The 137,790-nt window shown below is 37.2% G+C and overlaps 3 protein-coding genes across 5 annotated transcripts; 2 read left to right on the top strand and 1 right to left on the bottom strand.

Moving 5' to 3' along the window:
- Window positions 1-994: 994 nt before the first annotated feature.
- Window positions 995-70,242, top strand: LOC134540865 (E3 ubiquitin-protein ligase SH3RF3-like). 3 transcript variants are annotated; one of them, XM_063383879.1, is made up of 15 exons: window positions 995-1,538; window positions 3,537-3,982; window positions 12,527-12,641; window positions 13,691-13,786; window positions 13,887-14,023; window positions 17,301-17,591; window positions 19,934-20,012; window positions 24,479-24,624; window positions 26,255-26,422; window positions 34,015-34,214; window positions 38,003-38,271; window positions 39,023-39,174; window positions 48,869-49,018; window positions 50,796-50,915; window positions 57,951-70,242. In XM_063383879.1, the coding sequence occupies exons 2-15, from the start codon at window positions 3,561-3,563 to the stop codon at window positions 58,117-58,119; spliced, it is 2,514 nt and encodes an 837-aa protein (XP_063239949.1). In that variant the 5' UTR covers window positions 995-1,538; window positions 3,537-3,560; the 3' UTR covers window positions 58,120-70,242. The 3 variants fall into 3 exon arrangements, with proteins under 3 accessions (XP_063239949.1, XP_063239948.1, XP_063239951.1); XM_063383878.1 differs by having other exon boundaries at window positions 995-1,143; XM_063383881.1 differs by lacking the exon at window positions 48,869-49,018 and having other exon boundaries at window positions 995-1,143.
- A 9,991-nt stretch (window positions 70,243-80,233) lies between these two features.
- On the bottom strand, window positions 80,234-94,611 carry LOC134540871 (tetratricopeptide repeat protein 1). Its single transcript, XM_063383892.1, has 6 exons — window positions 94,503-94,611; window positions 90,921-91,213; window positions 84,138-84,311; window positions 83,080-83,265; window positions 80,612-80,666; window positions 80,234-80,510 (listed from the first exon to the last, which is right to left on the bottom strand). Exons 2-6 carry the CDS (start codon window positions 91,206-91,208, stop codon window positions 80,386-80,388), a joined length of 828 nt encoding a protein of 275 aa, XP_063239962.1. The 5' UTR covers window positions 91,209-91,213; window positions 94,503-94,611; the 3' UTR covers window positions 80,234-80,385.
- Window positions 94,612-94,921: 310 nt separating this feature from the next.
- Window positions 94,922-136,809, top strand: LOC134540870 (DNA-directed RNA polymerase II subunit RPB2). Its single transcript, XM_063383891.1, has 20 exons — window positions 94,922-95,099; window positions 97,236-97,459; window positions 99,307-99,511; window positions 101,869-101,996; window positions 104,363-104,521; window positions 106,394-106,558; window positions 107,300-107,496; window positions 109,270-109,389; window positions 112,457-112,643; window positions 116,586-116,900; window positions 118,737-118,972; window positions 119,888-120,110; window positions 121,251-121,495; window positions 122,215-122,308; window positions 127,014-127,136; window positions 127,956-128,174; window positions 130,644-130,751; window positions 132,340-132,614; window positions 134,430-134,625; window positions 136,549-136,809. Exons 1-20 carry the CDS (start codon window positions 95,081-95,083, stop codon window positions 136,636-136,638), a joined length of 3,528 nt encoding a protein of 1,175 aa, XP_063239961.1. The 5' UTR covers window positions 94,922-95,080; the 3' UTR covers window positions 136,639-136,809.
- Window positions 136,810-137,790: the final 981 nt, after the last annotated feature.

Consider the following 137,790-nt stretch of genomic DNA (forward strand, 5'->3'; position numbering starts at 1 on the left):
AATGACTGTATTGTTGATCTCTATTTTGTAATTGTATCCAGAAAACGCGGGATTTTCTCACTTGTTTATACAGCATTATCAGCAGAAATGGAATGTGTTTACATATTGCTCAATATTTTTTTTACAAATCGGGAATTCAAAAAACGTGCACAGTAAAATTTTTAAACTTTTTTTATATTATTTTTTTGAGCGAGAATCTTAGTTTTAAGAAAATTAAGGTCAGGATCAATTAAAAAAAAAAAATAATTATATGTTGATTTTTTTTTGTTGCATACGGTATAATATTACTCGAACTTGTGCCAGAAACACTTTCCATCTTGAATTTCTGCAAAAGACTGTTTATATTCTAAACAGCCAATCAGAGGCTAATGTAGAAGATATGTCGATCTGAACTACTTTGCCAACCTGTTTAAGTTAAATGGGAAATGGCCTCGAACGAAACATGTTCAGACTGTGTGTAACCGCACTCTTAAATAAACAAAAAAGAACTGTCACTGTCTTGTAATTTCGTTTCAATTGCATTTCAAAAGTTTAACTTATTGCTTAATGTTAGTTAAACTTAAGAAATGTGAGATGTAGTTAAATTATTTAACTTCTGTTAAAAAAAAAGTAGTAAATTTAATCAAATTTTAGTTAAAACTAGTTTAACGACATTGTTGTGAAACTTAATATTTTTTGTGAAATGTACTTTTGTTAAAATAAGTTGAAATCTTAAATGAAAGCGGTGAGATAGGCTCTTATTTAGATTAATTTGTAGAAATATTTAAGTTTGTCACTTTTTGATTTATTTTATTTTTCAATAATATTTTATGGGAATTCAAAATAAAAGTTGATTTTAGGTTATTTTGTAATTTTCACCATTTATTTGTCAACTTTATAAACATAGAGAAACTAATTATATATATTTTTTTTACCACGTTTTTGTTTTATCTGTTGGCATTAGCTACTCAGTGTCACCAATTGAACATATAAATTAAAGAAAAATAAGCCGGAAATTATTAAGAATAAAAAAAGGCATGGAAGAAGAATTGAAATAGCAAGGGTGTATGGCGTGAAGCTAAGGGGTTGTGTCCAACGAAAATTTAATTGGATTAGTTGTTATTGCCAGATGATGGTCAACAAAATGAATGGACTTGCATAATGGTAATATTGGTTTTTATTTGTAATTTTCACTATCCGAAGTGTTTCGTCGTGCACGTACAAGTTTCAGTGATTTTAAGGACTCTTCTGTCTGTCATGGTTATATTTTTGTGTGTATCTTTTCGTGTGGGGTTTTATTTGACAGATACAATATTGGTTTCATGAAGAAACTTGATTATGTTTTTAGCCTAAGTTGTTCTAACTGGCTAGTTAATATGCGGTCAAATTTATGCTTTCAATCGTTACTGTTGATCTAATTTTCTAAACACTTTTTAGAAAGCGGGAAATGTGTGATTTTCAACGTGTAAATAATTATTCATAATGTAATTTACACACAACCTAATTAACTACAGACTAAAATGGAAAGCTGTTGTATAACCAACCTAAAAGAACAAAAGGTGTGCCCATAATTCATATTTTAGAATATTTTGTTTCTTTCTGTAAGTATTTAAATGGCTTGTTAGTGTTCGTATGATTAATGGTTTAAGAGGTTATTTAATACAAACATTATTGATTTATTTGATATGATTTATTATACAAAAATGATGGTTGTACTTCATAGAGTGCTTTAATTTAATCAGTCAACTGAGGCAAATCAAGGATAAAATGCTGCAGATGGATGGGTGTGTCTATTTTGCCACATGGTAACAAGTTGTACAAGATGTACGGATAGATTTTTTCAAGTGATATAGATTTTTTATTTAATGTTTTTTAAAACTTACATTTACTTGAATAAATACACAATAATTTGGTTCTTCTCATGCAAAGAAGAAAAGCATATTTTTTTTTATATTTCATATATAACATGTGGCTCTGTAGTATATATTTACTAATTATTTAAGCTTGCTATGAATACAGACTTATTTTATATATCTCTTGTTAATTCAAAATACTATAAAGTAAGTTTTAAATCACTAGCTGTACACTTCATATTCAAAAGTCATATATGTGTTCATAAGTAAAGAAGAGATGGATGAAAAGTTGACAAGTTGACAAAGTTGACTTAATGAATTCAAGTAATAATTTCTTACTGGATGAGTTCCTGAAATATTGTCAAAGATATAGAATAATTAAGCTTGGTATAGCTATAACATTTTTTGAGTAAAAGCTAGTATTTGCTGCTCTAAAATTGTTTTTTTAAGCGTGGAAGATAATTCTGAAAGTGGTTACTGAAAGAATAAACTCACACCACTTCTATAGAGTAATGAACTAATTACACAGGTTCGCTAACCATTTAATAATTAATAAACTAAAGTAATTTTCAGGATTAATTTTTATGTGAAATACTTTAAAAAAAGATTTACCTTTTTATTACAAGAAACACATTAGCGTTTTGTATTGTACGAAAAGCATATTTTGAGAAGTCTTTTAAGTTTCTCTGTTTTCGTAATAAAAAATACATAACACTCCATAGTTATGTAACTGGATGGCAAAATTGGCAATTCTTACTGAAAATCCGTATTACTGGGCAGTACCGTATAGGTGGAAGAACTTTAAACACGAAAGCATTATCTTTAAAATAAAGAATAAAAATTAGCATAATGTATCAAAAGGTTCATGGAAGCATTTTCGGTTATTGGCATGGAAACCTGAAAAATAGTTTTGACAAATCGCAAACTTGCTCTCGTTAAATATTTCTATTTCGTGGCATAAAATCCTTTACCTTCTGGAAGCATAGGTATATGTATCGAATGATTATTTGCATGATTCTGGCAGAATTACAGGATTTATTCTACGGGCTATTTCCTAAAATAAATAAACTTAATTGTAGTCGACTGATATTGAGAAACTAGAAAATTTACAAAACAAATTGTCTCGACTAATAATTCATAGAGGTTTTCCGCATTCCCATCTTATTCCTCTAGCAGACCGTAGAGCCTATTTGGACTATCTTTTTGTACATAACATTTATAACTATAAAATTAAATGTAGCTATATTCTTGAGAACACCGGATTGAGAATCCCCCAATTCAATTCTCGCCTCTTTTCTAGTTTATGTACTATTTATAACAAGAACGAGCTTATTTATAGACTCGTTACAAACTATAATAGACACAACACCAAGTCAAATTAATTGTGAACTGAGCTATGTTTTAAAGTATTTATTTAATAAAATTTATATCCTCATAATAATTATAGTTAGTATTTTTTTCTCTTTCACGTTTATAATATAGTACTCTATTAAATTTTATGTCTTGCTGCCTACTACCTTACTACTTTGTACTAATTATTATTTTAAGTATTGTATTTGTCCTTGTGTCGCTGTTTGTATGTCTTGTCCTTTGTTTCTTGTTTCTTTATGCATTTGTGTGTATTTTGTATATGTCGTGCCCGCCGCTGAAGTCCCCGGACTGTTGGTGCGCATGTGACAAATAAATGAATGAAACGGCGTGCAGGGAAGCGCGGAGCCGGAGTGAAGGATGGACGAGTGGATGCTGAACGACCTGCTGGAGTGCTCAATATGCCTGGAGCGGCTGGACACGTCGAGCCGGGTGCTGCCCTGCCAGCACACCTTCTGCAAGAAGTGCCTGGAGGAGATCGTGAGCACGCGCTGCGAGCTGCGCTGCCCCGAGTGCCGGGTCCTGGTGGACGCCAGGGTGGAGGACCTGCCCCCCAACGTGCTGCTCATGCGCATCCTGGAGGGCATGCGCCACGCCGCGGGCCCCAACCGTCGCCCGGCCGGGCAGTTGGGGGCGCCCCCGGGGGGCCACATCCCGCCCGGCGTGGTGCAGCACCTCACCGCCGTCGCCCAGCGGTCCCCTCCGCGGGCCCCCGCCGCGGCCAAGCCGCCGGCCCAGCCCTACGCTCGTGCCCTCTACGACTACCAGTCCAGCGAGCCGGGGTAACTCTCCTTTCACTTCTCAACGATAGTTTGACGCGAACCCCGCTACCTCTATTTGAATGACTGAAGTATTGTTCGGAATCTCAGGGTAGGTTCGGCCTTGTGGCTAGAGGCAGTGGTTCGACACAATAGGGCCCCCCGAGCTGTTTCGGCCACTCGGGACGCCTGAAAAGACCAAGAAAATAACGGCTGATTTCTTATTAGTTTATTCCGGCACAGCCCTATACATAGTGCTGCCCGTCCTGGCCGTAACGGTTGTCCCGAGTCGAATCTTCACACGCGCGACCACTCACTCAGTGGCGGCTCACGATGTTACTACACGGTGAGGTCATTCACTTTGGACACGATGTGGTGATTACATAAACAAACCCTAACATAACACACTAGAATCCTGGACAAGATTACACTTCACAACTATAATTACGTAGTACACTGGGCTAAGAACACGTAGGCCCGTAACTCCGGCGACGCTACCTGAATCTTAGGACTGTCCCAGAAATTTACACGTTAGTAAGATTGATTGTTACGTGTTGCCTACTGGCGGCCCCGTGCGGGCTGAAACTAATTAGCCGATTGGCTAGGATATCGCCTGAAGCGCCAACGTTCTATCTCGTAGTTCGCACACAGTACTTACGTATCACATCGAACGCTCGTCTTGGAGCACTGAATAATTAGGTTAAATACCACTCGGTAAGTCGAGGCCGACCTTGGAACTGAAAGAAAAGGTTTATGGAATTATACAACTATTGAAAACTACATATCAGTGAAAATAAGAAATGCTGGTCCCGTGTCGCACGGAGGCTGCCGGCCTCTGTGATACCCGGAAGGATACTCCCGCTCTTGCCGCGCATGACCCCCCTCCCCCGCCAGCCCTCCTGCGGATACGTGTGATTTTCGCGGGAAACTGAACCGGCCAGGTTCGGGACAAGGCGCACGGTGAAACATAATTTTGAAAGAAATAAAATATTAAATAATGAAAATAAAGTCTAATATGTTCCTGTGGAAAAATACATAAACATTTGTCCAGGGTGGCCACTCAACCGGGAAATCGGGAAATCCGTGAAATAGCCGTGAATTTTCGTGAGCACCGGGAATACCTTGAAAAAGCCAGGAATTTTCGTAGAGAGTCGGGAACGTGTATGTGCGGGATTTTTCATCATGAAATGTATACGCATCAGCAGTAAATAACCTTAGCTTTCCAATACATTTGTTGTATAAACTCTTCAAATAATAATTATCTTATTAAATGTAAGTTAAAATAACGCATTATGATGGCGAGTAACCAGTTTTCGATGTCTATTAAAAAAAATGTGACGAGTCTGCTTGCGCAGGTACGCACGCGCACAGCGATCGATCGATATTTCTCCCAGCATGCATTCTAGCAGTCAACAGTCAAGTCACATGACTTGTTTGCTTCCTCGTTCGCACGCGCGCTTCGCCATCTTTGTTGTACAGTTTTAGTGCTCGGACAAGGTTATACGATTTTCTACGCAACTCGCAAGTGAAGTGTGTGAGATGTTGGAATATTACGTTTAGAAGTCCATACGCGCAGCATTTGAGGATTTATCATTTGAAGTATTTTTGTGCGTGGCTCAAGTCCGTCTTATGTTTACAGTAATCGTTTAATATAAATCGCCGCATTTGAGTTTGATTTTGCATATATTTGTTTTATGATGAATAAATCATATTTACGTGAACAACAGAAAGAGTTTGATGTAACAACTATTTGTTTTATGATGTAAATATAACTTTTTTTCTGTACAGTAAGGTTATGTGATCTGCAACAGTGTGTAATTAATATGCCGAAGTGTTCCGTTACCACGTACAGTGATAAGTACAAAGATGAATTTGAGTGGGTGGAAAGGGACCCCAAGTGTAGTACAAATGCATTGTGCAAATTGTGTAATGGAAAAATCAATATTAGTAGTATGGGTAGAACCGCCCTTGTAAGTCATGCTAAAGGTGCAAAGCACACATTTGCGGCAGCAAATAAGGCAAGATCTTTACCTATGGATGTGTTCGTTAAGAAAAAAAATGATTTAAAGCCTACATCTTCGGTTGTAACACTTACACCATCGTTAGATTTGCCTTGCTCAAGCAGTGTAGTTCCGGCATTAAAAACTTTTCTTGTTAACGAAGAAACGTCCAAGGCAGAGATTTTATGGTGTTTAGCAAGTGTTATGTTTCATTTGTCATTTAGGAGTGCTGCTGGTTTGGCATCTTTGCTACCCATCATGTTTGCTGACAGTACCATAGCTAGTAAATTGCAGATACAGAGAACAAAGTTAGCTTACACAGTAGTACATGGAATAGCTCCTTATTTCACTGAAAAACTAAAAAATAAGTTAAATAGTTGTCCTCATGTTGTTTTGGCATTTGATGAAAGCTTTAATAAAATCTCCCAACGTCAGCAAATGGACATTCATGTCAAATTTTGGGACGATGATAACAATGAGGTAACTAGTAGATACTTCACTTCTGCTTTCCTTAATAAGGCCTGTGCCAGTGACCTTCTGGGAGCTATTCAAGAATTAGTCCCTCCTCAGCTTCTTGAGAAAACCATTCAAATTTCTATGGATGGGCCAAATGTAAATCTTAAAGTAGTTAAAGACCTTGAATATGTTTTACATGAAGGGAATGTTGATGCTCCTTACTTTCTTCAATTAGGAACATGTGGTCTGCACACTGTGCATAATGCTTTTAAGACAGGTGTTACATCTACAGGCTGGAAGTTGGTTCAGTTTTTAAGGGCATTGTACAATTTGTTCAAAAATTCACCTTCTAGGAGAGGAGATTTTATAAGTTACACAAACTCATCCAGATTCCCCCACAAGTTCTGTTCAGTTAGATGGGTGGAAAATGCTAAAGTGGCATCCAGGGCTCAGGCTATGCTACCTGACTTACTTTTGTACACTAGCAATGTTACCAAACAAAAGAAAGTTCCAGATTGTGAAAGCTACAGAATTGTTTCTGAATTTTTAAATGACAAACTTCTTGGGCCTAAATTAGCTTTTTTTAGTGCCATGGCAGCAGAAGTGGAGCCTTTCCTTAAGGAATTTCAGAATGAAGCTCCAATGGCTCCTTTTCTGTATAGTGCTCTTCATTTGATGGTCAAATCTGTAATGGAAAGGTTTGTGAAAGGAGATATAATTGAGAACAAAGATATCACGAAGATAGATCTAACACTCAGCAACAATCTTATATTTGCAAAGAATGTTGACTTGGGATTTTCCACAAAAGATGCATTAAAGAACTCTAAATTACATGTGAAAGAAGTAGATATTCTTCATTTCAAACATGATTGTGTCAAATTCTACAAATCATTTGTACAAAAGATTCTTTCTAAGTCGCCTCTCTCATTTAGGTTATCAAAGAATGTATCCTGCTTGGATCCAGCAGTAATTTGTGCTAGTCCCACATTAGCTCAACACAGGATGCAAAAACTTTTAGAAGCACTTGTTGAGAAGAGGTGGATGGCTGGTTTGTTAGCAGACAAAATAAAAAGTGGATTTAGGGAGCTATGCAAGTTACCATATCTGCTGGAATCTGTAAAATCGTACAGAAGAAATGAAGTAAGGTTGGATAAATTTTGGATGCAAGTGGTTGATGTTGATAAGCTTTCACCAAATCTTACATTGTTGGTTAAAATGATGCTGATTATGTCCCATGGAAATGCATCGGTGGAGAGGGGCTTTTCAGTAAATGCAGAATGCCTTGTTGAAAATCAACATGAAGAGAGCCTGATAGCATTAAGACAGGTGTATGATTCTGTATCAATTTTAGGGGGCATAGGAAAAGTTCTAATTGATAAAAGTCTTATCCATTCGTGCCGGAATGCTCATGCAAAATATGTGGAACTCTCAGAAATCAAGCGAAAACAAAAGCATGAAGAGTCAGTTGCTATCCAAGAAAAGAAAAGGAAAGCCTTAGAAATTAAGGAATTGGAAGCCAAGAAGGCTAAACTGCTAGCAGATGCAGCAAAAGCAGCTGCATTAATTGAAGATGAGATTTCAATGAAAAGAAAGTAACAAGTAAGTTGTCCATTTCCTGTTATCTTCTAAGTGTATATACCTAATTGTAATAATTCCTATGTAGTTCAATAATTTTACGGCGTTAAAAATATTTTACAGCCATTGTTTGTTGTGATTTATAATTTTCAAGTTTGTTGCCATGCAATTTCAGTGAGTTGAGAAAACCTGGAAAAAACCAGGAATTTCAAAATGTCAAATGGGTGGCCACCCTGTTTGTCGTAGTTCGGCGGAGGGATATGCCACACCCGGCCGGATCCTTCCGCCGACATGGCACTTGTTACATGGCATTTGCCCCGTTGCACTTTCTACACTCCGGTGCGCGCCCGAGCACGTTCGGTGCACACGCCTTCATGAGACTTAGCAATCTATGCCAAGTAGAGGAGCATTGGCGGTCGGCGTCAAGTTTACTAACGTAAGGTCAGGAGAGTAAGGAAACTGAGGACTCCTCACAAAATTTACCTATGCTTGAATGTAGAAATGTTGGTTTTCTGCAAAAAACAGAACATTTTATAAAGATTTATAGTTTCACGGAAATGTTAACATTTTTATACAAACCAAATAAAACATTTATTTTGTTATTCTGTACCAACTAATGGCTCACTTAACTTTTGAGAGTTGGGTAGGAATCATGCTACGCATTTAAATAGTACAGTACACTCCCTATTTAACGCGGTTGTCGGGGGACATAACTTTTACCCGCGTTGTTGCATAACCGCGATGTTTCGATGTGATTAAGGTCAAAAGGCATAAAACACCGCCTGTGTTCTAATAGGTCGGCAAGCACGCACAGTATAGACGGCCCGCCGTTGTGCGGACTTTGCATCTGCAGTTTTCACTAAACGCGGGTGAAAAAATAAAAATAATAAATTTTAAAGATAAATATTAAATGTTGAATTGTTTTTATTTTTCCGCGTGCCGCGCAGTTTGTCGCACGACCTACGAGCGCGCCACACGCCGCCATACACACGTGCGGCACACAAGCTGCTGCCAGTCTCGTGGTGTCAGCCACAGTATCTGCTTCGTCAGTGTCCGTAACAAAGTAAGTGCAGTGTGTGCGGTTACACACGATTCTGTGGTCGAAGTCTTCTAAAAAGAAAGGCCGTAGTGATAATTCAAACCGAATATGAATCGCAAAGTACCGAGTTTGATTGACAAAATAAAAATTCTATATTTACTTACAGATAGCTTGTCTTTTGCAGAAGTAGGCCGCAGATACAGGAAAAAACTATTCTAGCATTCGTGCAATAAAAAATAAAGAATCGTCTATCGTGTCAAGTGGTTAAACTTTATTATCCATGCTTACAGTAAATTATAAATGGTCACGTGTGGGAAACAAAAATTGCGCCAATTTAATTTTAGCGCAATCAGTGACGCCGTATTAAAAACCGTGTTAAACTATGTCTTTACTTATTTCACCAAACACTGTGTCGAGTTGCTGAGTGTGTGTGGCTCGGATCGGCAAGTGTTATATTCCCCAGCCTCTGGTTAAAGGTCGGGAGACCGCTACACATAAACATTTCCGGGAATTGTTTACTACCTCACGGCAAAAGTGGTACAGTATGGTTCACGTAAGTATTGGACCACTGGGAATTCCTGGGCAAAGATTAAAAATACGCTAGCTGATTTACTTTACCATTTAATGTTAAAACATTATACCAAAGTAAAAAGATGAATGTGTATAATACAATGAATTACCCAATAATATTACGTCTGTAGGTTTAAGTTGTAACAAAACATTTATATACAGATGTCCAGTAAAGTACCAATTAAGATTCTGGAGTGGAATTTGAAACACCGGACTACCTGATTTTGCCTTGTACGCAGGGACGCTGCTCAGTCAAGTGACTCATGCTCTGCCTGTGTGCTGCGTGAACACATTCCCTCCCCCACTCCCCCTCGTGTTTCTGCCCGCTCTAATCTCTACCTCTCTCCATATTCTCGGCTCGCCTCTCCCTATCCAGCGCTTGCCGACAACCAAGCCTATCCAACATCAATCCCCAGCCGAGTCACGCTGGATAATGTCGCTGGACGGTGGGCTTTATCAGGTCCCCTGTCCGATGCTTCATTTGTGAGATAAAGCGACGTTAAGAACTAGTCTTTCAGAAAATATCACTGGGCTGGATTGGACCATAATTTGAAAACCCTACAAGATAGAGGAATAATGTACGGAGATATCTTGTTTAGAATTTCACTGCGGACATTTTCTACGCCTAGGCTTTTTTCTGCCCGATGCTTAGTTTGTTTGTTACAACGCAAAATTATCCTAATCGGCTATCAACCATTTATTCCATTATTATTCATTTCTGACTGGGGGACATGGTTTGACCCGCGATATACCCGATTCCGCGATCAATCGGGGCGCGATATACCGGGAGTTTACTGTACCAACCAATCGGCAGAAAATAGATTATTGTATAATGCATATTAACATATCTCAAATAATGTGAAACAATGTTGATAATGGAATATTTATTTGGTTATATTTTTCCAGAAAATTTTCTGAACTGAAACTATCCATGAAAGAAATTTTTCCACTTGCATCTCTAGCTGAAAGTAATGAAACTTGGCTAACTTGCACTGCAGAGTTCAAAATGTATGGAATTTCCTACTTGTACCAAAATCCGTCGAGTATGGCATGCAGATAGAGTTTTACCTTAGTTTCCTTGGGATATAATATGGGAATTCTGATTGTGTGCATGCCTTTTTTTGTGAAGTAAATATATATTAATGTCATGAATTAAAATACAAGTAACCATTCAAGTAAAAAAATTAGAAAAAATAACTACTATACTAAACTTGTACAGAGATATTGAAATAGTTATGAAATTGGCTCACCAGGTATTTGTCGACACGGCAGGATTTGATTGCCTCCTTAATATCCTTAAAAGTCTTTAATTTTTGTAATACTACGGTATTATCAGACTAACTGAAACTGTTTGTTATTGTTTTACATTCGAGGTTAATACCGCTTCCCGGACTTTCGGCAGTGTTTTGTTTTGTTTCTCGCATGGCGGCGCGCGCAGCTCGTGCTGCGTCGTCATGACAACTGCTGATATAAATAATCGCGCAGCTTTTGGAACAGCTTCGACAGCCTATGCTTGTGTAATAGTGACGTTTTATTGGCCTAGTTAAAAAGGACGCTAACGTGTCGCGGCCGTGATTGGTCTATTTCAAGTAACAATTCATTTTAGGCAAAAGAGAAGAAGAAAGAGTGGAAAATGACGCCATTTAGTGTGTGGTGAAGTTTGTTCCCTCGGGGAATATTTATACGTGGCGAGGTTATTTTCGGTGTTATTACTGAGAAAATTACGTCTGCATACAGGGCAATAGTCAGCGACGCCCTGATATTGAATGCAGAGGGATTGCATTAAATTTACGTGAGTGACGACGTATTTTCTGAACGATCTTAATCGTCCAGAGATAAGGTATGGCCTGCATCGTCTTTGTATTGGGACGCTAACGTAATTTTTACAGTCGACTTAATTGAACAGTTTTTAGGACAAACTTTAAGTTATTATCAAATTACGTGACTATTGACTGTCGGCAAATATCGGCAATTTATTTCAGAACCACAAGATATTCACACACAGGTTCAGAGGTCCAGAAGCTAGGAATTTCATGCTCGAGCAAGCCGGAGCAAACCCCAAAACTTTTACTTTGTGAACACTTTCAGGAACTTAAATATTTTTAATTTATTTTGTTTAAGAGTCAGGTTGTCTACGAAATCCCATAGATTGGACTCATTTAGTTATTTAATATTTGTTGGTTTTGTTGATGCCATGACTCGAGGTTTTTCGTGCTATTTTTAATTCAATAAAAATAATTATTGAGAGTATTATTTTACTGTCACATGTTGAATACCTCTGGCGCCCTGTTATTAAATCCTGCAATAGAGTTCATGAGTAATTTTAAAAGAAAATATTAATTTCTTCAAGTACACGTTTGTGTACATTTTTCTTTAATTGAATAACAAAGTTTAAAATTTCTAAATTTCACTAAAAATATTTAAAAGCTCCTTAATTAAGACTTAAACAGTGAAAGTAATGGAAAACAGTGTGTGTTTAAAATTCTTTTGTTTTCGACATGGTAGCAAATGACGCTTTGCGCATTCACTGTGCAATTGGTGAATTTAAGTCCACGTTATTAGATTTTATTCTATATCTTGAAAAGGTTTTGAATTCAAATTATGTATCTCACCTTTGAACTCAAGAGGTGTGTTCTACTGTCGTACGTTGGTCTTATAAAGTGAAGGTAATTAGTGATCAAATTAAATGTTAGGGTTACAAATTTGAGATGGACTTGATACTTGATTTATATACTTGTTCCAGAGATAATTCTGGACAACAGGGGCTTTTTGTGTAGGAATGGAACTAACAGACAAAATTATTTTTTTGAGCATTAACTATTTATCATTATGTTTCTGAGGGATTGGCTGGACATGAGAGTATGAAGCACATGTATGCAATTGTGCTAGGATCTCATGTGTGTTAACAGTGTGGATGTGTGTTGCCAGGGATTTGAACTTCAAGAAGGGAGACGTCATAATGCTGCGTAAGAAGATAGACGCGAACTGGTGCCAGGGCGAATGTGGGGACAGCCAGGGGGTGTTCCCGCTCACATATGTACAGGTGCGTGGTTTGTCATCAGTTGGGGCTTCGCTTGGTAGATAATTGTAAATCTGACAAAAAATTAGAACGTAAAATTCATTTTTGCGCAACGTTTCTACCATTCAATTGAGGTGAATGTTATGTTCAAGAAGGAAAATATTTGGTTCTACTTTTTCCTCGGTTCTTGGTTTGGTTTCGGTTCTTAAAAATTGGTCCTTAGTTTTAGGTTTACCTCCACGAAATTTAAAGTAACACCAAATTGAATATATAGTATGCCACGATAAATGGTGTGTTTGTTTATCATGACTCATCAGCACCCCACTTAATAATTAAGACCACAAATAAGTCACCCAGCTCCAATTAGCGCAGTTGTTTCTCTTGTCACTCGTACCCAACTCTCAACAAAATATTTTCAGAGAAGCTAATTGAAATACTTAATTAATAAATATTTACTAAAAGCAAGTTGATATTTATATACGTACATGAAATAATAAACATATCCATTAACTTGCAAAACCTAACATCTCGGAATACTGGAATTATTTTTGTCATTGGGTCGTTTCGTTCAGATTGAAAATCTGTGGCTGGGAAAAAAAATTGGATTTTGGCGGGGTTGGGGGGGGGGGGGGGGATGGAGATTGCTGTGGCTGTCTTCAAGGGAGGAGGAGTGGACAGAACAAAGGAAGTTTTTGTTTTGAATCCTGAATCAGCATGGGGCCTCCAAGATATTTAGTTATCCTTTTTTCTTCCTGCTTGAAGGCTGCTTCTGTCATATACCGGTGACGGGTGTTCATTAAGATACACTTGAAAAATGTCTTGTTGATAATCTAACAGGTTTTATAACAATAAAATACAGTCACCACGTATAATATATAATTTTTCCAAATTCTAGTTGTCTGAAACTGTGATAAAGAAATCATATTTAACCTTCATTAAAAGACATTTACTGCTATTCAATAGAGTATGGTGATTTTTCTCAAATTCAAGAATCGCGTGTGACACAAAGCATTAATGTATATTAATTTTTATTTAAACATAAATAAAGACCATTATTTTTCTTTGTGTTTTAGGTTATAACTCCTTTACCGAGTCATATTCCTCAGTGCAAAGCTCTCTACGACTTCCGAATGACCGACGATGAAGAAGGCTGCCTAACGTTCAACAAGGTATAAATCCCCGGCTGTCTCTGTCTGCTGTACGGCTTGCCGTTTGGAGCCTGAACCCGTTGTGTTCAAGTTTTTTTTTTTTTGTGTGTGTGTGGTGCAGGGCGAAGTGATAAACGTGATCAGGAGAGTGGATGAGAACTGGGCGGAAGGGAAGCTGGCGGACAAGATCGGCATTTTCCCGCTGGCCTTCGTGGAGCTGAATAGTGTCGCCAGGGCTCTCATGAAGCTGTCTGTGAAGTAAGCGTGTCTTCGGTAGAGCGGTATGCGTGTTTGGCCAAGGTTTTTAAAATTGTAATTAAGAGTAAGGATGGGCCACTCGAATTTGAACGATTCGAGATTCATGGAAAAAAGATTCGAAGAAAAATATTTTAGTCTGTTTAGTAAATTACTGATAACTCTTAAGTTTACTAGGCTTATTTATTTTTATCTTTTTACTTATTCTATTACCATTCCTCAAAATATTCTACTTTTAATACATATGTATCAAGTAAGTAAAATTATAATGCAATACATGTACAGTCAAACCTCTATCTATCGTTTTTCAGGGGACCAACAAAAAAATTCAGTAGATGCGGACATTCAATAGATGTGGACTTCACTCTAAGAATTTTTAAAAAATAATATTTCAACCCAAAATTAATGTCAGAAATATATCAGTTACTTATCATTAAAGTTAAATCAGTTGAAAAATAAATAAAAATGGAAGTATTTTACTTAATTCAATTTACACTTGCAAAAAAAAACATACGCACAATAAATCTACATGGAAATTAAAGACTTTTTCAATATCCTGAAGTCTGAAATATGTTTACTCATGTCATCAAATGTAGAGCTGTACTGAAGAAGCAGATTTTACCAATATTTAGTTGAATCGGCATTTCTGTCGACTTGCGATACGTTTGTTAATTTTCGGCCGAAATTACTTAAAAACGAGAGATACTGCCATAACCTAAAAATCCACGAGTACCCTTTTCACTTTTCGTAGTAGTACTGCATTCTTTCAGATCGCATTATTTCTTCGCAACATGTGCCAAACGTACATATAAAAATTTAACATCCTTTTTTTTCAATAATGTTCTTTAATTTTAATATATGTCATAAATAAATACATTACCGTCACAGTAAATATACATCTCGGTTGTTATGGTAACTGTAGTGCAAATGTGGTAGCTATCGTGCTTTTGTAGTAATTATGGTATCGACAAAGAATCTTTAGTTCTTTTTATGGTAATTATCTTAGGATAACAATTGGGTTTGTACTGTAGTTATGGTACATCATCCATATTTCTTCGTAAGTTGTTGTTCATTTGTCTTTTCATATTTACGTGCTCCATTACTTGGCTGCAGATTTAAGGTGATTTTTACTACTGTATACTATCGTTACTGTTTTTATGACGGTTTCTTTCTAAGAAATGGTTATTTCTGCAAAATCTTTATGGTTAAACGATCATCTATTATAATTTATAGTGACGGGACCACATATTTTGTACGATCAATGCGGACAAAACGGTAATTCGAACATCGGTACAAGCGGACTTTTTTAACCTTAGTTGTATGGCAATTTTGCCGGGACCGTAGAAAGTATACGATAAACACGGACAATCGATACATGCGAGTTCGATAGATAGAGGTTTGACTGTACTGATCTAGAAAACTTACTTCAGGAAACTAATATAGATGTATCGGATGCCGTATTTAGGGACCCTCAAAATATGTATATTGAAATGCTAAAATTTGTGGAAAATGACATAATTCAACTGTTTTTAAAATTTCTCACAAAATTTCTCAAGCTTTTTGTGGAAACTCGAAGTTTGGTGTGAAACAAAGTAAACGCAGCCATTTCTCCAGCCGTCGGATGGAAGGACATGATCACCAACGCAAGGAACAAATTTCAGTAACAAAGTATTTAGAGATATATTGAATGTACAATGCCTAACCAAAGTTAAGACGACAGGCTTATTAATATACAATCACCCTAATTTTTGATTTCTTGAATTTATCATTTCATGAATATTTTGTGTACAGTGCAGACCATGTGACATCTCTCCACCCAAAAATTTTTGGGATACATCATTTAATTTTCAAGGTATTTTACAATGCTAGTCATAAAAACGTAAATTCTTGATAATAAAATATATTGTAAATATTTGGTTGGTTTCAGTATCAATTTTTTCCCAGTATGGTTTGATGTGTAATATATTTAAAAAATTAAATATTAGAACATAAAAAAAAGTTTACATAGAGAATTATTTTTTTGTACATTTTGAAAAGTTTAGAGGAAAAAAAATGAAGTGTGTTTGCATGTTTAGTTAAATATAAATAGAAATATTGTTGAGTAAGGTAGTGAGACCGAGTGGTCACATTCAGTAGCCTATTGCTCAAGTTATTGATTGGTGCTTATGGGTGGAGGAGCTTTTGATTGGTTGGTGACCCTTTGTGTAGCTGTCATAGATTTCGCACAGTCCTTAGAAATAGAACGAAAGGTCTTTAGTTCGGAACGTACGGGAGGACGACCATGCCAGATTAGTGATATGGCTAGATTTTGGAATGTCAGTAATTTTAACGGGAATACCACTTGTGAGATGTAACCATCTAGAAAGCAGAAAACTAACTAAAAAACCTAGGAAGCTAGTCATTGATGTGAGCTAGTGACAGACAAAGGTGTTCAGCTCGGCTCCACTGTAATAAATCGGAACGCGAGGCTCTCAGATTGTTTTTGGATTACAGAATGTGCCTGGTAGTAGATTGAGGGTTTCACTGTTGTAAAAAATTCTAAAACAAATAAACTTAAAAAAAAAAAATTGTTTGTCTATAAAGTCGGTTTACTGACTACAGTTTAACGTGACATCATAACAAAACATTGATGAAATGATTGCATACTTTTATGAATAAAATTGAATCATTAATTTTATTGAATTATCACTATTTTGTACGGATACAAAGAATGAGCGAAATGAAATCTACGATTTAATTGATAAATTTACTTTTATTTGCGCTCATTAATTCAAATATGTTTATTACTTTAACAAATAGATCATTTCAACTATAACTTTCATGCATGTTTGCTATTTAACTTCATCCAATCTGTGTTATTCCGTTTAAGGATGGGACGACAACAGGAAAAGTAGGAAACGAATGCGGGAGCGTTTCCCAGTTTAACGTGCCCTCGAAAAAGTAGAATCGATGGTTGTTCCAATCGGGTGGAAAGAGAGATAGATGCAGGCGCAAGCCTACAATGAGCGTAACGGGACAAAGTGTGTAACGGGACAATGTGCGTAACGGGACAAGGCGCATAACGGGACATTGTGTGTAACGGGACATTGTGTGTAACGGGACATTGTGCGTAATGGGACAATTGGCATAACGGTACACATCGTTACGGGACATTTTTTCGTGTGTGCAGCCGGCGTTCACCGATTTATTAGACGTCACGTCAAACAAAATGAGAGAAATAGTGTGTTGCTAAGCTACAGTAGTTGTGAAAGTGTGTTGTGAAAGGTGTACGACTGTGCAGCTCGCAGCCGGGCCCGTCGCGGGTGGCCCCGCCGACGCCCACCTCAGAGGAGACGGTCCCGCTGATCCCCACGGACCACAGCCGCACGGTGTCGCTGTGCCGGCCGCCGCCCGCCCCGGCCTCCGACTCCAGCTCCACCCTGTCGTCGGCCTCGTCCTCCACCACCACGCCTAACACCTCGAGCAGCAACACCTCGTCCAGCTCCAGCACGGCCCCCTCCTCTCCCCAGTCCCCGCCCCCGCCGCGGCCCGCCGACCAGCGCCACGGCTTCGGCCGGCCGCTCTCACACAGGTGGGCCCCCGTCTCCGTTCAGGTTTCCAATATGGACAAATTAATCTAATTTCTAATCAAGATAATGTTACTCACGGTATACAACAGGTTAATACCCTTGAATGGCGAAACGACAAGCCGCATGTATTATTTATGATTTTAATGGTGTTTGTATTATCTACTGAAGTAGATGGTTCTGTTGTCATGGTCTCCGTGTGTTGAAGAACAAGTTTTCCCTTTTGTTTCAACTTAATTCAATGTTAATTTAATTTAATGTTCGCGTGACTGTTTGGATATTTTCCGCCAAAGTTCTGCAGCATGTTCTCGTGATTGTTCCGCAATTGTCGTAATATCTGTCCTAGCTCATCGATAGTGACTAGATTATCTCTTGTATTATTTATGATGATAATGGTATTTGTATTATCTACTGAAGTAGATGGTTCTGTTATGGTCTCAGTGTGTTGAAGAGCAAGTTTTCCTTTTGTTTTAACTTAATTCATGTTCAGGTTTCTCCGCTAGTAGTAGGAATTTCTTTGTCCAAATTAAATCTTCGAATCTCGCTGAATCTCTAGTATTCGAAAGATTTGAGATTAAAAAAAAAAACATGTTACAGTAAATTCAAAAATTCAATAATAGCAACCCTTACGTTTTCTAGCATTATTCATGTGTATCTTTTTGAACTTATTCTATTACAGTTTGCTTAAAATATTGTGGTTGAAATATATTGTATATGTATTAAGTAAATAAAATCAAAAGACCTATCATGCTGATAAGGAAAACTTAGTTCGTGAAACGTGTATATATGTGTGTGTGTGTATAAATCCCTACATAAATGCGAAATTGTGTTTGTCTGTCCTTTCACGCAGCAACGGATCAACAGATTGACATGATTTTTTTTGTATATAGATAGTTCATAGCCTGGAGAGTGACATATACTACACATATTTATGAAATTCCATCCATAAAGGAATGATAAAGGGATTCGGTCGGGAAAGATGTTGGATTTTCGGTATCAGGATTGGGAGCAACAGCATTGAATTTGTCTCTTAACTTCTATACAGAAAAAAAATATTTTCCATTAATATGTCTCCAAAAAAAATCTCATCTATCCCATAAACCATTTGTAGTCCAAATAATTTCAAGTTCACAAAAAAATATTGTTTCATTAGAACAAATAATAAGTAATACATAATGAAAATTAAAAAAAAAAATCTTATTCCCTACTCTACTGAAAATTTTTGTTATTGACAATATTGCCAGCACTTGATATAAAACATTCACTGGAAACCTTTGTTGCAATTTTTTATCCTTAAAGAATGACTAACTCATTTATAGAGCTTTGGAATGTTGTGTTACGTGCCTGTGTGTTCCTGTTGTTGAACTATACTCAGTTTTTATAACAGGAGGGCAAATGAACATTACATCCTGTTATCAGGTAATTTCTGGAAGAATTTACAAATACGTACGTGCTTAAGTCACACCTAAATCACCTTTATTACTACTGCCTTAAATGCCAAATTTAGTTTAGACACCACACATTTATATGTCATAAAATTTACCGTATACAATCATCATGCTCACTTTGAAACCCATTCTTTTTTCCCATTATTTAATTTTGATCTTAATGATGACCGACTGCAAAAACTTAAAACTGCTCCAATGTTTCTGAAAGAAACACAAATTTATGGCATATATATTTGAAACCAAGATGGCATCTTTGTTTCTTTGTTAAAAATGTGTTTTTGTTGTTTCCAATGTGACCAGTTTGACAACATTGTTTATTGATGCTCTTGTGAAGTTAATTTTCAAACATACCCTAACAATATGGTAAATATAATTACATTCTTCAAAAGTAAAAATATATTAAGTATGTTTGATCACAATCAGTACTTTATTATTTTGAGGTTTTATTTTTAACAGCAAGTGTGAACAAGGGTTGAATTACGTTTGTTCACAGATTTGTGTGTTTTTGATATCTTTGTGCTTTGTCGGGTCCATACATGTGCAAAGACACGTAGATTATGATGAAAACCTAAGCATGTAGTGTGTTTACAATATACCTAAATTAGTTTGCCTAAGATTTTTACTTTTAAAAGAATTTGTTTTCCCAAAGTATTATCACAAGGAGAAAAATTACTTTTCCAAAATTTGGGAATGGTCTCTTTACCGACTATTAATCCTGGGTTTCGGGATCCCGTCCACTTCTGATAGGTGTGTACTGTGTATTGCATTTGATTAGCGAGATGGGGAAAAAACTTTGGTTGGACAGGGAGGACTGGGGAACCTCGGGGGAACTTGCCTAGGTTGTGAGCATGGGAACACTTCTGCCAGTGAACATGACTGTTTGCGTTTGTTTGTCCCAGACACTCGGCGGAGATACTCAGTCCGACTGAGGGTGCCCCGGGGGAAGTGCGCGCCTCAGAACCCAGCCCACAAGCACAGGTAAAGATCAGGGACGTGCAGAGTAGTAAACATTCCCGGCTGTCCGTAGCACGTTCCCGCCGACCTGAACTATCCTGGGAAAAGCCTTTGGAAAACTAGGCATCTACATGCTACGAAAGTCATGAAGTATTATCGGAACTGAAAAGGACTGGTCGTGGTAGTCAGGAGAAAGTTTTGCAACTTTACCGGCAAACTTTCATTTCAGCAGCCTTTTACCATTTTAATTTTTTTTTTTCACACCTTAAATGTTAGTAGTCGGAGTCAGTCTACGTAGATCACGTGGAAATCTTCGAAATTTTTTTTTGTTTTCTAATGTAAAAATCGGTGTGTTCCTTCGAATAGTACATTTATTTAAATATGTTTAGTTTTGTGATACATAAAATGACTGATATAAGAAAGTAGTTAAATATTAAAGGGCCTTTAAAATCATGACGACAGTTCACTGGGTATTGTAGACGCTTGGAGCATAGTTCAGCGAGATTGGGGAGGAGTGTTACCAGTGGCATTTGGTAAGGCACAACTTCAGTGTTTGCTTCAAGCAATGGCTATCAAACTTTTTTATGCTGGGTGCATTGGAAATCTTAAGTGATTGTAGCTGCACCATTTACAAATTTTTAAGTAATATTTTATAACTTAGTCAAATAGTACAGAAAAAAAAGATGTTTTTTATTTATGTATGCATGTCAGAAGTTATACTTATTTTGATTTAGGACACTGAACTATTTTGAAGTTTATTGTAACAAAAATTAAGTAAATACTCAGTATTCAATATGAATATAAATAATTGTATGAAATTAATTATTTAATATAGTAAAAATATGAATACTATTTTTAATTTATAATGAAAATAAATATGCTGCAATTTTATTCTAATTTATTAATTTTAGTTATTTATTAAATAATACTGTAATAATTTATAATGAAAATAAATTATGCATATGGGAACAGTACCTCACTTATATACACTTGAAATAGTTTACAAACACAGTTTACATCACTAGTGTTCAAAATAAATAAATATTATTTATTATATGGCCCAGTATATAAATTCAGACACTAAATTTCTGAATGTGACTAACTTGTAGTTCCACACCGGCTGCGAGAATTGGCTTTTGGGGCAGTTATGTCGACTATTGAATTATTCAATTTGCAGAAGGAAAAGTTAAACTATATAATCAAACCTCTCCGATAAAAATGAAAAAGGCATGAAAAACACTAAACCCCATATTGGGCCTGATTTTGGACAAGGAATTGTATTAAAATACTGCCCACCTTGTTGGATTCGTTGAGAAGTTAATACTGTTACGAACGCGAGAGACCAGATCACGATGCCAGGTTCGTAGCTGGCTGGCGCCATGTCACGTGTGGTCCACTGACTTAAGACATGCCACGCGCCCCTGATCGGATTACAAGGGCCGTCTCTACCCCCACCCCTTTCTCTTCATCCACCCCGCAGGCGTCATCCTTCCTTGGCATTGTTATATGTTGCTGAGCAGCCTTGGAAATTCCGCTGTCCGCCGCGTGGAGTAGTGAGAATTGATGCCGCCCTTCTGGACTGTTCGGGCGTCGGGTCGACCCGGCTTGAAGCGACTCGTCGCAGCTGCTTTCATCGGATTGAGAAGGGTGCCACAGTACTTAAGCAGCGACGCCGGCTTTGTATATGGGCCGCATTACATTTTTGACACTATAAATCGACATAAAATATGTGACCCATACACTGGTAAATACGGTATGAGTAGGGCCTGGAATTTTTCGCTATCGCGAATTTTGCGAAAATTCGCGCGAATTTCACATGAAAACGCGAAAAGTAAGTACATTCGCGAAAACCACAACATTTCTATATTACACTGCAAATATATCCCCGAAAAGTACCATTACAGTAGAATCCCGCCAATGCGAGCCCCTCTGATGCGTCCATTCCGTTTATATGACCGTTTTTTGAGAAAACATGAAAAATTTGAGCAGAGAAAGTCGAAAATTTGAGTAAAATCGGCCGAAAAACAAGTCTGTTACACTTTGTTGGGCTCTATGTGTTCACGTTTATCTTGGCGAGAGCTGTACTGTAAGCAGCCAGGCATACAAAAGACGTCTAAAAATAGATACCACCCCTCTAGACTGGCCACGCGGCAATGTCTAGACGAGCTCGGCGCCTCCACTATCGCACGAAAAGCCGTCTCAGCTGTCATGTTATCTTACCCGCCCGGCGGCTTGACGTCATACGTGACATGACGCGACGCTTACCTCTCCCATCCCCTGCTAATTCTTCAAGGCTCATCCCTCCCAGAGCCACAAACCATGTAAAAACAATTCCCCCCCCTCCTTTATCAACTAACATTTCAACACATTCCCTCCCTCATTTCAACCTTCTGCGTGAGAAACTGTCAGCGTGTTTTTTTCCTCTTTTTTTTTTTACGCTGCGAAGGGACGTGGAAAAGATAATTGCTTGAGCTGTCAAAATAAACATCGCTGACGGCAAGGGCAGGTGCGCATCCTGTCGGTCTGTCGCTGTGATTATCTACTCTAAAAACATGTCACAGCATTTCAGGATAGCATTGTTCTTATTTCTTTCATTTATAGCCGAATGTTTTCTACTTGATCCACACAAGGTTAAAGTATCCTTTAACTCAAGTCTTGTGTTTCAGCATAATTACCTTATTTTTACATAAGCCGTGTTCGTGTATGGTTTTGATGCTCAAAATAGATCTGGGGTATAGTTCACACTAAGTTTCTTCTCATTTGTGCGGTGGGGTTTGTTCAAGTTACAACCCCGTGTTCCTCCACTCCATTAAATACGAGCATATCAGTATCAGAAACATGGGTTTTATTGTACTGACAATAGCACAGTGATGTGCAAATTTTGCAACTGTAAAGTTTCATGGGATAGAAAAGATTTCATCGACAAACACCTAAAGTCGGTTAAGCATGTGGCATTGACAGCCAAAAAAAAAAAAAGAAAATCTGTAGTTGCAAACATCTATAGCAACGTGTCTGTTTTGTGTAACTGTTTTGGATTTAATTGGCTGTTATTATGCATATTAGCCTATTCCTAGTATACATGGATTGTTTATTAAATATGTAAACTATTATATTAAATAACAGCACAATTTAGTAAACATTTATAATACCGGTAAAATTTCCATTGCGTAACGAAAATACCGACTTTAAACCACCGCTTTTCTAATTTGAAAGTACCGCTTTTTGCATACTGAAAACACCGAAATTTTCCAGGCCCTATGTATGAGTTTATGTTCATGCACGTCTTCCTGTGAAAATTTTGTTGCATCGTAAAAATGGTCATTATTTTTCCATAATGCGCCTAAAGAAGCGTAACTTAAAAATAATGTGGTAATATATAAAATGAAACACAACTCATGTTTATTCATATTTGTGTTTATGAGAAATATGAATCTGTAGAGTTGTTTAATTAATGCATCATAATGATGGTATGATGGAGTAACGTTATTCATTTATAAATCTGCACACACACATTTCTCTGAAATAGTACGTGGTGCATCCGCCCTGGCGTACACTTTCAGAACCACTGGCTTAAAGGAAATTGAGTAATCATTGAAAATTTAAAAACTAGGTGACAGGACTTGGATTCAGTCAGGTCCTGCAGAATATGTTTGTGGTGAGTTACGTGTTCATCATCTTGCTCAGTCAGCTTAAAGAAGGAAGATGTTGTTCCATGTATTAAAAGACCTAATGTGCAGATAGGTGGAACTGTTTTACTGAATAAGAATCGGGAAACACTTTAGTGGTCCTATTTCGTATGATCAATGTATGAATGTCATTTGTTATTACCCTAATTAAATAATTTTATAATATTAATAATATTGTTTTCAACAATCTTCAGTTTTGTATAATTTACAGTTTTTGTATTTATATTAAAGAAGTGATCCACATAAACAGGTTTTTTTTTTAAAATTTAATTTTAGAGATGTTTCAGTGTAACTTGGAGTCTGTTCTTAATGTGTTTCCAATATGACTAAGCCAGATTAAGTAAGCTCTCTGTTCGTATAGTTAAAAAAGGCAAGGTATTCAACACATCATGTATTGTGTTTTTTTTTATCAAGTTGCTATACGGTTTTTAAATTTGCTCCTTAATTATGCTTTTCCATATTTTGACTGTGATTTCAGTAAGTATTTATTTTTGTTTTGCTATACCTTTGTTAGCAACCTTGAGGTATATACCTGAGTTGTCGCTAGGGAAGCGGGTAGTGGCTGTTGTATTGAGCAAAAAATTATTTGACGAACAAGATCTCGTTATGAAGCTACGTATGAAACGTGTGTAGTTTTGCGACGTGCAACCTCAACTGGGCAGCGAACCTTGCTTTGTAAGTAAGTTTGTCCCCCGTTGTTGTTAAAAGCAGTTTCTTGTGAGTTGTGTGAACACACGCTGTGTGACGAGAGCGACTTCAACTGTGGGTCCCGAGGAGGAGGAGCTGAGCCCCCGCGCCTTGCAGGTGGTCGGAGGGGAGGCGCTGCAGCGGCAGAACAGCCAGCGCCACCGTCGCTCGGGCAGCACGGAGCTGCCGGGGCCTCCTCCCCCCCCTCCCCCGCAGGGTTCGCAGCCGTCGCCGGGGGCCTCCGTCAGCCAGCTGCCCACCGCGTGAGTCCGCTCTCTGACCGAGAACCGGCACCCGCCTGGCGTGAAGCAGATGTGTTCGGAGCAATAGAAATGAATTAAGCGAGCATTTGTGGTTTGAAAGTGATTCTATAAGAGGTACAACTAAGATCCATGCACTCTGTTTGGTAATAATTTTTGTTCGGATTTGACATTAAATTATATTTTAAACATTAGAAGATCACTTTTTCGATATTCAAATTAAGTTTTGGTTAAATCTGTACTTAATTTCCATGGTAGGTTTTATTTCAGTGCTAATGGTGTATTAACTTGCAATTCGGTAATATTTGGTGTATTGACATGCTTTTCAGTGTTACCGTGTTTTATCGCATAATGGTCGCACGCGCGTAATCGTCGCAACCGTATTTTAGGCTGTCAAAATTGGGATAAAAAAAACTTCTCGCGTAAACGTCGCATGATGTTTTTGGTCCCGCTAGTAGATGCCAAGCGCTTTGTGTAGGTATCTTTTCCGTATAAAACAATGTATTTTAAAGAATAAATCTAATATTTATTCGGTCATTACCACTCAATAAATTAACAGAAAAATACGAAGTTATTTGATTTGTATATTTTCTTATAAAGACGTTTTTAACGTTATTTCCTTTATCTGATCGTCTGCATCGCCGCGGTGTAGGTATAATCTAAAATTTAATTTCAGTCATTACCACTTATTTATTTAATTAACAAAAATATGAAGTTGTTTGACGTGTAAATTATCTTATAAAGACTTTTTAAACATTATTTCCTTTATCTGATTGTCTGCGTTGCCAGGGCGTACCGCTTATAAAAATGTAGCCAGCGCATCATACATGTTTGGTTATGTTGCTTCCCGTATAGAGGGCGCGCATGTAGTCGAATATCGATATGAGTGCATACAACGCGCACTCTCTGTCAACGGCCAAGTTAACTACATTTGATAGCCCGCATTCTTTCGTGGCAAGTGTGTACTACGACACATTAGTTCACATCAGATTCAATTGGCTTGCGTTCGCGTTAAGAGTTTTGGTTTTACAATTTAAAGTTGAAGAAAGGTTTTTGTTTAAGGAATTATTAATACTAAATTGTTTGGTGTGCTCTTGTTAACTCCACCTTTTTTTTAAATAAAATTACTTTCCATGAACGGGTTTTGTTTTTATGAATAACTTTACCTAACAAAAATTTTTTTTCCGCACATTCGTCGCACCCCTACTTTTCTAACTTGATTTTAGAATAAAATGTGCGACGATTATACGAGAAAACACGGTATATTCGTTTTATCGTAATTCACTTTATAATCTGATCCCTACTGATGGCCCGGTAATATTTGGTGTATTGACATTTTGGTTTTGATATTTGATATACTACTTATTATTAACCTACATGTGTTTATTTTTCAATGACAATTTAGATAGAATCCATTGCACTTAATGACGAAATATGCTTATTCATAACACCATAAAATCTTGGCTCTATTAATGGTGTGTTGAATTGAATTCAGGTCGAATAATTAGCAGGGACAAAATTTCGGTGTTACACGGTGTGTGTTATCTTGCATTTTGGTTGGTTTTGTCTTAATTCACTTGCCGATGGCATCGGTGGTGGAGGCGAGAGTGCGAGCGTGCCCGCCCGGCCGCAGGTACGTCGCGCTGTACCCCTACAAGCCCCAGAAGGCGGACGAGCTGGAGCTGAGGAAGGGCTGCGTGTACGTGGTGACGGAGCGCTGCCAGGACGGCTGGTTCAAGGGCACCAGCAGCCGCACCCAGAAGAGCGGCGTCTTCCCGGGCAACTACGTCGCCCTCGCCAAGTGAGCGTCGTCCCTTCGTCCTCCGTTCTTCCCCGTCATTGACTCGATGTAGGCTTTTGGACATATGCCGTCGCTTAGCACATGTATGTCCAGACTTGCCAACCTTTACGATTTTTTCGTAAAATGTACGAATACCACGTCCGTTTTACGATTGTACGAGGATGTCTGCATTTTTTACGAATTTTAAGTACGAGATGTTTATTAAAACATGTATTTTCCGTCTGCCTTAAATGTTTTATTGTATGGTTTGTGAAAGCTGTTGCCATGTGTTGTTGCTGTGGAAACGAGTGCATTATATTATTGGTCGAAGGCCAGCGAACCACGTAATTTGTTGTTCGATTGTATATCTTTCCTTATTGGCCGCCTGAGTTACATTGATGCCCTTACAACCAATCACGAACCAGTTTAAATAGCATTTTTAGTTTGGCAAGATGGTGTCGTGCATAAGCGTATGTTGTGATTCTTCAGTTAAAGTTGAGCCAATTTTGATTTTGTTTATTACAGGTTAGGAAACGAAGTTATTGCATGTTTTTAATAAAAACGTGTTATGTGTAGAATTAACGGAAGTGGAATCAAGTGAAGAAGAAAATGCCTCCGAAACGTGATACGCATTATTCTCAGGAATTTCGTGATACATACATGCGGGATTTTCCGTGTATTCTTAAATCAAGCAAGGAACACAGCATTTTTTTTCAGTGTGTAGATGCGACATCAACATTGGGCACAGCAGAAAATATGACATCAATCTCCACATGAACTGTTCAAAACATCTCGCAAATGTTAAAAGTGTCGCAGTGAGTTCAAAGGTTAGTGATTAGTTCGCTAAAAATAACAGCACAGACAATGCTGTAATACGTGCAGAATGTATGTTTACAAACTTTTTGGTTGAACATAATATTCCTTTAAATGTTTCGGATCACGCCGGCCCGTTATTTAGAAAAATGTTTTCAAATTCCGAAGTAGCAAAAAAATTTGGTAGCGCAAGAACAAAGTCGACGGATATCGTGAAAGAAATGGCAACAGATGCAACTATAAAATTGTTTGTAATTTACAAACTGTGGCATTTTCAGTCGCGACCTACGGCAGCAATGACTCTGAATCCAAATTATATCCACTAGTAGTAACATTTTGTGATGCAAGTTTGAAAATGATAGTGTCAAGGTTGCTTTCATTACCAGTACTCCAGGGAGATTCTACTGGAAGTTAACTGATATCAGTTTATATTGTAACAAAGGTACATTCTGTTGATTTGTAGGGTACCACAAGGAACAGAGTTTTTTCTTTGATGTGATACTAAACAAAAATGTTTCCATAATGGTAAATAATGAGAATGATTTTTGGTCTGCAATGTTGATGTATGTTAAAACGATTACCTACATAATTTAGATTACTAGAAAAATTTGATATCATGAAAGTTTATTAATTTTTCAATTGCCGCGAGTATTTTACGCGTGTTATATTATTTTTTATGTATTTTACTAATTGAGGGTTTCAAAAGTTGGCAAGTCTGTATGTCTGTAGAAGAAAACTACAATAAAAAAAAACACAAATTAAGCAAAAAAATTGCTGTTGTCAGGATTTAACGCCACACAATACTCCACAACAGGAATATGGTCAACAAACAAAGAAAAACAAAGAAAAAATGGACAAACAGAACGAAAAAAACCCCCACAAATGATGACTGCACAAAAATACCTAACCGAAAAAATTCAGCACAACAGTTGAAACGAGACAAAAACACAGCAAAACGAAAAGACGAAACAAACACAATAGTTTTCCAAAAACAAAAAAATAAAAGAGAAACGAAAAAAAAAAAACCCACAAATGATGACAGCACAAAAATATTGAACCCAAAAAAAAATTCAGCACAACAGTTAAAACTTTTGCTGATTTTTGATGTGTTTTTGTCTCGTTTCAACTGTCGTGCTGAATTTTTTGGGTTCGGTATTTTTGTGCTGTCATCATTTGTGGGGGTTTTTTCATTCTGTTAGTCCATTTTTCTTTGTTTTTCTTTGTTTGTTGACCATATTCCTGTTGTGGAGTATTATGTGGCGTTAAATCCGTACAACAGCAATTTTTTGCTTAATTTGTGTTTTTTTGTAGTTTTCTTCTACAGACATACATGTGCTAAGCAATGGCGTATGTCCAAACGCCTACATCAAGTCATGCAATCCCATTGCACAAATCTTTCAAAGATAATATCCCCATCACTTCCTGTGAACTCATCCCCATGGCTGGAGACTACATTTTATGGTTTTATTTTCAGGCCAATTTCGTGTGAAATGGTCATTTCGTGACGCACTCATCCCTGTTCTGCAATTATTAAAATTGTTGTGTGTCTGTCTGCCTGCCTCTGTGTGAGCTTATGCGTGGTTGCGCAAATGATGAAAATCTGAACGTGAGCGACTCAATTGGTGCTGGGTTACAGAACGTGTCGTAACATTGAATTCCGAATTATACGTATACCCTTTTGACAATATGATGGTTACCGTATTTACTCGCATAATCATCGCAGCAATTTTACCAAATTTTATGAAAAAAAAAGTGAGGTGCGACCAATATGTGAGGAAAAATTAAAAAAAAAATGTTTTAAGTAAAATTTTTTTAGTAAATCGCTTGAAAATGCTAAATTAAAGAAGTTAATATCTAGTACATGGTTCCTATACGTAATATTTATTTACAATACGCGCAAAATAAACAAAACAACTTTTGGTTAGAAGAAGTTTGGCAAAATAAAAATATAGTATAAACACAAAATTGCGAAAAAATCAATGAACAAAATACATTTATAAAACACATTCAGTCTCAACACTCACAAAGTTTATCTATTCATTGTCTGAACTAGATTCTGATGCATCAGATTCATTTGCCGGGACGTCAACGTCATCTTAGTCGCCGCTGTCATCACGTGTTACTCAAGTTGTCTGTTTTCGCCAGTCACGAACAAGTTTTTCACTTACTGAAAATTCTCTTCCATGCTCTTCTGCAAATGCGATTACGCGCAACTTGAAAGTGGCAGTATACGAATTGTATTTACCCACATTTTTACAAAATGAACTTTCTCAAACTCTGCTATTACCGGTACTTTCCACTCCAATGCAAACGAGATAAAACAATGGCTCACAGCATCTTATCTTCCACACACATTCCTTCCTCCCACACGGCCAATTAGGACATGCCGTTCAAGTTTGGACCAATGATAAGCGCCACACGCCACGTGAAAGCAGGCTGTTCCATTGTGTTTACGGCTGTTCCGAACGCGCCACATGCCAAATGAAAGCAGGCTGTTCCGAACGCGCCACATGCCAAATGAAAGCAGGCTGTTCCTTTGTGTTTACGGCTGTTCCATTCGCGCGTCGCGCCTCGCGCCTCAGTCGCCGTCAATAAATAAGGGTGCGACGATTATGAGGAGAATCTTAAATACCAAATTCATTACCTCAAACAATAGGTGCGACGATTAAGCGATGGTGACGATAATTCGAGTAAATACGGTATTCGCTGTTATGTTTTTAGTTTATTATGTTTTGATAAAATTTTTGGATAAGTTATTAATTTTCTAACTTTATTTCACTGCATGCATTATTATAAAATGTTTTAAGATACCTACGTGATAATTTTCTATAACTAGGGGTGAGTGTTATGGTATTATTTTGAGGCCAGTTTAGTTTAAGAAACAGGAAATTTCAGTTTTATAATATTTATTTTTATAAATTCATAGATAGTGTTTTATTCATCAGTACAGCACTAAAATTTTTTTTTACTTAACTAATTTCACAAAACTAGTGTAATTATTACGATGATACATTTTACAATAAACTGTAATAAGTAGGGCCATGCAATTTTCGTGATCGCGAAAAAACGACGAAAAACGCGAAATATTCATGAAATCTGATTTTCCCACGAAATTTGCCTTGTATTTACAATTCACGATAAAACACGCGAAATACGCAAAAAATTTTTTATTAACTCCTTTGTTCAACACAACAGAGACAGTGCCAACTTGTATCACCTTACTACGAAAATAATATGCAATACGTTTTATAACTGTAAACACGGCAAGAAATTTCAACAATCCTTAAAAATTTGACGTGAGTAGAGTATTAAACTTGTATTCTCATAAATTCATGCGGTAAAGGACGTGGATTGGAAAACAAACAGTATTTTTTTCCCCCGTAGCAACGTTACCAATTTACAATATATTTTTTCTAACCTCAGATAACTTGTCGTATATATAGAGCTGTCAGAAAAAATTAAATAGAACCATCCGTCGAAACGATCGTGGTAATATATTTTATTAACGAAGTCACGCGCCATCTTCTTTGTTGATACTGCAAATTTGATCAAAGAGTCTCAGACTCTTTCTATGCATAGATGTGTCTATCCAGATGTAGAAAGCCGCTCACCTGAACACTTCCGGAGTTTTCCGATCGCAAGTAAAAAAGCACCATAATTAAAGGATTAAAATATTTTTATTTTACGGTCATTAAGTATTTTAAATAACGCCAACCTAACCTAAGATAACGTTTAACTTTGGAAGATTTCAGGTTGTGCTTGTGGTTTCTATTTGAACACTAAGTTATCCATCCAAAACAGCACAATGTTTTTAAAAGGCAATATCGCCACTATTCCAAAATGGCGCCGTTCTGGAAATGTTCAGTATTCACAATGAATGCAACACATTAGGTTCTGAAATTAAAAAAAAAAATCTTGGAAGTAATTAATTGTTGGTTAGTTCAACATGCCAAAATTTTTAACTTTGCATGAACGTGTAAAGGAATTTAAAAGTGATGTTTTTATTTTTTATTTTTGATGAAGGAAGTAAAATTATGATGTGCAAGTATTGCGACAGTCGTGTGGAGTGGCTGCGAAAAGACTTGATTCTTGTAACTGCAGTCTGATACTTCAAGCTAACCATTTCAAGCATACTAGAGACATTGTTGTACATTTTAAATAAATTATCAAATTAAATATACCTATATATGTATATATTTTTAAAATTTATTGCAAGGTATATGCATTAAGTGGCTTGAATATAAATACATTATACAGTAGAATCCCGCCGATGCGACCCCCCTCTGATGCGTCCATTCCATTTATACGACCGTTTTTTGAGAAACCGTGAAAAATTTGAGCTGAGAAAGTCGAAAATTTGAGTAAAATCGGCTGAAAAACAAGTCTGTTACACTTTGTTGGGCGCTATGTATTCACGTTTATCTTGGCGAGCGCTGTACTGCAATCAGGCAGGCATACAAAAGACGGCTAAAAATAGATACCACCCCTATAGACTGTCCACGCTAGCCAGTACGGGTAAACTGCGCACATCACCTGATAGCATCTACGTGTGTGTCTATTGCTGTCCCGGTCCCGTGCCTTTGTCTTGCGACTGGTTAGTGTGATGTGATCTTGCCAGCTGCATCTCAGGTGTCACTGGCCACACAAAGCTGTGTTCACTGTGTAAATGACGTCGCCAGGATTTGGTTCTCGGCTATTTTTCTATAACATCGCTGACTTTGCACGTGCGCAGCTAAACAAAAAAAAATGTGTGGAATTATGCTATACACCTCGGACTTGCATACCCCAAACAATGGGTTCCAATAAATACTCGCACTAAGTGAACTCGCGTCACGCGAGTTCGGCTATGCTAGCCGGCTAGTGGTTATTTTCATTCAAAACGTGGCGAAGGAACTTGTGTGGATCAGGTGGAAAACATTCGGCTATAAACGAAAGATATAAGAACAATTCTATCCTGAAATGCTGTGACATGTTTTTGGAGTAGATAATTACAGCGACAGACCGACAGGATGCGCTCCCACCCTTGTCGTCAGCGATGTTTATTTTGACAGCTCAAGCAATTATCTTTTCCACGGCCCTTTACAGCGTAAAAAAAGAAAGAAGAAAACACATTGGATTGCAGACGGAAAAGTAACTATGCAGTAAAATAAATATATTTACGGCCCTGCTAAATTTTTCTATTCAATACAATTTGAGGTATTAGTGATTTTTCAGCAGAAACTGCTGTGTGACTAATAAACAAATTGTATCATAATAACTTATAAAGTATTTATTACCGGCGAAGGACAGTCGTATAAGCCCATAAAAATATTTATTTTACCGAGAATGGACTGTACAACCTGGCTTTTGTCGCACGCGGTGTGCGAGGGGAGGAGGATGCTGACAGTTTCTCAAGCAGAAGGTTGTAATAAGGTAGGGAATGTGTTGAAATGTTAGTTGAAAAAAAAAAAAGGGGGGGGGGGTGTCTTTACATGGTTTGTGACTCTGGGAGGGATGAGCCTTGAAGAATTAGCAGGGGATGGGAGAGGTAAGCGTCACGTCACGTATGACGTCAAGCCGCCGCTACCGCCAGCCTGGCCGGAAGAGTTTCTTACACTCTCGCAGAAGCTACCACAGCGGCTTTTCGTGCGGGCGGGTTAAGATAACATGACAGCTGAGACAGCTTTTCGTGCGATAGTGGACGCGCCGAGCTCGGCTAAACACTGCCCGAGCGGCATTCACACGATGTATCCGACGATGCGGTGACACCCCGAATTCTCTATTGCGATCATTTCGTTTATAAGTCCGTTTTTCCGGGAACCGTGAGGGGTCGCATCAGCGGGATTCTACTGTATATTATATGCTAAGTTGATCAGTTTTAATATGCTATTCTAAAGTTAATAAAGTGTATATATGCATATTTGTATAGGAAATTCAATGGAAAAATAATTTTAAAAAATTATATTATTTGCCGGTAATTTTTTTTGCAGAATTTTTAACACCGCTTTTCAGTTTTTTTAACGAATTTTTATACCGCTTTTACCTGTTTATAATGACGAAATACCTCATTTTTATTCACCACTTTCAGGTGGCCCTAGTAATAAGCATGTATAGGACAGAATTACTCACAAAAAATATATTTATATCTATCTGTGTGTGTGTGTTTTTATGTGTTCGTTTGTTGGAGAAATGCACTGTTGAAAAAAAAAAGTTTTGAAGAGATAATATAAAAAAGTAAAATATTTTTTCTATCAATTTGGCTATTTATTTTATTTTTCTTTTTTTTTTTTTAGATATTTCATATTTAATAAAATAACTGGTATTACATTAACAGTTAAACATTTTTTTTTGTGATTTGAGTTAAGTTCTGTTCATGAATTTAGTACAATATTGGTACTCTGTGGTGCATTAACTTGCATTAAAACGTTATGTGGTGCATCGACATGCTGTTCGGTGTTAATGTAGGTTTTATCGTGACTCCGTGGGCCTATAGCAGTGTTACGTAGGTTTTATCGTGACTCCGTGGGCCTATAGCAGTGTCACATAGGTTTTATCGTGACTCCATGGGCCTGTAGCAGTGTTACGTAGGTTTTATCGTGACTCCGTGGGCCTGTAGCAGTGTTACGTAGGTTTTATCGTGACTCCGTGGGCCTGTAGCAGTGTTACGTAGGTTTTATCGTGACTCCATGGGCCTGTAGCAGTGTTACGTAGGTTTTATCGTGATTCCATGGGCCTGTAGCAAAACGTTTGTCCCAGGCGTGCGAGACGCGTCGCAGGTCAGCGGTTTGACGGCGTGTGTTGTGTGTGTTGCGCCCGCGCAGGACGGCGGCGGGCCTGCAGGCCCAGCTGCACGGCATGGCGCGCCCCGGCAACGGGAGGGGGCCGTGCGTCGTCCCGCAGCCCAGCGCGCGCGGGGCGCCCTCCGCGACCGCGCCGGTCACCTACACCCGCGGCGGAGGGGGTGGGGCCAAGCAGCCGTCCATCCCGCTGACCTTCAGCCCTCGCCAGCACACCCTCACGGGTAACCACCTGTTCGGGACACCGCGTCTTTTGTATCGGCCGGACAATTCGCGGGGGTGCGCGGGAATAAGGTGATATGTCAAAATGTCATTGTAAATGACTTGACCCCCTTTTTCCACGCACGAAAACCGTCAGTTCGTGATGTAACTCCGAAAATTTCAGTGCCATGGAATAACACACAAGGGTGCTAGACTTAACCCGTGTGGACCATTTTGTAGAGTTTGTTCTCCTTTATTCCGTACCATAAAAAAAAACATTTTTGCCAACATTTGACTTATCCCCCTTATTCCCGCGCACCCGCGATTTGCTGTAATAAAATAGTGTGTAGTTAAAATTCATCTCGATAAGCAATTAATTATCACGTGACACGGACTACAAAAATCACGAAATCGCCAAACATGATCATTTTTCAAGACATCCAAAAATTATTTTTAAAACTCCAAAAAAATTCAAGGTTTTTTTTTTTTCCCCACCCTAAAATCGTTCATATGAGCCAGGATTTCATATTATGCGGGATTTGTATTAGTGGGACTTCACTGTATACTTCTTTATGCACATTCAGGTTGAAATTTTAATATGCAATGAAATGTTTGTGCACTGTGCGATGGAAATTTAAGAGGATGAATTCCATTGTACATATGAATTGCTTTAAATTTTAAATACCGTATTGACCCGAATATAAGGCGACCCCGAATATAAGGCGACCTGCAGTTTCAGGAGGCCAAACAAATGTAAAAATAATTTTGGTAGAAATTAATGTGAAAATTCATTAGACATACATTTTGTGTTGATGAATCCTTTTTGCATTTATGTATAACAATTAAATTATATTTATCACATTACTTATTTAAAAAAAGGTTTGAATGGCCTACCCTAAAAGTAAAAAAAAAAATTAAAAATATTTATATTTTTAAGTATTACACTAGAAATTTTTTCGTATGTTTACTCTAATGAAGCTGCATAGTTGTCATCTTCAGAGCTGTTTATTTGTCTAGAGCTCGTTCCCCGCCGTTCCACTGATGTGTGATTGTTCATTTTTCACAGTTTACTGTATCTACGAATTTTAAATTTTTACAATGGCTATTAATCACTCTTAAAATACAGCATTTAACTTTCCGTTTCACTTAAGCTACGTATTACCACAGAAGAATGCGTATTACTATTTAATAGTGTGTTAAACGTAACAAAGTAAACAATGAATGCAGTTTGCCGGAACAAAACAAGTGGCTAGCTGCCATGATGAAAAATACGGCCATGAATAACATCGGTTACGTGACCGCGAATATTTGTCCATATTACTCTCTGACAGAGAGTCTCTGTCCTATTAATTTTAAAGAATAATCTATGATTATTAAGTTGTTTGAAAGGTTTTTACATATATAAAGAGTGGATTATTAAAATAGCTTTTGAAACAACGTACCAAATTCCTGTTAATATGGCGTCTTCGTGCGTGTTCGGCAATGTTCGTTTTACAACAAAGAAATATTGTGGAAAGACAGTTGGCAGCCGTGAATTTCCAAACATTACATCCGAAATGTTTGTAAACGTAAACAATCGTTCTGAAAATAGCTGTGATATTTTAGTACAAATATTTCCGTTAAAAATCTGAAGATAAATTACCGTAAATGTTAACACGCAATTGTAAACAAAGTACAAATATGAATTGTGTAATATAAGGTTGCCATTTTGAGATGCTTCAACATTCACATTTTTACTCAAGAACAAATATTTTAATTTTCAACTTTAAACAATTGTGAATTACCGCAATATTGGGTGGATTTATCGTTTTCCCCGTGTGAGGTAACGAAGTTATAGTTTATATAAAAAATCGTGAACATTTTGTTTCTACTGTATCTTTCAGCTTGGAGCTAATTTTTGCGGTCCTGACGTCTTGGGTGCGAAAATAAGGCGACTTCCAATTTTTGCATCTCTCGTTTATGTAAAAATGGTCGCCTTATATTCGGACCAATACGGTATACAATGTAGTATTGAAAACTAATTCATGCAATGAGCAAATTAAACATATATATATATATATATATATATCTCAATGCGATCATATATGTTTTTTAATTTTTAACTGTTAGCTACAATTATCTGTTCCTAGGTTTTTTTTTAAAAAACATGTAACCAGCCAACAGTTTTTTGTAAGTTGGTGTTCTTCAGATTTACTTTTAATTTACTAGCTGAGAAAATTTTATGAAAACAAACATGGGATCAATCTTTACCCTTTAGTTGGTTCTCATTGATTAAAAAAACTTTGTGTTATACGTATCTTACTCATGCCATACTTGGTTTCTATACATTTTTCTTTATAGTTGCCCATTAATATGTTGCCATGATGAACAGGGTGTATACAGAAATACCTGAAATACTAGTCATTAAAGTCACGGAAAAGAAACGTAACTGAAGGATTGGTCACGAAAAGGTTCTAAAGTGAACCATATTGGTATTCATCTCATTCACGTTGATTAAAAAATTTGTACACATTGATGACTGTCATATGTTTGGTTGGTATGTAATGGCAAAAAACATTTTATACATACAGCAAAACCCCTTATTTGCACTTTTCATGCGAACAAAGTAAAAAAGTGTAAAAAGCGGGAAAGTGTAAATAAAGGTAAAAGTAAGAAATACGTTAAAGTTAATTAAAATACAGTCGCATCCTAAAGCGTTCATAACAAATACGGGCTACATTACACATACACATTGAACCACAGTAAAAAAATTAAAAAAAAAAGGGCCTCAAATTGGAAATTTACCGTCAATAGCGTGCCGTGCGCGGAGAAAGGTCATTGTACTTGATCAGCTGTTGTTACGGCGCGGCGTAGCCGCCGGCTGGCTCTCTCTGATCTCTGAGCTGCGCATGCGCAGTATAACTCACTCAACGCTCCGCCCAGACTCGCGACCTTCCATCAGCAGCCAGCCAATAGATACGAGCTTAGCGGAAAAAAATATAAGCTCCACCTCCCGTGTACCAGTTTTGTCCAGTTCTAATACCAGTTTATTGGTATACGCACCAGTTTTGTCGCTGCCGTGACATGTTTAAGTTTACGTTCATTTTGATGTCATGATAACAATAATTAATTATTTATGATCCCCAGAAATAAATGGAAAGTTTAAAAAATATGTGTCAACTGTACAATATTTCCGAAATTATAAAATACGTATAAAACAGTTACCAAGACTCCGCTCATTTTATCTATGTAGTTTGTCTCGTACCAGTATTTCGGCTAAGTTGTGACATGAATATAGTATCGCAACTTACAAGCAGCCCCGTAAAGTCGTAATATTCCCGACATTTCCGGTACGTTTATACATTCATGAGTTTACATTTTTCCCCAAGTACATTTTAGATTGTCTCCTGCTATATATACTTGTACTTTTACACGCCTAGGCTAAAATTATTATATGTTTAGAAATAAAAGCAACTTTTCATATTATAAAATATGTATATTTTGCGATTTAAAATGTTCATTGCCGACTATAAACGTTAAGTTTTTCACAATGTTTTTAGGCCTACTATGGTTGTTACGTGACGTAAATAGCGGAATGGATTTGATTTTTGAGACGTAATTCGCGTGAAAGTATTGTATTGGACTGTATGGGAACTAAACTGGACATGAAGAATATAGTGCAAATAATGGGAAAACGTAAGTAACGTTAACGTAAATAAGGGGTTTCGCTGTATTTGAAAAGGAACTAATCCGGTGTGTTGGGTTTAAGATGCAGTTGTTTGTGGATTGATGTGTAGATGTGATGGGTTGTTGTTGTTCTCGTGTGGGGCAGTGGGCAGCGCGGTGCAGGCGGGCCCTCCGGACCTGCCCCCCCGCTCCTGCAGCCCGGCCGTGCTCCCCCACGGCGGGGGCGGGGTGTCGTCGGCATCGTGGCACGGCCAGCAGCCGGCCCCCGGGGTAGAGAGCCCCGTGCCGCTGGGGCGCAGCCACAGCGCGGTCATGGTGCCTCCCGCCGCCGACGCGGCCGTCTCCACCACCATCACGCCTCCCCCCAACGTGTCCGTGCCCGCCGCCAAGCTCGCCGAGAGGATGCGGCACGAGGTCACTACCGTCACGCGTCGTATTCCCAGTGTTTTTACTAACCACTTTGCCGTAAGATTTTAACTCAAACAAAAATTTTGAAATCCAAAACAAAGTACCTATATAAAATAACTGTAAATGATTGCTAATTTGTTTTGTAGTGAACCACAAATTTGTTTTTAAGTTGCCCTTGTAAAACAAATGTACTAGATAGAAGCTATGTTGCAATAATTCGCCATCTGATGAAAAAACATAAAATATACCCCTAGCATAAAGATGTAATGCTTGTTTAGTGGAACATCTGTAGGAAAATTACCCTCGAACAAAAAAGAATTTGGCCTTTGTGAATATAAGTTTTTGGTATGAATTGAATAAGAATAGCATATTATTCTGAAATACAAATATTGAATTTGAATATTAAAAATAAAAATGAAATACCACTATATATGTATATTTTTCCCCTTCCGAATTATGTAATAAATACTTAAGGAAATAAAAAGGTAAATATGTAGTGAATTTTGGCTAGGCCAAGTAAGGAAATATAAAAGGGAAAATATGTAGTGAATTTTGGCTAGGCCAAGTGCGGTTCCCAGGTTTTTCTGTCCCGGACCTGACCTGGAACCGACTTTTCAAATTTTAGGTTTTAGTTCCGGGCATAATTTTTATGTTTGTGTATCATACAAGAAAGGCAAACACACACATTGTCTTGCGATGCGATAACGCACAAGAAGCGTGTGTCGTGGAGGATAGTCGAAACGTGGTGGTCCGGCAGGCCAAGGACAAGAAGGAGAAGGTGGGGCTGATGCGTCGCCTCACCAGCATGAAGAAGTCCAGGTCCCCTCCGCCGGCCACCTACTCCATGGACAACCCCGTGTTCGAGGACGGCAGCGTGGTGGTCAGCCCCTCGCACCCCGTGCACGTCAGGTGCGTGACCGGCCCTCCCCTCCCCTCCCATCCCGGCCGGCCTGCATGCGAGCTCTGGATCCTTGCTCGTGCGAGTGGTGGATGGCCGTCGGGATGACGTTTTTGTGCAGAGTGACGGGAAAGGAATTGATAAGATACCTGTAAAATTCGCGATTTCAAATCCCCAAAGGATGGACTCCACGATCCTCTATGCACTCGTGCAAATTACATCTGCTGATCGGTTGCCGACCCCGTAACACCTGTTGACTGGAACGATCGTGATTCCGCTGATTCTTCTGTTGAAGATTTTTCATTGTCGCCCAGAGCCCTTCAGATAAACTGTAGCCCGGTCACATGAAGCAAAATAATGTCAAAAGTATTTGGACTCTATCCCATCGCGGAATGAACCCGCGATTTTTTCAGGTCTTCTAGAAATTGATTATTGATGGGCCAGTCGAAACCTCGTGTATGCTGTATTTGCAGGCGTATGGATCACACATTGCGTGGCAGTTTATTGTTTTTAAACATGTAATGCGATTCTTATGCAAATTCATAACTTAAGGTAAAAAAAAGAATATTTTTTAAATGCAGTGTGTTTTTGTGTGTTTGTGTAAATAACTATCCTGTGTTGGGTTTTAATAAATATGTTATGAGATTGTATAAATCGTGTGGTTAAAATATCAGATTAGTGCTTGAAAAGCACTATGAATGACGCCATTATGTTCGTCTGCCAGGCTGCCGTGCCAGTTGCCCAGCCAGCTACTTAATTCCATGGTATTCTATGGTGTATTAACTTTAATTTCTGTGGTACATGGTGTATTGGCATGCTTTTCTGTTTTATTTCTCTTTTATTGTAATCCTTCATATAATCTTGTCTGTTCAGTGACTTTAAAAAAGGACCATTTGTTTGTGCTCGGAGCGTGGACATGTAACAGTGTTTTTCTTGTTGGTTGGATGCGGACGAAACTTTCTCCTTGCTTGTGTGTCCAACAAAGGACAGTAAAAAATTAAGATGGCCGCCTAGACACGTTGGTGCTGGGCGCTGCTAGAATTCACCAATTTTCGGGAGAATTCTTTAACTTCCGTAGTCACGGAACATTGTCCATAGTTAGTTAAAGGTTAAAAAAAATGACCCTGTTATGAAAAAGTTATCAAAACATTGTGTTAAACTGTAATTAAAAATTTCTTGAAATTTGTTCACCAGGTATTTGTAAACATGCTAGAGAAAAGATACGTATGTAGTATGGATTTCAAATTTAATTGAAGTACAGTAGACTCCCAATCATCCGGTTGCGGATTATCCAGTTTGCGGATTAACCGTGCCATATTATACTTTCATAAACCATAAAAACAAAAATAATTTTTGACTTTTTATTTCCTTGCGTGCACAATGGCAATGGCATTTGTTTAACAATAAATACAATGCAGTGAATTAGTAATGCAACAAATTAGTAATGCAACAAATCAGCAAACAATATTTTGCTTTTCCTAAATAGCTATTTGCTTCCTTCATTGCATAATTATTACTGAAGACGCCTAAGTGTTCATCCAACGTTTATATTTCGCCATCCTGCATGTCAGCAGCAGTTCTGGAGAGAAAAGCCAGAAGCTTTCAGGGCCAGTTTACCTTGCTCCACTAGGATGCGCTAGTGGCAAATCATGGCAGACATGCATTTAGTAAACAAATGTGTTAGCAATTATGTTAAAAGGCTAAATAATTTTTGATGTGACAACGTCTAATAAATCAATGAACGCTGGCTGCACGCACGAAAAAGTGTTCCGTAACTCACATTGTCCCGTTACGATGTGTCCCGTTACGCTCATTGTACGCTTGCGCCACATCTATCTCTCTCTTCCACTCGATTGAAACAACCATCGATTTGACTTTTTCGAGGCACATTAAACTTGAAACACTCCCATTCGTTTCCTACTTTTCCTATCATCGTCCTATCCTTCACAGAATAACACAGATTGTGTTTGGGCATAGTGCTAGAACGTGTGGTGGTTTGGATATTTGAATTTGGCGCCATCGATCGTGAGTGCGCCACTGTGGCGGCCATCTTGTTCAGCAGTGCCATCTGTAAATAGTTTCGTCAGTCTTTTACCGTTTCTCCGCGTTGCTGGGCGTCATGCAGCTAAACTATTAGTTTCAATTCAGTTTTGTGAACATTTTTTGGTCCTCCGGGCCGGATATCTGTATGTTTGAGCCAGTTTATTCGGTGGATCGCATAAACAACGTAAAAGCCATTCAGATATCGGTCTTCTTTGTTCAAAAATTGACATGTGCAGTACCGTTACGAATCGCGTGCGTGACTTTATCCGGGACTATAGTGTTGTGCTATCAAGAAAATATCAGTGTATACGCAAACACTGTATTATTTGAGCTCATAAATGTACTTTACGTAATTTTGATTGCGTGCAAGCGATTATAGGCAACACGTGTGGTTTTAGGTTAGGCCTAGGTTACCTATCTTGCATTGGTTCGTGTATTGCCGGTGCGTCCGAACGTCTGCAAGACCGTTACTTAAAATGTCAAATCAAGCCAAAACACGTTTGCGCCTCGTTAAGTGCCGCATTACAAGACTTCTGACGCTCGCCGACGAAGTCGAGCGCAACCCGAGTCGCGCGGGACTTTTCAAGGCCACGTGTACCGATTTACACCAATTGAAGACAGACTTTGAAGAAAATCACATGCAACTTGCTATTCAAGCTACAGAGACCGAGTCGTTAGTGGAATCTGAAGCCAGCGAAAGGGAACTTGAGGAATTTGATGAAGCCTACTATAGGATACAGGAAGTATTTAACAAGATCACTGTTAACGAAACAGGCCAGAACAAACAACGCAATCAAATTGCCAAGACATCTTCGAACGTTAAGTTGCCGAAGCTGCAGTTGCCAGAATTCAAGGGTCTCTTGACTGACTGGCCCACATTTTATGACCTTTTCACATCCTTGGTGCATAATAATGAGGGCCTGTCAGATGTGGAGAAACACCAATACCTTCTGACATCACTATCAGGTGAGCCATTTAATCTAATAAAGACACTCCCACTGTCTAAGGAAAATTATATTCTGGCATGGCAAACTTTGGTAGATAGGTATCACAATGTCCGGGCAATTGCAAACATGCATTGGGACAAGATTGTGCAACTTCCTCGTCTGTCAATTGTTGCGCCTGACAAACTGAGAAATATGGTAGATGTTCTAAAGGAGAATCTGGGTGCCTTGAAAGTTCTGAAGTTGCCTGTTACTGAATGGAGCTTTGTGTTGCTGAATCTAATGTTACCAAAGCTTGATCCAGATACAAGAAATCAGTTTGAAATAGCACACAAAAATGTTCAAATGCCCACATTTAATCAATTGTTAGAGTTCGTGGAGCTGCAGTCTAAGGCCCTGATGATGTCAAATCACACTCCAGCTGTAGTGCCTGACGCACGCCCTTTTCCAAAGATGTCACTGCCTAAAAACCCAAATTTTAAATCCTCATTTCTAGTGACAGCAGAAGCAGAGCCCTGTAGTGCCTGTGGAGACATGCATGGACTTCACAAGTGCCCTGTTTTTACGGGTCAGTCAAGTGATGACAGGATAGAGTTTGTACGTAGGAAGATGCTGTGTTTTAACGTGAAGGATTGTAGGTCAAGAAGAAACTGTTATCACTGCGGCAGGAGACACCATTCTCTCCTTCACACTGCGGTTCCCAATCAAGAAGTGAAACTACCTGCAGGTGAATCCATCCAAGAGATTACTATGCCACAAGCAAGTCACAAGGAGGATGCTGCGACAGTGGTATCGCTAACTTCTTCAACTGCAGTTTCAACCACTGTCGTTCTAGGTACTGCTATGGTACGAGTTCAGGATGCAAGTGGAATGCTGCAAAATGTTAGAGTACTACTCGATTCAGGATCGCAGAGCTCATTTATTACCGAAGAATGTGTTCATAGGTTGGGGCTAAAGTGTCGAAGGGCTAAGGTTCCTGTTGTGGGTCTGGCTCACTCTGTTATTGTTGCTAACAGTGGTGCAGTTACTTGTTTTCTAACATCATGTAAGGGCGTAGGAACTGACGTTGTTACTGATGCTTTAGTGTTGAAGAACATAGCTGCCAATTTACCCACCATTCCCCTTCCCCACCATGTGAGAGACATGTATCGACATCTGGAACTAGCGGACCCATCTTTTGATACTCCAGGAGCAATTGATATCCTTCTTGGTGCTGATGTATATCCAGACGTGTTTGATGGTGGGCGGTACCAGCCTTCGAAGGGAGTTCCTGTAGCGTTGCACAGTATATTTGGTTGGGTTATTATGGGTAAGGTGACTCAGGTTGCAGATACTTCCAGTAGTGGTGTTGTCTCAATGTATGCGTCATCGGATACAGCCCTAACAGATACCATCCGCAAGTTCTGGGAGACCGAGGAGTTACCATCTGTCCAGCATTCCAGCCTAGAAGACACAAAATGTGAGAATCATTTTGTTGAGACTCACTCACGAAACCTCGAAGGAAGATATGTACTGAGACTACCATTTAAGGAGAGAGACCCAGATTTAGGAGATACACGTAGTCATGCAGTTAAGAGGTTACGTCAGTTGGAATCCAGACTACATCACCAACCGGAAGCCTATATCGAATATTGCAAGTTCCTCCGTGAATATGAGCAACTGGGGCACATGCATTGTCTAGATAATGCAACTGGTCAGGAACGTCGTTACTACATCCCTCATCACTATGTGTGCAAGGAATCCAGCTCAACAACAAAGTTACGAGTGGTGTTTGATGCCTCAACTCGCTCCACTTCAGGGAAGTCACTCAATGATGTTTTGATGACTGGACCCAAGCTTCAAAATGACATTGTGGACATAATCACTCACTTCCGTCTTCACCGTGTGGTATTAACTACAGACATCTGCAAAATGTATCGTCAGGTTCTCGTGCATCCAGACGATGCACCATACCAGGTAATTCTGTGGAGGGAGAACCCTGACCAACCAATACGTGAATTCCAACTTGACACTGTCACTTACGGAGTCTCAGCTGCTCCATTTATGGCGATGAGAGCCTTACAGCAACTTGCAATGGAAGAGGGTCCTCTGTATCCGATGGCAGCAAGGGTTGTGATGGATGACGTGTTTGTAGATGACATTGTGACTGGTGCAGCATCAGTCACAGAAGCTCTCGCGTTACAGCAAGAATTAATAAATCTCCTGAAACAAGGTGGTTTTGAACTAAGAAAATGGTCCAGTAATAGTAAGGCAGTTTTGGATGCAGTTCCAGAAGATCACCGGGAGAGTCCACTTAGTTTTCATGGTAGCAATGAAGTTATTAAGGTACTTGGTCTTCAATGGGATTGGAAGGCAGACGTTTTCTCATATCATGTTCAGCATGCCAGTGCAACAGTCACCAAGAGAACCATCCTTTCAGAAATTGCTAGGTTATATGATCCGCTAGGGTGGATTACTCCAGTCATCATTCGAGCCAAAATCTTTCTCCAAAGGCTTTGGTTACTGGGAGTTTCTTGGGACGACACCCCACCACTAGACTTAGTTGCTGATTGGCAGGTTTTCATTGGCCAGTTGGATGTCCTAAGCAAGCTGTCCGTACCTCGTCTTGTTTCTGCACCACAGTCAGAATACCAGCTCCATGGTTTTAGTGATGCATCCAATGAAGGTTACGCAGCTGTTGTGTATTTGCGGACTTCTAGCCACGGTGAAACAAAATCACATTTGCTTCTCGCCAAGTCACGTGTTGCACCACTGAAGACCGTCACACTTCCGCGACTTGAATTGCAGGCTGCACTCTTGCTTATCAAATTGATTGAATCACTGATCACAACACTGTCCGAGCGAATCCATATAAGTTGCATTTATGCATGGTGTGACTCGACCGTAGTGCTTGCTTGGATTAAGATTCCGCCACATCGGCTGAAAACATTTGTGGCGAACAGAGTTTCTCGTATTCAGGAGAGCAAGGTTCCGGTTCACTGGAGACATGTTTCCTCTGCTGAAAATGCTGCAGACTGTGCATCAAGAGGACTCTCACCCAAGGAGCTTCTAACACACCCACTTTGGTGGACTGGGCCAAGTTGGTTGACAGCAGAGGTGGATTTATGGCCCAGTCAAGGATATACCAGTTCAGAGGAAGGTAAAGAGGAGTTGAAGGCAATCACGCTAGTCTCATTGGTTGGTCAGTGTATACCGAACATTCTTAACATCCTTTGTAGGTTTTCGTCCTGGTCACGACTGCAAAGAGTACTTGCGTACGTGTTGAGATTTGCATTAAATTTAAAGGTTTCAAGGGAGTTGCGACACACAGGTCCTCTCACTGTAGCAGAAATTGACGCTGCCAAGAAGGTGTGTTTGAAGCAGCTTCAGCAAGAGAATTTCAAATTAGAGTTTGATTGTTTGGCTGCAGCTCGCGAATGTTCTTCTGGAATTAAAAGACTACAGCCATTCATTGACGCTGATGGGATCATCCGTGTAGGTGGACGCCTGCAGAATTCACATGTAGCCTATGAAATGAAACATCAAGTCCTGCTTCCCAAAAGGAGTTTTGTGACAGAAATGATTATTGACTACTATCATGTCTTACACCTTCATGCTGGCCCCAGTGCCACACATGCTGCAATTCGGTGTGAGTACTGGATAGTGGCAGGTAGAGGAGCTGTCAAGACTAGGATACACGCTTGTGTAAAATGTTACAGATTCAGAGCCACCAATGTGCAGCCATCCATGGGAAATCTTCCACCAAGTCGAGTGCAACAAACAAGACCATTTCTGAATGTGGGTGTTGACTATGGGGGCCCTTTCCAAGTCAGGCTTTCGAATGGTCGAAACAGTCGTTCATCCAAGGCCTACCTGTGCTTATTCATATGCTTAGCAACTAAGGCAGTACACTTGGAAGTTGTTTCATCATTGAGTACCACTGCCTACTTAAATGCCTTTTTCAGATTCGTGGCTAGGCGTGGACTCTGTAAGGCTGTTTTTTCAGATTGTGGAACCAACTTCATAGGGGCACGTCGCTACTTCAATGACCTTCAAAGGTACCTGAGGAACACCTCTAACTGGCATTGTGTGGCAGACACTCTGGCTACTCGTGGGATTCAGTGGAACCTCAATCCTCCATCTGCGCCACATTTTGGAGGCCTGTGGGAGGCAAGCATCAAGTCTGCGAAGTACCATCTCAAGAGAGTCGTTGGCCAGCAGATACTCACGTTTGAAGAGCTGTCGACTTTGTTCACTCAAATTGAAGCTGTCCTCAATTCACGTCCACTCTGTGCCATTTCATCAGATCCAAATGACGTGGAGGCCCTTACGCCAGCACATTTCCTTGTTGGCACTTCTCTGACATCTCCTCCAGCTGCAGACCTCACGGAAATTCAGACCAACAGATTAGACAGATGGCAGCTGGTACAAAGTGCATCACAGCACTTCTGGCAGCGGTGGCACAAGGAATATTTGCACACACTACAACCACGTGGCAAGTGGACCAAAAGCGAAGGTGACCTGCAGGTTGGTGACCTTGTCCTCATCAAAGAAGACCACCTTCCACCCCTGCAGTGGCAACTCGGCCGCGTCGCAACCCTACATCCTGGTCAGGATGGTGTGTCAAGAGTAGCTACTATCAAACAGCAGCATCGAGTGGTGAAGCGGCCAGTGATAAAATTGTGTCGGTTGCCAGTCAACTAAGAACCAGTGTAGTGAAACATAAAAAATGTTATTTTTGGTGGGCGGTATGTTTGGGCATAGTGCTAGAACGTGTGGTGGTTTGGATATTTGAATTTGGCGCCATCGATCGTGAGTGCGCCACTGTGGCGGCCATCTTGTTCAGCAGTGCCATCTGTAAATAGTTTCGTCAGTCTTTTACCGTTTCTCCGCGTTGCTGGGCGTCATGCAGCTAAACTATTAGTTTCAATTCAGTTTTGTGAACAGATTGGAAGAAGTTAAATAGCAAACATGTATAAAAGTTATAGTTAAAATAATCTCTTCGTTAAAGTAATAAACATATTTTTTGAATTAATGAGTGCAAATAAAAGAAAATTTATAATTTAATTGTAGGTTTCATTTCACTCCTTTGTATCCATACAAAATAGTGATAGTTCAATAAAAATTATTCAATTTTATTCATAAAAGTATGCAATCATTTTATCAATGTTTTGTTATAACGTCACGTTAAACGGTTAAACTATCGCTGTAAACCGACTTTACGGACAACCAATTTTTCTAATAATAGAGAACATTAAGTTTATGCTTTTTAAATTCTAATTAGAACTGAAATATATCTCCTATATCAATAACATTATTATTTTGTAACTCAGAAATGTTGGTAGCACTTACATAAGAATGTTATGCCCAAGCCTTATTATGTAAATATTATGCAGTATGTAAATTATTAAATTTAATTTTAGCTGGAATAATCTTAAAAGATTATTTAATATTTATTTAAATGTACACCTAATGTATGGAGACATACATATATTAGTACAGTAAAATAATTTTAACAGAAGTACTGTCTTGATTAAAATGGTAGTCAGCAAGCACATTTTCCTTATTCGAAAACAAATTGTTTTAATTAAAATACTCTTATTGAAACAATTGTATTTGACTAGCACTGTATTCAATAGATCTCTGTTTTAGTGGAACGAATTAGGGTGTTACTTTAAGGGATGGTTGTTACAGTGTTTGTCTAGGTAGTAAATTTAAAAAATTTCAATTAGTTTTTTTTTTCCTGACATTGCCTTAATTGTGTTTTTTTTATATCCGTGGACCCCTAGCCAATCATTACCCTGGATAATCGGGAGTCTACTGTAGTTGCAAATATTTTTATGAGAGATTGTTATTGAGTCAGTGTAGGAGGGGGGAAAAAAGTAAAGGATATTGATGAGAAAAAAAATGTGTGCTTGGAGTCCACGCATGACAGAAGTAAGACTTCTTGCTGATATAATAATTGAGAGTAAAAAGAATGAGGGTATGAACTAGAAAAAAAATTGAAGTAGTAGTCAAACCCAAGCCGAATTTGCCAGAATTCCGTAGCATCACTGCTTGCGTTATTTCGACCTCTCCCCTGCAGTCTCCTCTTCTGACTGTTACAAAATTTAATAGCTTTATGACCATCAAATATTTAAATATGCAAAATAACGATTTGTAGATTACCGGAGAACAATAATTTTTCTTTTCTCGAATACAAAATATACATTTAAATCATGCACAACTAGTATGTAGCATGCAACGCTACGCACCTAACCCTTCCTTTTGCCGTCTTCCCTTTCGACCGCTAGCGCCTGCGTTGGGAGTGGCGTCGCCGCTGACGTGGACTCCTCAACTCCCAGTTCCCTCGCCACGTACCTAACTATTCCCGTTCATGCGATCAGAATTTTCGAAATGCTTGAAAATTGTAGCCCCCTCAGCAGTGGCGGATCCAGGATTTTGGTTCGGGGAGGGGCTTGACCCAGCTGAGGCTAGGCTTTATCAAGGCAAACACTAAAACAATAGTGGACCCGGATGCTTTTGGAGGGGGCTTGAGCCCCTTAGGCCCCCCTCTCTGGATCCACTACTGCCCCTCAGCAAAGAAGTTCACTTCGTTGTGGTGGTGGTGGTGGTTTGTGTCGTGTTGCATGGGGACCGCCGGTGGGAGGTTGTGGTCACGCGTGTGTGTGTTTGTGTGTTGTGTCCCTCACCCTCACGTGCCCCCCCCCCCCCCGCCCCCCGCCACCCCGCTGTGCAGGTCCGGCTCGTGCCCCAGCCAGCTGCTGCAAGTCCTGCCGGTAGACGCTAGCTCCGCGCACCACCGCGTGTTCGGCTTGTCCGGGTCACAGAGGCTAAAGCACAAAGAGCGCACCAGTATAGTCACGGCTAACCTGGCCCAGCCTGCAAGGTTGGTGTTTCTTTCCTGCACCCTTTGTTGCGCATTTTGCACGCCTCGCACGTTTTGTGTCTCTTCCTTCCGGCACAAGAGTGCACGCTGATTCACGGTGTGTGGTGTACTGTGGTGTGTTTTTTTTTTTTTCCCAGGGGATTCCGTGAAACCTGGTCTTGAATTTCCTTTGTTCTCCTACCCATGTATACCAATTAAACTTATTTATTTTAAGGATGGGCCAATCAAATCCTTGTATCCTCAAACACCATCGAATCTTCTGCATTCGAGGAAAAAGATTTTAAAAAAGCTATGTGAGGCAAGGAATGTATTAAATTTAAGCTCTAACTAGTACCTGTGTTGGTGATCTAGACCACGTTATTAATCTCTACAGAAAATATTTGACACCAGCTAAAATTCTCTGGGAGAATTTTTATGAGACAAAAATTTTTTTTTTTGATGTCTTAAACATGTAAATACACTATTTTAATGTTAAATAAAAATTGGATTGGTTGAACCTTCAAAAATTAAAATTTCCATTTTGTTATGCTTATATATTTTTTTTCCTGCCTGGATCTAGATTCTTAGTCGAGGCTCTCTTTTAAGAATTGAATTTGAAATTTAGATTTTAAGAAATGTGAATTCGACCCATCACTACTTTACGCGCATCATGTCAGGTTGAAGACTTCAAAACCATTGTCCATTAGTATTGCATGTTTTGTGAACGTCCTGACTCTTTACTAATCTTAACGAAATTGCTTTTAACCAAATTTGATAAACTAGTTCCAACCATAATCATCTGGAAAACGCAATGACGACAGCTTGAAATAATTTTTATTTTAAATTAAATAGTGTTTAATCAACTCTAATGCTCTTTTTCTGTTCATGCACCAAACTGTTTTCTCGTAGTATTTAATAAGATTATTTGATTAACTGAACTACCTTCGTATCAATAATCCATTTAAAAATTTTTTTTTACAATTACCAACAAGTATTTTTGTGTGGCAATGAATTATTCAATACCTTTGCATGGAATTGTAGTGAAAAATCTTTAATCTGGCACCTTCAGGACCACAGCTATGCCAGGTTATCGATTTTACAGTATCATTGAACGTCAATATAACTGACAATATAAAATTTTTAAAATGTGAAATTTAACCTTCTAGTAGTCAACAGGAAACACTAGGCTTGTGTGAAGCTTTGACTAAGCGAATCAATCAAAGCTCTTTTTAATATTTGCTGTTCGTTTTATTTGAAGCATGGGTTGTGATGCAAAGTTTTGGGTCTGTGAAGCTTCATACATTTGTTGCAAAGCTTTAAAACATAGTATTTTATTGTAATGTATTTGTTTTGCTTCAGTTAAGTTGGTTATTTTATAATTTTTATTGAATGATATTATAAATTGGTTAATCATTTAATCAGTTCAAACATTACAAACTTTAAATATTTTTTTTTGCTTAAATCATGTATTTTATAAAATAAGTGAAATACAGCTTCGTCGAGAGCAATATTCACCATTTGATTCGAATTGGCCAATATTTTAAACATTTTATTTGATACTTGCTTCGCATCAAAATACTAGTATTGTACTGATATGAAAACGAACAGTAATGGTAAACTCTGAGTGAACTTTAAACGGCGGCACTGCACTAAACCAAGGTCAGTAGCTGGAATCCACCTGGAAACCGTGGAATGCTGGAATGAAGTCCGTTCAGTGTCGAGAATTGTAGTTATCGTGGCTACCTTCCTCTATTCCTCGTGTGTGTTGTAACTCGTGTAGTAATTGTCGTTCTGATAGGGTTGGCGAAACTACACCGGCCTGCAGTAGCCACCATCGCAAGTCGAACTCTCTGGATGCCGACTCCAGTGATGCCTCCAGGAAAGCTAACAAGCCACAGACTGTGCCGGTGAGAGAAAGGTGAGCCCGGAATGAAGTTGTAGCTTTAAGGTGGGATTGGACTAGCGTAATACTTAAGTACCATCAGATCTTTAGTGTTCAAAAGATTTGGTATTCTATGAAAAAGAGCCATTCAAAGAAAAATATTTTAAGGGAGGTAAATTCAGAACTTGAACCACTAGCACCTGTGTAGTCGACAAGGACTGCATTATTTATCTCTGCAGAAGATACCAAAGAAATGCTTATACTTGCCACCAGCAACATTGCTCCAGGAATTCACATGGAACAGTAGTTTGACACACAAAGATTGGTTTGCATCACAAACATATATTGTATTTACCTGAAAATAATGAAACTCTGAATAGCAAGCGACCCCAAATGTTTTGATGGTGAGTTGACGAAAAAAGACTTTATCGATTGGAAATAGTGATATAAGAAAATAGCACTTGAAAATTATTGAAATAATAAAATTTATTCCATATTTATTATATCCTTTCTGGCAACATCTTTGTCAGTAAAGTGATTTACATGGTCTCATCTGAAACACCAAGCTGCAGTTAAAACAAAAATAGTGTTTTATGACTTGTTCAAAAACAGGCTGTTTTGAAAGCAAAGAATGTGATGGCAGGGGTTGTTTCATGGTCTGTGCCCATCAATAGTCTCTGGGTGGAACGACCAGGAGGTGGGTGTTGCACGGTATCTTTGTTGCAGGGATTGTGTGGGGGCACTGTGCCCATCAATATTCTCTAAGTGGAACGACCAGGAGGTGGGTGTTGCAGGGATTGTGTGCGGGCACTGTGCCCATCAATATTCTCTAAGTGGAACGGCCAGTAGGTGGGTGTTGCAGGGATTGTGTGCGGGCACTGTGCCCATCAGTAGTCTGGGTGGAACAACCAGGAGGTTGGTGTTGCACGGTATCTGAGTTGCAGGGATTGTGTGCGGGCACTGTGCCCATCAGTATAGTCGCCGCACGGTAAGTTCATACTTTTAGGAAGCCCTGCTTCAAGCTGGGATCTATTTTCAAGGTGACTATGTATCCTTCGGCCAAATATCAACAATAACATTGCCATGTGGAAAACCATGTGACTACCACATGGCAATGTTTTGGTTGGGTAACTGTCAAATAGGGATGTAATTAATGGATAATAAAATTACACTGCAATTTTTATAATTGGTTATTTGTCAATAGAAAATGTCATAACACAATGTTTAACAATTCAAATATTAAATATAAAAAAATCTAAGCAAATTTTTATAGTTTAGAGTTTAAACCCAGCGTGGTGCTGTGTCTTCACATAATATCTATAAAAATTGATGTTAAGTTTTACTAAAGAAATTTTGCTGCTTCGAGATTACTATATCACAAAGTGCTATGGTTGAAAGCATGAAAATTATGTCAGTATCGTTTATGAAGAATTTAACTTTAAGAAATTATTCAGTATGAGGTAGCTATGTAAACTGTTAGTTTCCTAAAGCCGTGAGTGCCAGGCACATCACTGCCATTACATCGAGAGGTCATTTGTGAATAGAAAATAACAAGTTAGTAACACTTTTCTGGCACTACGAACCGAGTCAAGTATCAGTTAAAGGTTACGGCTAACCTACATGTTTTTTGTAATTAGAGGCATTATTTTCTATCAAGCAGAATAAATTTTAAATTCAAATTCTAAGTTATACATTAAACATTTCTGTAAGTGTGTACAGTAGAACCCCGATTTAACGAAGTGCTATGGTTACCGAAAATGTTTACTCTAAATCGATGTTTCGTTAAATCCGATTTTCCGATTTTCAATGACCCCCGCACTCATTATCGCGTCCCTACCGTTTCCATATCGTAGACAGGGTCGACGCTGATATCTTGTGCTGCCGTGCTATCTCAGACTTCGTCAACTTTACATCTTCAACGTCTTTTAATCTCGCTCGTACGGCCCCCGGTTCGTACGTACACCTCGGTCGTACATACAAATTTTCAGAAACCGTGAAAAATGAGGCATAAAATAAAAGTTTAAAAATATGTAAAGTGTAAGAAATACGTTAAAGTGTATTAAAATACAGTCGCAACCTGCAGCGTTTATAACAAATACGAGCTACATACACATTGCGTCACAGTAAAAAATAAAAAATAAAAAAATTGGCCGCAAATTGATGGAAAATTTCCGTCAATAGCGCGCCGTACGCGGAGAAAGGTCATTGTACTCGGTCAGCTGCTATTACAGCGCGGCGTAGCCGCCGGCTGACACTCTTTGTTCGCTGAGCTGCGCAGCACTTATAAAAAACGTATTCCAAAAACTAAACACCGCGCACAAAGCTCTTACTGAGAATAATAAAGCTGTAGCAAACCGTATGTATGTATTCGGTACCGAGTAACAGGTGCGCCATCTAGTAACGAGTAACGAAACATTACACACGGCTGCATCTCGTTACTCGCATTTTTCGTATGTTTTACGCATGCGCGCGCATATTCGATGAATTTGCGTTACAAAGAACGATGTTTGTTTATTAAGTAAAGTATAATTTGGAAATTCGTCGTCAAAGTTTTTTACTGTTTATTAAAGGTATTGTGTGTGTAGACAAAGTTTGAGATTGGAACAGAAACAACGTAAGAAAGCATTGTTTACAAATTAGAAATATGTTTTTATTATCGCGTATTTTCACGTTTTTTTTTTGTTCTTATCTTAAAAGAGATAGTATAAAAAAGCCGCTCTAATGAGATTTAATTGTTTCTTGGTTAACAAAAACTGTTAATTATCAAATATTGTTAATTGTTTATAAAAAATTTATTATTATTATTTATGCGACGTCATACTGTACGCGTACGCAATACGACTCGATTCGTTGCTGCAACATAACATAGCTTGTTATGCGGTATCAGAAGTAACGAGTAATGTAACGTGATACGATAGTAACGAGTACTAATTGTTATAGTAACGAATACATACGGGGACGCTTTTTTTCGTTACTTTTACACCTCTAGAGAATAATGATAATGGTGTATTGGTGTGACGTGGTCACAAGTTGAAAAAACCTGGAGGATGGGAAAGGGAATATTTGGAAACGTGTGATTATTGGCTAGCACTGTTACTATGCGGGCGTGTTTGGAAGATAACGTGGTGAGTCAAGCCAGGGATATTGATGGGGGAGGGGGATGCGGACAAAGAAACCCTTCATGACGTCATGTGTCGCGGACAGTCTATCTATCCAGGCGCGCGCAATGGCACGCACCTATGCAATTCAATTACAGCGCCCGCAGTTTTTAAGCAATTTGAACAACTTTTTTAATTTTTTCGTATTTGGACAGATGATGCAAAGGCACATATTAATATGTAGTACCTCCATTCTATTACTGACACCACAAAGTGTAATTTTTAATAAGATTCCATTACTATTTACTTTCATTTTTTGGAAATTTATATTATTATTTTATTAAATTGGTGTTTTTTTGATGGTTCCTGAAAACCTTTACGTTAAATCGCTGTTTTCGTTAAATCCGTGTTCGCAAAATCGGGGTTCTACTGTATTTTTATGTGTCTATGTGGTTTGTCTCATATAAAAACTATATCACTTAAGTATGTACAATGCAGAAAAGAAAAGAAATTGTTGCCATAAAAAACTTAACTTAAGAATCTGTAACAAAATAAATATATTAAATAAATCGAAACTCAGCAATAAATTATCACTACCATCAATATTATGTTATATCCTGTAATCAAAACTGTTTACACTGCAAGGGTTACTGTTGTGAGGATAATTTTCTTAATGTATTATATTCATTATGCAATGATCTATAGGCCTAATGTATGTATATCTAATTCAAAACAATTTACTACTCAGGTTCATGAAATATATGTGCAATTGGCTTATAATATAAATGTATGTGTATATTTATCCTCAAACTTATGCTTTATTTTGTTTATTGTACTGACAACTACTTTTAAGTGAGCCTACGTGCTGAAAAAATGAAGGTTTAATAATAACAAACAAACAAAAAAAACATTCCATATAGAAGTTACACTGGTGACTTACATGTATGCAAAGTAACTGTGACAAAGTATGTATTAACCCATGCAAAAAATAAATTCCAAGGACATTATAAAAAAATTAATCTTAGATTTTAAAAAATGCAAAAAAGCCTACATATTATATCGTCCACTAGAATTGATACTGTAATAAAACTGATGAAGCTATCAGTATTTTTATCAAAAATCTACTAATAGTGTGTGTACTAGCCAAAAAGAATTAGCTACCAACTACAATGTAAAAATTCCTACCTACGCAAACTCAAATGGATCATTAAATGCAGCTTAAAAGCAATAATTTAAAAAAAAAATTATCATACCGATTTTATAATCTCTAATGTTTACCAAACATACGGGTATTTTTCGCAAAACAAAAGATTATAATAATTTTCAGAAAGACTGCACTAAAATGTAAACACAATTATACATTTTTTACTTGAATTAAATTAATAATATACATTAATTGCTATTTTTTTGTCATTGAACCTCCTCCTCCTTGATGTTGTGGGTTGAAAATTCTTACAAATGAAAGAAAACGCTACGCATTGTTTACACAATTATGTTTACAGTATTTAATTGTAGGCCTATACTGACCTCTAGGGACCTATGTATTATTTAATGTGCTGTCTTGAACAGCCCTGCAACCTTTTCCACGGGTGCACAGCAGATAAATCCATTACCTAATATATAACCGAAAATATAAGAACGTGTCTGTTTGTAATTTGCCCGACATTCAAAACAAGAAAGCTGCGAGGAAGGTACTTTTACACTATTTTACAAACATGCCCCAACCTAACGGAACGTTTTCACGCACATACTTTCATAACGTGTTAATTAGTCACCCACTTTTTCACGGTCGTGACGCCCAGATCTAGAAGAAATGCTGTCATTTCTGCGACATCACCCTGTTCCAGTTGACCTGTATTCATTAACATCGTAACTCTTCGTGCCACGTTGATAATATCTTGCTGTCCAGTTGTCTCCTTCTTTACATTCATTTTAATAACCTAACAAACCGTAATAACTAACACAAAGTTACACTGTAAATGAAATAGTTCACAAGTTACAATTAAGACAACCCTTTAAAATTAGAAAATTAATTAGTACACAAATACACTGGATGTTTTCGGAAAATCAGAAGTCGTTTTGAGCAAACAAGCGTTCAACATGGCTCGGGCCGACACACAGTTACGTAGGTGATTCATCCGCAACAGCTTGCAACGTCATCTGTAAACAAAATAACTTAACTTTCGTATATATTAAACAATATTACTCCAGGATCTGGAAGTAAACATATGTGAAACATTTTAAGCAATATTTATCGTTATTTCAGCTGTTCAAAATTACATACTAAGGAACTATTTCTTCAAGTGTGTAGCCAACATACCGATAAATATCGTTGCCACGCGTGTTTAAAAACTTACATATAAAATTAACAAATACAAATTATTTCAGTATTCATACACACGTACGGAAACGTAATAGCTTGATAAATTGTCGTCCTATTTTGTTTATTTATTTGTCAAACAAATTGCACAATAGTAAACCAAATATTCTTAGTTCCATTTTTCAACAGTTATTCCCAAAAGTACAAACTTACAGTGCGGCGACTATAGTCTGGGTGGAACGACCAGGAGGTGGGTGTACACTGTATCTTTGTTGCAGGGATTGTGTGGGGGCACTATGCCCAACAATATTCTCTAAGTGGAACGACCAGTAGGTGGGTGTTGCAGGGGTTGTGTGCGGGCACTGTGCCCATCAGTAGTCTGGGTGGAACAACCAGGAGGTGGGTGTACACGGTATCTTTGTTGCAGGGATTGTGTGGGGGCACTATGCCCAACAATATTCTCTAAGTGGAACGACCAGTAGGTGGGTGTTGCAGGGATTGTGTGCGGGCACTGTGCCCATCAGTAGTCTGGGTGGAACAACCAGGAGGTGGGTGTACACGGTATCTTTGTTGCAGGGATTGTGTGGGGGCACTATGCCCAACAATATTCTCTAAGTGGAACGACCAGTAGGTGGGTGTTGCAGGGATTGTGTGCGGGCACTGTGCCCATCAGTAGTCTGGGTGGAACAACCAGGAGGTGGGTGTACACGGTATCTTTGTTGCAGGGATTGTGTGGGGGCACTATGCCCAACAATATTCTCTAAGTGGAACGACCAGTAGGTGGGTGTTGCAGGGATTGTGTGCGGGCACTGTGCCCATCAGTAGTCTGGGTGGAACAACCAGGAGGTGGGTGTACACGGTATCTTTGTTGCAGGGATTGTGTGGGGGCACTATGCCCAACAATATTCTCTAAGTGGAACGACCAGTAGGTGGGTGTTGCAGGGATTGTGTGCGGGCACTGTGCCCATCAGTAGTCTGGGTGGAACAACCAGGAGGTGGGTGTACACAGTATCTTTGTTGCAGGGATTGTGTGGGGGCACTATGCCCAACAATATTCTCTAAGTGGAACGACCAGTAGGTGGGTGTTGCAGGGATTGTGTGCGGGCACTGTGCCCATCAGTAGTCTGGGTGGAACAACCAGGAGGTGGGTGTACACTGTATCTTTGTTGCAGGGATTGTGTGGGGGCACTATGCCCAACAATATTCTCTAAGTGGAACGACCAGTAGGTGGGTGTTGCAGGGATTGTGTGCGGGCACTGTGCCCATCAGTAGTCTGGGTGGAACAACCAGGAGGTTGGTGTTGCACGGTATCTTGGTTGCAGGGATTGTGTGGGGGCACTGTGCCCATCAGTAGTCTCTGGGTGAAACGACCAGGAGGTGGGTGTTGCACAGTGTCTGTGTTGCAGGGATTGTGTGTGGGCACTGCCCATCAGTAGTCTGGGTGGAACGACCAGGAGGTTGGTGTTGCACGGTATCTGAGTTGCAGGGATTGTGTGCGGGCACTGTGCCCATCAGTAGTCTGGGTGGAACGACCAGGAGGTTGCTGTTGCAGGGATTGTGTGTGGGCACTGTGCCCCTCAGTAGTCTGGGTGGAACGACCATAGTGGTGGGTGTTGCACGGTATCTGCAGTCTCCGGGGTTCGTGGGTTGCAGGTTCCGCTGCATAGTGCCTTACCCCCCGAACAGCGAGTACGAGCTGGAGCTGCGCGTCGGCGACATCATCCATGTGCACAAGAAGAGGGACGACGGCTGGTACAAGGGCACGCAGCAGCGCACCGGCCGCACCGGGCTCTTCCCGGCCAGCTTCGTCGAGTGCTTGTGAGGCCGCGGCGCGTGCGTGCTCGAGTCGTGCGTGTGACGCGCCGCCGGCCGTGCGTCGCCGTCTCCCCTCCTCTCTCACGCGTGCAAGTCGCACCTCCTCGAGATGGACCAGATGTTTCCAACAACAAGACAGTGGATTAGTGGATTCAATTTTGTTTCGGTGAAAATCCTTATATTCATAACCCAGTGAGGACGTTTCACATCATCTTCCAGTGTTAATGTCATCTGGAATATTTCTATTTTAAAAATACTTATATTTTTTTTCTCTTTGAAACTTTTGTCATTGCACTATAGTATCCTGTTTCTTAAAAAACCAAAAGTCTTGAATATATATATAATGTATAGAAGTCGCGAGCTCCAGGTTGAATTTTCTGGCCAGTTTCGCGGAAGAATTGTTCAATCGCTGGGGTATCGACGGTGTACGCCCCAGGTGGTCTTCGACCGTACCAGGGCTAACCAGTCCAGTCGTGCCACCACCCCTTCTCCACCCGTCCGGCCCCTTCGCTGGTTCAAAAATTCCAGGCAGTGCTTACGAGCGCCGCCAGGCGACCTTTGAAGAGAAGCTTTCTTTATGCTATTTTTTGTACCCGATTAACTTTGTATCAGGCCTACATTCAGTTTTGAATTTAAAATATGGTTTGATTATTAAAAGTTAAAAACCTACTTACTCAAACTTTATTTCACACTGATGATTTTAAAATGTCAAACGTTCTAAAGGATAAGAAGTATCCATACATAGGTTATCCGAATGCGAGGAACAGTTCATGAGGCACATCTATGTTCCATTTTTTTTTAGTGTAAGACAAGGACAACTGCAATTTATACAAAAGAAATGTTAAGAAATTATCTGTAGGTGGCTGAATTTTTCAGCTCAACAACACATTTCTGGTTCCCCATTTACTTAATAAAAAATGTGAATAAACCACCAAAAAAAAAACTAGTTACTTGAAGACAAGATGAAAAGCAATTTATAACAACAATTTTATACAGGTACTGCATAAAACAAGGGTTCCAACTGCCACGCAAAAAAATCCGTACGAAGGTGGATCTACGTCATGAATTTTGCTCCTGGGAACACTCTCTACTTGACAGAAAAATTGAGAGCTAAAGGAAATTTCATGTCACTGCACGAAAAATAGTGTGTACTAGATTCTTTAAAGAAAATCTATTTGTGTTTCAAATATTATCGCATACGATCATAACTTGTAAACTAACCGCCCACCTTGTCAATAATCTGCCCCTCCACTCGGCAAAAAGAAACAAAATCCATGGAATGAGAGAGAGAAACAGAATACAGCCCGTGACCTTGAGTCAAGCGATCTTAGAGCTCTCTTGCGTGCGAGCTTCAAACCACTAGTACTTTCTTTTTCTATTGGGGGAGCTTGCAACTGCCTCATTTTTGGATCCCAAAATTGGCAGAATAAATCGTATTCCATTGCGACTTCTATACATTATATATATTCTGTGGCAACAGCTCATCTTAACAGTGTAAAATGAACCTTTGTTACTTGCACCGTCGTACATTATAATATTATATGGACATGTATATATGCCCCCGTTCCAGTAGCGGATCAGTTCTCATTAAAGATCTTGTTAAAGATTGGCATCTTTGGTCTCGTGGCTGCTTCTTTGAAGGATGTGGGTGGCCGGGTATTGATATACTTTAGCGTCACTGTACGTTCTGATTACTGTCAACTCGTGTGTATTTTCCACAAGGTTTTTCTGTTAACCTGCGAATGAAACTGTTCCCTTTCATCTACTGTAAACTGTAAGTATAAATTAGTACAATGAAATATTTCAGGATTTGTGTGTTCTGAGTGGGCACAAGTCTTGTTTAAAGTGGCTGGTACGCGCTCAGCCCTTTGGAAGCGAAGTAGCAGCTACCGTCATCACGTTGGAAGACACTTCTAACAGATGTACATCTACCACTGGATGGCAATAATGGCTGTCAGTCTGCAGCTAATACAAAAGTGTTCAGAATTATTTATTTGCAGTTAAGACTGGTTTTGCAACTATACTATCCTGTTCTGCAGATTTGTAACAAAATTTTTTTGTGAGTTTAGGTAGTTTATGAAAGTGGACGTTTTTACGCAGTTTTGTGAGCAAATCTAATTTGGAAACTTCTTAGGAATTAGCCATCTCTGGTGATTTTAGAAGGGCAAATAATGTCTCTCAAAGATAATCTTCTGCAACAAGAGTTTTATTTTCAAGCTACAATAAAAAAAATGATAAAATCAAACAGATGTTCAAATTCAAGGCCATGCTTTTGAGAAAGCCATATTGCTTGCAAGGAATGCTTAAAGAACCAGTTCAGCAGCCAAATTGTACCTCTTTCACACAGGCAGCAAAACTTCGTAGTGCAGTAAAAGTCAAGATGTGCCTAGGAAGTCATAATTGAGTGTTTATTTGTAATTGATTATTCCCTATCACTATCAGTTATCTTTGGTAGTAAAATTATGTCCTCCACATGTTCAACTTCTTACATTCACCTCTGAACGTGTGGGAGGTTACTGTGTCTGCAACAAATTTTTCTGACATTGATTTGCCCGTAGAATTGTGTGCCACTGTGTGTATCTCTGGAAAGTCTCATTACTAGCTTTCTCAGTTGGTAACTTGTTCCAACAAATCTGCCCAAATGTCCATTGCAGGTTTAATGTTTGCATTCAAGAGTACCAGTGTATCCAATTTTTTTGCCTTGAATATGACTTATTTTCATAGCCCATATCTATGAGGAGAAAAGTTGTTTATGATTTATATTAGAGCTGTACTGATTTACAAAATTTTGCTGATATGCCGATACAACGGTTGCTCATTCACAGATTCCGGACCGATACAGGATTAAAAAAATATAAATAAATAAATAATTAATAAAACTTTGGTTTAAAAAAATTGTATAAATTTACTAAATTACCCTAAATAACTCATTCTGAGAAAAGCATTCAATGCAAATGCACATGTATTTTAGTTTATAAACGGAACATTATCTCTTTTTTTAACTCATATTTTTAGCTTGTTATCATTTGTTTGTTGACAACCCTATAGTTGCTTATTGAAACATGAATTTACTAATGTAGGCTGAAAAATTTAATTATTTAATACGTTAATTCTATAAAATAAGAATAATAGGTAACTATTAAATATATTGATTCACAAAATATGAAGTTTAAAAAAAAATTAATTAAAAATGTGCAAAATTGCGAGACTTTGTACATGTTTATAATTCAAGAATGGGAATGCCAGTACCATCTTAATGCCTGCGCAGCAAAAATATACAGCACAAAACATTTGGACAGAAACCTTAGTAATTCTTGCCCTTGGTAATATAGGACAACAGTAAAAATTATTTAAGTTATGTGAAGTCCTATATTATTTGGGATAATTTTTTTAAATTTAATTTTAAAAACTTTAAGTAAGTTAATCTAAAAATGTCTCCATCACAATATTACATTCTTATTGAACTTTACTGTGCTGATGATATATTTAAGATTTATTAGATTCTGGAAAGTTATTAAAACATACGGTGTTTAAGTTTGCACACGTAGCTAAGATGATGCAAGTTCAAAGTATGTAGTAAGTAGTACAAATAGTGAAAAGGGTACCGATGGATTTTTACGTTATGACGGGCACTTTCATTTTTCAATAATATCAGGTTAAAATTAACACGTGTATTGTGAATTCGCAGAAATGCCGATTCAACTAAATTTCAGCAAAATCGGCTTCTGCCAATTCGTATCGACACAGCTCTAGTTTATATTAATTTTCATGAATGCCTGTCTCATTTTACCCTAATTTGCAAGTACAAAAAATTGGCTTGGTTGTGTGCTGAGTTATGTTTCCAATATTTTTTGTAACCAGAAACTAATTTTCAAGCAGTGCAATAGTAGAATGTTTTTCAGTTTTATTTTGATTAAGAATTTATTTAATTTCCGTAGTCAATTGCGTGTTGTGTAAAAAGTGATTTAAAGTGATTGCATGTTGTCATGTTACTGTTTTATTAATTAGTTTCATTTAATGAATATTCATGTGATATTTTTTTAGTATTTACTTAGCGTATGGAATTAAATAATGCCATGTAAAGAAGTTGTGCTGCCAGTAATTTTGTATTTGTTTTAACACAATTATCTTTTTTTTTATTTTTTTATTGTGATACTAAACAGTCTGAAACATGTACATTGTAGCATGTGATTTTCTGATTGTTTACTACTAGTTATAGTTTTGTATGTACATATATCAAGATTCATATTTAAAAGAAATGATAATTTACTACTAATGCTGTTTTACATAAGTGTATGTTTCTGACACAATTTTTTTAAATTTAATTTTTAAAATAACTCAAAAATGTTACCCATTTGTGAGCACAGTAGTATTTTTTTTTATTATAATTTTCAGCCATAATAAAATGAAATATTTCAGAGAAGTGCCAGTAGTTTTTTTTTGATATCTCAGAGCTGGTGTTGCTGAGGTGGATAGTACAGTGTTGATGTCATTCTTGCCTTAAAAAAATTTATTACATTTCACATTAATTTTTTTTTTACATGATAGAGTTGTCAATACAAACACTACATGATCACCATAAATGAAGTACATCTATGCTGTCTTAAAATTGTAGCTCTCCAATCCTAGATTGGCAACGTTTGTGCCTCGAATAATCTCGCAAAAAGTCCCAACACATTCGGTTGCAAAGTGGTCTAAGGACTTCAGTATCAATCTGTATCTACTTAATAGCAAAGAGATAAAACTAATGTGTAATATTTGCGTGAAAAAGCTGCAACTAAAATTTTTTCACTCACACGTGCTTTACGTACTTCAGGCAATATTTCTTCTAACAAGTAAAATAATTTAGTTCCCAAAATATTTCTGTACTGTAAATTAGTTTTAATTCTTAGGATTGAATGTTATAATACATCACAAATATATAATCTGCTGTCTTCAGCTGCTAAGCGATATGTTTGCATTTTTTTAACAAAAAAGAATGACCTGTACCAAACACTACTATGTGCTATTTTGATTATGTTACCTTATTGCAAATTTTATGGTTTATATGTTATTTTTCAATCATTGTAAACTAGACTGCTAACAGTGTAAAACTGAAATTGATAACAATCATGTACCCATGTTTGATATATGGTCACAGTTTACCTTTCAGAGTAATTTAAACGCTTAAAAGTTTTGATTCTGAATTTTTGAGCGTTTCAAACTTGAGATGGAATCATTTGCAAATCTTTTAATCTTGTGTTGAATTTTACTGAAGTAGTGTTTATATTTGAGTCAAGTAAAATTTGCTCAGTTACGTATGCATATTCTTTGTGTTTCCCCCCATCAACCCAGTGGTTATTTAAACGTGCGCTGTACAGTTGAGATCCCAACTCAATGGTGAAGTAACTACTGGTATGTTAACCACAGTGATTTTTTTTTGCACCTAAGCAACTTATAATTGGTTTATTTAGCTAGTTGAAAGGGTCAATTTTGTTTCTTAAATAATATTGATTTAATTCTATCATTTCAAATTTATTTTTTACTGCTCAAGTGAATAAATTTTAATATAATTTCAGGGTGTCCATATTCTTAAGAAACTTTAGGAAAGTCCTGGAAATTTCTATTAATTTGACTATTAGGGCATTTTTTTCTCCAGATGTTTTAGTGCTTAGTCATTCTATAAAATGGTATTTGCAAAGGTTCTGTTTGTAATAAAGCAAAAAGAGAAGTAGGCTGCTGTAGTGATGGTGGAGGATTTTTTTTTTAAATTGCATATTAGTAGGTTTAAATATTATTAGTATTTGTCGAAGAATTTGAAATTTTAGACGGTGTAATTTTTATTACAACCTTGTGTGAACACACTGAAATTGTTAATGCTCTATTTTTACGCAGTACTTAACCATATTTAATTGTTTACCCATCTCTTTAATCCTAAAATGCAAATCCCTTTAATATTACAGTATTTCTATAGTCTATGGTGACATCTCTTTTTCCGTAAGCTCTTCCACGGAACTTGCAGTTACCAACTCTCTCGAATGTTGCCAATGGCCGATTGCTAAAGCAAAGTAGATTACTGCACGGGCCACCAATATGGCAGCCGCTAATTCTATTGGCAGCAACTATCGCCACCACTACAGTGAAGGAATCTTCAGCTGACTTTACGTAGAATGAGGTCGGCTTTTCAGTTATGAATATTGGATCATAACTTCGCGCACTCATAAAAGACAAGAGGGCTCTGGAAACTGTTCGTCAGTAGGGACAAGATTATGTGGTGAATTGTGATAAAACCAAAATAACAGAAAAATGTGTCCATACACCACATAACACCGAAATTCAATAATCTTGAAACTAATCAATATTTTTAAGCAAAACTTAACTCTAATGACAAATATTTAAATACGGTATTAAATTCAATGAAAGTAATTTATTCCGGATTATGTTTCTACCACAATTTAATAAAAACAGACTGGACAAAGTTTACTTTTTTAAATCTTGCAATTGTTATTACTCATTTTAACATTATGACCTTAGGACATTTTTCAAACATAGATGTACTTAAGGGCGTATATTTTATTAAAGTACAACATGAAACTGTTTTGGAGAAATTAGTATCATGGAACATTTAAGTACCATATTTTTTCATTAATATGCTCTCTCTTTTAATAAAGAGAATTCATAAAAAATAAAAACAGTAACACCCAAAATCTTTTGTGTTAAAAATAGAAAAATGAAATTGGCCTGAAAAATAAAACCATCATCAATTTTATGAACATAAGGGAGATCATTTTTAACTCAGTTCCTTGCTTTTGAATTCTGTTGCGTGGAAAAAGAGGCCATCTATGAACAGAATGTCCAGCATCAGGGAACAACGTGAAACTGTCAGTGAGTTTTTAATTTTGGGGCAGGGAAGTATTCAGGGGAACATGTCATGTGTTACATTAAGAAATTTACTAAGTCAAATGATTATATGAAGGATCTTCCTGCATCTCTAATCCATTAACTGCATCATGCTTATTGAATTTCGGTTTAGTCTTTGTTGCAATGCTTGTGTGCAGTGTTTTTTTGATCTGTGAGGTTGAATTCCATCTCGGACTGTGTTGCAAGAAGTGTCACTTTGCGATAAGTTTCCAGGTGCTCATTACCATATAAACAGTCGCAACAGTGAATAATTCTTAGGTACTTTGTTACTGTGGCAGTGTTAGGAATTTGCGCAAAAAATTATATTGTTTACTTTTTATGGAAATAATATACGGCATGTTTCAGTCTGGTAAAAAATGATAGACCTGGAAAATTCTGGTTATTCTGTTTGTGGAATATTTTGACAAAGTATTTTGTGATAGATACAGAATGCCAACATTTGGAGATGTAAGGTGTATATACAAGGGTAAAAAAACAGGCTCAAGCTAAGTTTCATCCTAAAAATAGCTCTACCCCATCTTACATGCAACAGCAGCTTAAGTACCACTGGGTGTGGGAACTCACGCAAAAGTGACATTAGTAGTCACAAGACGTCTCACAAGCTAGTAGCATCTTTAAGTTCTTTAAGCTTTAAGTTAATTCTCATTTTGCACATTGTAAATATGGTACATTGTGTTTGCCTGCATTGGGTTTAATCTTTCCGTAAAAGAAACTTAATAGCCATTTTTATTTTACATGTTAAAACAATATTATATAGATAGTATTTTATATTTTGAGTTAATTGTGTACTAACTAGCCTCTAACTTCAGTTATGATAGGATACTGAATAATCACGCTAACTACTGCCATACAGCAGCTATTTTAGTTGTGTAACTTATTTGCTACCTGATTAATTTATTTAAGTGCCACCATCCCGAGTTTTTGCAGCTAACAACTTGTACAAACCATTTGTTGTTGAAGTATGCCAAGTGTTCTCATGTACGTACTACTAAGTTTCTTTTACCAATTCTGTGGTTTGCCATGTGTACACATAGGAAATTTTTACATTAAAAATAATACTGTACATTATAATTGTATTGTATATGCTGAGCATAATTATTTTTTTAAATAATTTGTGTTTTTTATTTCAATGTAATGTTCAGTTGACTTAAAATAGAGCTGAGCTAATCACCCATTTGTCAGTTGTGCTAATACTGATTATTTATTACCAATCGTAAAGTTTTTGACGTGACAACGTCTAATAAATCGATGAACGCCAGCTGCACGCACAAAAAAGTGTCCCGTTACGCACATTGTTCCGTTACGCTGTGTCCTTTTACACTAATTGTTCCGTTACGCTGTGTTCCGTTACGCTGTCGGCGAGTGCAGTAATAATAGGTTATGTTACAATTGACTAAAAAAATTATGGTGATTCATGTAATTGATGATGGATATTTGATTACAGTTTATTTATATGAAAACTTGTTCATAATTATATTTAAACTTTGAAGCTAAACACCAGTTTTTAAAATTAATTACAAGTCATTTACACGTGAACTGTTTCGTCGACTGTTTATAAAGTGAAGTGAAAAGTTAATGTGGTTTTCATTGCTTATTACAACAATTTCGGCAATAAAGGTTAATTATTCTTGCATTTTAAAAATCTAATTACTAGTATAATTTCATGTATTTATTCTTTTATTATTAAAATAAAAATGATTCAATTTTATTCATAAAAGTATGCAATCATTTCATCAATGTTTTGTTATGATGTTGTCACGTTAAACTATCGTCCGTAAACCGACTTTACAGACAACCAATTTTTTTTTTTTTTTTAAGCTGACTGGCACATTTCACTTTTCAAAACATGTGTATTCAGTCAATTTGTTTTTATTTTTTACTTAGATATTTTAACTTCTGATTGACAATAATTGTATCTGTCTGATGCAAATATTCATTGCAAGAATGAAATACCTAATAAGTGTAATAATAATAAAACATGAAATTTTATATTTTACATTTTTGAAGTTGCATTATTTTCGAGTTACTACATAAATAAAAACAGTTCAATCATTAATGAGTACCTAAAAATATTGTTTTTTTTTCATACAAAAATGAAGGTGCATGATCATGCTGCAATGCAGATAGTTGAGCTAACTTGAGAGAGAGAGAGAAAGAAAAAGAGAGGGGAAAAATAATTGCACTAGATTAATTTTTTCTTCTTCATATCACATGGTGTGTACATACCTAAGTACCAAAAAAATTAAGGAAACTGAATGATAGGTCAACCAAGTTACAAAAAAAAATCCTTAATTATTACAGTAATGGTGCTGGGAGTGTTTATTTCGACACCTCAGATCATCCTATCGTGTTAAAATTACTTCTGAGAAGCATTTGACTTTCTAACCCTGTGATTTAAAATATATATATATTTTATTAATTTTAATTAATATTATTAAAAATTTTATTAAAAGGGATTCTCTTTGTAGTTGCGCATAAACAATTGGAAGTTTTAAAAAACAGCTCTAACTTGTATTCCGACAATTTGTCTATATAAATGTCTTCCAACACACAAAGCCAGTATTTCTGTGCGTCTTAGGCTAGCCAGCAGTAGCCGCTGATACTCATCGGAGTATGCACCCTCTCTCTGTGTTCTGTAGAACATCTCCATTCATGACGTGATACAGCAACGTTGTTGTAATTCAGGATTTTTTCGTAACTTCATTGACCAGCCATTCAGTTTCCTTACTTTATTGGTACTTAAGTACACACCCTGTGATATGAAGAAGAAAAAATTAATCTAGCGCAATTATTCCCCCCCCCCCCCCCTTCTGTTTTTTTATTTTTATTTTTTATCTCGTTAGCATTGTTTTTCTCGGTGATGGGCAAGACCTTCTGAAACATTGCCCAATTCTCACTGATTGGTTTACAACAGTCAGCCCAGCTCTATTTAAAAATAAATTTAGTATTTTTCCAATGAGAATAATGTAGACATGTATATTATGTATAGTTATGGATTATTATTTATGAATTTATGGTAGTGTACAGTCTTTAAATTTATATTTTGAAGGTCTTTTGAAGTGTGTGTCAATAAGTTTTAGATTTAATTTTTGTTAAAATTGGTGCATAGTAGTATTAGTTATTTATTTATTGATGAAAGGACAGGGCAGACTTTAGTTATAAAGTTCCCATTCATATTTTTACAGCCCTTGAACACAAATCTGCTCAAAAATAATTGTAATGTTAAGGAACTTGAAAGACATCCATTCACTTGCGTTGTCACAGTTTTTTTTTGCAGCTTCTGAAGGTACGTTTCCCTCAACTTGTCGGCTCAGTGCTTTGTGCCATTTAGTTGGGTCGCAAGTAAATTAAACAAGCTTACAATCCCAGATTGAAAACTAGGTTTAAGCGTTTCTTCCCAGCATATGTTCCACTTAGCATAGGTACATAAAATAATGGCTCACATCAATCTTGTATGACTTAACATTCTTTGAAAATGTAAATGGTTCCTACATATTACCACAATGAACTTTTAATATGCCACCAAGTAGAACTTCTAGTTGGATGTTGTGTATGGGATTAGTGTTCATGACTGAGCATGCACCAAGTTTTTCAGTTAAATTACGGTAATATATTTTCAACAAGTACTTGGCTAGTCCTGGTTAATAAGTTATAATTCCTTTCAAAAATCTTTTCACAGTACAGTATTTTACTCAATGTTTGTAATGTGATGGCTTTTCTGTGGACTAGAAGATAACAGAATACTTGGGATTGTAAACTTGCATGTTGTTTTTTAGTTCTACAAGGAAGAAGTCAAGGTGTAAAATCTATAAGTTACACTGAACTGGGAGGTTATCTACTCTTTGTACTTTCATCAAATGTGTCTCTCTTATCAAAAACATGTCACGTAAGTGTAGCCTTTATGTATAAATTATATTTAGTGTAACCTTAGAAATTCTTGCTCTAGGTAATTTAGGACAAGTGTCAAAAAATATATATTTTGGCACTAGTGTTTAATACTTTGTACTTTGTTAACTACGTAATGGTAATTTATCTAAATTAAGTTCTCTCAGATGTATGGTGTAATTATTGGCAGAAAGCTTCTGGGATACCATGTACCCATAGAGAAGGTTAAGGTAAAAAAAAAAAGCATAAAGTTTTGTCTTTTGCAGCTCTCAATATTAAAAAATAAATATTTTACCGACATTGTCTCATACTGCAATAGAATCTGTTACCCTTGTCTTAATATTGTCATAGTGTTAGTCACAAGTGTGGCTAACTTGGAAATTAAGGATGGAACTAAACACTACTGAAGACCCGAGGCTGTAAAGAAACAGTCCAGGGTTTGACAACATTCACAATTTTTTGGATCATCAAAAATTTACTCTTAACATTTATTTATTGCAAATGTAGTTGTTTTAGTTGTGTGTTAGTTAATAAATTATGACCTCATGCTCTTGGAGACATGGTATATAGTTGTAAATCAGTACATGATGTGTATTGTTTTATGTTTAATTTCCACTTCAACTTCGTTTTACAAATTTTCAGATAATTTACAGAATGCTGTTTATTAATTTTAAATCTTTTAGTCAATTTTAATTTGTTGGTGGAAGGGGAATTTCTGTAAATGCTGTATTGTATATTTATAAATTGTTGATCAATCGTAATTTATTTTGAAACTCGCCACATTGCATTGCAACTTGCCTCCAAGTGTGCATCATGTAATGCAAGAATTTGTGTGCAATAATCGGTATTACTGTATCATATGTAATGTACAATTAATGTATTTGTAAATTATTGTAGGAAATTTTATTTATTGTAATGATGTTAGAAATTTTTTACGATTTTCCACTGTATTTTCTATGTGTATAATGAAGGCACATGAACTTTGTATAAATGATTTTAGTCTGAATTTGTGCCTCATGTGTTAATATTCAATGGTCTTTAGTAAACACTTTAATAATTGTAATGCTATTATAAATATGCCATTTTAAAGTCAAATGACTTTAACATGTAGACTTATGGAAAACAACATTCAGAGTGTGTTATGTACATATCATCCTATGAACTATGATGTCTTTAAACTGTCATGTAATAATCACTGTCCTCTTACATGTTTTTAAAATATAAGCCAGTTTAATCTATTTCAGTGTAATGTTAAGTCATATTTAAACATTTCTATATTAAGAATTGTTTTGACCCAGTTTTTGTGTGTACAGTGTTCGAACAATATACTTTATACTAGAAGAAAGAACAACATTTTATTCACATTGCAACCCTCTGTCACTAACTATCATGCTTGTTCTAACATTAATTAAATTAAAGTGAAGTGAAAATTGAATAGTTGTACTGGTAGAATTAAATATTAGATTGGAGCCCGGTGGGATACAGTATAACATTACACCAAATAGTCGAAATTAGTTCACTACTATCGCAAAACAGTAGCGGAATGATCTCTTCCACAAATGAAAATACGAATATCAGACATTAAACAGGTAAGAAACAGCTATTTTTTTCTTTCATATCATGTATCTGTTTTAAAATAAACAATATTGGTTAGGACCATTGACTATATCAACAAATAAACACGTGAACAGTTATGCTATAATTTCTTCAGATAAAAATTCCCTATCCTGCCCAGTTCTATTATAAATATCTGCATGTGTTATAATAAGCTCCATTAATGTGATAATGGGATTGGTTGTAGAGAAGTGAACATATTAAGGCGATTGGTGCACGGTAAAAAACGGTCACAGGCCCGAAAACAATGAATTTTGTATCATATGATCATTAAAGTGTCTAGATGCCTATGTGGGTGACCGTTACTATGTACATGGTGGCCACTCACAGTCACCAAAAATATTCCCTGATTTTTCCCTGATTTCCCTGATTAAAAATTCAAAATTTCCCTGATATTTACAATTACAAAAAAAACCTACTTTTGATGAAATAATATAATATTATAAAAATTAATTACTCACATTTTAGCACCCTACTGTATTTTCTTCATTATATACATACGGAAGTTCGTTAAATAACATAATACATTTTAAATATGTCACTTTACATTATAGCGTCCCTTTCAATGACCTGCAGTCTGTGTTTTGTTTTATGTCTAGAGACCGGAAAAATTCGCGATAAGCTAAAATACAAATAGTTATACCTCAGTGCTGCCTCTGCTATTGGCTCATTACTCACCTGGATGACTCTGGGCCAATGAAAAACACCTGACCAAAGCTTTATCGAATCACAGGCTGCTACGCTGGAACGTCTCAGCAGCCAATGAGTGGGTGACATTTGACCGAGAGTACGCAGAACTATGGAGTTAATCCTACAGGTCATTGAACCCGCCAATTTTTTCCTGTCCCTAGTAATGGGGTATTTCAGTGGCAAGCGCTCAAACATTTATTCGCACAAATTTTGATAACTGTTCTTACATTCATTTTTGAAGTGTAACATTTCTAGTTGTGAATATGTCTTAGTACTCTCAACAAGGGATAACAGTACAGTGCAAATTTTACCTTGTGTTTGATTTAAAAATGAAACAACTAATGGATAAATCTTCACTGCATTACAATCAGTACTACCATCTGTAGCTAAAGCAAATGGTCCACTTACTAAAGATTCAACAGTTTCAATTATGTTTCACCAGCCATATACTTCACTAAGGCAGATGTTTTTGTTCTCGCACAGCTGTATTTCTGTGCAATTTTTGAGTCCGGAAACATAGCTCTATATAAATTACCCGAATGATCGGCTACTGCTATCGGTAAATTGTGTTCTACCAAAAAACTTGTAAACAATAACTCTGCGTTTATTACTTTCGTTTCTTCAGATGTAGCGAAAAACGACGATATAGATTTATTGCTCGTCACGGCTTTAAAATGTTCTGCATGTTTCTTTGATTCAATATGCCGTCTACAGTCATCCCTTCCACCATGTGCAATCGAAAAGTTAAACGTGCATACAACACAAACAAAACGTGTGGCGTTCCAAAACATTTGAAGATGACAAGCATGGCCATTCTTTTCAATAGTTTGGTCGAAAGTTCTGAAGAATAACGTTCTTTTTTTTTTTTGCCCCAGATACACATTGTTTTGTCACACGTTTCATTTATACAACCGGCACTGAAGAACACAACACTATCGAACAACATAAAATGGTTTCACGTCTGTAGACACGACAAAAAAACACTGTGATGAAAAAAATGGCTTTCAAGAAAGTAATTAACACAACACAGGTTAGCCAAAGTACCGTACAAAAATTATCATGATGTAAGTAGCTAACAAACGAAAAGTCCGAGAATATGTACTAGTTTTATCGTACAACGGACGTAATACCGTACGATTTCTATTACAAAACACAAGAATTAATCTACTTATTTCGACAGTACATGCGCACATTTATTAGTTCCGTTATCTGCGCAACCACGTGATGTATTCGAACTGTGTTCACGAAGCACGCACACCAGAAACGGAATTTTTTTCCGTTACCCAGCAGCACAAAGCCTCGTTTCCGTAACAAACCAGCGATGTTCCGTAATTCTGTGTTAAATCCGTAATAATTACGTAAAATCCGTAATGGTTGCAGCTCTGCGGAAATATACATGACACAAAAAATTCCCGGTTATTAAAAAAATTCCCTGACATTTCCCTGATAATTCCCGATCAACGTGATTTCCCTGATAAATCCCGGTTTTCCCGGTGAGTGGCCACCCTGTATGTAGGGAGGTCAGGAGCTTAGTTCCAGCTCGTCAGTGGCGAGATGGCCTTCATACGGGTGGTGGTGGTCGCTCTGCGGCCTGCCATCTAGCGGTAACTAACAGAACCTCGAAGGTTGTATCTCGCTCTCCCTCTAACACACAGCCGATACGGTTCTATCGTGCCCGGAGGAGGGGAAGGTTTAGCAGGTTTCTCTTTCACTCATCCTTCGCCATGGGGAGGCGGAATGGATTATTTTTTTGTTCGCAACTGCGCACGTCATGTGGCCACTCCCGCACTCTTCTCACTCAACTCGCTCGTTCTCTCACACCATTTCAATAAATCTTTTCAAATCTTCAACATCAATACTTTAAACCATTGCGCTTCCTACGGATTAATTATATTTCATACACGTGCCCGAATTCAGCTGCAAAAAAATAAAACAGGTAGTCAATTTTTTTCTTCAAAAACCTTCCGAAACACTGTGTGTTAAAAAACATTCTGAAAGCCCATTTTTCTAGATAAATGGAAATTCTAAATCACCTACGCCACAAGGAAACATTGTGCTTTAATATTATGTAAAGAAAACACCTCTTAGTTTTATAGTTATGTAAAGGTGGTGTGATATGTTTTAGATGTCGCACCATCTTATCATCCATGTAGAAGAGTTACCCGAAAAGCTAACAAAACTATTGCCATGGAAATGGAAATATGGTTAAGGAAATATTTTTAAAATGTTTGTAAACAGTAAACAACATATAAAAAATCTTATAACTGTAAAATTAAAATACAAACAACCCTATAGCAAATTTAATTTCAAAATGAAAAAGTCTACAATAATGTTTACAAGAAACTAAATTGCAATAGCAATACAAAAATATAGCAATTTTGTTACATTGTTAACATATATATTATTTTTAATAAAGGCAATAAAAATGACATACTCAATATTTGGAATACAATAAATACCTTAAGCCCTACATAATTGCTGCGATATTCACAGTAAATGCTTTTCTTAAATATAGTTATTAAAAACCATCGTAAATAAATTATGAACATACATATTATGGTGAAGGAAAGTGGACACTATCACACTGAAAAATCTTAGAGGGTAGTTTTCCTCATCTTATTTCTTTCTTTGCATTTTTGGTCTTGTTCGTTAAAATATTTCATGTTCAAATACTTGATACGCATATACATTCTTGTCCTGACAAAACAGTATATAACTTCTTCTGGATATTTATTTTCAGTAGTTCCGCAAATAATTTTAGTCAGTGATTCAAAAATCCGCTCTTTTTTGCACAAATTGTTGGGGACATTTTAAGTTACCCTTTGATTGTACATGTATCCAGCTATCGTCCTCCGAATTGAAATCCGTAGTGCCAAGGTCAGGATATTTATTTCTGAAACGGTGAGCTATATATCCAGAAACATATTTCATCCCTTCAAGAGAAATTTCGTCACTTGAAAGGGGCCTGGCCGCTAAATCTAAGTATATTTCTTCCATGTCAGCAAGATCTATTTCATTTAAAGGTGATTTCTCTTGAAATGTCTTTGTAAAATGCATTTCCTTGCACAAAAGTAGTTCTGTACTTTCATTCTGATAAGCACTGCCCTGTTCCATTTCATTTGACGAAAAATCACTTACCAAACACATTTTGTCTGTCTTCTCATCCGTGTTTTTCCGTTCAGCAAAAACTGTTGCAGAATGTTTTCACAATATGTAGTTTATAATTCTGTATTTAAAGTCAATAGGCGACAGATGCGTATTTTGATGTCCCATACCTCTAATATACGGGAAAAAAAAAAACACACATCTTGGTTCAGTTTAACTGTTAACAAATATTTAGGTTAACAGGTCCTATACATATTTTCGAGTGTTTTACTCAATGAGTTATACAGGACATTAATTAAATTGATCGCTGATATTTATACTTTTAAACAAAATTTTGGATTTATCATTTTATGTGAACTCTAATGCGTTAAAAAGTGTAACGCAACACTACACACAAGTAGTGATAACTAATGTGCAAAGGGCAGTGCACTAGACAACAAAAAAATAAAATATTAATTACTGATAAACAATACCTAGATTTCGTGATACAAATAACACATGCTTATCTGATATTTATCTCAATTAGAATACGAAAGAGGAAGACAAAATAATTAACTGATTTTAAGACTGATTTATTACTTACACACGAATAAACAAATACCACATATCCCTCAACACAGTAATTCCATTTGACCAAAATATCACTCCGATTTTTTTAAACTATCGTTGCCAGGTACATGGTCACGACTTCGCAAATGTCAATGTTTCACGTAGAGTTCAAAAATGGATTTACGGTTCGAAAAATTCACTAACTCATAAATTAAATCAATTGTCCGATAAAACATAAGACCTATAGAGGCTATAGACTCAAGACCACTAAGATAGTTGTGCATTGTACGTTCATATGATTGTGCCATTAATAATACTGAGAGGCTAATTAATTTAGTAAATATAATATTTAATAGCGGCTGGTTTTAGTTTATCCCAGCAACATCAACAAAGTCATAATATCAATCGGCAATGTTAAAAAGTTGCAGGGCTTCAGTACAGCGTTAGTGATAGCGTGATAACAAAATGGCCATACCTAGACTAATGATATCTTCGGACGTTAATAACTTTAAAATTGCGTATTCCCGTTCGCAACTTAACATACCATCAGCAGTCTGATGATAACCTTTTTATACATACTATTATTACCGCACACGTAACATAACTTATGGTAGGCCCGTGTCAGGAACGTCCTGACGCGGAGCTGCACGCACCAAAACGGCCAAAACCAAGCTTCTTATTAGTAGTGTAACTTTTACAACAATAGGCTCGAGGCACTTTTTGAAAGTTCCGCCGAAACCTCGGGCAATTTCTGGCCGTGAAAAACGTAATTCCAAAAGCCGCAATTACTTAATAATTACATACAGAAAAGCCCAAACCTCTGTAACAATGTCAGAAATATAGTTCAAAACCCAAAATAAATTAAACATATAAATTTAAATAACGTAGCACAGAATAATAAAACTGTAAACAAACATTTGAAGTATTAAGGTTTCAGTGTTCTGTGCAATGTAATATTACAAAAGGACATTTGTAATTAGTGTGCCCGGCATTCTGGCATCGCTAGCTAACATTTTCAAATTTTTTTTATTTCATATAACGGAATAGCATAGTGTTGATTTGATGTTCTAAATAAATTTTAATAAATATAAAATCTATTTTTTTTTGGTTAAATTAAGATGTCATTCTAGTGTGCATATAGCATACCCTAACTAACCGGAATACACAACTGATGTTCTATGCTGTCAAAACATATTAATCTGGAGGGTAAAAATTTATACATATGTGCAAACAACCACCAAAAAGAATAATCACCCTGTCAGTATTCAACTTCAAGTCAAAACATAACCGCTAAAAAGAATTTTGCTGTACGAATTTTTCTGTACAGAGACAATTTCCTTGCTTGAGCGAAGATACTCCACTATGAAGTGCGACCTTGACAGACCCTTTGTTTCTTCGGCCTCCTCTCTCATCCTCCCTCTACACCCCATTCTTCCCCCTCCCCACCCGCAGGCTGCGGCCCGCCGGCCGGAGCTCCGCCGGACTACCTGGTTCCGACAAGCGCCGCCCTCAGCGCCACGTCGCGGGGACATTCTTCCCGGCGGCGAGAGTTTTACACGCAGCACTAGAAATGCCACTCCAGAGGGCGTGTTTTGAGTCGGATCGTATCAAAAAAAAAAAAGGATATGAAAATATATACATAACTCAATAGTGTCCTGCCAATTATGTTTTCATTTAAATTTATTCTTTAAATCGCTCCTGAAGTAGTCCAGCAATGATCAATGGAAATTGTCAATATTAAACTGTAATTTTGATGATGAAAAAAAATTTTTCTTACTTTTATAGGTGCAGAAACCTATTCGTACACTCGTTTCTTGAACTATACTTAAGTTTAACATAATTATGTGTTTTCTAAATAATTCTGGCTTGGAATAAAAATAAATGCATTTAAAATGACATAACTCAGTAAAAAAAAGTTTATTAAAAAATATCCTAGGTATATTATGCCTTAAAAAGAAGCATCAAAAATAAATATGTACAGTTAAATTAGCTTTGTCGTAATATTTTCCATGCACCAATCGCCTTAAGGATCATGCGATTGAATGAATGAGAGAATGGTACATGAATGTCTTGTTGAAATCGGCATTACTTGATGTGAGGGGGTGATGGGATAGAAATTTGTGGAACGAATGAGCGGAGGAATCTGGAGTACCTAGAGAAAACCCACTAGTCGGTGCCTTTTAATCTGACACCGATCCAACCACTACTGTTTCCTCAATGCAGTCATTCTGTCAATGCTCCATTGTCTCGTCACCTCTAATGACTTCAATTTTGAGGATTAAACCCAAATTCATTCAGTCATTCATCACGTCTTACTATCAACTCCTCCCAAATCTATGAAGGAGTGAATTATTGTCACAATGATTCTATAAGTCTTAAAGCAATCTCCCCGCTATTGCTTGTAGTTCACATATTTACTGGCTGTGACCATCTCGTGGTAGAATAGTTCTCAACATGTTGCACTCTCAGTTCGTCCAGAACCCCGTAACACGGATAAATGGCAAGGGTGAGTAAAGAAAGTACAATGGATCTGCACCACAAGACCTGACATACCCCCTCCCCCCCATTTTTTTTTTAACTAAAACCAAGAGATGGTGAACTCAACCCTGACGCTTGCCCGCCCTCTCTATATTAAATATCACGTTACTTTACGTTATAATTAAACCCAAAACGAGTTTTAATAAGCTCAGAAGCAATTCAGGGAAAAAGGTATATCGGCAATAGGCCTACTAACGTAATATACGGCAAGGAATCTGGGCGACGTCGTAGGTTATAAACAAAGCGACAAACAATAGAATAATTCATTAAAGCAACCAACCATCTTCGCCCTTTATTTTTCACGTCGCTATAACCACACATATTTACTTATTTCGGGATATAATAGTAAATATAGACGAGTTATGGATATTTTTCTTTCGCCACAGCTGAACATGTACAATGGGACGCCATCTTGTGACCGGCGATCTACCAACTATATTTATATTTTTATAAAAGTATAAAGGTAACTAATAGGGGTGTGCGAATATTCATAAACACGAATAGTTGCGAATAGTAACTGACGAACTATTCGCATTCGTAAGTCGAATAGCAAAATTTAAAATTGCGAATACCGTATGCCCGAATATAAGGCGACCTGCAGTTTCAGGAGGCCAAACAAATGTAAAAATAATTTTGGTAGAAATCAATGTGAAAATTCATTAGACATACATTTTGTGTTGATAAATCCTTTTTGCATTTATGTATACCGCATTTAACTTTCCGTTTCACAGCTACGTATTACTATTTAGTAGTGTGGTAAACGTAACAAAGCAAACAAAGAATGCAGCTTGCCGGAACAAAACAAGTGGCTAGCTGCCATGGTGAAGCATACGGCCATGAATAACTTCGGTGACGTGACCGCGAATATTTGTCCATATTACTCTCTGACAGAGTCTCTGTCCTATGAATTTTAAAGAATAATCTAAGATAATTATGTTGTTTGAGAGGTTTTTACATAAATAAAGAGTGGATTACTGTGAAATTATTAAAATAGCTTTTGAAGCAACGTACCAAATTCCTGTAAATATGGCGTCTTCGTGCGTGTTCGGCAATGTTCGTTTTACAACAAAGAAATATTGTGGAAAGACAGTTGGCAGCCATGAATTTCCAAACATTACTTCCGAAATGTTTTGTAAACGTAAACAATCGCTCTGAAAATAGCTGTGATATTTTAGTACAAATTTTCCGTTAAAAATCTGAAATTAAATTAACGTAAATGTTAACACGCGATTGTACACAAAGTACAAATTTGATATGTGTAATAAAATGTTTCCATTTTGAGATGCTTCAACATTCACATTTTAATTTTCAACGTTAAACAATTGTGAATTACTGCAATATTGGGTGGATTTATCGTTTTCCCCGTGTGAGCTAACGAAGTTCTTGTTAATATAAAAATTGTGAACATTTTGTTTAAAAATGTTTCTACTGTAGCTTTCAGTTTGGAACTAATGTTTGCGGTGCTGACGTCTTGGGTGCGAAAATAAGGCGACTTCCAATTTTCTCATTTCTCGTTTATGTAAAAATGGTCGCCTTATATTCGGACCAATATTTGCATCAAATATAAAATAGATAACAATTATTAAATATTATTATATATGAAATAAAAATTCATGTCCTCAATAACTCTTAAAAATACTAAGTGAACTTTTTTTTTTGTGGTTTCATTCACAGAAAATATCTTGTATAAACTAAATATATAAAAACCTGCCATTGTTCAGTGTAGTAACATTATATATATATATATATATATATATATATATATATATATATATATATATATATATATATATATATATATATATATATATATTACAACTATTCGACTTCGAAACTATTCGCATTCTATTTGAAAATTTTACTATTCGATTCGAAATTATTCGACCATCAAAATCCACTATTCGCACACCCCTAGTAACTAATTAAGTTGTGAAAGCAAGTTTAAATACTTTTTAATACATAGGATTGAATATATATGTATGTACATATAATTATTTATGGCACATTTATTTTTTCTTTTTAATTATTAATATCTAGTTTATACTTCCACCACCAGGGCAGGGAAATTTCGGCGAGAGTTATGCGCGCGCATCTCATCCCTTCCAAAGAGGAGTTAGTTCCCCCCCTCCCTTCCTTTTCTTCGTTCCCGCGCATTTCTCCCAATATAAAGGCGAGGTCAGTCATCCACCTGAAGTCAGTTGATCGGCCCGACGGCCAGTGAGGCTGGAATCCGCCCACTGACCATAGGACGATCATAGGGGGAGCAGCAGGACAACTGGCTATCCGTTTTCTGCTGCTTGCACCCCTCCTTCGCGAGTCAGGCCATCCGAGGACCTATCTAGGCCTAGGGAATTTGTCCCCCCCCCCCCCCCCCCCCCCCCTTTCCTTGACGATAGGGTGTACTGTGCATAATTCAGTGTATGTTGTGAAAGCCGACGCAGGCGACCAATTGAACTGTTTGGACATTCAGGTCAATTAAAGTTTCCGTGTTAAAATACCGACATTTTTCAATGAATAGTTTAGCCCCATCCCTCACCCCACTAGCTATTCACCTGCATACCAGCCGGATGTGAATCCTACCGCAAGACCAGCTCGACCTTCTCTACAGGATACCTGGCTCTCACCCAAGAGGGCTCGGTGCGAGAGGAGAGATCAACAATAACCCGAGGGGGAGTCTGCAGCGAGTAGGTACATCCACAACTTGCCAACACAACATATACTAAGCTGTAATGTTGAGCATTAAATCGGTAAGAGTTAATAATTTCAATTTACAACTGAAGCCATTTGAATTACCAGCTTGAAAATATTGGTGAGTGGTTATTTAAAAAAAATAAAGTGAAGAAAAAAAAAATCAGTTTCTTTATTTCAAAAGCTTCAAAAAAGAAAAACTGGAAAAAAAAAATATATATATAACCAAGCAATAAATACTATGCATGTGGAAATAACATATTTGTAGCATTATGTGTGCTTGTATCAATGACGATGGTGTGTCTTATTTGGAGTTCTGCTGAAAGTTGATGGAGTAACCCCCGGAGTTGGGGTCTTGGTTGACCTGGAAGTTGTCTGTCGACAGCCCAAACGGCCTCAGCACCATGTTGCCGAGTTCTTTTAGTTTGCCTGGAAACAGGAAAGGAGAGGGGGAAAAAAATGTACCTCCCATTTCATGCAAACCTGACAATGATGGTAAGAGCGTAAGCTGTAGGTTTCGCAGAACTTACCCAACATTTCAGTCTTCATTTTCTCATTCCTTTCATTGATTTCCCCTGGCAGCCTCTGTAAGTAAGGAAAAACATCATGTGCCCACCTCTCACAAGTGCGAAACAAACATACTCAAATTATACTTCACGTCTTAACATAGACGGGCAGACAAGTCACTGAAATTAAGGAAGGGATATATCAACAGGCTACGAGTCTGGAGTAATGGCAAACTGGCAAGCATTTGTGGTTTAAAACTGATTCAATAAGAGATGCAAAATAAAACAGATTAAATTCATTTTTTTCTGATTTATTCACTTTGGTTCAATTTTTTGTCCGGAAATAATGACATTTGTTGAATTTCAAACATTAAAAATTTACATCTTTTGTGATCTGAATTAAGTTTTGGTTAATTGCTACTGTATTCTATTATTTAACTTGCTTTCCGGTGCTATTGCTGTATTTACCCGCATATGGGTGGCATATTTCCTGCCGATTTTTTACAGTAATAAATTTTTTTTTTTACTGCGTAGCTGAATTATGTGCGTAAAACTCTAACACGTGTTGGTTTTTAATAAATATATTCACGAGTCAGTATAAATTGTTTAATCAAAACATCTCAGCAGTCAGTTCTGTTGAGGCCATATATGGCAGTATTGACGGATCTCTCTCCCTCCCTCTCTCTGTTGTAAATGTCCAGTGAACTGGCACCCACAAAATTAACGTGTCTATCGTGACAGGTGTTCATGACGCAACTGTGCTCAATCATTATTGTTTTTTTTTTAAAATTAGATTTCCCAAGCTTTCAACTGAACATTCCGTGACAAAACTGCAGCAATCATTATTACGCGAGATGCTAGTTTTTATAGAAGGAACTGACAAAAGAGTAGTTTTGCCTTTTCCCTCTCAGCGGCAAAGGGATGGGTATAAAAAAAATAATAATAATATATATATATAGAGGAAAGGGAAAGAAGTGTATGTAAAAAAAGTCTTCACCTTCCTCTTATTGGGAAGTGAGGGGATTGGAGAGGTCGTAAATATGAGGGGGAGGGGGGAGTAGGCCCCCTCACCCTCCCATAGTGAACAGGCAAAGAAGAGCAGAGCAGTGTTATTGAGAAAAGGAACACTTCACTTGTATCCACGGAATCCTAGTGAAGACCAATATATAGTGCGACCCGTACACGGGAAAGATCCTTCTGTGGGTAAATACAGTACTTGCATTCTGGTGCTATTATGTGTATTAACCTGCATTTCGGTGTTAAAGCACTGGATTGATTATATGCTCTTCTGTGTTATTTCAGATTTATCGCAACTCGAATTATAATCTTATCCATAACTATGGTGCACTAAACATGTTTTGTTTGCATACATAATGTTGAATACAGTTGTCATCAGTAATACATTCATACCTTGCATAAATTAGTTCTGGAATTAATCTGTTTGTAGTTCGTATTTATGTTTGTAAAACTACATTTACAATGATTATAGATTATCATAACATTCTTCTGCTTGGAATTATATATTTCAGTCTATACCAGCAGTCTTTGTGATGCAACTTTACATTTAAATATTCCGGTAAACAATAAATTGGTATTTATTTCAGGAAACAATTCATACTCTAACAGGAATAGACCTCAGAAAGACTATTACGTAGTGTAAAAATATCATATTCCTATATCTGGCCTACCTTAGTATCAAACTTCTCGTAGCTTATCTTCCACTTAAAAATATAAATTTTTTTATAACATTATTGTCGAAAGGTTTTCAAATTATTCTACAGTCTTGAAATGCTGAAAGCAATAATAGATCATTTACCCTCCCATAATAGACAAACTGATTATGAAAACGTACTAAATTTTTTTAATAAACAACCAATATTACAAAAAACAATACATAATTCTGCCTATGAAAGGATAATAATAAGACACTAAATTCTCTTTTTTTCATTGACAAAATAAATAAAATTTCTCTTTACTACTTGTGCTTGTACAGTAGACAACATCCTGGTTAAAACCTATAACGGTTCACTGTTTTGTTCTCACTCGCACATACAAGCATCTTATGCCTCTCTCTTTCTACACATCACCCCAGACACAGTCCCTTGTTCTAAAACATTAGGTAACAGCAATAATAATAATAATACAAATTAGTTGACAAAATTAAACTTATTTAGAAAAACCTGAAAAAGTAGGCCAAAACAGGCAAAAATCCAGTGCAACGACTTATTTGTGAACAATTACATAAAAAATAGTAATGATTTTAAATGTCTGTTAAAATACAAAGTACATTCCTAAAACACCCCGCAAGTGCAAATATCAACCCTTAAAAAAAAAAAAAAAAAAAAAAAATCTTAGCAAGACTTTTTAAGAGATGTTTACATTCATGAAAATAGTTTAAAAGAAAAATATTTAGCTTGGAGGGCAGGGATCTTGCAACGTTACGAACCCAACACTCGGGCAACAAGATTCCACGCCAAGCAAGCATGTCTCACCATGGTGGCCGCGTATGCATCCTTATTGCCGGGGTCCAGCTTCAGTATCTCTTTGTAGTCGGCCAACGCTTCGTCCAGCTTCTCCAGCCGCTCGTACATGCCCGCCCGCCTGAGGAACGCCTTCACGTAGTCCGGCTTCAACGCGATCGCTTCCGTGCAGTCCTCCACCCCGGACTTCAGCAGTTCCTGCGGGCAAGGTCGCACACCACGCATGAGTCGGAAGCACTGCAAACCCTGACCTACGCTACGAACCGAAACAGTAATGCAGAACTACTTCAAACAAATCAGGACCAAGGAAAATTTTTTTTTTACGGAGCTGTCTTCCAAACAAAAAAAAAACCTGAATTATATTTGAGAATGCTCTTTATCTTGAATAGCTTGGAACTAAATGGCAAATATGTGAAGCAGATATGTAGCAAACTAAAACTTTCAATAAAACCATTTTTTTTTTAAAGAGTTTATTTTTTTTTAATGACAAACGGTACTTACTTTCCGGACACGCCTTGCATACCCTCAAAAATGAAACAAAATAATACAATTCTGACTCGGGAGGGAGCTAATGTCCCCACTGCCCCTCCTCCATCCGGAACCAAGCAGGTACATCACAAAAGTAGGTGTCTGTCGAAGGAGTGCATTTGTGAAGGAGCGCATGCGTCGCAGTGAACCTCCAAACGTACATCTGACTACCCACCTCCCGTTGCAACTGAAGGTCAAGAAGCCCTGCAAAAATAAGATACGGGCTGGAAAACTAGTTTTTGCGTGACATTTCGGACGGGCTTTACATTACTCGGAGTGCTCTGACAATTACTCTCTACTCTCTGGTCGCCCAACTGAAGATATCACAGCTGGATTTTCCCCCCCCCGAGACTTTCCGTGTCGAGTTCTTCCCGCTGGTTCAAAGACCTCTAATGACAAACCGTGAGTCCATTGCTGAACAAGCTCAATTAAAAAAAAAATTGTTTGCTTGTACATCCGCTGAATTTGAAGTTCAACATCGCAAATCGTCAGCTGAAGTCGGAGCCGCGCCCGACGGGAGACGACGCCTCCCCAGAACTTGCCAGCTTCATCTTGCAGGCGGCGCGGTTGCAGAAGAGCGCCGCGCGGTCAGCGGGGAACGCCAGCGGGCAGGTGCGCAGCGCGAGGGTGTACTTCTGCGCGGCCGGCCGGAACTCCCCGGCACGGAACAGCTCGTTGCCGCTCTCCTTCGCCTCCAGGGCCTCCTTCTGCAGCCTCTGTCGGCACATGCACACACACACTGCGCGTGCGTCACACCGTCTTCCACAGCCCCTGTATCACCGACCCTTCCGAGTTCTGTTTAGCGGCTCGTTACATCCCAGGGCCGGCACGTCCACACAGGCGAACCAGGCGACTGCCCAGGGCGCCAAGTAGCTGGGGGCGGCGCAGCACGACACACAACAGCTGATACAATATGTTTAACGATTATTGAAACTAGATGAAAATCGATTTTTGTAACAGTTTGGAATGTTTATATTGATATACGTAATTATTTGAAGTCCACGGTGACCTGTTTATGATTTGCAAAAAAAAAAAAAGAAAAAAAAAAACTATTTACATTTGATTGTTGACAAAATCTTAGACTTACGTGTATTTTGAGGTAAGGAAAATGTTTTTTGGGGTGTCCGGGGGGATGGAGGGGGGGGGGGGGGGGGGCAATTAAGGTTTTTCGCCTAGGGCGCCAATTTACCTTGCACCGGCCCTGGTTACACCGTCAGGGTTCCCACACCCTAGCTCTAGGCACTTTCTTTGCTTCTGTCCTGTTTTTACTGCCACACTGAACTTCTTTTACATGTCGAAAATTCTTTAAGATCTTACAAATAAAATATACAATATAGAAACTAGAGTTAGGCCAATAAAATCCTCAAATACCATCAATCCTTAGCATTCGACGGATTCGATATTTGAGGAAAAAAATTAAAAAAAAATTTCAATATTGATAACCTCTTTCAGTGTACTAATTTAATTTTTTTTTCTTCATACCTATCCTGTTACCATTACCCACGACATTTTAATTTTAAAATGCAATATATAAATAAAACACTATATGTTTTGATTCTAGAAACTTAGTTTGTGGAACATACATGTAAAGGGTTGAATGTTTCAATACCATAGTTAATATTTTTAATTTCTTGTATGTTATTTTATTTCTGATCCTTGAGATTTAGATTCAATTCAATAGATATATTCATGGTACTCTTTTGAAATCAAATTCGAGATTTGGATTCAAGAAAATTGGAATTCGACCCATCACTAATAAAGACTTATTGTAACACATTTCAATCACACATTAACATGTTAAATTGACCATAAAATCTTACCCCACACTACACACATTGCAATGTTATCATTTCCACCAATGCCATGCAACCAACTTTGTAAGTCTGTATAATAAAAACCACTTCAGTACAGTCTTGCTTATCCAACATAAATAGGCCGATAGAACATCAAATAATAGAGAGATGATAACAAAAGCCAATCAAACATATAATTATGATATAACTTCAGACACTACGAAACTAACACATTTTTCAAACACAAATACTTGCAAAATTATTTTTATTGTTTTGAGTAGTGAAGCATACAAATTAAAAATTTGTAGATTGTAAAAGTGCAACATACACTAGCTGAAATCATGTGTCATATTTGTTTGATAATATGCTATATTTATGATTCAACAGAATTCCAAAAATAATAAGAACATTAACACCAAAATCTCCTGTTTTAAAAATAAAAACAGCATAAAAATAAAACCACATAATCTTGTCCCAATAAATTACTAATCGAAGTTGGCAACTAACAATTTATAGATGTCCCTTAACTTTTTCAATTTGCCCGAGTTTTTCTCAGTTTTACATATTTTTCCTGTCTGCAGGATTCCTGAGGCACAAACCTGCAGTAATGAATTATCCCAGTGTTCGCCTGGAGTCAGTTTGAGCAACGAGATGATTGGCTTTTTAAATTTCATTGAAATCGAGTTTGCTAGAGACAATATTTTATTAAATTTGTTTGTTAAATCTAATTTTTTCTAAATTTATTTGTTAAATCTCTGAAATGTGTTCACTTGCAGTGATTGTGCCAATTGAATGTTAAATTTTTATTGAACTCATTTTCTGAAACATGTTGATTAATATATATATATATACACACACACACACACACACACACACATATATACATACACACACAAGTGTTATTGGCTGTTGGTTGTGTATGTTTGTTTCATATGTAATCGCAAGATACATTTTACATGTAATCGCAAGATACATTTTACATCAAATAGTCTATGTTTGCTCATTGTATTGGTAGAAACCGCATGTTCACAATAAAGCGATATTTTGCTGCAGCATTGTCTTACACCTCGCGCCATCACGCTGTTTTGATTCCACCAGAATACGACACCTAGATGCTAAATGAATACTATAATGAGGAACAAAAAATGAGTGGCAAATTGAGGTCTGGGGACGTGTTGCCTATCGCACTATGGGCCTTTTTTTCCCACAAGAATGTTTAAATTAATCATTTAATGGTTTTGTAATTGTGCTATAAAAACTACTTTGAAGGAATGTGAGGGAAATACAAGAGAATATGGAGAGATATAAGGGAATACGCGGTGAGAATAAAACATTCATGGACTAAATTAGAGAAAACCCGCCTGTTTACTCATGTCTGCAGTGTCTTGCACTTGCGAAAAATTCAGTTTGTGATCTTGCAGGGAACGGAAACCTGATGGGTTAAAAGACGAGCAATCTGACACCTCAACCTTCACAAGAGGAAGAATGACTTTGTGTTTCACCTAAAATGCTAATACAGCTATTAATAGACAATGAATATTTTGTAATAATTATTTATAGTACAATAAATCATGATTTAAAACATTAAGTTGGACATTGCTCGTTATCCAACATAATAATTAGAATCAATCTTCACCAAAGCAAGAATCATTCAAAAAACATGTAATAAATCATATGCAACACACTTAATGTAAAGTTATTACAGTAGAACCCTGTTATAATGTTTTTCAAGGGAGCACAAGAAAAAAACATTATAAGCAGGAAAACGTTATAAGCAGGAAATCTCAATTTAACTCTTAACAATGTTCGAGCTTTGTACCAATGGACTCACCAAGCTTCGTAAACAACTTTAATGTTAAAACCAAAGATAGTATACTTGATACATGAATTTTCTGAAACAAGCCAACAATTTTTCAACTTCGTCTTGTTCCCTGGTTAAATTTTGTTTGTCTTTAAAGATACACTGCCACATTTTTTTGTAAAATTGTCTCACGATTCATGATGACAACATTAAGAGTGAGAACGTCTACTCCTTCGCCACCTGAAAATGTTCAATTTTGGGATTCCTACATATGAATGAAAAAAAAAAAATTATTTGTAAGCAATAGAAAACACTTTTAGTTATGCCCTCGCTCAATGGTTGGCTACTTAAATATCGTAGGACTATGTACGTGCATCTGAATAGCCACTGGAATGGCAAGGAAGAGAAGAGTTGACTAAGGGTGCCAACTGACACGTAACTATGAACATTGTGTACCTTCAGTATATTGCATAAAATTGTATTTTAACAAACTTCATGTATTGTATGGCAGTGATTGTAAACATAAACATACATAAAGGAAACTTTTTATCGTAAGTGTTGGAATAATTTGGTTTTAAAACATTTTTTCCCCACTTATTGAATGTTAGAAAGCAAACATTATAAGCAGGAAATTACAATATTTATGAACGTTATATGCAGGAAATAAATACATTGTCCTTATGGGGGAAATATTGGGACTTTAAAAATATGACATTATAAGCAGGAAAACATTATAAGCAGGAACATTATAACAGGGTTCTACTGTATTTATTAAACTGTGATCACTGGTGTTGGCAGCATTGCTGATTAATTTCACGGAAAGGAAATTAGTTATCAACCTGCATTCAAGAATTACGACAGAATACATCTAATAGTGGAAAGTTGACAAAACTACTAATTGGGACTTTTCCATTGAGTTATCAATACCTAACTGGTATTCTTATCATAATTTCATCATAGATGTTGTGTAAGCTTACCCTTAGGAATTTTCATCACAGTAACAATTAAGGACAACTAAGGAGACTGGGAAAGGGGAATGGGGAGGAAAAAAGGATAAAATGAAAGGGTTAAATGAAAAAAAAAAAAAAAAAGGGACTTCATTGCACTCATTTTACAAGTGAAGTGTAAAGAATTCATACTCGGAAATTTGACAAACGAAAACCATCACAATTTTTACCTACCTAATAAACACAAAATCAATTTTATAAAACCAAGATACAGGGAAGTTACTCCCCAACAACTGATTTAGCTGTAAGTATTTATAATCAAACACAATTGGCAGTACCAACTCACTTTTTTTTCTTCTTCCAGATTCATCAGCATGTTAGGATTTCAACTGAACCTCTTATTTTACGGATGCATATAGTATAGTAATGTATAAAAAAACATGTAACCTGTTGAATATCTTTGTATTACGTACTGTACTTAAAAAATTATCTATTGATGCATCACCAATAATCACATAATAAATTTAAAAAGGATTAAATCCATATAAGTTATGTAAACAAATTTAAAAAAAAATCAAATAAGGTAAGTGCCCCGGTACTCGTCACTGCTCCAATGGTCGTCACTAGCAACTTCAAATGTAAATAATAGTGAAGTAGCTCAATATATCGCCAACTTAAATATTGACAAAAATTTGGTCGACGTTCTAGCTGAAATTACCACAATAGTTTTCGGAACAAACACTATTTTCAATCAAAAAAAGTCCGTGCATCAAAAGTTCGTAGAGCAGTGAAGATAAATAGGGGAATTCCTATACTAAAACACTAAGGACGTTAGTGCACATTTTTACTTCTAATTCTGTAATTTTTCATGTTTATTCGTGATGTTTTGTGCTGAATGTGTTAGTTAAATGTTCTTGAAGAGGTGAAAGTGTTTATTTAAAAAAATTCGTTTTCTTTGTATGATTTAGTTAGGGTGACGAAAACTGGATCAATAAAAACCTTGTATTGCTAGTGTTCGTCATACCTGACGAGCACTGGTACATTTAATATTTTATTTAAAGTTGTGCTAAGTTACACCCTAAAGTTCTTAAATAATATTGGTTCTTTGTTGTTAATAGACAAAGTACGTTATTACGATCAGATCCAGTAGTCGTCACCTATGACGACTTCCGATGCATGTGTATGACGACTTCTGGGTCGGAAATTACTTTACTTTATTGATTGCAAAAATTGTGTAGGCATTGTTGTTTACATTAATTTAGGGGTCATTCGATATATATTTTGACATTAATAAGTAAACTAAACATTGTAATGTGTCTCGTTCTTTAATTACAGGGCAAAATGCCAAAACGGAAAATACTGTTGTATGAAGAGTCAGCCATGGAAGCTGCTCTTAAAGATGTAGCGAATGGTATGAGTATAAAATGAGCAGCGGAAAAAAATAGTGTGCCAAGGAACACATTGTCCGATAAACACAAAGGCAAATCGCCCTTGGGTAGGAAGATGGGCGGGCCCTGATTCATTTTTATATTTTACTTGTGATACCGCATAACATGCTATGTTATGTTGCAGCAACGAATTGAGTCGTATTGCGTACGTGTACAGTATGACGTCGCGTATATAATAATAAATAGAATATAAACAATTAACAATATTTGATAATTAAACAGTTTTTGTTAACCAAGAAACAATTAAATCTCATTAGAGCGGCTTTATTATATCTCTTTTAAGATAAGAACAAAAAAACGTGAAAATACGCGATAGTGAAAAACAAAAACATACATATTTCTAATTTGTAAAAAAATACTTTGTTACGTTGTTTCTGTTCCAATCTCAAACTTTGTCTACACACATAATACCTTTAATAAACAGTAAAAAAACTTAGACGAGGAATTTCCAAATTATACTTTATTAATAAACACATATCGTTCTTTGTATCGTAAATTCATTGAATATGCGCGCGCATGCGTAAAATATACGAGAAATGCGAGTAACAAAATGCAGCCGTGTGTAACGTTTCGTTACTCGTTACTAGACGGCACACCCGTTACTCAGTAACGAATACATTCGGTTTGCTACAGCTCTATGTGCTGTCCCTCTTTGTTCCGTGAGTGCTGTAAGTAAATTCAAAATTTAATGAGGATTATTCATTATATTACTGAACGATCTTTATGAAATGCCATTTTGATGTTTAAAATATAGTACCAAATAAAATTTGAAGCCCAAATAGTACAATACTATCATTCTGGATCCATGAATTAAAACTAATGCAGCCGAAATCGCACATGACGACTACTGGCACAAACATGTGACGAACACTGGCAAACACGAAAATTTTGCATGACGACTACTGGCTCGAAATCACACTTTTTTCAAAATAATAAATCTACAAAAATAATTTGTGTTTATCGAAGAGTGTTGGATAGCATTGTAGGGTAAAGTTTGAGGTTAAAAACAAACATGTAGGGGCAGTAATACACCTACAAGGTTATGTACACAATTTTTTTTTTATAAAAAACTTCTTAGCATGACGACTACTGGTACATCTACCTTACTAAATAAATTTTATCCCAAAAATAAGAACGCTTGCTGTTATTATTTGAAAGTAACTATTTTACACAAAGCACATGGAGACAGAACTTTTAATATTGTAACAGAATCAAAGCCATTTGGAACGGAATGAGCTTAAACGTGTGATACAGAGTTAGGAAGTAAACCACAGAATCATAATAATGACTCAGCCGCCAAAAACAAATTAAACAAATTTTGACAGTATATTCTCACCTTCTTATCCTCTTCTGTATACGTAACTTCAGCGTCCTTCAAAGCTACTTCATCGATATAGTCTTCGTCCTTGGCGGAACTGTCATCTTCCGCACCTCCGCTGTCTTCATCGAAACTGTCGTCTCTGGTGGGAGCGTCGCTGTTCAAATCTTTCGAGACGGGCGTGGTATTCGTGGCACCTGCCGGAACGTTCTCGGAGATGGCAAAATCAGAGATGTCTTTTGTAAGTTCATCGATTATTTCTTCATTTGATGGCAACTTTGATTTCTGCGTGCTGTCCTCCGCCATAGTTTCTGAAACAAAACAAAATTCAACTGGTCACACAACCGACAGGTCACCAAGACTGTGTCTCAAACTGCGGAGTGTTTCCTACTATTTTCCTCCTGTTTACGACAGAACTACGTCTCAGGACAGCATACTTTTTGTCAATCTCAATCTTTTGAAAGTGTAAAAGAGCGAGAGCACATGTTCACTTGCAATAGTTCTCTTGTGAAGCACAAGTTATGTACTTAGGCCTATTTGAATTCAAATTATTCAATTTAGGTTGATTTTGAAGAACCTATCACTAATGTTACAATGGTGCAACCTTTCTTTCTTTCTCTCTCTCTCTCTCTCTCTCTCTCTCTCTCTCTCTCTCTCTCTCTCTATACACACACACACATACATACATACATATACACATTAACATATCTTATATGGACACTTTAACCTCTGCAGTTTTGCAGAAATTATTTCCACTTAGGCTATAGACTTCCATGCTTACAGAGAAAGGAAAATTTCAGTCAAGTTCTGTAAAACATAAAATCAGATGACGAAAATAGAAATATGAAAGGTTTTTTTTTAGAAAAAATGGAAAATAATATAAACTCAATATGAAAAATATTACATCCATTTAGAGTTATTATACCTCCTTAAACTAGCACCAAAAACTTCAGTTTAAATTATTTTTAATAACACCAAACGTTACGGCAGTTGAGAAAAACGCCCGGAGAAAATAATTTTGTTAGAACCCTTCGCCATTACTTTATGCAAAATATTTCAAAACCAAATTAAAAAAAAAAAAAATTAAATACTAAACATTATCGAGGTAGTTACTGTAACTGATCTGTGTGTATCGCATAACTTTTTTATGTTTTACAATGGATTTATTAGCACTGGACTTGTAATCTTTGTTCTATGTCCCACCATCAGGGTAAACATACACTAAAAAAAAAAAAATACTTTGAAACCTAACCACTCCCATTTCCCCTCCCTGATATTAGTTCAAGAAGGAAAAAATAAGGGTTGAAGGTTGAATAAATTCATAACTCTCTAGTGTGTACAGTATAAAATACATTTAAAGTTATTTTTATACCTCCAAATAATATCTAATTCTTTTATATGAAACATTTTTTGATACGTCCAACCCTTATACAGCATCAACAAACAAAAAAACCATCACTCCCTCAGAAAATACATCGAGACCTTTCAGAATTGTTGTAATTCTTCCAAATATTACCAAAATATTTTGTGCACAGCTTTTTTTTATAAGCATAACAACAAATAAAGAGAAAAAGGTGGAGACTAAAATATGTCCAAAAAGAGGTAAGTCTGATATGTACAATTGTGTGTATGTTTGAAGAAGGTGTTTATCTAAGGAATAGGTGAATTAAGAAAGTTAATATGTTGGGCTAGCACTCATTCAGGTAATGAAAACGAAATAAATGTTGGTTCGGTTAGGTAAGCTACATTATAAATACTTAAATATATCGAGTGGATACAACAGTGAAACATGTGATAGAAGTCGGTTATGCTATTGGTATGTTACGTTATAATGGGATAAGCGGGGAAAATGTGGGTCGTGGCGAGAGAACTGCTGGTGCAGTATTTTTTTGTGTATTTCATTGCAGTATATTATGGGTTTAGGATGTTGTAATGAAAAATGAAAATGTACCCAGTGTAGTTTGGTTTTAAATTCTGGCATTTCTATATGTGAGGTAGAGAAATTTTGAGATAAATATTTCTCGGTATAGTGAAGAAGCCTACAGTTCCAACCAGTCTAGTCAACCAGTCTGCGATACCAGTATTTAATTTTATGAATGTGAGATGTTTAGAAATAATTTTTTCTTTGTATCGTGAAGTAGACTACAGTCCCACCCTGTCTAGTTTATTTTGCGATACCATTAATTAATTCCTCAAAATTTACGACTTTCCGCAGCACTTTTATATTTCAAAATAACGAACTTAAGTAACTAATAAATAGAGCATGGTATTATATTTCATATTTCATGATACCGCCTTAAGTTGTAACGACTACAGTGGGGAAGGGGGGAATTATTTTCTAGTTTACGATACCGAACTATGTGAAAAATAGTGTTTTATTTGTTACCCGCTCGAAAATGACGTAAGTAATGCCATGTTAGAGACATTAGACATCATTAATATTGTTATGGAATTGCAAACAAGACTACTCCCTATACCCTTCTGAGTTGCAACGCATCCCCATCAGAACACAATAATAAAAAATTTGAGAATGTTCCAGATGATTCTGAACTTCTGTTCCCAGTTTCTAGAAATTTTAGAATGTTCTATGACAGGAAGTTCTTTCAATGGTCCAGAACTATCTGGAACATTCTAGAACCAAAAGTTCCTTCGAAGGTCCAGAGGCTTCGGGAACATTCTGACCATTCTCAGCCACTCAATATTTAGTTGCTTCAGACTTCCCATAAGACTCTATTTTGCCATGCCAAACTGAAACCTTCTCATGTATGGGGGATAGCGTGTTACAATATAATATAAACCACTACCAGGCACAACCCCCCCCCCCCCCCCCCCCCCCCCCACCAAATTGGGCTAGGGGAGAGGGGATTACAGAGTTATAGTGGCAAGCGCAGACCAACCACACTTACAAATATTATATATACCTATTTTGGAATATATTTTCTTTTTCTTTTTGTAAAATACTAGGAAAGTCTGGAAAATGTGAGTAATTTCTCAAAAGTTCCAAAACTTTCTAGATGATCGTCATGTTCGTACATCTTTGCCACCCACCGGTACACTTCGCCCTGATTGTGGTCACCATCATATTTTCTTCTTGATACTAGTTATCCAAAGATCCTTAGCAATATAGCTTAGCCGGGGCAGTTTTCTAATTTGTTTTAATTTACCGGTACACTTCGCCCTGATTGTGGTCACCATCCTATTTTATTCTTGATACTAGTTATCCAAAGATCCTTAGCAATATAGCTTAGCCGGGGCAGTTTTCTAATTTGTTTTAATTTAAAGTGCAATCCGCTTTCATAGAATGATTAAGAAAACATGATAGGAAGTAATTAAAAATACATTTTGTAATTTTAAAAAAAGTTTGTGAAAAAGTAATAGTATTAAACGTTTAACTAGGGTTTCTGTACGAGAGAGAAAGAACGCATTGCCGTATTAATTTTTTCATACATTTACAGCGACAGTACCAATGAGTGCTCTCTTAAGTTTACTTCAAATTAAGAGTCTTAATCGAATTACCAAATTTAAATTATGCCGAGTATGATTATAAAAATCACTTATCAATAACAAGAATTACGCTTATCTAGTTGGCCGACAACTTACCAAATCTTAATTTTGTTCAGACCTATGCCTTTAACAACGCAAAAACATACACGAACAATTCAAAATATTGTGATTCATCACGTCAATTCATTTGTTCACGTCATAGAACAAAATAAAATAATTGATAACAAATACATTTACTTGTGAGGCAGGACACTAGTGTTCGAGTAGCTAGCCATTGCCTACACTTTTAACTAGGCGATCCACTTGGAACGGTTATCATTAGACCAGTTTATATATTTTAAGGCCAATAAAAGTCCCCAGAAAACTATGAAAAAATATTTTAAAAATAGGTTCTTGACATGCGTGACATAAACAAAGAAAAATAATGTAGTGTAAAAATCTTGCTTTATGCCAGGGCATCGTTTAGTTTGTTAGTGCTACCCAAGTGCTACCTTCAGTGTATTATTGAGCAACAGAGTGACACTGTATTTGACTTCATTGGTGAACTCTCAAACTATAAACATTAAGAGAAGTAGAGGGGTTGGATGTTCTGTAGCAAGTGTTAATGTTGATTAAATATTAGTTGGTGAGAGTAAATTCAGTTAATAGGCAGTGGGCAGGTTATCTGCAGAAATATGTATGAATTAGAAGAAGGTAAATTTTTGTTCGGTCTTAATTTTGCTGGTTTCTTTAATAGTCTAGATTTTTTCGATAGAGATCGGACTACACTTTTCTTTTTGTAGAACAACATAATAATATAATGCAAGTAAAAGTTGAGTTTTACCAGCAGTAGTTATTTATTTAATTATCATTTTGCAATTGGGCATTGCTTGGTGGTTGTAAAATTGTCCCATAAGGTGGTCGTAAGAGTTGGATTTTGTTAGAGTTCCATATCTAGCATTCAGCGACTACTAATTAGCCATACAATTAGTTTTAAAACCAACGATTTTCCCTGTAACTTGTTATAATAAAGGAGCTAGGGTGGGACACACTGCAAAGGAGAATGAAAGTAGAAAGAGTGGTGAAACTGTTGATGATTAATGGGGAGGCTGGGGAAAACAGGGAAATAGGTTGGATAGAATTGGGGGGGGGGGGGGTTTATAGAGGGAGGAGGGTTCATGAGATAAAGAGCCAGAGGGAGAGGAGATGAACGGAAAGAGGGAAGCAAGTATTCCTGTTGAGGACAGGACGAGAGTGGAATGGGTTTGTGGATAGATGCTAGCTGTGGACTTCAGGAAGCCCAATCGCAAGCGTATGCAAACAATAGAACGAGCCCGTAACACCTATGTGATCCCACTCTGTGATTCCCCACCCATCTCACAGTTCTAGCTTAATTGCTAATTGCAGATGTACCCAAAACTTGAAAGAAAAGCATGTCTTCTGTTATTTTTTATCATACCCAAAATCTTTTTTCAGTATGCTCTATGGTCCCTACTCTCCTAGCAAACCTGCCTTACAAGTTTTTATACAGCTTGCTCCAGATCCCTCAACCCTGAAGCAGAGCAGACAGCAATTCTATTCAGTTGTTTCATGTCCTCTGCTTTATTCTTTTTTCTTAAGGACTTATTTAATTTTGTTTGCTGTGGATCCCTCTTTAATGGTGGCAAACTTTTCTATGCATAAAATAAATTATAACAACTTTATAGTTGGAGATAATATAACAAGTATTACGCTTATCTAGATTTTACTTAGGAAGGATGTTGAGTCATTGGTTCGGGAAGTTAATGCAAATACTAAGTAAAATGTTGGTATTGTTTCAACATGCCAATAAAATTTATTTTGTTAATTAAACCAAATTAGTTCTAATAGGCTTCCTAAAAAGGTACCAACTGCTCCCTGATGATGGAGACTGAAATGTCGACCGAAACGTTGGTTAATTATTCGCCAAAGACACGGCTACAACCCAGAAGCCGAGCTACTTCAGACAATGGCCGTGAAAGCCTGCAAACATTATTGCCCTTACTTTTTCCTGTGTTTCCAAGGCCAAAATTTCCAATATCCCTGACCAATTTTTATTAAGTAATTTACCTGTTTTGCGACTTTGTGAAATAAATAATGAAAACACAGCCTCCAGCATTCCCATAGCTGGCTGAGAGTAATGTAACCAAAATGAAAATTCAAACAGTGTATGACTATGAAAAAAAAAACATCGGAAATATCTGGGCAATGGCTGAGCTGAGCATGAAGTTTTACCCTGAAAATTTCACCGGTGGTGAATTTCCTTGACTTTTCCAGGAGGTCAACTAAATTCCCTGACCCATTTCCTTCTTCCCTGACTTTTCCAGAGATTAGGGAAATATGCAGATGGAGCATAGGGTGTGATTCTTGGCAAGGAGGGTAAAGCCAATAAGGGAGGGGGGTTTCAGTCCACTTCACGTATCAATATGGCAGCCGTTTGTTAGCAAATGTATCATCTGCACCTGAATCGGAGAATAAATTGTATTCTCACGTCATTATGTCTGTATTACGAGGATTTGTTTTGGACTTTTAACATATCGAAACATATTTAACCAGTAATATTTTGATCTAATTTTCTTCCGAACGGCTTAACTACAGTCGTTAATAAAGGCAGGCTGGAACAGCTGATACAAATATGAACAAAGTTCTGTCATATTGGTATGTGAAAATCAGAAACAAATTGTGTTGGGGGGGGGGGGGGGGAAACAGCTGCACGTTGCTAATGCTGCATTTGTATCGTTTCCTGATCTCTGGACTTTTCCCTGACGTTCCGCTCGTTACTAGTTACCTTTGTTCGGAGTTGGCACCTGTGCTGTGCCGGTGGGCCCGCAGACCAGTTCGAGGAGGACGACGGGGAGGAGATCTCGAACGAGCTGTGGCAGGAGGCGTGCTGGATCGTCATCAACGCCTACTTCGACGAGAAGGGCCTGGTGCGGCAGCAGCTGGACTCCTTCGACGAGTTCATCCAGATGTCGGTGCAGCGCATCGTCGAGGACTCCCCGCAGATCGACCTGCAGGCGGAGGCCCAGCACACCTCGGGCGAGATCGAGAACCCCGTGAGTGTGGCGTCCGAGCCTAGTCGGGGGGGTATCAGCGCCAGTGATGACGCGTGGCACTCACTTTGGCTTCTAGCGCAAGACTGTGGACTGGTACGCAGTCTCCTCGTGGTGCGTAGGGCAATTATGATAGCCTTCATATGCTGGACAAGAATGAAAGTTAATATGTAATGCAAGTCCCTTGAAACTTTACTGTGTGTTTCATATCTAAAAATCACACTGAAAAACACGTGTTTTAGCACTTTTCTCTCTTCTAGAATAATATAATTTAAAACCGAAATGCCCTCAGCGTATATTTAAATGCTTTTTTTTTTAAACAGACACCACTTTGAAAACTTAAGCTTTTTTTTTTCAAATCGTGTGGTTTCTTATAAAACTCTGTCCAGGTAGACAAGTGTAAAAAAAAAATGATAAATATTAATCACCAATATAATATACAATTATTTTTACTAAATGGTACTTTTTTTGGGTACTATAAAAAAAGTTTGAAAATGAAACTTAAATCAGAAGGTAAATAATAAAGGTTGACAATGTAAGTTGAAATGAAGTAGGTACATAGGTAGGATGTTTTAGTTGTTGCAATGAAAAAGATGATTAAATAGTTGAATGTCCAAACAAAATACGAACATACCTTGTGCTTCCTCCTTTGAATGTGTTATAACTATGTCACTGGACCTGACAGTGCTCTGATTCCATTGGATATTGTTTCTTCATAACCGTGCATGCTGAGTAATGTTACCACAAGGGACGGGTGTATTTGTATTGAATGAAATAATAAATATGTACTTATACTTAAAAATAAAGACTATTTTATTTTAAGTGCAGATGTTTTTGAAGCAGGTGTAACTATATATGGAGGAGTGATTTTCATAGCACAATACACCACATGGGAATTTCTCCTAAACTTACGTGTGAGATGTAATTTGATAAAGGTGTCTTCAGATCCATGTAAATACAGGGAATTTGACTAAATGTTAGTTACCAAACTGGATTAGATATTTTCAATACTAATGTGTTCTTTTGAATTGTGGAAATCAGTCAGTATTTTAATCATAAATTGACAGCGTTGGATGCATAGGCATAGCATTGATGGAGAGAAGAAAAAAAAAAGCGAAAATTGTGTTTATTGCTGCCACATGCCTGTTAATTCCAATATTCCAAAAAAAATTTTGATTCATCTTAGATGTTAAAATAAATAGTTTTATTTGAAGTCATTTCATTTCTTATACATAACAAGTTGGATTGTGCGTGAAAAATACCAGTTTTTAAATATTTGACTATTGATGATACATGTATGTATCTTTAAATACAAATAATTGTGTTCATCTATTACACTCCAACAATTTTTTTTTTTGTGTTCTTACACTATAATATGCAAGTAAATATAGTAGATAGTAAAATTACTCCGACAGTTTAGTGCCCTTCCCCCTCCCCCAAATATCTCATCTGCTCCCTCTAGTTACGTCCCTGGGTATGTGTTGTTGAAATATGCTGATAATTACTTGTAGTTTAATATTTTCATGCTATCTTGCGAGATTCGTTAATGGTACAGGCGAGGAAAAAAAATATTTGGCTGGAAAGAAAAAAACAGGGAATAATCAGGGAAATTTCCTGATGTAAAATTGTGGGAAATTTTGATTCTTTACTATAGGCCCTGGCCGATACTTTTCCCAGAATCATTGTTCTGTGACTCTGTCTGTAGTGACAGCTGCTGACGAGACTTTTAGGCTCGACTTTGCCTGCCACGTTGAAGTCATTGCTACACCTCTTTCGACAAGTCTTTTTCGGAGCCGGCTCTGGTCGGCCACGAACCTGCCGCAGCTGCTGCAGCTCTGTGTGTGTTCCAGCCCCGCTACCTGCTGAAGTTCGAGCAGATCTACCTGTCGAAGCCGACCCACTGGGAGAAGGACGGCGCCCCGTCGCCCATGATGCCCAACGAGGCTCGCCTGCGCAACCTCACGTACTCCGCGCCGCTGTACGTCGACATCACCAAGACCATCATCAGGGACGGCGAGGAACCCATCGAGTCACAGCATCAGAAAACCTTCATAGGTGAGTGGCCTTCAGGCCTTTCCGAGAATTCAAAATGTCAAATACCAAAACCAATAATTGATTAAACACACCCCTCATTGAAAATGTCAAATATCAGAACCAATAGTTGATTAAACCCACCCCTAATTGAAAATGTTAAATATCAATACCAATAATTGATTAAACCCACCCCTAATTGAAAATGTCAAATATCAGAACCAATAGTTGATTAAACCCACCCCTAATTGAAAATGTTAAATATCAATACCAATAATTGATTAAACCCACCCCTGATTGAAAATGTCAAATATCAAAACTAGGTGATTAAACCCACCTCTCAAAGTAACTCCCTAACTCAAAATGTGAAATATCAAAACTAATAATTGATTAAACCCACCCCTCAAAGTAACTCCATAATTAAAATGATAATCAAAACAGCGTTTATCAAATACTTCTTTCTTTTTTTTCTTCATAAGAGAATACCCTAATCAAAATAATTTGTTTCTACACCAACCAAGATGGTTTTTTGACTACCACTTCAATTAAAGTACTGCTCCTGTTTAAATCAATTTATGGTATTAATTATGTCTCGAAATAGATTTTAAAATATGCATTGTCATGAACGTTAGAGTTTCAATTTGAGAATAAACATCCTAAAAAATCTAACGGACTGATTTGATTAAATAACAGGCCTTGGGCATAACATTTCCTTTCTAAGTAAGCGCTGGCAACATTTCTGGATTACAAATAATATTGTATGTATTTTATAAGGAAATCCTGTTTCACTATACAGTAAAATTAAAGAAACACAAACTTTCTGTTTTCTATTAACAAGAAAGATTGTTTAACCTTTTAGCTACTGTTGTTTACTAGAAACGTGTCTGTCATGAATTGCTACTAGCGCATTCTGGTAGGCGTGTGGTGAACATGCCATGGCAGTTTCTGGCTCGTTTCACCAGAGCTGCTGTGGACTTGATTGACATTGGCGGGACGCTCCGAGTTCTGAGATAGTTCTCCATAGTAAAAAATCATTAAACCATTTTCTATTGAGCTCAAGGAATTGGATAAAGAAGGAAAGGTAAGCTGTCTTTTTTTTATTCATCATATTATTAATTTGTTGCATTGTGTGTAATGTTACACACAAATACTGTTTTCGATTGTGCATGCTCGGGGAAAAAAAAAGATTCAAGTGGATGAAATAGAGCGCTGCTTTGAATAAAGATGCTTGCCCTGATTCATTAGCATTGTTACTTCATAACCGTGTATACTGAGCAGCGTTACCACAAGGGACGGGTGCATTCATATTTAATCAAACTTTCGAAAACATACTTATACGTTAAAATAAAGACATTTCATTGTATGTGCAGATGTTTTTGAAGCTGGTGTAAGTATTGATATTAAGGAGGAGGAGGTCTTACAACACAATATAAATGTCTACTTACACAGTTTCAGTTTTATTAATGGGCCTGATATAATAAGCATTACTACATTTCAACGTGTGAACAGCGGACAGCAGAAGGGTTGAAGTTTAGATAATGGGACAATCTCTGGAAATTTTCTTCATAAATGCAAAACAAAGTCTTATGTAGTTGTTTAGTTTTATAACATTTAATGTGAAAAATTATATATATTTCCATTGCATGGAAGTATGCACAAGTTTATGTTTAAACATTACTTTTGACCATTATAAAAAATGTTTTTAAACCTTTTCTCACTGTTGCTACTCAATTTTTATACTCGTAGTTAAGGATATTTTTGTGTTTGTATTCTAACTAAATGTGAACTGGAAAACAGATACTCACACAGGCCTATTTGCTGGTTGCATTACAATGGTGATATAAAAAACCTCTGGCATGAAAACAGGTTATGTAAAGTTTACCTTGGAAATTTTTTTTTTTAATTTTTTCATCTAATAGCCAGATTTTTTTGGTATATAGTCAATATTATGCATGATTTTAGCTGATAGAATATTTGATATTAAAAGTACATTAATTGTTTACCAGTACCTATGATGTATTAAAGTGTACGCTGTAACTTATATTTTTAACTTTTATTTAAGAATACTTTGCTTGTATTCAAATAACTTACCAGTATTAAGGCTGTGTTGTTTAGATTATTTATTTTTCCAAGCTATATGAATTACATAGGTTTGAAAAATTTTGTAATGCACAAAAACGGTGAGGTTTTATAAAATGATTTTTTTTTGTTTTCAGATGTCACAAACAGCAATTTGGTGGTACATATGTGTTGGTTCCCTAGGAAAGACCTACGTTTGTGAAAGTAGTTATAAACCATTTGAAAACAGTTGCAAACAAATATGTGGTTACTGTATTTTATGTACCATTTTACAAATTCCTCTTTTGTTTTGATCCCTGAAGGCAAGATCCCCATCATGTTGCGGTCCACGTATTGCCTGCTGAACGGCCTGACGGACCGAGATCTCACGGAGTTGAACGAGTGTCCGTTGGACCCGGGAGGGTACTTCATAATCAACGGCTCGGAGAAGGTAAAAGTTCTGCTGCCGATACGTGCTTGTCGTTTCCACTGTCAGGGAGCAAACCTGGATACCAGGGATTATGAAAGTTGTTTTCCTGGCTCTGCTGGGAAGGTGTAAGTTGTGTGATATATGAGACTAAAACTATTTTTTTTTTGAGTGTGTAAACTACACACTATATTTCAGGCCAAACGTCTTGCAAGCTGGGCTCCATAGATGGAAACACAATTCTCGGAATGGATCCGCAGAGCCAAATAGTAGGCAGAGTCCTACGGCACCAGAGACTATCGACTTGGCTTGGACCAGTTACACTTCAAACTGTTATAAAATCATCTTTCATCGTAATGACACTCATGCATGCATGCATGCATGCATGCATCTATGTATGTATCAGTTGCTGAGCACTGAATGGTCAACATGTTTTGAATGGTATGGCATTGAAGAAAAATGCTGTGCCAAGGATTTTTTTTTACCTCCCTCTACATAATACATGTTCCCTTTCCCTACTTTCCCTCCCGTTCTGCTTACCCTTCACTTCCTTCATTCCCACGTTGACAGCTCCAAGACGCCAGGTTATCAAGTGTGTATTTTGAAGTATGTAATACAACTGTATTTCTCAAAATTCCATGCTTTATATAGAATGTTGGTATGTAGGTATGACGTCAATAAACTCCGACACCGTTAGACAGATCGCAATGAAAGTTGGAACATCGAAGTGTTTTTTAATGGAGAAGGTTTTTATGCTATCCATTTTTTGTAACTCGCCGTTAAATGGCGCTGCTGTGTATTAACTTCTAAACCGTTCAACCATCCTCCATGAAATCTAAAAATATATTTTAAAAACCTAACCCAAAAACAAATCTTCTTATCGGCCCTCAACTATTTCTTAAGTGCTTTTTGTAAGCAGACCCCCTCAGATATAGTGAGTACTTTTAGAATTGCGTTGTTTTTCCTGAAGCTCCACACACCGTATGTGTGCCCGGATAGCTGGAGCTTTTAATAATTCATAGTAATTAAATGAAAATAAATCTCATTGTTTGTTTGTCCAAGCTTTAAGCCCCAAAATTTACTTGCATAGGAACGTTCCAGCATGCAGGTAATTGGTTGCATAAAAACATCTTGCACAGTGTTAGATTGAGCCAGGAATTGCCTAAATCAGCCAGTGGTGCCCAGATTCACTTCTGTTGAGGGCCAGATGTCATTTTTTACAACTCATCGGAGCACCGGACGCAAATGAATTAATATTATTTTAAAAGTAATATAATGCCTTGTCATTTCTGGAGAGCAACCAATAAATACGATATGTGACATATGATGAAGTGAAGAAAAACATTTCTCTTAGTAGTGTTTACAAAAATATAAAAAGATGTAAAATATTAGGACAATTAACGTAAAAAAAAAATAAAGGATACAGAATTATAAATTAAATTTTTTAATATTTCTGTGAGAATTTTGTGGCAAATGAACTGCGTCTGCTGACAAACTTATTCTATGTACGTTCAAACAAACAAAGACTGTGAATCACAACAGTTCGCCTGATATTTCTTTGTTGAAAGAAGGATGTGTTCACATCTGCATGATTACATGGTAATTGTGTGACATTGTTTTTTTTTTTTCCCTTCAGCGAATTGTTGCTCCAAATTGGTTAGGAGCCCAAAACATCAGCGACATGTGTTTTGCATTGAAAGCAGTTTTAAATTACTTTTTGAAGTGAAACTTCTTTTTCCAAGGAAGCTAAAATTTTCTGGCGTATGAAAATTCCGATCACATGAGGTAAATAGTTAGGTACATTGTGGGGGAACCGGTAGAGGTGGAGACACCACGGGAGAGCTATAAATAATGCAGCATTCTTGCACACTCACATTCCTGCACACTTGCATACTTTACACTTACATATTTGCATACTTGCGCAATAGCGTAATTTAGCAACCTCAGCAAAAGAGGATTGTGTTTATTATACCTAGCAATATAATAAGCAAGAAGTTTTACTTGTCATGCGTGGACTCCATTCACACTTATTTTTTTATAAATTTTTTTACATTTTTATAAATTTTTTATTTTGTACATTTTATTTTTAACGACATATATTCTGATTCATGCTTATTATCAGGCGTTACCGAGCTCCATTCTGGCGCTGATTTGAGCGGGACGACATGGCGGTAGTGAGGTTAAAAAGTGCCTTCGCCCGCATCGCAGCGTAACGTCTCCTGACAATTCCTAGCTCCGTGGTTTGAAAGATTCTTTTCAGCGGGCCGTTGCGGAACAGTGTTGTGAGTTGGCGATGACCTTGATGACCCTGCTCTCCCTCCCTGTGTGCAACGGCCGGACGTGCCGTGTCAGTGCCGAGGGCCTGAAGGGTACCGGCGCGCTGCCCGCAGGTGCTGATCGCGCAGGAGAAGATGGCCACAAACACCGTGTACGTGTTCAGCATGAAGGACGGCAAGTACGCCTACAAGGCGGAGATCCGCTCCTGCCTGGAGCACTCTTCGCGCCCCACCTCCACCCTCTGGGTCAACATGATGGCGAGGGGCGGCCAGGTAGGACTCCCCCTTCGCCCGCTAGCATGCCTACGAACAGCTCGGAAGTAGGGATGGAACGATTCCAAAATTTTCGATTCCGATACCCGATTAGGGATTCCTTAAAAAAATCCTTCGATTCTCAATACTCGATACCTACTCACCTAGTTAACTCAATATTAAATAATTCAAATTCTATTTGCAACATTTTTTTTTCAGCTTTCAATACATATAAAATGTATAAATTCATATTTATCAAATTTGAGTACACAACTAAATTATTTACATTAACTCATATAAATGTTTACATCATTAGAAGTTAATGGCTCATATGTCAAAGGGGTCAAACTAATCTAAAATTTGTTTTGTAATACATAGGGAAGGGAATTTTTCGCGGTCGCGAAATATTCGCGAATTCGCGCAAATTCATAGGCAAAATGCAAAATATGGCATAGTCACGAAAAATAGCAAAACTTGCACATTATTGTTAATAAAACAGTTTTAAACATACACTTAATTACAAACCGTGGTATTTGATGGCAAATGCAACAGGGTAATAAAATCACAATGTGAACGGTTTGGAAAAATTGAATTATCTACTGTGTAATTTTTTTGTTTATAATTTTTATTTAGTTTTATTTTTTTATTTTGCACTGAAGGGTTTATTAATATTATTCCATATAGTGGAACCATATTTTAATTTTAATATAGCCAAGAAAATATAAAGACATTATGTATTTGATCTATATTAGATGCATTGTAAGTAATATACATATTTATTAATGGCAAGTAAATTCGTAATATTGTGAGGGCAAAAAAACTATAATGTAAAGGGGACAGAATGTTGCACACATTTTTAGGGAGCTATTTTTGGCCTACCAAGGTAGGGGTTGTAGGCCTGTTATGCTAACAAAATCACTACTCGACTGCTAAATCAATTTGAACCTAACAATATAACATAACATAGTCTTGCAAATTTTAAGTTAGTAAATTACTTTTTACTGGCTATTTAGATGGAAGCTATAAAATATCTGACATAGTATCCAGTTTCTTTTACTTGTGCTCTATCACAAAAATCAAATTTGCATAAAATCATGGAAAATATTAAAATATTTGGAAGAAATGGGTGCGGCTGTCATATTTGTAAGATTTCTTTTTTGTTTGTTGTCACTATTCAAAGGTTGCTACCCTTGAACTCAAACATTCCTTTGCTCATTACAGTCTCACGCCAGCAATCGAAAATACATGAGAAATTAATAACATTAATTCAGTGAAAATTATATTCATAATATTGTAATGGCAAACAGTGTAAAACAAAAACTAGAATGTGAGAAATGCAAAATATTACAGCAAAAACACTTTTCGACCACTTCACATTCTTCAAGAGTAGAAGAAATTAAATTGAATTATGAAAAGGTCAAACCTTAAATTTGAAATACTTGGAAAGAAAGCATAGCATTTATACTAAACCATAAACAAAAGTATTCTTTTAATGTTTGAAATGCACGGAATGTCATTATTTTGGGCCTAAAGATTGTATCAAAAAGGCATCAAAAAATTATTTTGTTTTATTGTGCACATCTTATTTTAAACCACAAATGCTAGTCAATTTATTTTTATTGTTCTTAATGTATCTGTCTTAGACCAATTTATTACAAATTATTTTATAATAAAAATTCAGCATACAAATATGGTATTTTAGTGGAGTAATTTTTACAAAACAGTATTTATAAACATAAAAACGATTAAACAGAAATCTTCTGCTTAACGAAATTTTGACTAAAATTAAAACCATAAATTCTTGTCTCTAGTTATAAGTGAATTTGATAAGGGTATTAACATGTCTGCCGTACAGTTCAGTTGTAATATTTTCATACTGTTTATTTATTTCAGAGCATCAAGAAGTCTGCAATTGGCCAGCGCATCATCGCTATCATGCCCTACATCAAGCAGGAGATCCCGATCATGATTGTGTTCCGCGCACTTGGCTTTGTGGCCGACAGAGACATCCTTGAGCACATAATTTACGATTTTGACGACCAAGAAATGATGGAAATGGTGAGCCTCCTGACAGACAATGTGTTGCTTTCTTTAGTTTATGCTTTTCTTTCAATAAAAATATTTGTGCAGACTAGTACTTGTTGTGTTTCTCAATGTACTAACTAAAAAAAAGTGAATCTAAAGGTCACAACAATCGCAAAAAAACACAAAAATAAAACGAAATGAAACTGAAGAATGGTCACTCAGTCGCAAAATGTTCCAAAATAAACATTAACGGTGCGGGAAGACACAAAACTTTAGTTCCTTGCAACATTTTGCTAACTTACATATTTGTTTATAGATGTTTATAGATGTAAATAAAAGGTTACTGTCCACTTAAATCATTTGGACATTATCTTTGAAGAAATTTTAGTTTTATAACATAAAAATCAGCACGTACCTGCTAGTTGCAGATCATTTTTGTATCATTTTTGTGTTCAGTTTTGTTCATTATACATAAAACATTGCCCTGTTGCATATAAAAAAAAAGATTCAAGAAAATTTATTTAAATGCTTTGATGTAATAATTTTTCTTTGGTGTTCCCATTAAAACTGTATTACTGTTTTATAGATCTATGATCTTGCAAAATTCTTGATCCGGCAAGACCATGGTCTCAAACATGACGTATGAAAGACATTTCACTAAATCTAATTGGGTAATACTGTCACTGTGCAGCTGTTACCTGTATCCGTTATTTTAAGCACTTGTTGTCATTGCGAAGCTACAAGGTTGTAATCGGGTGTAAAATTTCTGAACAGGTGAAGCCGTCTCTCGACGAAGCGTTTGTGATCCAAGAGCAGAATGTGGCACTCAACTTCATTGGTGCGAGAGGAGCGCGACCCGGGGTTACGAAGGAGAAGAGGATAAAATACGCGAGGGAAATCCTGCAGAAGGAGATGTTGCCTCACGTCGGCGTGTCTGATTTCTGCGAGACGAAGAAGGCGTACTTCCTTGGGTAATTGAAAGTAAAACTATCGTCCATAATACGCTTTAAATGAAGAATTATTATTTAGAACATCTTGAATATTGAATTTTATATAATTATTGAGGAGCTGGATGTCGAAGTGAAAGATTCTTATCTGAGTGTTGTGCTGAGGGATCCTTTGTACGATATTATTGTTAAGATAATTATGAAAGTATTTTAAAAAATCCTTTAATGCTAATTTACTATTAGAATTTCTTAAAAAAAGTCCACAAATGGTTATTCCATTTTTTGTCATTTCTTCTACTTAACAGTACAGATGGGTCGGTTCTGAAAATTTTTTCGGTTCCGGTTCCATTTTGGTTCTTGGAATTCGGTTCGGTTCTTCTCCAGTTCCGGTTCCTGTCTCATTGGTTGTGAGGATAATCAATCTTTAATAAAAAAAAATTACACAATTATCGCATATAGCAAACTTCTCATCTGCATCAAGAACAAAATGTTCCCACACAGATGATATTACTGCTACGAAACAAACTCCTCATGCACAAAGCTGAAAATATTACTTCCTTTATTAATTTACGTGCCAATAACACAAATTATTTATCGCCTAAAGCATGTCCATGACCGTAGCCAAAACAAAACGTCGAAGTTCTGGCTGTGTACCAACCTCCCGGTATTGTTGGTCGCATGTGTTGAAAAATTACGGTAAAATAAGTATCATGTTGAATTAACATCTAAAAGGGTGTTAATTGTTTACTTCAATTTTTACATACATTTAAAACCATATGGTTTAATTCTGGAATGGTAAAATAACTTTTACAGTTTATAAGTTAAAACGTATTTTAAGTTCTGTAATCCATGGCAAGTTGTTCACTATGTTCACAAAAACATGGCAGTGCAGCAGCGGCATATTACCGTAAATAAATGAAAATAACAATATGACCAAGACGGAAATTTCGGAAAATTTTTCAATTATCTGTATTGTGCTACATTTACATACAGAATAAAGTTATCCCGGCACTAAATATAATATAGAACATAGTTATGGCTGTGATTGCATCCATTTTCTTAAGCGCATTGAGTCAGGCCTGAGGTATGTACGTACGGTAACGTCTGTCTGTTTTAGGTATGCGGAATGTTTTATTTACCTATTTATTATTTATACAATTATACGTAATGGAAAACACCATTAAATAAATCATTGTAACACGTCTTAACAATAATTATGCCGAACGGTTGTGCTTTAAATTTGAAGTCTAGTGAAAATACTGAAAATGAACCTTAACCCTGTAACTTCAAAAAACCTATCTTTTCAGTACCCGAAAACGATTCCGGTCCGGGGGCCTAGAACCGGGGAACCAAGGAACCGAAGAACCGACCCGACCCATCCCTACTAAACAGTTATTACTGCATCTTCATCACAACTGCTCTCTTGCATTTTATGTTTTGTCACAGATTTTGCTACCAGATTTTTTTCAGATGTTCTTTAAAAATTGCAACTAGTTGTTTTTGGTAATTCTAATCACTTCACAACATTTTACAAATAGCTAATATCTCGTGACAAAATTTGAAATGAAACAAAATTCAGCAGTCTGTCTATAAATAAGTAGAAAAAGCGAGGAAATGACATTTATGACAAACAAAAGTAAAAAGAACTGTGTGGTGTGTGAGGCTGGCTGAGAATGCGAAATGTTTCCCGGATTTCCAAATAAAATAAGAGTATTGGTTGTAGAATATAGTTGCCACTGTTTATCGTCGTTGCTCTGTGCTGTGTACGTAAGGAATGAATGGCTTGTAATCTCCCAGGTACATGGTGCACCGTCTCTTGCTGGCGTCCCTGGGTCGCCGGGAGCTGGACGACAGGGATCACTACGGCAACAAGCGCCTGGATCTCGCCGGGCCCTTGCTGGCGTTCCTCTTCAGAGGGTGAGCCCTTTGCCCTCTTTGCCTTGCGCACTTTCTCCACGTTCCCGGGCAGTTATGAGTTCCTTTGGGTTTGTTCACCTGCACGCAATCAGAGCTTGAGTTCGACTCACAATCATCTGTCTCATCCATCTGTTACCCGTCCGTCCGTCAATCACGTGACCTGCAGCCAATCAGATGGCCTGGAAAATTCCGTCCTTCCGTCGAAACCTTACCAAGCTTTAACTTTCGATGGATTGACGGATGAAATATCCTCCCAAAAAGTTAGAAAGATACCTATTGCCGGCAACCTTTACTGTCTTATAAGGTTTTATAAGTATATTTTTATTTGTTTAGTTGCTTCCATTAAATGTTTTTAACATACGTTTGAACATATTTTTAACAACAAAATATTTTAATAAATATCAGAGGGAAAAAAAATTGAATTGAATTGAATTTTTTTATTAAGGGCTTAACTTTCATGATAGTGAATATCATACATCTGTAAGAGATAAATTTTCACCAGTATTTAAGATTTTTGGTCTGTCGGCAGCAGTCAAATTTGATGGACGTACGGATGATTGAGAATCGCTCGGCTTGTTGACAGATGGATGTGACGGATCATTGTGAGTCCAGCTTTACTTAAAATGTCTCTGGATAGACATGTGTGAATTTCCTGGGTGATTCAGATTGAATTAGTTCCATTTCATGATTTCTTTTATATTATGCATGCTGTATTAACGATGTGTTGCCTTGTAATTCCAACAATTGTCGTCTGAATTATTACGGTGTATTGCCATGTAATTCTGTTTTCTTAATTATTACTGTTGGCCTGTAAAAGTATATATATAAAAAAAAAAGATATAGGGATATTTGTTTGGACTCAGTGGCCTTTGACCACAAGGTCATTAAAAAGTTGACACATGACCTTGACCAGTGATACTGTAAAGGAATCTGCCATGGCCTATATAGTGTGTCTCACACTTAGTTGCAGTGCAGAGCAAATTACACCCATGGTTGCCATTTTGACACCACTCGGCTTGTTAACATTTAAAATATTTGTTGTACACTGTCGTTAATTATTATAAGTTTTATTACTTTTTAAATTGTACTATTTTTTGATTCTTCCAAGACCATAAAATTGTATCTTTTGATAGTATTCGTTACAGCATATTAGGTACATTGTTAATGACAAAAAATTGTCAATTTTATTCACAAGTTATTAATTTACATAAACTATTTGTAGCAGTTGGTTGCTATTAATAAGAGGCTTTCCATTAATTACGCTCTACAGTCAAATAGAGCAAAAAAAATATTTAATATTAAAAGATTTATAAAAACATCAGATGATGCTCTTGATAAAATACAGCAAGAATATGTATTTTCAAAATCCTCGTTCCAAATTTTACTTTAGAAAATACAATCTTTCAGATACTTTTAAAAAAATTGTCATTACATTACAAAGTTGTGTCCAAAAACATTTTTGCTGCGTGGCATCAGAGCACACGGAAACAAAGACTGAGCTAGTGTCCGAAATTGTGCATTGATAGAGTGAGAGTAATTGCCTATTTAAATTCTTGCTGCTAACTAAGGATGAGATGCGCTATAGAAACCGGCCTGGAGTAATTTTCGGAAACCATAGGAAACCAACATTATGATAGGTCGACCAGGATTTGCTCAGGTCCTTAGGTTAGTGAGTTCAGTATTTCATACTTACACCATGTCACTTCATGACAATAATGATTTTGTTGAAAGGACTGAGAGTGATTTGTGTATATTTTGGAACATTGACTATTTTGTTAAAAAAAATATTGTGTTAAATGTGTGGTGTTGCTTAGGAAAATTTTTTGAAGTGAAACCTATTTAGGCGGGTTGGGTAAGTAGAAACGATGATACACCAGAGCTTAACGAAAAACAAAGGAGTACGACGCTCAGTAACGGGTTTCCTGTTGTTGGGGAGGGTGGTACGGGAATAATGAATAAAGTAGGTAGTTGGTCAACTGTATGACTCTTAGCAAGTTTTTTTGTTTGCCGTGTTTGTTAAATGTATTCCTTAAGTTAGCTATAAAATACATTCTTTTATCATTCAAGGGGGTTTATTAAAGTGCGAAGTTTAGCTTCTAACATGCAGTGTGGTCATGCACCCATTTGTTTATAGCAAAATTTTACCAGCAACCCAAGAAAAAAATACTGGATGAATAAAGTGTACATTTCTGGCAAAGTGTCTTGTGATTGAAATAGATTTTTGAACAGCTGAATCCTAACTCGCAGTCGTGCGTTTCCACCTACCATATTTAAAGCGAAACGTTCGGAAATATTTTAAAGATGTAAACGTCAGTGCATTGAAGGCTGTGATTTTCCTTTTATCACAAGTATAATGTTTTCACTTATTGTATATTGTTGCATAGTGAAAACAAATGGCATTATCAAACTATTAAAAGAATAGGTGTATGTTTTTGTGGAATGTCTGCTGTTCAAGACACTGATGAAGGAGGTGCTTTTTGTGTCGTGTTTGTTAAATTTATTCCTTAAGTTAGCTACAAAATATATTGTTTTATTATTCAAGGGGGTTTATTAAAGTGCGAAGTTTAGCTTCTAATGTGCAGTGTGGTCATGCACCCATTTGTTTATCGCAAAATTTTACCAGCAACCCAGGAAAAAAATACTGGTTGAATAAAGTGTACATTTCTGTCAAAGTGTTCTGTGATTATAATAGATTCGCAACTCGCAGTTGTGTGTGGGAAGCAGGGGCGTAGCCAGATGGGGGGGGGGGGGGGGGGGGTTTAGGGATTCCCCCCCCCCCCCCAGCACCAAATCTTTAATTAATTTCTTATTCGTCACTCAAACAAATTTCATATTAAAATTAATAAAAAAAATTTACCATTACAATATTTAAATTTAAGTATCGAAAACTGCTAAAATAGCACTATTTTACACCTAAAAATCCAAATTTTCCCGGGGTAGGACCCCTGGACCATCTGCTTTAATAGTGGGAGGGGGGGGGGGGGCGGCATGCTTCTTAACACCCCCCATACACCAATCCTGGCTATGCCACTGGTGGGAAGTGATGCCAGGGGTGGAATGTCGGCAGGCTGTTCAAGACGCTGATGAAGGAGGTGCGCATGTACGCCCAGAAGTTCATCGACCGCGGCAAGGACTTCAACCTGGAGCTGGCCATCAAGACCAAGATCATCACGGACGGGCTGCGCTACTCGCTGGCCACGGGCAACTGGGGCGACCAGAAGAAGGCCCACCAGGCGAGGGCCGGCGTGTCCCAGGTGAGACGGCCCTTGATCATGCCTCGGGAGCAGTCCCGATTCTCTCGGATCCGAATCCCGGATGGTACCCCTCGAACCCAAATATATGTGTCGAGGGTCAAAAATAAAATAATGTACAATAATAATAAAAAAAATTATGGTGTTGAAACTTCTACCCTTCAAATGGTTGTTTCTCAATTTAAGTTTCCGGAACCAATACATATTGTAATTTTATTTATTTTCATTTTAAAAGTACAATATCTTGGGATATGGTAACAGGACTGGTATGAACTTTAGAGGTTATCAGTTTAGAGGTTATCAGTGTTGAATTTTTTTTTTAATTTACTTTATTTCCTTTAGTATTTTCGTTCCTGCATAACCAAACGTTATACAATTAGCACTGACTTCGTTTTTATAAGCTGTATACATCTGAAAACATCTTTAAAAGAAAATTTACACATCAAGCAACTTCGTATTTTGATTAATTAAATAAGTAAGCTGTACTATCCAAATGAATATTAGTTTTCAACTAGAGCTGGGCCGATGCCGATCCCCGATCGTAATAATCGGCCGATTTTGTTAATTTTGCCGATCATAATGATCGGCAATACGTAGCCGATTATTTGAGCCGATCATTGGTATCCTACTGCAAACTTATAACATTGAATAATTACCTATATCTAACGAATTTCCATGTTTGTGTACGGTACTTTTCGGGAAGAAAATTCAATTATTCATCGAAAAATAATAGGATTTAATAATTTAAAACTAACCGCACACGAAAAAAATATACCAATTAAGTAAACAAATAGGGTATGTTTTATAAACATTGAACAGTTACATACCTAAGTATCAATTTCCACGTATATTTACGGTACTTTCGGTAAAATAATTTTCCATTATACTATTTGCAAAGTTATTTATCATTTACGAACCGAAAACTATGTATTTGTTTACCATTTACGGTTATGTGACGCCAGAGATTAGAGTGACGCGCGTCGCGCGACGGAAATCGTACAGATTAATAGCGCTAGTAGTCTTGTGGTTAGTCTACCTCTTCGGGAATTCATCTATTTAGTTTTTTCTCGCTAAATATGGCCTATTGAAAGTTTTGTTTAGCGAAATTAATATTCTTACCCTGTTTAGCGGGAAATAGAGCTTATTTTTCTTTTGTATAAAAACCTGGTTGATGAAGAGTTTTGTTCCCCATTTAGTGGTACAGTAGAACCTTGTTAATCCGTGACGCGCTAATTCGGGAATCGGATAATCCGGGACGATTTAAAAGTGCAGAAAAAAAAGAGAATCTAAAATTGTCAGAGCTTAAAATTTACGTCACGCGGGCCGGTGGCCGGCAAACACTGCAAGCCATCGCGTGGGCCGTCAAACTCTGCTACGCTGTTTGTACCGACCCTTTGTGTCGCCCCCCTTTCAGCTGTCACATTTGTCACTCTTTAAACTTGAGGGGATGTCCTGACTTCTGCTTCCCGTCTCCCGTTTGTTTGAATGTTGTTTCACGTGCTGCTGAGTTACTTTCCGCCCGCCAACGCACAGCAGGCGCCTGGCGAGTGACGTGTCTGGCTGGCATTCGGCTGGTCGAATGAAGGGAGGGGGGTGGGGGGCTACCCAATATTTATGTGTGCAAGGTCAGCACGATCTTATCTTTCTCTCTTCGGCTGTTGTAAATGACCGTGAACTAATGGCTAGGCAGTGCGGTGTTTTTTTAAGCCGAGACACTAATTCGAAGACGACCCTTACCGTGAACGGATTATCCGGGTTTATTATTAGTATTATTTTTTTTTACAGAATTTCAATTATCCGGGCATCGGCGGGTCCCAATTAACATGAATAATGGGGAGTTTACTATTTTTATCCATCTGCTGCCAAGGCGCAGTAAGCCTCGGGAGATGTTACATCACATGACCTTGGCCTTAACCCAGCTGCACGCTGGTGTCTAAGAAGCTTGAAAAGACCTTCCGGGCTTATAATCGCTAGTCCGTGAAATTCGGTAATCCGTGATTATCTTGGTCCCGACCATTACGAATTAACGAGGTTCTACTGTATTTCGTATTCAAAAATTAACTTACAATCGGGAATTATTGAAAGTTTGTTGGCGGCACTGGGGGGAATAAAATTATCATCGCTGACGTCTACCGGCACACACGGATTACAGAATGACGGAGTTGTGATTAGGTTTAAGATTTGGTTTGACCTTATTACATTTTAACGCAGTTAATTGTGTGTACGTGTGTGTGGTGATTTATAAGTAATCATGTCAATGAAAAGTAGTTTTGTCTGGGAATATTTCACCGTTTATAGTGATCCGTCAAAAGCAACGTGTAATCAGAGGTACTTGAAAGGCTCTAATCGGCTCAGAAGATCGGCAAGATCGGCAGCAGATGATCGGCATCGGCATGATCGGCAAAATAGGTGATCGGCCCAGCTCTATTTTCAACTTTGAAATACATTGTTTTATACAGGAAAACTACGTACACAAAGCGCTCGGAACCTAACAGGGTAACCAAAAACATCATGCAATGTTAATGAGAGATTTTTTTCTCTCCAAATTTTGACGCCCTAAAATAACGGTGCGATGATTATACGAAAAAACAAAATATTTAAAATAAAGCACGAACTCTTACTTGATTCAACATGTGCATATCATCGAAAACATACCATTTTAGCAGTTCAAACTCAAACTATTAATGGTTGTTTAAAAAATATTTGTCAGGCACAATCGTAAAACAAGCACTTTATTCAGCACATACCAATCAATCAAAGTTATTCCCGTGCTGTCTGGAAACAGTAGCGGAATGATTCTCGTCTTTCATTAAAAATACAAATTTTCGACATCTTAAACTGCTATTTGTTCGTTTTGTATGATGTACAAGTATCGGAAAAAAATAAACAAAATTGGCTTTGACCACGGACATCATCAAAAAAACATGGGAACAGTTGTGCTATGACAAAATGTGAACGCAGTAGTTAAAACTATGTTTAAATTGATAGTTGTGATAGATCTACCAACATGTTAATACAGTAGTAGCTTACTTGCTGCATTTATCTAGATGTTGCAAAATTTGATGTAAATATTTTTGAAATATTGCAGAATGTGTACTCGGCCATCATAAATAACCAAAACAAGTGAATAACTTCAATTAATATTATTAATTGAGCTAATTTCATCACTATTTCACAAATAAGGCTTTTTATTTTAATTTTGCCGTTATCCTAAAATTAAATATACATAGTTAGCCTTATTTATCGCGGTCCATGAATATGACCTGCCTCCAAGAATGAGTGATTTTTAATCATTAGTTTAGGGCCTACACAATAAAAAATACATTTTTCCTTTCAAATAGAATGGAATTGTTAAAAATATTTAACTTTAAATAATTCCCAATTTCGTTATGTTTCCCATGAGAAAGTATATTTTTTTTGTCAAAAATGTTTAACCAAAATTACATATTTTACCAAGTCATAATTTTAAAGGCATCTCCTTGTTGTACTCCTTGTTTTTACCCCCGTTCCTCGAATGCACTTCCTAGATACTTGAATGTTACCAGTGTTGCCCAGTGGCGTAGCCAGGATTTGTGTATGGGGTGTGTGTTAAGAAGCATGGTGCCCCCCCCTCCCCCCCAACCCACTGTATTAAAGCGGGGGGGGGGGGGGTCCGGGGGGGTCCTCCCACGGGAAAAAAATTTGGATTTTAAGGTGTAAAATAGTGCTATTTTTGGCAGTTTTCGGTAGGTACTTAAATTTAAATATTGTAATGGTAAAAATTTTATTAATTTTAATATGAAATTTGTTTGAGTGATGAATAAGAAATTAAAAATTAACTAAAGATTTGTTGCTAGGGGGGCGGGGGTTTGAACTCCTAATTTCCCCCCCACCCCCCTGGCTACACCCCTGGTGTTACCACCTGTTCCAACTCAACGAAGTGAGTGGTGGTGATTGGCGCTGCAGGTGCTGAACCGCCTGACGTTCGCCTCGACGCTGTCCCACCTGCGGCGGGTGAACTCCCCCATCGGGCGCGACGGCAAGCTGGCCAAGCCGCGGCAGCTGCACAACACTCTGTGGGGGATGATCTGCCCCGCGGAGACGCCCGAGGGGGCGGCCGTCGGCCTGGTGAAGAACCTCGCGCTCATGGCCTACATCTCGGTGGGCTCACAGCCCTCCCCCATCCTGGAGTTCCTGGAGGAGTGGAGCATGGAGAACCTGGAGGAGATCGCCCCGTCCGCCATCGCCGACGCCACCAAGATATTCGTCAACGGCTGCTGGGTCTGTCCGCCTGTCCTCCGCCCCACGCCGCCCCTTTAGCTCTACGTTTTCCAAGCCATTTGCGTGTGCGTTAGCATCGTTAAGGCTCAGTTTGAAGCTCTTTAGGAAAGAAATCAAAGCTTTACGTTTTCCAAGCCATTTGCGTATGCATTGCATCATTAAGGCTCAATCGAAGCTCTTTTTAATATTCAATTTGACTTCACCAGGATATTTGCCATTAGTTTTATTTGAAGCTTTGGTTGTGATGCAAAGCTTCGCGTATGATGTGAAGTTTTGCTTTGGTTGCAAAGCTTCAAAACATATTATTAAGCTTAAGATTCTCTCATGAAATTTTTTTTTTTGTTTTTATATATGTTTTGCTTGAATAAAGCCGGTTACTTTAAAAAATTCGAAAGGTTGCACTCGTGTTTGATTTAATAAATGCTCAATATTAATATAATGCATGGTTATTTTATAAATTTTTTTATTGAATGAAGTTATACATAGGGCCAATTTGTTAATCACTTAATAGTCCAAACATTACAAGCATTGAATGATTGTTTGTATTATTTCAATTCTGTATTTGATAAAATAAGAGTAATATAGCTTCACCAAGAACAATATTCGCAATTAATTTTGACTTCACAAATAATATAACATTTGAATTGATGTTTGCTTTGCATGAAAGAAATCGAATAGTCACACAGGCCTATTTGAATCGCAGGTTGTTTGTCTTTGATCTTGGTTGGTAGTTGTTTTACGAATTGACTCCTGGCAAGGCTTTGATGGTTCGTTATCGTAGGTGACTGCATATTCCATCCACAGTTTCCCTGCCCTGAGTGGTCGAGTTAATCCATCTCTTGTGAACATGCTGACGAAGAGACATTTAGCGTCAGTTGAAAGAATAGAAAAAACAATGTGTGTCTTATTGACAAATAGTGATCTTAGTTTTCTGGAAAAATATATTGGTATTTTCTGTAAAATTTGAGAGAGAAAAAAAAATAGTAAGTTACACTTTCGCAGAAACAACCAATTTCTTCAAAGTTTGTTTTGCAAACAGACCAATTAAAACATGCATCTTGAATCTGGTCTTCTTTACATTGTAATTGCTCACTTAAAATTTAAGAGTTAGGTAGGACCCATGCTAACCTCTACCAACTGATAGGAACAAAAAATTTGGTTTGAACAGAACCTACCAATATGCAGAGAAAAATTATTGTATAACATATATCAACCTATCTTTAATCATGTAAATGCTTGTTGGTAATGGGAAAAAAGGAGACTTTTCCTTCGAAATTTTTTCACTTACATCACTATTGACCAGTAATTTTTTTTCTTTGTGTTTTTAATAGTGGTGGATTGAAACCAAGTTTATTTTTAATTTGAATTTTTAAAAGAGTGCCTAAACTCTTGGTCTATAGTTCAAGATCAACTTATAAATACATTATACAAAGTAAATGAACAAATTACTAGTATGTATAAAATTAATAATTAAAAAAATATATATATAAATAATATATCAAACGTGATCTAATGTAGACTTTTAAAAACAAAAACAAAAAAAAAAACATGGCAGTATTACAAACAAGATATGCGAAGGGATTTTTTTAAATATGTACATCGGAGGTAAAAAACATCTTGTTAATTTTTTTATTTTACTTTATATAGCGAAATAAACATGTCCAGTTTCATGATTTGAATCTTGCTCTTCTGTAAAACTACAGATGTGTTAATATATTTTTGGAAAGTTTTTCCTTGCATTTTAAAACGTTTGAATGCTGAAAACACCCTGATGTTTGTAACTGGTCCTTCGCTAGTTTTTTTGCAACTCCAGCCTTACGGTGTACTGAACCACAGGTGGGCATCCACCGGGACCCGGAGCAGCTGATGACGACCCTGCGCAAGCTGCGTCGGCAGATGGACATCATCGTGAGCGAGGTGTCGATGATACGGGACATCAGGGACCGGGAGATACGCATCTACACGGACGCGGGGCGCATCTGCCGCCCGCTGCTCATCGTCGAGAACGGCAAGCTGCTGCTGAAGAAGAGGCACATAGACATGCTCAAGGACAAGGAGTACAACAACTATGGGTGCGTTCCTTTCGGTACAACTACGGTAGGTGCGTTCTTTTCAGTACAACTATGGGTGCGTTCTTTTCAGTACAACTATGGGTGCGTTCTTTCAGTACAACTTCTATGGGTACGTTCTTTTTAGTACAACGACTATGGGTGCGTCCTTTTCAATTCAACAACTATGGCTGCTTTCTTTGCAGTACAACTACTATGAGTAACGTCCTTTTCAATACAACTACTATGGGTGTGTTCTTTACAATACAACCATGACTGCATTCTTTTCTTTCTTCAATCAAAAGAAGGGATGGGTTGCATAAGATTTTCCTCAGATCCAAATACAAAGTAAATTTTTTAAAGAGTACAAAAACACAAAGATTGAAGTTGGGAAGAAAAATCAAGCTAATTTATTTAATTAAAAATAAAAGAAAGCTTATTTTCAGTAGTCTCCCCATAATGTGGACTAGTTGTGACCTGTTCCTGTCTGGATTAGACATAATTTGCTGTAAATTATTGCATGCTATACAAGTTTTAAATAGGTAAAATTATAAAAATTGATTTTTTTTTTTTCATGAATACAACTTTTCCTAAAGCTAATTTTTAGTTATAGTACTGTACTCTATATGTAGACCTAAGTTTTTAACCTACGAATAAGCTTTTAAGCTTTTTTTTTTTAATCCTGTCTGGATTGCTTTTTTTTTTAAAAAAAAAAATCCCGTACATATTAACCAGATGTCCAGACTAGCAGTTTCCGAATTAAGGGAACTCTACCATATACATAATTATGTACCGTGTTTTCTCGCATAATCTTCGCACATTTTATTCTAAAATCAAGTTTTAAACGTAGGGGTGCAACAAATATGCGGGAAAATTTTTTTAGTTGTGTTTCTAAGTCGGAGGGAAGCTGAAGACGGGTTGTTGTTCTCGCCCCAACAGTTGGCAGGTGCTGGTGGCGAGCGGCGTGGTGGAGTACATCGACACGCTGGAGGAGGAGACGGTGATGATCGCCATGATGACGGAGGACATGAAGCACGAGAAGGAGTACGCCTACTGCACCACGTACACCCACTGCGAGATCCACCCCGCGATGATCCTGGGGGTGTGCGCGTCCATCATCCCCTTCCCGGACCACAACCAGAGCCCCAGGAACACCTACCAGGTATCCTATCTTCCCTTTCCGCGAGCGCTCGACAAATATTCCACATTCGTGAATGATTTGATATTCTGTTCAACATTTTAAAATTTAATTTTTTTTCCCCCAAATTATTAGTAACAAACAGGTAGGCCTACACCATATTGGACACATACATACTAAACTTAAATATATATTTGCGAAATCTAAGGATTACCAAACACTTTGTCTTTGAAAGACAACTTTGAGTTTGTCATATATTTTATATTTTGAATGCAAGTATAACTTCATACCATATTTAATCGCATAATATCCGCCATCTCATAATGTCCGCACATTTCTTTTTAAATACTTGAAATGGAATTTTTTTAAATCCGCATAAAGTCCGCACCAGACAAAGCAACCTTGGCCACCCCTGAAAGGCACAGTAACGGGATAGGAAATTTACCGACACTGTCAACAATGCTTTGACCTTGAGTTGTTCATTTCTCCGGAGCTGTCGCTGAGAGGGTTTGTAGCGTGGTGAAACCGTCCGGACTCAGAAACTCGCACTCCACTGCGCAGCTGCCTGCGACTTCACGCGAGTTGCAAGGGGATGGGCTATATATAGCACAAGCCGCTGCAACTCACACGCGAGTGAGAGAAGAAAAAAAAAAGAGTGGTGTCTTCCACTTATCGCCGGCACCCAATTATCTCGACACCTGTCACATTTCTCACGTCCACTGCGGTGGGTCACCAGTCACCAGCGCTCTGCGAAGAAGTGTGCCGCCGTTAATATTTTTCAACTGGGCCGAGGGAAGGGCGCCAATTTTACGAAGCAGCGATTTTACTAATGCAACCGTGAGCATACGTAAAATCATTGTACTAGTAAACTAACTATGAGAGAACAATTTTTTTACTCTACACAAAACATGTAAAATTTTGGGGAAATATTTCTTTTTCGGACTTCACCTCATAATGTCCGCACCCCATTTTTTTTGTCAAAAATGTAGCCAAATTACTGCGGACATTATGCGAGTAAAATACGGTATTCTGTGATACTTGCGAGAAGAAGAAAAAGGCCTTTAACTCGGTATTGTACGTTAATGAATATTCCAAGGTTGGTTTCAGACGGGAAGGGGAGCTCAGACTGTGGAGACTACTCGGGAATGTGTGTCGTGTGCGCAGAGCGCCATGGGCAAGCAGGCGATGGGCGTGTACATCACCAACTACCACGTGCGGATGGACACGCTGGCGCACGTGCTCTACTACCCGCACAAGCCCTTGGTGACGACGCGCTCCATGGAGTACCTGCGGTTCCGGGAGCTGCCCGCGGGAATCAACTCCGTGGTCGCCATCCTGTGCTACACCGGCTACAACCAGGAGGACAGCGTCATCATGAACGCCTCCGCCGTGGAGCGCGGCTTCTTCAGGCGAGTGCGGCCGTCCGTTAGTCACTCGTGGACGATTTTGACCATTTTTATCCCCCCTCCCCCTCCCCCTCCCCGTGTAAGGACACATAAGATTTCTCGGACCCACGTCCCTTTCTTACATACGTAATATTTTACCTAGAGTTTCCCTAATAAGCTGTAAATATTTAAATGCCATTAGAAAAGGTCCACTTATACTAAAAAAAATGTTATTATTCTACCTAAATCAGAGATTTGTATTTTAAAAAATAAAGAATATATTATTCTTTCGAAAATGTGTAATAAGGGCCAGTGCATCGCGCCTCTTTGTTTCTATGTGCTAGGCTCAAAACTTGTGTGCTGTTTTCACTTCGGTAACGTGACTTTCTGGGAGCAACTTGATTTTGCTTAAAAAAAGTACTCTTGTAATGGAATGAACATTTATTGTGTTTTGGTGTTGGGATAATATTTTAGGTTTGGTTCAGTTAAATGAAATTATAATATGTGTTGATGTGTGCATGAAAAAAATCAACAAAAATATTAAGGTGTTATTTAAAATTTTATCTTTTATTTGGTTTTTATCGTGTTTGCAAATACAACTGTGTTCAAAAACAACCCTACTTCTGTCCTGGAGGTGTCACCATCACAGTGCATTTTGACCGTGTTGGTGCAGTTGATGTGGACAGTCATGGATTTATCCCTGGATTGGCATTTGAATGGACCTGTGTACGTGTGTTTTGCAGATCCGTGTTCTTCCGGTCGTACAAGGATGCTGAGTCGAAGCGGATTGGGGACCAGGAAGAGCAGTTCGAGAAACCCACGCGGCAGACCTGTCAGGTAAAGTAAATGGCTGTGTTTCTAGTACGAATAATATGCAATTAGAATACTACATATACAAATTTTTTAAAATCAAATTTCTAATCAAATACCACAATTGTTGTGAATATCAAATATTTTTCTAATCAAATTTTAACATACAGTGAATTTTATTTCTCACATTTCACACAGGAGTTTAAGAATAATTTATCTCAAAATACAATAAAATAAAAAAAGTGAGTAATACACATGAAACCATAACAAAGAGGTGTAAAATGTAGGAAAATTAATTACTTTTGTTTTATTGCATAATCGTGAAACATTTTATACTAAATCAACTTTGAAAAGTAGAGGTGTGATTTTTATGTAGAAAAAGGCATTTTTTTGTTGGGTAAAGTTATTCATAAAACAAAACCTATTCATGGAAAGTACGTTTATTAAAAAAGTAGAGTTAATTAAAGCACGCCAAAAATTTTAAATTAATAAGTCATTCAACAGAAACATCTTGTTTAACTTTTAATAGAAAAACAAAACTGTGACCCGAAGGTGAGTCGGAAGTAATGTATAACTATCGTCATAATACACTCTTACCATGAAGTATTGCTGGCTATCAAATGTAGTTAACTCGGCACTAGACAGCACGCGCGTTGCATGCAATCGATGAGCTGTCTGTATATATATTCGTCTACGTGTGCACGCTCTATACGGGAATCAACACAACATAACATGAATTATGCCAACTAGCGCTGACATTTTTATAAGCGGTATACAGCGGCGACAAAGATGATTAGATAAAGGTTATAACTAGAGCCAAGATTTTATGGTGTTATGAAAAAGGACTTTTCGTCATTAAGAATTATGTATTTCGTCTTTATCGTCATAAAAAATTAAAACACATGTAATAACATGTACACACCAAGCAGAGCTGCCTTGATCAAATGCTTCAATAATTCGTGGTTAGAGACTTAAAATATGCACATTAAACAATACTATATTGAGAGTACATAAAAAATTAGCAACTAAAATATTCAGTATTCTTATGCAGGTACTGTTCCTGAGTTCAGGAGAGAGTCTAAATTAATTAAAATAGAAACTACAGTTAAACTTTTGTTCTATAAATGCAATATAATTAAGCTCAGGAAAAGCCACCATTGTCAGCAGTCCAGCATTCTCTGGTTTTAGAGATCTTCTTCTGTCACTTACAACTACAGAATACTTAGAAAAAGATCTTTCTGAGTCCACATTCGTTGCAGGTATCCATATTAACTTTAAAGCAGCAGCTGCAAATTCAGGATAATCCGCTTTCATTTTACATAGTATGTCCACCATGTCTATGTAGTTCACATGCGGTTTCTTCTGCTCTTGGGAAACCAGGTTTTGGAGTGTTATGTAGCCTGTCGCTACAGAGGTCTTCTGCACCTTGCAAAGGAAAGGTAGGTTTTTAATATGTTTCTGGAATTCTTTTTCCTCCACACGAATGTTTCCTACATTTTGAGGATTCATTAGAGCGCTGATTCCCAGAAATAGTTGACGAGATGGATCAGTGTTCACCAGATCAATCAGTTTTATAAGACTGAGATTAGCTGTGTTCTTGAACTGCTCTTTAAGGGCTGCAGAGTTGACAGTTTTCATTTCAGCCAAAATGTCTTCAACATTTTCAGGAAATATTCCCTTAGCAAGACATCAAGAGTAGTTTGCAGTTTACTCAATTTTGTGCACAACTGATGAGCAGTAGGATACTTTGTTCCTTCAAGAAAATTAATTAGCTCTACAAAGGTGTTACAGTTTTGAGCCACAAATGTAAGAGTGGCCTCAAGACATTGTAACTCTTCCTTCTGGAGTCCCTTGATATATGTATTTAACACCAGAGTTATCTTCGCTAAGCTGCTCAAAGAATTCCACAATGTCGTGCAGATGGAGTGCGAGGTATGATACAGATTCAAACCATGTGTTCCAACGTGTAACAACTGGCATGGGGAATAACTTGACCAGAGCCTTGTTTTCTCCATGTTTCTGGAGAAGAAATTGAAGGTATGCATGCCTCCTCTTTCTGGTGTTAAGAAAGGCCATCTTTACCTTACAAACGAAGAGGTTCAGTTCTTCCAAGTTGTTTTGCCAGATCTGCCCAACAATGTTTACTTCATGGGCCCAACATTGTATGTGGTACATGTGGTCACCAAATACACCTTCAAGGGTGCCAGCAGATTTTGTCATGTACCTGGCACTATCTGTAACATACGCAATTATGTTTTCTTCCTTGACTTCATATTTGGAGCATACATCAATCACTGCCCGAGAACAACAAACAGCATTTGCTGCATCAAGGACACAAGAAGCCCCTAAGATAACATCTTGTTCAGCACCTGGTTTCAGAATTTTAAACAAGATGTTGAAAACACAATTATTACTCTTGTCAGTGGTTTCATCTGCGAGTATGACCACATCTTGCCCCAAGAGCTGCTGCTTGATTTCCACTTCTTTTTTCTCTCTAATTAGGGGAATGTACTTTTTCCTCATCCAATCCGCTGTTGGAAGATCACCAGCACCACTTACATGCTTCTGCATCCATGCAGTCAGCTTGCTGTTGTCAAGTTTCTCAAGAGGAATACCTGCAGCTACAAAGGCTTCAACAGTTTCGAGAACAAAATCTTCCTTTTGTTTTTTTGCCCATATTTGCGCCACTCCTGCTTCTGGGATAGAAAGCTGTCGTTTCAAAGTGCATGGGGATCGTTTAGCTTTTACATGTTTGTCGCTAATTATGTGCTTGTTTACCGTATCCTTACGTTCATGCTCCAAACGGCAATTACAATATTTACAGAAAAGTATTTTTCCGTCACTGACGTATAATACCTCATTCTTAAACTCGTCAGCATGTGATGCCACAGTAGCTTTATTTTTCGGCATGATTAAGAAATTTAGCTTTCATTTATGCACGTCATTTGTAAACAAAGCCCGGAGGTACCATAAACTAGTATTTACTGAAGTTGTAGCGAAAAAATAAACCGCGGGAAGCCTACTTTTTACAGGCGAGAGAGCCATATACTCAACCCGAAGTAAAAGGTTAGGTTATAGGTTATGTCAGGTCAGTGAAATACCTAAATGTTTTTATTTATTTTCCGGGAGGGTTGGGTAGGTAAGCGTTATTTAAAATATTAAATGACCGTAAAATAAATAAATCCTTGCAATATGGTGCTTTTTCATTAGTGATCGGAAAACTTCGATTATGTTACGATTTTGGCTCTCTCGCCTGTGAAGTGTGAAATGAAAATGAAGGCTTCACGGTAAACTGCTTATTCAACAAGCACACAAAATTGCGTTACAGTGAAATTCCATTAAATATCAAGTGATCATTAAATATCAATGTTAGCTTTTATTTTATTTTCATACGTATTTATTTAATGAATGCAGTTATTGTTCACGTGTATTTTTCAAAGGATACAGCAAACAAGGCGCTGAGATTTTTCACGTTGTGTTTGTTAACTTGTTAATTTTAGTTTACGATCGTCAGTTGTTAATATTGCGTGATCTCTAGTGGCTCTAGTAGAGATGCATTTAAAAACCCTAACGTAACTCTGATAACGAGCTTTTTTTTTTGTTCGTGAAATCGTCAATTTTTGTAATATCTTGTAATTTTTTGGATGACGACCATTTATTCTGCAAACAGATATGGAATTTTTGTCAATCAACCAATAGTCGGTAGTTAACGATTTAAATTTAAATCAAAATTGAGGTGTATTTCGGGTTAGAAAACATTTCACATTTTTCGTGGTTTTGGATGAATTTCAAGTGAAAAATTCGCGATTTCGCATAAAACCATATAATCTTGGCTCTAGTTATAACGTTTGAACAGGCTTTAAAAGAAAATTTTCACATCAGACAACTTCGTATTTCTGTTAATTAAATAAGTTTGCGTTAATATCCAAATGAATATTAGATTTCAACTTTAACATACATAGTTATATATGGAAAAACTCTTGGAATAAAAAAACCAGCGGGACCAAAAACATTATGCAATGTTTATGCAAGAATTATTTTTCTCCAAATTTTGACGTCATAAAATAATGGTGCGATTATGATGCGCGTTCAACGATTATGCATTAAAACACATTGTAAACCTGGCATACAGTAAAATTTAAAGTTTGAAAATATTTTTGTTTATATAACTGATTATGTACATAAAATAGAGTAACTATTATTTTTAATTTTCAATGATAGTGTGATGCATCGGAGCGAATTTCGACTGGTAGTTAAATATTATGTAAGAATGGCTTTTTGAACCCTCCTCCCCTCCTTCCATATACTGTTACATAAATAATGAATGTATTTATCAAATATTGATAAATAAAAATAAAATTTTGTTTTTTACATCTCCCGATTCATGGTTGTCCGATGTTATGTCAATATAGTCTTATTTTTACAGCTGTTTGTTTAGTCATGCCACATTATGTCACTTTTTTGTACATACGTTCCTTAAACCGGCAATGTTGATAATTTGCAGTTATCAGCCTTGTCCTGGTGACATTTTGTCTGGTTTAGTAGCATCTGCCTGTATTTCTTCAACTTGTTTTTTTAATTTTGTGTTGATAGATGGTTTTTTTTTTTTTTTTCAGAAACGTAAGTTTTGTATGTGTTTAGAAGTTATAGACCTCTAAACAAAGTTCCACTGATGCAGGAAAACTCAAACTGCGTATTCAAAAACTTAGTTATTATTTGTTAATGTTTCCAGGGGATGAGGAACGCACTTTACGACAAACTGGACGACGACGGTATCATATCACCCGGGATTCGTGTGTCTGGTGATGATGTGGTCATTGGCAAGACCATCACCTTGCCAGACAATGAGGACGAGGTATGGCACACATGTTGTACGTTTGTTCCTGCTCTGTGCTTTAGATGTATCAGCCTATGTGTGCCATTGGAAAAGAAATACTAGTCAGTGGTAAATAAAATGGTATAGCTTGTTCTTTGTATGGACTATGGTATGTCAGCAATTCTGTACTTTTGAGAGATGGTTTTCTGAAATTTTCTTTCTTAGATAGTATTCAGTTCCCATGAAGTAAACAATTTTTTCTAACATGTTAAATCATGCACTAAACATAGTTGCAAGACTTCGAAACAAGAATTCATACAAAACTGTTGTGCAGGGAATAAGTTTGTGTGATGATTTGTTTTCTATCTAATCATCTGATAGATGAAAGTTTAATTAATTGATTGATGTTGTGTTTAAGTTTTAAAGTTTGCCAATGTCAATTACTAAATGTAACTAAAAAAACTTTCCACTTCGTATATTATTCAATTACATACAAATCTTGAATTCATTTCTTAAAGATTGCATCTGTTCAGAATCGAAATGCAGTAGAACCTTGTTTTTACATGTTTCAAGGGACCAGGGCAAAAACAAATAAAATAATGCTGGTGTCAAACACAAAATTGCTTTGATAGTTATTTTTTAAAATAAAATAATGCAGGCCTTGTTAACTAGAGGTCTTGGTTATGAATTACTTTATTTTCCTTGAACAACTAATATTTGTTGGTATTTGGGATATTGACTGGCACTTTGCTAATTTTTTTTCTCCGTATGTGTCCGGGTTGGCTGTAACGTGTGTTCGCACGTGATGAGTGAAGTGTCATGAGAGGGCACCGGTGTGTGGTCCCTGCTTGTCGCCAGCTGGAAGGCACCACCAAGCGCTTCACCAAGCGGGACGCCAGCACGTTCCTGCGCAACAGCGAGACGGGCATCGTGGACCAGGTGATGCTCACGCTCAACGCCGAGGGCTACAAGTTCTGCAAGATCCGCGTGCGCTCCGTCAGGATCCCGCAGATCGGGGACAAGTTTGCGTCCCGCCACGGCCAGAAGGGCACGTGCGGCATCCAGTACCGGCAGGAGGTGGGTGGCGCAGGCGCAACGCGGTGATTCCCGGCGTTTTCTGCCAAACACGTAAAAGAATGTCCCAGTTTCAGTGCTACCGTATCTACCGTATTTACTCGCATAATGTCCGCAGTAATTTGGCTACATTTTTGACAAAAAAAATGGGGTGCGGACATTATGAGGTGAAGTCCGAAAAAAAAATTTTTTCCCTCAAAATTTTACATGATTTGTGTAGAGCAAAAAAATTGTTCTCTCATTATTAGTTTACTAGTACCCTGATTTTACCTATGCTCACGGTTCCGCGGATTGCATTAGTAAAATCGTTGCTTCGTAAAATTGGCACCCTTCCCTCGGCCCGTTTGAAAAATATTAACGGCGGCACACTACTTCGCAGAGCGCTGGTGACTGGCGACCCTCCGCAGCGGACTTGAGAAATGTGACAGGTGTCAGGGGTGGCCAAGTTTGCTTTGTCTGGTGCGGACTTTATGCGGATTTAAAAAAATTCCATTTCAAGTATTTAAAAAGAAATGTGCGAACATTATGCGATGGCGGACATTATGCGATGAAATACGGTACTCGTAGAAGAGTCGCCCTTGCGCATGGGTCGCAGCTATAATTTGGGTCATAAAAATACAACTTTTTCACTGTAAGGGTCTCCCTCAAGTATGAGTCGCCTCTTATATCTGTCTACATTAAAGTACAAGAGTATTGGTGCATAAGAAATACTGCACTGGTGTTAACCCTTGATCCTTTTTTTGTCTGCTTTCTGTGCTAATTTATTACTGTGTAGAAGGGAGTGAGGCCTGTCCACTTTTCTCCGCCTCTCCCCTTCTGCTTTACGACCCCTCCTGATAATGAAAGACAGCTGTGTATCCCTTTTCAGCTAGTATTGTAATTTTTTTAACCAGTTCTCTGCCAGAATACATTTTGGTACAAAATTCATGCTAAATAAGTTACAATCATTGAATCTACGATATATAAGTTTTTATGTTTTTTGTGATTGGAGTTAAGTTTTGATTAAAAAAATCTGCATAATTTAATGATTCAAGTTGTGTTTCAGTGCTTTATGGTGTGTGTATTAACTTGCAGTTCGATGTTATATGTAGTGATGGGAGCAGTGACAAATTTTGTTCCTGTGACACGCCGTGACCAGTGACATGAAAGTCACAGGGTCAAGTCTCCGTGACATTGTCACTGTTAGTGACCTTGTTGCTAAAATGTAAAACCGGAGTTTTTTATTAATAAATATAGTGTAACATAATCTCCCTAATAATTGTATATTTTTATATATGTGACATACAACATGTAATCATTGATAAACCAAATTAGTTCATAGTTTATTGGAATTATTAAGTATGCATTTTTACAAATGAAATAAATATCTTCTATATTATTTATAAATATTTTTAAATAAAATATTTTTAAATAAAATACTTTTATTAAAATATAACATTAATCATCACATTTTTTAATAATACTCAAAACACGAAAACTGGGCAATATCCTACTTCACCGAATTAACAGTGTTTGTTTGGCTTTTTTTTTTTTTCAATTTGGACAATAACATTTAGTTCAGATTCACAAATGATTTTGAACAGAGTAACTGGACACACCAGTGTCGCATACATCGCCGAGAAAGTACTCGTGTGTCACGTGTCGCTGCTGCGGCAAGTCACCATTAATTTCCCGGCGCCGTTACTCTTAGGGACCTGCGACTCGCACCGCAGTGACACGCTCTGCAGCGACACGTGACCCGTGACACGCTCTGCAGCGACACGTGACCCATGACACGCATCGCAGCGACAAGCGCGAAGAGACGTGACATTGTCCCTGTTACTTATAGCTAAAGTCACCACCGTGACACGTGACATTGCAGTCGCCGTGACAAAATCACCGTGACAGTAAATATTCCCCATCCCTAGTTATATGGTGTACATATTAACATGCTTTCCAGTTTTATTGCAGTCGACCATATAATCGTGTCTGTACTGAAGTAGTGTGGCTCTTGAGCAGTTCGCTGGCCGTGCGTGCCGCAACATATTGCTCTCGTTCGGAGATTGATTCAGTGACCGCTCCTCTGAAAAGACTACACACCAGAGTACAGTGTCATTACACGAGTGGTTCTAGAGACCACAGTTTTAATGTCTGTGGTCTCATGCATTGTGGCCAAAATTATGCCATGTAGTATCTTATCTGTAACTCACATTTAATTTCCTTTCTGTAAAATGTCTTACTTTATGTACTTATTATCTCCCACACAACATCTTCATCTTTACCTCCAAGAAAAGAACAACAATTTTTTTTTTGTTGAAAATCAAAATGATGACAAAATCAAATTCTTGTGGAAATTTAGTTATCTGGAATAATATAAATAATATTGTTTGATTTTTTTGGTGTAAATAAATGCATGATAGATAATGCTGACCATGGTTTGAATGCGAAATTTTTTTTTTTAACTTTAAATAATTAATTGCCTTTCTGTTACAGGACATGCCTTTCACATGCGAAGGTCTCACCCCAGACATCATCATCAACCCTCACGCTATCCCGTCACGTATGACGATTGGTCACTTGATCGAGTGCCTGCAAGGCAAGGTAATGTCGCTTTTTAGTATTATTATGCTTGTAATTTTTTTTGTATTATACTTGAGACCATCAGATACACCATTGTGTTAAGTCAAATAATTAGAAATTTTTAAGTTTCTATGTTCGTGATACAGAAAAGTGAATATCTTGGTGTTTTGTTTCTTAAAGGAGTTAATTTGTGTATGTTTTAATTTTATATATGAGAAAATTATTATTTTTTAAATATTTTTAAACAGCTTTAATACTAAATTGCATATAAGTGGCTGAATATAATTATAAGTGAAAGACTATGATAATTTAATAAGAATCTATGGTTGTAAAATTCTGTGAATCCTATTGCTAACTTACATTCCAGTTCAAACTATTATTTTCATCATCATGTTACCGAAATGGTACCTTAGTGGCAGTGGTGTGATCAATATCACTTCACGCTCGGTTCCAATACCAACACCTCGGTATGCAGTTAGTATTAAAGTGGTTTGAAGACTAATTTAATTTAGAGGTCCCATCTCTATTTGTCTCTGTGCATTGCCATGTGACACGATCCCCTATCAGGCTATTAAATATCAGACACGTAACCTATCAGCACATCAGAAATAACTAGGTGGAAATTTAGACAAAGTATGTTATTGTTCCTTGTAAATGTTTTTGTTAGTAGTTAAATGGATTGCCACTGATTATTGCATTTAAAACAGTTATTTTGTACAAAATCGGGGTATCTCTAACAAATGCACAAATGCTACATATTATTTAGTGGAGCTAAAGGAGTTTTATTCTTTGCCTGTTTATAAATAATTGACATAATCAACAAACATTTTTACTTCATTATTTTTAAATTTTACATTTTCACTTTTAAGTTCTTTGCAATTATTTTCTGCATTTCCTCTACAAGTTTTATAATCAAGATTTTTTTTTTTATGAAACACAATTATAATTTCAGAAAACCTTTTGAAATGAAATGAAATTACTATATTTTTTTAATAAAGGAGCAGGAGCATAACTCCAAAAATGCCCAACTCAGTGTATGAATCAATCGACAGAGAATTAAAATACCACTATCCCGACCTAGCCTCAATAACCAAAATTTAGTTTGTAAAATATTGATGAAGTTAAGTTATTAAGTTTTGCCACCTTATGACTTGTTCACTATCGGCAGTATACCGACGAAATTTAAAAAGGTTCATATAAGTGTGTTTATCGTACCTTAGTATTATTAATATTCTCAGTGAAAAGTAAAGCTAATGAGTAAGAGGTAGTATGTACCTAGTTACCACTAATAGCACAGATGGGATATCAAATTCTTGTTTTCCTCTCTGCTGTAAAATTTGCATTCAGGGAGTTAAAAGGTTTGCTAATCGCACCGACTATGTTAGAAAAGTCTGTAACTCACATTTGATTTCCTTTCTGTAGAATGCCTTACTTTATGTACTAATTATCTCCCACACAACATCTTCATCTTTACCTCCAAGAAAAGAACAACAATTTAAATTTGTTCATGTTCATGTTCATGTTAGTAAACCGTTTCCCACTCAGCAAAGTAACTTGATTTAACTCGGGACGAGCGCGCTCCCGAGAGAGATACACGTTTTTCCGGCAGGTGTCATCCAACAAGGGGGAGATCGGCGACGCGACGCCGTTCAACGACGCGGTGAACGTGCAGAAGATCTCGGCGCTGCTGCAGGAGTACGGCTACCAGCTGCGCGGCAACGAGGTGATGTACAACGGCCACACGGGCCGCAAGATCAACGCCCAGATCTTCCTGGGGCCCACCTACTACCAGCGCCTCAAGCACATGGTGGACGACAAGATCCACAGCCGCGCGCGCGGGCCGGTGCAGATCCTCGTGCGGCAGCCCATGGAGGGCAGGGCGCGGTGAGAACCGTCCGTCCGGTTCACTAACTACAGACTGTAGGCAGGGGCGCAACAACAGGGGGGGGGGGGGGCAAGGGTATTTTGCCACCCCCCCCTCCCCTCTGAAACCTTGAAGTGGGGGCAAATGGGGGCAAAGAAAGTGCTGTGTAATAAATTTTTAGATAATAAAACTGCTCTTAAATAGCACCATTTTCCACCTTGAAATACAAATTTTTCCCGGGGGAGGACCCCCCCCCCCCCCCTTCACGTTCCAATAAGGGGGATCGATGATTCTTTATAAAAAGGTATATTATTGCCCCCCTTTTGGAAATTTAGTTGTTGCGCCCCTGACTATAGGTGTCCACATTCTGGAAATTTACTTGAAACACTGTAAATGACACGGATAGAGCCAAGGCTTTTATGGTGTTATATATAAAAAAAAGCTATATTTCGTCATTAAAAATGGTGGATTCAATCTTTATTGTCATTAAAAAATTAAAATCCTTATAATAAAGTACATATCAAGCACAATTACATACATTGATCAACTGCTTCTACAATTTGTGGTAAGACACTTCAAATGTGTACATTAAACAATCCTACTACATACATTGATGAGAGTAAGTTAAACAAAATTCTGTAGCCAAAACATTCAATAATAAAAATATATATATGCAATGTAAAATCCCAAAATCATTATACATGTACATTTTCTTGTAATGTTTCTTTATATTATAGGCCTTTACCCATTACTGTTTGGTGTCAGTTAGAGACTGCTTTTATTTACTTTACTTTGTAAAACCATAAATAGAAACTAAATGATGTTTTTTTTTACTCATGCATAACATTTTAGGTTTTTAAATAAAAACCTAAACTAAAGATTTATGAAATTAATTATTTTAATATCTATAATGAGTTGAATTTCGGTGTTATGCGGTGTTATTGACTTCCATTTCGGTGTTTGGCGGTGTATTGACTTAATTTCGCAGTTATTTCAGTTTTATCGCTATTCACCGTATAATATTGCCTCTTAGTCATGTAAATTCCCCAGTGATAGTAATGTGAGGGCAACAGTCTCCTGCTCTAGTCTGCTGTACTCCAGACCCCTCACAGTTGGGAGGAAAAAGCTTAAGATATTTATAGTTTATGAGGAAAAATGACAAAAGTCAGATCAAATGGTTCAATATCACGTTATCAAACAAAAAAAAATCCATATAAAATAAGCGACCCACACGCGGGTGAATGTGGGATGTTCAGCGTCCGCATTATGTAGGCAGACCCCAGTAGTCTGGCGCTTACAAAAAGTCAAATCAAATGGGTTAATATCATGTTATGAAACATAAAAAAAATCCACATAAAAAGAGTGACCCGTATGCGGGTAAATGTGGGATGTTTAGTGTACCGTTGGTAGGCCCCAGTCAAAGAGTATATAAAGGATAAGAGTTGTAACTCAATGTTATTACGAGCGAACCTTATCTAGCTCATACCCGAAGTACGGACCCCAATTGTGCCAACTGCTAAACACACTAAATAAATAAAATTTGATTTGTCATCGCTGCTACCATCATGATAAAATTATTTATTAAATTATATTAAAATACAGTAATTAAACAAGTTGTACACGTTTTAATTAATATCGCAACATTTGCTTACTTTCTGTAGTACATACATTTTTATTAAAATAATGGTCATTTTTTTTTATATTACAACGTTTGCAGCATGTTAGACCGAATCCTCGGAATTATTCGGTAAGGGAATTCGTTGCCCTATTCGAGTTGGAGGGGCCTGGCCCCGGTAGGGCGAGGGGCTCACGCCGCGTGGTGGCCGGTGACGCAGGGACGGCGGCCTGCGCTTCGGGGAGATGGAGCGGGACTGCCAGATCGCCCACGGCGCGGCCCAGTTCCTGCGCGAGCGCCTCTTCGAGGTGTCCGACCCCTACAGGATCCACGTCTGCAACTTCTGCGGGCTGATAGCCATCGCCAACCTGCGCAACAACACCTTCGAGTGCAAGGGCTGCAAGAACAAGACCCAGGTACGGCGATCCTTCACTGTCGGTTACTAATTTAAAAAAAAAAAAAATTTTCAAAGCATGATTTAGAGCTTAATGTTTTGATAACTGCAACTGTAGAAGGCACATATATAATCTATATAAATAATTATACATAATATATATAATGCAGGGGCTTTTAGGGGTTCAAACTCCCCCCCCTCCCCCCCTCCTTAGCACCAAATCTTTAATTAATTTCTTATTCATCACTCAAACAAATTTCATATTAAAATTTAAAAAAAATTTTTACCATTACAATATTTAAATTCAAAAAACCGAAAACTGCTAAAATAGCACTATTTTACACCTTAAAATCCAAATTTTCCCGGGGGGAGGACCCCCGGACCCCCCGCTTTAATACGGGGGGGGGGGGGGGGGGGGGCATGCTTCTTCACCCCCTCCCATACACAAATCCTGGTTACGCCACTGATATAATGGAATTATGCCTTTAAACCAAAAAAGAATCAAAGAGAAAGTAGTGAATGTTATACAGAATCAAACAATTTGGAAAAGGAAATTCCTTCTTGCATACCCCTCAGGGTTTTTTTATCAAGAGGTTAAAAAGATAAAATAAATGCCTATAAAGAAAAGTATTAGTGTTGTGTAGAAAGCACATGCCCGGTGCAATGGAAACAGATCCCTTGCATGCTGTGTTCCTTCTTGCCGTTAAAATAGTTTACATTTATATAAACCTCCAAGGGCTTTGAAAAAAAAAAGTTACTGCTACGTTAACTGGAGCCCATTATTGCTTGACTCTTGCACATTTTGTTGAATGCATAGTTCTGATAGTGACACTTTAAATCCGAGATTAAAAAAAATAATCCCTCACAGCTGGGAAGGAAAAGGTTAAGATATGTCTAGTTTATGAGGAATAATTACAAAAGTCAGATCAAATTGGTAAATACCCTGATATAAGGAGTTCGAACGTTGGTAAAAATCTGCAGATTCTGATCTCTTCCTCATGCATCAGGCACGACCCTGCTTGTCTTCAGATCAATGACAGCCTACTGGTGGCTCACGGTTGAATCCGGCCCACAATGTAGTTTAACACGGTTCTCACCGAGAATGTTTCAACAAAGAAATATTATCTTGTACATATAGTGTCATTTATTAGAATTATTTTTTTGCATGTGTAGAGTAAGTTGTCAGCAGACACTGATGTGAATCCTTGGTATTTTCACTGAACTAGTGAAACATCTCAATTATATTTTTGTGTTATGTATGTATCTTTTTATAGCTATTTTTCTTACTTTAAATTCATTTATATTAAAAATTTTTTTGAAATACAGTTGCTAAGATTATTATTATTAGTTTCTTTATCACTTGCCACATGTTGATTAATTTTTAAACAATAGAATAATAGCCTGTGACTTTAAAAAAATTGCTGTAATAAATTTAAAGTTATATAAATCTGGCCCACAGATTAGTCGGGATAGTTATCAGAAATGATATCTGGCCCTTGACTTAGTTTAAAAAATGATATCTGGATCTTGAGTTATTATCAAAATATATGGTCCTCTGTTATCTGGTCCTTGGGATAATTTCAAAACAAGATATATAGTTTTTAGGTTAGTTTCAAAATGATATCTGGCCCTCGGCTTAGTTTCTATAATGTTATCTGACCCTTGATTTAGTTTCAAAATGATAGCTGTCGTTAGAGTTAGTTAGTTAATGATATCTGGTCCTCAGGTATCTGGCCCTTAAGAGTTAGTTTCAGAATATCTGGCCCTTGGGTTAGTTTCCAAAAATTGTGTGTGGCCATTCGGTTGGTTTAAAAATTTCTAGCCCTCATTTTGGTTTTAAAAATGATAATTGGCCCTCGAAGAAAGTGAATGTGGTCATCCCTGCTCCAGGTGGTTTTTTTACGACGGTGTGTGGCAGGCGCCTGACGTGATGTGTCGGTTGCAGATCTCGCAGGTGCGGCTGCCGTACGCCGCCAAGCTTCTCTTCCAGGAGCTCATGGCGATGAACATCGCCCCCCGCCTCATGGTCTTGTGAGCGCTGCCGCGTCGCCTCGGCGGTTCCTGCCCCCTTGCACGCTCCTGCACGCTCCTGCACGGACGTTTCACGCCGTGCCACCTGCCCCCGCCCCAACACCTGTGCCGGAGAAAGACTGTATTTGTTATCTTTGTAATGTTGTACAGTGTCAATAAATGTCCATTTTGAGTATTCGAAATTTCATTCAATTGTGTTGTGACAAGTTTCATGCAGATTGTTCACAAAACTAAATTGAAACTAATAGTTTAGCTGCATGACGCCCAGCATTGCGGAGAAACAGTAAAAGACTGAGGAAAACTATTTACAGATGGCACTGCTGAACACGATGGCCGCCACAGTGGCGCACTCAGGATCGATGGCGCCAAATTCAAATATCCAAACCACCACACATTCTAGCACTATGCCCAAACACAGATGCAATGAAATTTCATTGCATTGTACCTGTAAAAACCCCTTAGTTTTGGTACTTATTATTTAAAGTACTTCATAATGAACTTTAAACTAACGTAAAGCATCTTTTAGGGACTCGAAATATTTTACTTGAAATTGAAAAATCCTTTAAAGTGAGGTACTTTTGTAATGAGGTTTCACTGTGTGTCTCTTTCAGGTAAAAGCAGAAGCTTGTGGTTTAGAAACTAAAATTGTGCAAGGATAAAGATTAGAACATTGTAATGACAAGGCTGTAGTAGGTTAATTTTTTATTGTTTGTTGATCTGAAAATTATATAAGAAAAATCCATGTTGAATCACTGAAAGAGTATTTCTTACCCTGCACATCATTCTATTCTTCTTCCAATGACGTAATCTCTCTGCACCTCACACTTCTTGGTATTTCACCACATCAAGGTTGAAAGAATGTGATTACACTTGGGTATTACTCCGAGTTAAGTTAGTAGCTTATAATGCAAAGTACTGTATTCACCAAAAAAATAATGTGACTCTGAATGTAACACCAACACAAACTTCTTGATTATGAGTTTACGATAAAGACTTTATGGATTCGAAATCACAAGTCAAGTAAATACGTAGCACTTGGATATTATTTAAATTATTACATCCATTCCATATTCACTAGAACCATTTGTGGCACTTTTTCATCAGTAAATTGATTTACATGCTCTATCTTGGAACAACAAGCTGCATTTTATATTTT

The sequence above is a fragment of the Bacillus rossius genome, chromosome 17, assembly GCF_032445375.1.
Source record: "Bacillus rossius redtenbacheri isolate Brsri chromosome 17, Brsri_v3, whole genome shotgun sequence".
Taxonomy (NCBI): domain Eukaryota; kingdom Metazoa; phylum Arthropoda; class Insecta; order Phasmatodea; family Bacillidae; genus Bacillus; species Bacillus rossius.

Coding starts and splice junctions, on each gene's coding strand:
- LOC134540871 (XM_063383892.1), bottom strand. CDS start 91,208: ATGGCGGAGGACAGCACGCAGAAATCAAAGTTGCCATCAAATGAAGAA. Junction 83,266..84,137: donor CCGCCTGCAAGATGAAGCTG/GCAAGTTCTGGG, acceptor CCTTGCCCGCAG/GAACTGCTGAAGTCCGGGGT. Junction 80,667..83,079: donor ATGCATACGCGGCCACCATG/GTGAGACATGCT, acceptor CCTTACTTACAG/AGGCTGCCAGGGGAAATCAA.
- LOC134540870 (XM_063383891.1), top strand. Junction 127,137..127,955: donor TGCCAGACAATGAGGACGAG/GTATGGCACACA, acceptor GCTTGTCGCCAG/CTGGAAGGCACCACCAAGCG. Junction 128,175..130,643: donor GCATCCAGTACCGGCAGGAG/GTGGGTGGCGCA, acceptor TTTCTGTTACAG/GACATGCCTTTCACATGCGA.
- LOC134540865 (XM_063383879.1), top strand. CDS start 3,561: ATGGACGAGTGGATGCTGAACGACCTGCTGGAGTGCTCAATATGCCTG. Junction 14,024..17,300: donor CTCATGAAGCTGTCTGTGAA/GTAAGCGTGTCT, acceptor ACGACTGTGCAG/CTCGCAGCCGGGCCCGTCGC. Junction 17,592..19,933: donor GGCCGGCCGCTCTCACACAG/GTGGGCCCCCGT, acceptor TGTTTGTCCCAG/ACACTCGGCGGAGATACTCA.